The sequence below is a fragment of the Pseudochaenichthys georgianus genome, chromosome 1, assembly GCF_902827115.2.
Source record: "Pseudochaenichthys georgianus chromosome 1, fPseGeo1.2, whole genome shotgun sequence".
In the NCBI taxonomy this organism is placed as follows: domain Eukaryota; kingdom Metazoa; phylum Chordata; class Actinopteri; order Perciformes; family Channichthyidae; genus Pseudochaenichthys; species Pseudochaenichthys georgianus.
The window spans coordinates 6,649,439-6,793,617 of record NC_047503.1 but is presented as its reverse complement, the minus strand read 5'-3'; the positions used below and the strand labels follow the sequence as shown (position 1 = coordinate 6,793,617).

Below are 144,179 nucleotides of genomic sequence, written 5' to 3'. Positions count from 1 at the left end.
TGAGATCGAGCAAAACAAGAATAGAGACAAGTCCCTTGTCTGAGGCTATTAGAATATCATTTGTGACTTTAACCAGAGCTGTCTCTGTGCTATGATGTGTTCTAAAGCCAGACTGAAAATCTTCAAATAAATCATTGTTTTTTAAGTAATCACACAACTGTTTTGCGACCGCTTTCTCAAGAATTTTTGAGAGGAACGGAAGATTAGAAATAGGTCTATAGTTGGCTAAAACCTCTGGATCGAGGTTGTGCTTTTAAGAAGCGGTTTTATCACTGCTACATTGAATGATTGTGGAACATAGCCTGATAATAAAGACATATTCATAATATTTAATAAAGAAGTGCTAATTAATGGAAAAACTTCCTTCAACAGCTTAGTTGGAATTGGGTCTAACATGCACGTTGATGGTTGAGAAGAGAGAATCATTGAATGTAATTGTTCAAGGTTAATGGCTGAAAAGCATTCTAGTTTACTATCTAGTGTAATATTAGAACTTACGTTTCCGGGAGCTGTTGATAACACTATACTGGTCAAAGGTAAGAGGTCATTAATTTTGTTTCTAAGAGTAACAATTTTATCGTTAAAAAAGCACATAAAATCATTACTACTGAGTGCTATGGGAATAGAAGGCTCAATGAACCTGTGACCCAAGTTTTTCATTCATTGCATAACTACACCGTAGTTGTGTATGATATGTCAATAAACCTTTGAAAATCTTGAAAGGGATGTGCAAAATAGCCATAATATACAGTCTTTAATTAACTATTAGTAGAGAATAACGAGTAATGAATATACTTTATTACTTGTTTCCATTCATGTCAATTGCAGATACATGTTTAGTCTTCTCAAGCACCAACTATCAAATATCTCTCCTGATTGTTGGCACTTGACAATCACCTTACCTGAATTGTACTCAGGTGTAACTAAAGTCTGATTTAAGGGTTGTTTATATTTCACATCATTAATCAGAATCTGCAAAGTAACTCAAATAAATGCAGTGGAGTAACAATACCAGGTTAACCTCTGAATTGTCGTGGAGTAGAATTACAAAGTAGCAATGAGCTGTCATGTGGGTATATATTAATGCTGCGCATTATGGACACAAGCGATTTTCACCCATTTATTAATTATATGTTTTACATTTGATAACACCAATGTGTTTAATACTGGCAACTTCTAATTGTGGGAAAAACGAAAACGTTCAGTAGAGACGTCCCATAGAACATGTTGCGAAACACAATAGACAGCATGTGTAGTTCTGGGGGGGGTGTTCGATTCCAGTTTTGGATAGTCTGGCGTGGTTTCGTTCCATTTCACACAGCTGTTTGACGCTCTGCGTAACCTTACGGGGACTGTAGTCCTAAACGATAGCTGGGGATTATGGGTAGTGTAGTGTCTTCGGCCATCCTAAACTCAGAAATGTTGACAATCGCAATGATGCTCGAAATGTCCCTTATAGGCCTACGTTGATGGCAGCCGACTCTGGGTCACCCAGCATCCTGGTCCTTCTTGACCTGAGTGCGGCTTTCGACACAGTGGACCATACCATCCTCCTCCACCGCCTCGAGACCTACACCAGGGTGACGGACACGGCTCTGAAGTGGTTCTCAAGCTACCTCACCAACCGGAAGTACCACGTGTCTCTGGGGGGTTCCAGGTCTGACGACACCGCAGTGACCTGCGGGGTCCCACAGGGCTCAGTGCTGGGGCCGATCCTGTTTTTAATCTATCTATTACCTCTGGGTCATATCATCAGACAACATAACATCAACTTCCACTGCTATGCCGACGACACTCAGGTCTACATCAAAACACAACCCAATACTACCACTATCCAAACACTAAACACCTGCCTGGAAGACATCCGCTCCTGGATGACCACCAACTACCTTCAGCTCAACAGCAGCAAGACGGAGGCAATCCTGATAGGCACCACCGACCAGCTTGCCAAGGCCGCCAACATCAGCCCCTCCCTTGATGGTCAGCTCATTCTTCTCTCCTCCGTTGTCACCAACCTCGGTGTAAGGTTTGACCCCACTCTGTCTTTCCAAGCCCACATCAAACATATCACCAAGACCTCCTTCTTTCACCTGAAAAACATTTCCCGACTGAAGCCCTCACTCTCAACTGATGACATAAAAAAACTGGTTCATGCACTCGTCTTCTCAAGACTAGACTATTGCAATGCACTCCTCTCCGGTCTCCCAGCCAAATCTATCAACCGCTTGCAACTTGTCCAGAACAGCACAGCCAGAGTTCTCACCGGTACAAAAAGGTCCGCACACATAACCCCCATACTTGCACAACTACACTGGCTCCCAGTCCACTACAGGATCCAGTTCAAGGTTCTGCTCCTCACGTACAGAGCCCTGAATGGACAAAGCCCAAAATACCTCTGTGACCTCATTCATACCCAGACATCTACCCGCTCTCTCCGCTCCAGCCACGCTCCTCTTCTTTACATCCCCCGCACACGTCTCCGAACAATGGGAGACCGAGCCTTCTGCTCATTCGCCCCGCGCCTCTGGAACTCCCTCCCAGATCAGCTGAGATCTGCCCCTTCCACCGAGGTCTTCAAAACCGGCCTTAAGACCCTCTTCTTTCGGCAGGCCTTCCAATAAACTTTGAGCATGGTACACCTGGAGTACTGCCATTTTTATCGCTATCTCCGACTTTTATTTTTGTACTCTATTTTATTTTTTTATTTCTTATTATTATTACAATTATTTGTTTAATCTCTCAAAGTGTATCAGTATCCCTTGTTGTGAAGCACTTCGAGATTTGTCTTGGCAGATGAGAAGCGCTATATAAATTAAATATATTATTATTATTATTACGTCTGTTTCCGGTTATTTTTATTTTGAAATTCAGTTCCTGACGGACACCAAAAAAGCCAGAGATTATGGAATGAAACCATAGACTGTATATATAAATGGACGTAGTGTCCGTGACGTCACCCATAGGATTCTGCAGAGTTGCCGTGAAGCCCTTAGTAGGCGGAGTCGGCCACTAACGGCTCAACAGTGACGTCAGAGTTCAACTCCCGCCTTCTCCAGCCTGCTCCAAATAAGGGCAAAGAGGCGGAGCCGAGGCGGGACCTGCTGCCACATAGCTGGAAGTTCCAGAGCTAGCTGAAGCTACCAAGCTAAGCTAACATGCTCCCCATCTGCACGCTGCCGTCGCATTTTACGTTTCTAAGGTAAGCGGCCTTGAAACTATTCAGCAAAACTATAAATAATAATCTAAGTTATTGAGTTTTTAGCATAATACTTCAGAATCTTAAAACCCCTTAACGTTTGTATGCAATTGTGCTAAATTCAACACTGGAATCAAGCATATATTAATGTTTGCATGACATTAGTTATTTATATTTTGATATCACTTAACTATACATTTAAGTCAAGCTAAGGTACATGTGATGTTAGCTAGTTAGTGCTCTTACCTGTGAGGCCTCCTCCAAACAGCATAATAACCAGACTGTATTATTTAAACTAAGTACCAGTTCTAGATCCTTGACTTTAGACAAACAATTCAAAAGACAAAATGTATTTAAAGACCAATCTTTATTTGAATGTGCCTCTTAACCTGAGATATTAGTTATACAGTAATAGTATTGACAATCTAAAAAAACTGAGCAACTCAACAGTCAACTTTATGTTTCTTATTGTCTAAAGCATTTATTATTTTCATTTTCCACCTCTCATATTCAGTGTGGACGGATTGAGACAGCGTGGTGTCCAGAAGGCTGCAGAGACTTCAGGGAAAAACCTCTGTGATGGACGTCCTGTCTGTTGGTTTGGAGAGGACTGAGGGTCTTTCCTCTGCGAGAAGGACCAGGGCTGATGGAGGAGCCCATGCTGGGCAAAGCTGATACCAACTGCACAGGCCTAGTCTGTCACTTTATTTGACTAAATGTGTTTACTTATACATTTAATAGGTTTACACCTTCTGTCCATATGTGCTTTTATTTAAAACATTTGATTAACTTTTGGTTCACATTTCAATAAATTGTATTTGTATTTGCATTCCTTTTGTCCATTATTCTTACTGAAAATGTTAGATTACACATTCACATCTGACTGAAGATTGGCCCCATTTATTTGTGATGTTGCAAACTCTGCGGTACAAGGCACAAGTGATGTGAAGCTCATAAAGTGAGGCAAATAGAAATAATCAGCGGATGGAGTGTAGATGTGGAAATAGCTGCATTCGATCAGCTGACAATAAAAGTAGTTTCTTAGTGAATGTCCTGTACTGGTCTTACAATCTCATAACATCAGCCTTTAATGATCCTCTTGGATGTTCTTCTTGACCCTCAGAGAAGGAGAACATGTTGTGTCTTTCAGGCATGTCCTTTCCTAACAAAAATGACAGGAAACATAAAACATATTATTGCAGAACAAGTGTGTTATTTATGAAAGCGGTGTGTTTGTGTGTTTAGGGGCTGTAGATATCATTATTTTGTAATTGTAATGTTTTTATTTTATTTTAACAGTGAGCTACACAGACAATCAGATTATGAATGAACAGTATGAAGTTCATCAACATTGAAATATATGTTATTATCAAAATAATATTGAACTGTTACGAAACGTAGTGCAACTGTAGAAGCTTGCTCTGTTGTCTCACTGAAAGAATAACTTTTACCACGTTTTTACAGACAATATTGAGAGATAAATAGTAGCAGTTCTCACTGTGTTAAATATCTTTGCCTTCAATACATTAAATTAGAAAGCTGACAAAGTCATATTGCTAAATATCTAAATGTAACTTTTTGCATGGAATAAACCCTCAACTTAACTGATGTGTAGGTGATCTAGTATTGTTTATTGGAATGTATATCAATGTATTCAAGTCAATACTTCATTCATTTAAACCAATATCTTTCTTGATTCTTTGTACAGTATGAAAAAAGAGTCTTTGTACCTGAGCTGAAGTTCACTGCTGTGAGGAGTCCAGTTCTGTCTCTCACTCTCTGGTCCAGCCTGTCTGCATCACCTGGACACCTTAAACAAACATATATATATGTAAAGTACCATGTGTACAAACAATATAACTGATTCTCTTCTGTTGAACATGTTGGAATGTGTATTGTCCGAGTCAGGGTCCTTTTTATTTTACTGTAACTTTGGAAGTTGTGTTACCAATGCTTACTGTTTATTTGATACCCATTTGGTAATGCAATTAATAAAAACAATAAGGTTTGGGTTCGTTCTTCAGATGACTGTGACGTTAACGTGTAAGCTCGATAATGAACTCCAGCTCAATCAACCATATTGTAATATCTAAGTAATCATCTTGAAATATGACATTAATAATTGTAATATACACACATCTTATTGTGAGGTTGATTTCACATACACTACTTCGACATTAGCTTGTCTACATACTTGAGCATAGCCAATTTAAATTAACCTTAGATGCATACAGTTCTACCTACATAATAAAATATCTCTAAGTTACAAGGATGTAACCTTATTTTATAACCTCAAACAGAAGCCGTTTGTTCAACAGTATTATCCCACTTAACGCTTAACACTTGTCTATTTCGTTTTAACCTTTATATATACAGTCTATGATTTTAACTTGGAGGCTACGATTAGCATCGTTAGCACCGATGTAGCTACCACTAGCTTACATGCTAACTCAAGCCTTACCATTCATTACGTAGCTGATTAAAATCATTAACACATAAATAAAGCACTCGAATTGTACTTACCGCATTCATGCACCGTCTGTTTTAACCACAGAGCGAGTCACAATAGTCCGATATATAAGCATGAAGAACAAACAACCACGGCCGGCTACAGGTTGTGTTTCCTGGATGAGCTGAGTAGGCAGAGTCCCTGTAGCTAGCTTCACGGAGCAGCTAGCAGAGAGACAAGAAGCTAACAGCGGCAGGCACTTGACAGAGCCGTCACTCAATGTGACCACGCCCTAATTTATGCCCAAACTTTAAGACCTAATATAAATAAAAGGGTCGTGTTAGAAAACAATTCACTCACAGATCCATAATCATGAAGGTGGAATCTAACTATATCGATAATAAAAATGTATAGAGCCAAGGACAGAAACATGTTTTTTTCTGCTGTAAAGTTGGGCATTTTAACATGGGGGTCTATGGAAATTGCTCCTTTCTGCAGCCATCGCCTATCGGCCAATATATGAACTGCAGTGTGTGGCACTTCCGTATTGGCTTCCCGGCTGTTCCCCAGAGTTTGCCGCTCGAATTAAACCAATAAATAAAAGCAAGGATAATTGTGTGTTATTGGTGAGTAAATAACAGTGTGTTATTTTGAAAAGAATAACAAATTAGAAGGAAAAAATATTTAAAAATACAGATTTCAGTAACCTGAGGCTCTGAGCCCATTTATTTTCCTCACAGACGGCAACAAAAGTCCGAAATTATACGATTTAAAATAAAAGGAATAATTGTGGCTTGATATTGAGTAAGAACATGTTTTTTATCTTTTGTTTTCTTAGTTATGTTCTCTGTATTTTATATGTTTGTGTTATGTGTTATGTGTAACGTTGCTGCCTTCTTGGCCAGGTCAGCATTGCAAATGAGATTCTATCTCAATGCTTTTATCTGGTTAAATAAAGGTTAAATAAAAATAAAATAAAATACATTTTATGAACCACACAGCTTCCGGTCTCCCACGACCCGACCGGAGAAAAAGACGTGCTGCAGGCAGTAGAAATACATTGCTTTTAAAAATCGTGCTGTGCAACACGAAAAAAAGGGGCAAATCGTGTGTGGTGGAACACGAATCATAGATTAAAAATCGTGTTGGTGAACACGAAATGCCGTGAGACTGGGTTGTACCACTACAGAAGAAGAGCCATGTCAGGTGGCTGTCCTAAAGGTGACAGAGAACGAGCCCGGCACTCCGCAAATTTAACCGGTAAGTGAAATTAGCATGGTTATCATTAACGTAACTGTAGCTAACTTGCTAACTTGCTATGCTAACTTGATCAACGTTAGGTGTGTGGATCAACGAAAGAGAAAGGGAGCGAGATACTGTGTGTGTGGGTGTGTGTGGTGTGTGTGTGTGTGTGTGTGGGTGTGTGTGTGTGTGTGTGTGTGTGTGTGTGTGTGTGTGTGTGTGTGTGTGTGTGTGTGTGTGTGTGTGTGTGTGAGTGTGTATGTGCAGTCATAAACAGAACACAATGTTTATATTATTTCCTTGTTTTGGACACCGATGAGAGCTCCTGGCCAGCCTTGTGGACTGAAAGTCAGGCTATGGAATTTAAGAACAGGCATCCTTGGTTAGAGTGGAGGGACAGAAAGTTAGGTAAATAGATTAGACGACATGAGACGTCCAGAGCACACAAAATAGCCCGGGAGCTCACGGAGAAGGGTGGACAGGATTTAGTTGGACATTTGGTGAGAGCTGTGTCAGAGACTGTGTTTGCAGAGACAGATTCTGTATTCAGAACAGCATACTATCTTGCGAAGATGAACCAACCTTTTACTGACCATGATAGTCTCATTGAGCTTCAGGAAAAAATTGGTGCCAACATGGGCACTAGTCTGCACTCAAGGTACAGTTCCACAACAATTGTAAAACACATAGCAAAAGAGATGCAGAAAAAAATAGTTCACAGCATTGTGACATCTTCAAGCAAGTTGTCTGTTCTCATTGACGAGGCTACATCTGCAGGGCTTGTGGACTAACACAGTGAACCCAGTATGGACATGTTGAGTGCTTTTTCAACCCTCATTTATTGAGGTGAAGCTTATTTGTTAATTTGTTTCTTGTTTGAAGCTAATTTGTCTTGTAGCACTTCAAGGATGTTTGCTTGTTCATTTAAGATGATACAGTACATAGTTTGACAATGATTTATGGAAGATAATAGGGCTGAACAAGTTTGAATAAATTAATGCATTGAAAAATAGGTTTAAAATGATTAGTGTGTGATATTTGTGCAGATCTATGCGAAACAAAGATGTTTTTTTAAGTGTAGAATATGATGTGTGGGCCAGGACATCTGTAGCATAACCATATTTATTGTATATTAATTGAAAGGCCATATTGAGATTTTGATAAAAATGTCGATTAATTGTTCAACCCTAGAAGATAAGTGGGCTTTTTCCATCATTGTTCATTCTTTTATTTTTTTATTGTTAATGTCACTGGCAGTTAAAAGTCACATACAAATGCTTATAATACATTGACATGTTGATAACACATAACCAGTCTCAAGACTAGTTATGCAATAGTGAGTGTGATGGTGTTCATGAGGTGTTGCTTCGAGACAGGTGTCGCTCCGCGATGCGTCGCTCTAGGATGGATGAATACAATTATTACAGTATACCCACTACAAAAAAGTAGACTACACCACTGGCCGGGAGGGTGTGCTGTGTTGGGGAATTGACGGAAGCGCACCACCAGGAGTGGAGCCTGCGGCTTAATTTGACTCAATACGGGCAACCTCACCCAGCCCGGACACGGAAAGGATTGACAGACAATTTTCTAGCTGACACTGCTTCTAATAATACTTTATGATGTGCTGACAGCCAGTCCACCACACAATAAACAAAAACGGCTGTCTGATACCCTGGATGAAAGTACCCTTTCTAAGTGCACTATGTCTCGTATATATCAGATGCCTGGAGACCCCCCCAGCCTGGTTCTTAAATGTAAGTCCAAACTGGTCTCTGGAGGAATGCAAGGAGAGTCGAAAGGGGACTCTTCTTGCTGTTTGTCTTGTCAACATGAGGGGTGTGTTTGAGGGGAGGGCCCTGGCTGTTTCCGCAGCCTCCGCTCCTCTCTTCTCTCCCTCCCCGAGACCAGCTCGTGCTCCCGCTGTAAAAGGCAGGTGCGCGGGCACCCACTGCCACTCACTCTGAGCCTGGCTCCCGAGCAGCGCGTTCTCCCCGGCAGTCCGCCAGCAGATGAAAAACACCCACCTCTCCGCCTCTTCCGAGGGACGAGGAACCGCCGGGGGGGTCTGCTGGACGCTCCTGCCTGGGTGCTCTGTCCCTGCGTTTCACCGGGACCCGGCTCGAACACTCGGAACTTTGACTCCAGCGCGGTGTGGCGGCCTCGCCCTCACCGTCCACCGTGCGCCCTCCGGGTACCTGACTCCCCTGCCTCCTCCGGGGGCAGGTCTGAGGGGTTCAATGCCTCCTCCCCCCCGCTGCGGCGAAAGGCCGGAGCGGGATGGACCACCCGGAAGTACTGTTGTCCCACGTTACCATGTTGTCTGGAGGATAGGACCGAGAGATGACATACTCTCTGGCTGCCTCACAAGTCACTATTGTCGGACACTTTCTTTGCTTTACCCCGGTTCTATCACTCTTTCCTCCTTTGACCATAAAACGTGTTTCCTGCTGGGATACTGCCGGGGCAACCCAAACCCTCTCATGGTCGGGGCACCATGAATTGATGCATCGGACCCAATGTTGCCATCACCAGCCCTATTTAGAGAGAATGGACGTCCATTCTCAGGAGACGTCTGACAGTGGTGCGGTTACCCAAAGTGACAGACCTAATTTTACCTCTATTTAGTGGCAATGGACTTCCACTCTCGGGAGAGAGACCTCCAGCATGTGTCCCTGAAATGGGGACTCAGAGGACAGGCTGCTTCACAGCACTATGTAACCCAGGAAAGAAGCTTGTAACCTGTCCATTTCATCCACATTTGACTCATGAAATGTACAGCAGAGTCACTGCTGTAAGCAGGGTCCTGCACGCACACAGGCAGAGATCCAGGGTCATGCACATGGCTTTCTTACCCAGCAATAAGTGTGTGAAAGCTGGGTAAAAGTGATGTGAACAGAGGGAAAGAGCAGCATTTCACAGGCATTTCACAGGCACATAGGCAGAGATCCAGGGTGATGCACATGGGTCAGAAAAAGTCTAAGTTAACTTTTGTAAGAACCAGAAAAAAGGGGTGAAAATGGAGAAATTGTACCCCAAAATAGTGTCTCTTAAGGCGGATATAGTCCCCTGACAACTCCCGTTACATTCCTCCAGAGTCAGAAAAAGTCTAAGTTAACTTTTGGAAGAACCAGAAAAAAGGGGTGAAAATGGAGAAATTGTACCCCAAAATAGTGTCTCTTAAGGCGGATATAGTCCCCTGACAACTCCCGTTAAATTCCATCAGAGTCAGAAAAAGTCTAAGTTAACTTTTGGAAGAACCAGAAAAAAGGGGTGAAAATGGATAAATGGTACCCCAAAATAGTGTCTCTTAAGGCGGGTAAAAGTTATGTGAATATGGGGTGACAAGACCCCCACCTCCATAACCTTGTGCACCAGGCGAACCTGTATACCCTGATAGAGATTTTGAGGGACAACTGGTCCGCTTTCCAAATCTCCGCGCGTCCCTAACAAGCTGGTTATTATACAGGAAGGAATCCAGTGCTACCGAGTAACCGTTAAAACAATAATCTACTTTAATGGTAATATGACAATGCAATACAATCAATACAGTAAAAATTCAATACAGTTATCTTTGGGATCCCATATTTACCTGATAGTCACGTGAGCCAGCCAGAGGAAAGAGGCTGAACACAGCGTGGTTCCTGTGTTTAATACATTGCTAACAATGGGAGGAGTTATCTGATCCTCCCTTCCAGACCTCCGTGATTGGCTGCCCAAATATCACCAACACCTCACTTCTTAAGTCTCCCCAATCACAGTAGCTTAGCTTCATTATCTCCTAGATCTGAGTTGACTGTAAGTCAAACCCTCACCTTCCCCCATCTTCCTTTGTTCTCAAATACCACATGTCAACAGGCCCCAAATTCAGCTCACAGTTTTCTACACAAATCAATTCCCATTTTAAGCGTATTCATAGTTTGCTAACATGAATACATACAAATATTTCGGCCCCTACACACGGCGGCGTACGTTGCCGCTTGGCGGTGGGCGTGTCTTGAGCTTGGGGAGTCAACGCGAGCAACACGACCAACAACCAATCACATGAATGTCCCGCCCCAGACATACAAAGCAAAGCATTCATGCTACATCCATGCTGGCTAAATATACTGTCTATGCTTGCTAGCTGTCCATTCAAACGAAGTACACTGGATATAAACTCCCCAAAGAAGCGAAAACCTACCAGTTTCACCCACTGTCTCTGCCACCTCCCCCCATGCCTGGCTCCTCCGGTTTGTATCCCTGTATGTAAAGAGGGACTGGTCATATAGTACCGGGTGATTCCCTACCGCCACGATCATTTTCTCCTCCATTTGTTGACATATGGGAAATAACTGCGGTCTGGCTCTCCCAACATACACCCGTTTTAATTGGATTTTCATACGAGGGATTTGATTGGCTGACGCCTCCGTCGAGGCGGCAAAAGTAGAACATTGCTCTACTTTTGCAGCGAGCACCTCGAGAGAAGCTACGCTTTTCTCCCACAATGCAGTTCGGCGAATCGTGACGTCACCTCATTCAAAGTGAATGGGCAGAAGCGTTGAAGCGGCAACGCACGCCGCTGTGTGTAGGGGCCGTGTGTAGGGGCCGTTAGGCTGCGGCCACACGAGGACGAAAACGGTCGTTTGCGTTACTGTTTAGTGTCATATAGACCGTCCGGCCACAAGAGGACGACCGAATACGGCACTAAACGACTGAGGAAACGATAACGGGTCCCAAGGTGGATAGAACGGCATATGCAACGCTCTGGGGGGTCCAACGGCTCCGTGTGTACGCCCTATGCGATCATTTTCTGATAATGATGAGGCAATAGCCCCGCCTCTCCCCACCTCTGCTGCTCACCCCCGCGTCAAAGTAAACTGCACACTGAATTCAGATTATTTATCTTTCTCTCGATATGGACCTAAACGCGAGTGAAGTCTAATCTGACAGGACGGAGACACGCAGCTCAGCTCACCTGCAGCTCCTCCCGCTGCAGCAAAACACACACTTCAAGTCAGATCATCACCCTTAGCTATTTTAATTACCTCTCAAACTCCCTAAACTAGTTATAAATATGTGTATTTTTACTGTCGGCCGGGTCACTCATTACTGGATCAGCTTCTGCATGAGACAGACACTGACGCTGTCCGAAGAGAGGGAGGAAAACGAGAGGCTCTGTGTATTTTATTATTATATTATATAGAGTTGTTATTCATTTGTTTTAAAGCTCAATAAATAACAAAGAAGACCTTTGACCGGCACTTTTATAATTTTGTCCGGAAGATTTGAACTTTAATACACGTTGACTGGCGAAAAACTCTGCCCGGTTCCCTCGGCCCCCACCGCGGAGAATAAACAGAAGGGCAACCATGACAACCATGCTTCTTCGCTGCTTTTGTGGAGGAAGTTACAGCGCCATGTACAGGCTCGGCATATGTACTGCAGCTTCTCCAGCGGTTGGAGCTAAACGGAGCGGTCTCGTGTGGACAGACACTATCCGGATAACTATTGCGTGTGGACGGAAGCTTGTTTGCGATTGCGTTTGCGTTAATCCTATGCGTTTAGCCGTTTTCGTCCTCGTGTGGCCGCAGCCTTAAGCACTCCCCCACGGACTACACCAAGAGGGAACACCGGTCAAAAGTTCGTGCCCCTGGTAACACTGAATAACAAAAATGTCATTAAAACTGCTATGCATTGAGGATTTTAGTCCGAGATGAGTGCTTATCTGCGGGTATCTTGTGTCAGCTTCGTGGACCCCAATTTAAAAGGAAATGTCCATGATATTGACAAACATATTTATATACAGAATGATGATTATTTTACCCTCAGACACATGCATAGAGCACCCCCAAGTGTTGGTTTACAGTTGGTCAAATTTGTCCTGCCATTTCCAGCAGAGCTTCAATGTTAAATCATATCTTGCAAAATGACAGGCTAAAAGCCAGGAATAAGTGTTTCAAAGGCGGGGAAAAGTTGTTTAAAATAGTCTGATACCTCCAGGGCGCATCACCACATTTTACAAGCCAGTGAAGGTGTCTGAATCCTGGGTAAACTTTGTTTAAATAGTATGATACCTCCAGGGCGCATCACCGCATTTTACAAGCCAGGGAAGGTGTCTGAATCCTGGGTAAACTTTGTTTAAATAGTCTGATACCTGGCACTGTATCAACCCCTGGGAACCTTAAACGTTATTAAAATGTTTTTTTATTTATTTAATTATCACATTATTTTTACAAAAACAGTATACACAATAAACATAATAGAAACATGATTAAAAACATGATTAGCGGGGGCCCGGGGGCCATATTAGCTGTCTAACTTGTTTGGTGCACCGGGGGAAAAAAGGCTGAGTCCACGGCCCCTACCCCCACATCAGGAGTATCAACCGGCCCAGAAGAAGAGGTATCGCTGGTCTCCGCATCTGAGTCCTCTTCGGAGGTATCTGACGGCGGTAGAACTCCTTCCGATGATGCTGCTGCTGCAGCTGCTGCCGCCCTGAACATGGAGCGGATCTTCAATCCCTCCTTTATTCCAGGCGTATTCGCGTAGAACCGGTCTGCAGTGCTTACGTCGTGACACATAAACCTGGCGAGAATCGACCTGCTTTCTGGATCTTGGTGATGCTTGATAATGTCAGCCAGGGCAGTGCGCAGGATTGTGAAGGTGACGGCTGTTTCTAGCCTAGCATCAGCCCAAGCCCTCTTCAAGTGAGCGTTACGATATGATACGATACGATATACTTTATTGTCCCCGTAAGGAAATTTGTTCTGGGCTCCGTCCAGCAGTTCCGCATACATGTACATAATATACAAACATAGTGGACATTCATACACATATCATCAATCATATACCGTTTGAACAAACACAATACACACAGACGCACATACTGACAATGGCGACCTATTGTACAACCCTTATGGCCAACATTTAAAAAGTACATTTCATTACATTTGACTTTTGACTACATTTCATTTCCTGTGAATGTTAAGAAGCTTAACGGACATTGGTAGGAATGAGTGCTTATAGCGGTTCAGCCTGCTCTTGGGAACCCTGAATCTTCTACCAGAAGGTAGGAGCTGGAATTCTGGGTGGAGTATGTGGGTGGGATCAGACACTATTTTGTTTGCCTGTCTGATAATGGACTGCTCATATATGTTTTGGAGAGATGGGTGTTTTTTAACCCCCATAATTTTCATAGCAGTCTGTACCAGGCGAGCGATCTGTGACTTTGACTGCACTGTCAAGTTACCGTACCAGGCAGTGATACCATACCTAATGATGCTCTCCAACACTGCATGATAGAACAGTAACATGAACTTCTGGTCGACTCCGAAAGCCCGGAGTCGACGCAGAAAGTACAATCGCTGTTGAAGTCTAGAGCACAGACCTTGAACATGCGCCTTCCAGCTGAGTGTATTATCCAGATGGACACCAAGGTACTTATAGGAGCTGACCTGAGTTATGGGTTCATTGTGGATAACCACCGGGCTAAGGTCACCCACTGCCTTTGGGTCCCACACCATCTCCTCAGTCTTCTTCACATTCAGCACTAGATGGTTAAGATCACACCACTGCACAAATCTCTCTATTTCAGAGTGATAAGCCGATGAACTGCTGCCCCTGTGCATTAAGCCAAGGATAGCTGTATCATCTGAGAATTTGATTATATAATTCTCCGGGTGGGCTCTTGTACAGTCGTTTGTGTACAGTGTGAAGAGGACCGGGGAGCTCACACAACCCTGGGGGGCTCCTGTACTGATGGTCCGGGGCTCTGAGAGCGCATTGTTGACCCTGACTTGCTGAGTGCGATTGGTTAAAAACGAGAAATACCATTTCAAGATAAAAGGATTTATACTGATCTTTATCAGTTTTTGAAGCAAGATGTGAGGCTGCAGTGTGTTAAAAGCCGAGCTGAAATCCACAAACAGTAGGCGTACATATGCCTTAGGGTCTTCCAGGTGTTTAGTGACCAGGTGTGTGATGCTATTTAGAGCGTCTGTGCCACGCCCTTGCTTGTAGGCAAACTGAAAAGGGTCTAAATGTCAATATCAACCTCCATCTTTAGCAGCGGCACCATGATCCTCTCAAAACATTTCATGACAATGGATGTCAATGCAATAGGCCTAAAATCATTGTTTACCTTTGGACAAGGTTTTTTGGGGACAGGTTTTATTATTGATTTTTTCCAGAGGGTGGGGATGGTGTGAATATCAACAGATTTTTGAAATATGGGACACCATGCTGGTGTCAGTTCTTCTGCAAATGTCTTGAGGAGGAATGCAGAGATGCCATCTGTGACACGCTGGACTCACAAGAACTCAGATGCACGATTCTTTCTTGACTTCAGAACTATCTTTTAATATAAAAAGACTTCTCAAAGTACAAAGGTATCTAGGATCTACTAGGACACTCAAAAGTTCACTAGGCTCGACTAGGTTGCTCAAAGTTACACGAGGAAATACAGACATGGACTTAGTGTTGAGACAAGACGAACCGACAAAAGACAACAGAAAAACAGGGCTACATATACACAACAGTTAATGAGGCACAGGTGCAAACAATCCAGAACAGGAGATCACTATCAAGCTGACAAGTGACACACCACCACAGGAAGTGATGACACCTGAAACGAGAGGACAGAGTCAACATCAAAATAAAACTGCAAGGCCACCAGAATAAACACAAAACAATAAGCTCACAGACTCTAACGCTGAAACCTTACAGTACCCCCCCCTCTTACGGACGGCTCCAGACGTCCCTGAAGCCTGAGACTGTTCTCTATCGAAGTCCGATATAAGGGTCTTGTCCACAATGAAGCTGCCTGGGATCCAGCACCTCTCCTCTAATCCGTACCCTACCCAGTCGACCAGGAACTGTCTACCTCTGCCCCTCTTCCTTTCAGACAGTATTTTGTCCACAGTGTATACTTGACCCCCGTCGACAATCCGGGGAGGTGGAGGGGGCGTGGAGGCGGGGACCAGTCTGCTCTCTTTGACTGGTTTCAACTTGCTGACATGAAACGTGGGGTGGACCTTGATGGACTTTGGAAGACATAAACGGACAGCAACAGGGTTAATCACTTTGGCTATGGGAAAAGGACCAACGAACCGGGGAGCCAGCTTCCTGGAGGCGACATGGAGAGGAAGATCCTTGGTAGATAGCCACACTCGTTGTCCGGCCTGGTACTTGGGGGCTGGACGTCGTTTCCGGTCGGCCAATACCTTCATGCGAACGGCACTCCTCTGCAACATATGGCGAACTCCCGCCCAGACCCGACGGCAGCGGCGAACCAGAGCATGGGCTGATGGTACGGTGACCTCCTTCTCGAGCTCCGGAAACAATGGAGGTTGGTACCCATGGACACATTGAAACGGGGAGATACCAGTGGCTGATGTGGGTAAAGTGTTGTGCGCATACTCCACCCAAATCAGATTCTTACTCCAGGTGGTAGGTTTCTCGGACGCTAGACATCTCAAACAGGTCTCCAAATCCTGATTCATCCTCTCCGCTTGTCCATTCGACTGTGGGTGGTATCCGGAGGTCAGACTAACAGTGGCTTGGATTAGGTGACAAAACTCCTTCCAAAAACGTGACACGAACTGAGGGCCTCGGTCTGAAACGACATCACTGGGGAAACCATGGATCCTGAACACATGGGACAACATGGCCTCTGCTGTTTCTTTGGCATTAGGTAACTTGGGCATGGCGACAAAGTGTGCCATTTTAGAAAAACGATCAATCACAGTGAGTATGGTGGTATTACCTGCCGATGTTGGTAATCCCGTCACAAAATCCAACGCAATGTGAGACCATGGTCTGTTGGGAATGGGCAGAGGTTGGAGAAGACCTGCCGCAGCTTGCCGAGAAGTTTTGTTCCTGGCGCACACATGACATGCCGCCACATATTCTGCAACATCCTTCCACATCCCCGGCCACCAGAATCTGTGTCTCACCATGAACAGGGTCCTTTTGTTTCCAGGATGACAGGTAAGTACAGACGTATGGGCCCAATGAACAACTTGAGATCGAAGTTGCTCCGGCACAAACAAGCGATTCTGAGGACACCCTCTTGGGACAGGATTTCCAACGTTTGCCTGTTTGACCTTGGCTTCAATGGGCCAGGTCACCCTCCCTATCACTCGGTCTGGCCGCAGAATGGGGTCTGGACTCTTGGGGGATGGCTCAGGATCAAACATCCTGGAGAGTACATCAGGCTTTCCATTCTGCGAACCAGGTCGATATGACAGAGTGAACCTAAATCTGTTAAAGAACAAAGCCCATCTGGCCTGCCTAGAGTTCAGACGTTTGACCTTCCTGATGTATTGCAGGTTTTTATGATCCGTCCAGACCAGGAAATCCTGCTCCGCTCCCTCCAACCAGTGCCGCCACTCCTCCAAAGCAATCTTCACCGCCAACAGTTCCCGATTTCCCACGTCGTAATTCCTCTCAGCAGAAGATAGCTTACGGGAGAGATATGCACATGGATGAAGCTTATTGTCCCCCGCTGACCTCTGAGACAGTATAGCTCCAACGCCGTCGTTGGAGGCGTCCACTTCCACCACAAACTGTCGGTGGCGATCAGGTACCGTCAGGATGGGAGCTGTGGTGAACCTCCTCTTCAGTTCCAGGAAAGATTTCTCTGCCTGTGGATTCCACACAAACTGAACATGGGGAGAGGTAAGGGCATGGAGAGGAGAGGCAATAGCACTGAAATTGCGTATGAAACGTCTGTAAAAGTTAGCAAACCCCAGGAATTGCTGAACTTTCTTTCTAGAGTCTGGCGTGGGCCAATTAGCCACTTCACTGACCTTAGCTGGGTCCATTTCCACCTTGTTAGGGGAAATCACAAAGCCCAAAAATGCCACAGAGTTCACATGAAACTCGCATTTTTCGGCCTTTACAAACAAATGGTTAGCCAGGAGTCTCTGAAGAACAAGGTGAACATGGTTAACATGAGTTTTCTTATCTGGGGAAAAGATGAGAATATCATCGAGATACACAAAACAGAAAACATTCAGGAAATCTCGTAACACATCATTAATGAGGGCTTGGAAAACAGCAGGTGCATTGCAAAGTCCAAAAGGCATTACCAAATATTCATAATGTCCCGTAGGTGTATTGAAACCCGTTTTCCACTCATCCCCCTCCCGGATGCGCACAAGATGATACGCATTCCTTAAGTCAAGCTTGGTGAATATCTTGGCTCCCTGTAACAGATCGAATGCCGTAGAGATGAGTGGAAGGGGATATCTGTTCTTAACTGTGATCTGATTAAGTGTACTGTAATCAATACAGGGCCTTAATGAACCGTCCTTTTTCCCTACAAAAAAGAAACCTGCTGCTGCTGGGGATGATGATGGCCGAATCAAGCCAGCTTTGAGTGATGATCCGATATACTCTTCCATGGCCTCCCTTTCAGGACCAGAGAGAGAATACAACCGTCCTTTGGGGATAGTAGAGCCCGAGAGAAGGTCTATGGGGCAATCATACGGTCTATGGGGAGGCAAGGAAGTAGCTCGTGTCTTTTTAAACACCTCCTTAATGTCAAGGTAACACTCTGGCACTTTGGATAAGTCAGGAAAGTCAGAATGTTTAGAAGAAGTGACACTGTCCCTATCTGACGCCTGTTTAAAGTTCCCAGATCTGGGCGGTCCACTCGAAACTGTATGAGAGGCTAAACATGAACGAGAGCACTCACTCCCCCACCCCTTCACCTTTCCTGTAAGCCAGTCCATGTGAGGGTTATGTTTAACAAGCCACGGGTAACCCAAAATGAGAGGCTGTTGAGCTGAGTTAAATAAATGAAAGCTAATACGCTCACGGTGCTCCTGATCTATGACAATTTCTATGGGTTGCGTGCGATGAGTAACTGTACATAACAGGCGGCCATCCAACGCGCTAGCCTCTAATGGCTGATCTAAAAGGACAATGTTTAAGTTCAACTCTTTAGCCAGCTCCCAGTCTAACAAGCTCTCATCAGCCCCAGAATCAATTAATGCATCCTGAGTCACAGTTTTATCCTTCAGTTTCATTTGTACCTGAGTCAGTCTTCTCGAGGAAGGGTTGAAAGAAGTCACTCGGCTCACCAGCGTCCCTCTTCCCGCTGATGAGCCTGATCTTTTGCCCGACAGGCTGCCAGAACATGACCCTGCTGGCCGCAGTAGAAACACAGCCGCTCCCGTAGGCGGCGCTGACGTTCCTCCGGAGTGAGTTTGGCTCTTCTGAGCTGCATCTGTTCCTCCGCGGTGCTAGGGGGCGCTGGTCGCTCTGGAGACGAAGTCCGGGTATTACTCCGCCAACCGTAGTGTTCCCTCTGTAACTCCCGTCCGAACAGTGGAATGAAAGCTGTTTTCTCCCGACGTCTCTCTGCTAGACGTTGGTCCACCCGGATAGCCATGGCGATGAGCGAATCCAATTCTACAGGCAACTCTAATGGAGCTAACTGATCCTTTATGGGATCCGCTAATCCATGCAGAAACGCATCAAAAAGAGCCGCTGAGTTCCATCCACTCTCCGCTGCCAGGGTCCGGAATTCGATCGCGTAATCCGCCACTCTCCTCTGCCGTTGTTTGATGTTCACCAGGGCTCTCGCTGACTCTCTCCCGGGTGCTGTCTGGTCAAAAATGTTTTTCATAGAATCCATGAATACCCTTAACGACTGGCAAACAGGCGAGTCTCGGGCCCATTCTGCTGTTGCCCAGGCTCCTGCTCTTCCCGTCAAGTGAGATACTATGAAAGCTACCTTAGCTTGATCTGTGGGAAATGCTGCGGGCTGATGTTTGAAATGGAGATCGCACTGTATCAGGAATGGACGACAGTTTCCAGAATCCCCGGAGAACTTCTCCGGTGAAGCGAGGCGGAGTGAAGACGATGGCATGGGTATTTAAACGGGGATCTCAGCAAACCCGACCTCCGCTGGACCGGAAAACTCTGCCGCAGGAACAGCAGGACGTGCCTCGAGATGCGTAAGTATGTCACGCATCTTTTCCGCCAGGTGATTTATTTCCGTTGTCACTGTTGACTGGAAGTGTTGCTGACGGGCATTTAAGTCCTGAACCCCCTGATTCATTGTTGTCAGCTGTTCCTCATGGTGATGCAGGCGTGTTCCTTGTGCCTGAAAAGCCGTCTTTAACACGGTGGAATCGGCTGAGTCCATCTTGTTTGGTCGGTTCGTTCTGACACGCTGGACTCACAAGAACTCAGATGCACGATTCTTTCTTGACTTCAGAACTATCTTTTAATATAAAAAGACTTCTCAAAGTACAAAGGTATCTAGGATCTACTAGGACACTCAAAAGTTCACTAGGCTCGACTAGGTTGCTCAAAGTTACACGAGGAAATACAGACATGGACTTAGTGTTGAGACAAGACGAACCGACAAAAGACAACAGAAAAACAGGGCTACATATACACAACAGTTAATGAGGCACAGGTGCAAACAATCCAGAACAGGAGATCACTATCAAGCTGACAAGTGACACACCACCACAGGAAGTGATGACACCTGAAACGAGAGGACAGAGTCAACATCAAAATAAAACTGCAAGGCCACCAGAATAAACACAAAACAATAAGCTCACAGACTCTAACGCTGAAACCTTACAATCTGGCCCTGTGGCCTTCTTAGTACAGGTGTGTTTGAAAAGTGATTGGACCTTTAAAGGGTCAATCACCACCCTTTCATCCTGGTCACTAGCAGGGATTGTCTCTATGATGTCTGTACATTCAGAGGAGAAGTCCTGGGTTTCAAATCTCATGTAAAAGTCATTCAGTTCATTTGCTTTTTGCAGGTCATCAGAGGTACAGAGAGGTTTTTTAGCTGGGGTCATATTTGTGATTGCCTTCATAGTGTCCCAAAGTTCCTTGGAGTTCATTGTAGAAAAGTTCTGTTCAATAATGTCCTTATGTCTCCTTCTAGCTTCTCTGAGCATGTGGTTGAGCTCCTTTTGCACACATTTCAGTTGCGTTTTATCCCGGTTTTTAAAAGCTATATTTTTACGATTTATGCAGTCCTTAACCTCTTTAGTTATGTATGGTTTGTTTTTGGGGTACACAGTTATTTCTTTCTGAGGTATCACATTGTCAACACAGAATTGTATATAGTCAGTTACCGTCTCAGTAGCATTATCCACGTCCATCTCATGAAAGATGCTCCACTCAGTAGAGAGAAAACATCCTTTAAGACAGGGGTTCCCAACCTTTTTCACCCAGGGCCCCCCCAAATGACTCCTGTTGGAATTTGCGACCCCCCAAAACTTTGAAACTTTAATTATCGCTGTTGCCGATCTGCCCCCCTGCCCGATCTGTACTGCGCATGTGCGAGATGGTCTGCCATACTGGACAACTCCGTACAGCAACCCAACACAGTGGCGTTTGGCAAAGCACAAAAAGAAAACGAAAAAAACCGAGAGAGCTGAGTTATTCGTTATTACCACGTGACTTCCCTATTATTTAACAACTCTTTTTATTGGGTTCTTTTATTTGGGGTTAAGTACATTGTCAGAATAAGTGATACATGGATTTAACTTTTGTTTGGCAGCTATCATACTGAATAAATATTTACAGTGAATGTATGCAAAAATGTATGGCATATAGCTGTCTAACAGAAGTTAAATCCATGTCTCACTTATTCTGACAATGTACTTAACCCCAAATAAAAGAACCCAATAAAAAGAGTTGTTAAATAATAGTGAAGTCACGTTGTAATAACAATAACTCATCTCTCCCGGTTTTTTGTGTTCTTTTTCTGCTTTGCCAAACGCCACTGTGTGAAGTGTCCTATTAGAGTTGCCGTATGTAGTTGTCCAGTATGGCGGACCATCTCGCACATGCGCAGTACAGATCGGACAGGGGGGCAGATCGGGTAGTGACAGACGTGCCTGGTAACAGCGGTTCTCCCTCCACACACACACACACACACACACACACACACACACACACACACACACACACACACACACACACACACACACACACACACACACACACACACACACACACACACACACACACACACACACACACACACACACACACACACACACACACACACACACACAGCAACAGCGGTAATTAAAGTTTAAAAGTCTCAAAAATGCTACAACTACTGTCACAAACTGGATGAATGAAGTATTTCGTTAAAGGAGGATGAAAGCGTAATTAAGGAGCACTATTGGAGTGACTTTGATGGTTATTGGACTCAGGATTAATTAATTTGGATTCCCGCTGTATGAAGAAATTAAAGGACGGCACAAGTGGAAACAATTCACAAAGGGATTCAACTGTTTAAAACACATGCTCAAAGTAACCGAAACCGACACCTTACGCGCAGAAGAAACATTTCTATTAAAGAAAAAATGATACACTTCTGTCTTTGTATGCTTTTATTAGCTACTTACTTGCAAATGTATGCATCATATTTATTTCAAATGTCGAAGAACAGGACACTTCAAAAGAATAGACTATGTCTAATAAAAAAATGGTAATATGGTGGCATAGGCCTGTATAAAACAAAAATGAAAAACTGGCATAGTAAGCAGGTAAATCAAATGCTTGTCTGCCATGGAACAGGTAGCAGAGAGAAGACGAGTTAGGTTCATTAATGTGAACCTTGGGCTTGCACGCCCGCAGCCAGGGATGGAATGTCCGGTGTAATGTGAGTGACAGCCAGTCTAAAGTCGTTGTGAACGTCCAGTGTGTTGCGTGCTTTTGTTTTGATGGCAACAAGTGCGCTGAAGGCTGTTTCTGAGAGATATGTCGTACTGAATGGGAGTATAATCCTGGTCGTGGCATGCAGTGTGAGCTTTGGAGCGAGGCTTGGTCCTTTGACAATCCAAAACTTTTTAAATCCTTTTTCCTGGAAGTATTTCTTTGACAGCGAATCAGCTTGGATGTCGGTGAGCTCATCTTCGCAATCCAGGTATTCCACATCCTCAATTTTGGCAATAAAGGGATCTAAAACCCACAATTCCTTGGAGACATACTCGTCTATGTCAGCGAACCGTGATTGCATTTCCGTTTGCAGTGCGTTCATATGGCGGATGAATTCGCGACGTACAGACACAGGCACCGTTTCAGGATTGTTTTGGGATTGTTTCAGCAGTAGTGGAAACTGTTGCAGCTCCCCCCTCTCCATTTTCCCGACCCTGCACTCCAGTTTGCGCACAAATGCATCGAACGTCTCTTTACATTGGAGAATGTTGGACTCCACGCCTTGCAGACGCTTGTTCGTTTCATTGTAGAGACTGAAGATGTCGGCCAGGTATGCTGTTTTAATCCAGAATGACTCAGTCACTTGCTCTGACAGTGCGCAGTTACGAGTTTGTAGAAACTCTTCAATTTTTTCCTTCAGTTCTACAAAGCGTGCCAGCACTCGGCCGCGTGAGAGCCAGCGCACCTCGGTGTGCAGGAGGAGGGTTTGGTGCGCTTCATCCTCGCACAAGTCTGCGAATAGACGCTTGTTGGTGGGGCGACCTTTGATGAAATTGACTATTTTAACAACAGTTGAGAGTGTTTCGCTGAGGTCTTCTGACAGTTTCTTGCTGGCCAGGGCCTGGCGATGTATCACACAGTGAAATATTGTGCAGTGTGGGGCCTTTTCTTTCAAGCGACTGTTAAATCCCTTGTTTTTCCCCATCATTGAGGCAGCTCCGTCTGTGCAACATGCAACTAAATTCTCATAGGAAAGATTGTGGGATGAGAGGTAAGAATCCACTGCAGTAAAAATGTCCTCACCCCGGGTGGTAGTGGTAAGGTTGACTGACATAAGAATGTCCTGCTTCAAATCTTCCCCATCGATATATTGCACATAAACAATCAGCACAGCCTCGTCTGCTACAGTTGTGGTTTCATCAAGTTGTATGGCAAATGGCCCCTTTCCAAGCTTTTCGAGCAGCTGCAGCTCGCAGTTACTTGCCATCTTGTCAATTCTGTCTTTCACCGTATTGTTTGACAGTGGTACAGTTTTTAGCTTCTCCGCCACCTGCGGGCCGCACAGTTTCTCAACCATCTTAATGCAAGCTGGCTTAATGAGCTGCTCGCCAATGTTGTGCGGTTTCTTTGCCTTTGCTATTAAAAGTGCACATTCAAAAGAGGCCTCGGTGGCCTTCTGTGCATCGCTGCCAGCCCTAACAAACGCTGTTCTAATATCCATTGGCTTGTTTGCCTTTGCAAGGTGTTGTTTCTTTATGAAAAAGTCCCGATCACGCCCGACTGTTTCTGGGTGCATGGTCTGTTGGTGTCTCTTCATTTTGCTGGGTTTCATGCTTTCGTTGGCTAGCTTCTCTCTGCATATCACACACTCTGGGCGGGTTTTGTCCGTTCCCTCCATGAAACCGAAGTTAAGATAGCTCTCTAGGTAGGTCCTCATTTTCTTTTTGATTGCAGATGAGCTGTCATCTCCTTTACGTTTTTCAGACATTTTTAGACAAAAATATTCACCTTATGAAGTCGGTCGCTAGCTAGCAAGCGCAGCAAACTGTTATTATTATGAAAGCTGACACAGTAACGTCAATGTTGGCGCGAATCGGAGGAGTATCAGATGAATTTTTTTTAATTTTAATTTTAATTTATCAATTAATTTCTATATTTTATTGTAATGTGGAGACAAGGCTTTTAGCGACAATCATGTATTGCATTACAATATGTAAAAAAAATGATATGTAAAAAAAAATGATATGTACATTTTTTTTATTCTAAATATGATATTAGACCTCAAATCATCTGAGGCCTGGCGCCCCCCCTGCGATCTTTGGCGACCCCCCAAGGGGGTCGCGCCCCCCAGGTTGGGAACCACTGCTTTAAGAGACTCTATGCTGTCACTAGTCCAAACCTTTACAGTCTTGGTCTGTGGTTTACTACGCTTGAGAACTGTTTTGTAGGTAGGTATTAGATGAACAGTGTTATGGTCCGAGTTCGAAAGCGGGGGTTTGGCTCTACTCACATAGGCGTTGTTCACATTTCCGTAACATTTGTCTAGAATTTTATCTTCCCGGGTCTCACATGTAACGTATTGCTGAAAACCGGGTAGTGACAGTTCAAGTTTGCAATGATTAAAGTCCCCTAGAATGAAAACCGGAGCGTCAGGAGTGTGTAGTAGCTGCTGGTGAACACAGTCTGTGATTTGAGCTGCTGCACTTGCTGCGTTCCCACTGGGTGGAATATAAACAGTGCAGAGAATTATATTCCCAAACTCTCTAGGCAGGTACAGGGGTCTTAGGCTCAAGCACATAAGTTCAACGTCGGGGCTGCGTTCAGGTTCCTGGAGGCATGCTTCCCCGTTGTGAAAAGGAAGAATTCATTCTGAGGACCCGACAAGCCCTCTTTTATCCCCATCCACCGCATGACCCAGCTAAACTCCTTTACTGTAAGCACGAGCTGTGCTTCGCCAAATGTCTTGGCAGTCTTGTGATCCTGCACATGGATGATTTAGCCCTCAGCAGTGCCCCTTATGTCCACCTCTAACACCTCAGTGTTGGTAATGTTTGCGTACACACCCGACTGTATCATTAAAACTAAGTACCAGTTCTAGATCCTTGACTTTAGACAAACAATTCAAAAGACAAAATGTATTTAAAGACCTATCTTTATTTGAAGGTGCCTCTTAACCTGAAATATTAGTTATACAGTAATAGTATTGACAATCTAAAAAAACGGAGCAACTCAACAGTCAACTTTATGTTTCTTATTGTCTAAACTAAAGCATTTATTATTTTCATTTTCCCCCTCACATATTCAGTGTGGACGGATTGAGACAGCATGGTGTGCAGAGAGCAGCAGAGACTTCAGGGAGAAACCTCCGTCTGATGGACGTCCTGTCTGTTGGTTTGGAGAGGACTGAGGGTCTTTCCTCTGCGAGGAGGACCAGGGCTGATGGAGGAGCCCATGCTGGGCAAAGCTGATACCAACTGCACAGACCTGTCACGTTATTTGACTAAATGTGTTTACTTATACATTTAATAGGTGTACACCTTCTGTCCATATGTGCTTTTTATTTAAAACATTTGATTAACTTTTGGTTCACATTTCAATAAATTGTATTTGTATCCTTTTGTCCATTATTCTTACTGAAAATGTTAGATTACACATTCACATCTGACTGAAGATTGGCCCCATTTATTTGTGACGTTGCAAACTCTGCGGTACAAGGCACAAGTGATGTGAAGCTCATAAAGTGAGACAAATAGAAATAATCAGCTGATGGAGTGTAGATGTGGAAATAGCTGCATTCGATCAGCTGACTGTTTTTACAATAAAAGTAGTTTCTTAGTGAATGTCATGTACTGGTCTTAAAATCTCATAACATCAGCTTTTAATGTTCCTCTTGGATGTTCTTCTTGACCCTCAGAGAAGAAGACAATGTCGTGTCTTTCAGGCATGTCCTTTCCTAACAAAAATGACAGGAAAGATAAAACATATTATTGCAGAACAAGTGTGTTATTTATGAAAGCGGTGTGTTTGTGTGTTTAGGGGCTGTAGATATAATTATTTTGTAATTGTAATGTTTTTTTTAATTTTAACAGTGAGCAATGAGATTATGAATGAACAGTATGAAGTTCATCAACATTGAAATATATGTTATTATCAAAATAATATTTAACTGTTACAAAACGTAGTGCAACTGTAGAAGCTTGCTCTGTTGTCTCACTGAAAGAATAACTTTTACCACGTTTTTACAGACAATATTGAGAGATAAATAGTAGCAGTACTCACTGTGTTAAATATCTTTGCCTTCAATACATTAAATTAGAAAGCTGACAAAGTCATATTGCTAAATATCTAAATGTAACTTTTTGCATGGAATAAACCCTCAACTTAACTGATGTGTAGGTGATCTAGTATTTAGTATTGTTTAATGGAATGTATATCAGTGTATTCAAGTCAATACTTCATTTATTTAAACCAATATCTTTCTTGATTCTTTGTACAGTTTATTTGATACCCATTTGGTAATGCAATTAATAAAAACAACAAGGTTTGGGTTCGTTCTTCAGATGACTGTGACGCTAACGTGTCAGCTCAATAATGAACTCCAGCTCAACCAACCATATTGTAATATCTAAGTAATCATCTTGAAATATGACATTAATAATTAATAACAGTAATATACACACATCTTATTGTGAGGTTGATTTCACATAACTACTTCGACATTAGCTTGTCTACATACTTGAGCATAGCCAATTTAAATTAACCTTAGATGCATACAGTTCTACCTACATAATAAAATATCTCTAAGTTACAAGGATGACCTTATTTTATAACCTCAAACAGAAGCCGTTTCTTCAACAGTATTATCCCACTTAACACGGGTCTATTTCGTTTTAACCTTTATATATACAGTCTATGATTTTAACTTGGAGGCTACGATTACAATCGTTAGCACCGATGTAGCTACCACTAGCTTACATGCTAACCCAAGCCTTACCATTCATTACGTAGCTGATTAAAATCATTAACACATAAATAAAGCACTCGAATTTCACTTACCGCATTCATGCACCGTCTGTTTTAACCACAGAGCGAGTCACAATAGTTCGATATATAAGCATGAAGAACAAACAACCACGGCCGGCAACAAGTTGTGTTCCCTGGATGAGCTGAGCAGGCAGAGTCCCTGTAGCTTCACGGAGCAGCTAGCAGAGAGACAAGAAGCTAACAGCGGCAGGCACTTGACAGAGCCGTCACTCAATGTGACCACGCCCTAATTTATGCACACACTTTAAGACCTAATATAAATAAAAGGGTCGCGTTAGAAAACAATTCACTCACAGATCCATAATCATGAAGGTGGAATCTAACTATATCGATAATAAAAATGTATGGAGCCAGGGGTAGAAACATGTTTTTTTCTGCTGTAAAGTTGGGCATTTTAACATGGGGGTCTCCTTTCTGCAGCCATCGCCTATCGGCCAATATATGAACTGCAGTGTGTGGCACTTCCGTATTGGCTTCCCGGCTCAACCCCACAGTTTGCCGCTTGGGTGACACGTTATTAGTACATAATTCAAGTGTGATTAGTGTGTGTTGCAACCCGGACCCGTTAGTGAGGGTACCAGGGTTTGATGTCATTCATGCTAGCTTGACATGAAGAGCAGCACATGTACTTGTCTTGTCTAGATTAATGGATAATAAAGTGTGGAGTTCCATACTGAACACATCGCCTCTGACTCCCTTTCATCGGCTCTACATAATTTAATTTAATCGTTTATTTGAATAGGGACAATGCACATTAATGAACACTTTAGACAAATAATGCTTCAAGTGTAAATATGCCGGATTTTAGCTTTGGGCTAATTTCCATCCGTAGTCCCTGACATACAACATATAAGAACATGAAACAGGGTCAACTAACCTGGGTTAACAACAAGAGAGCATCAAAGAGGCTGGAACGAGACCAGCTAACAGATTTGATAATCATAGTTGAGTTGAAGTCCAGTTTTTAAAGCCCATCTGATTTAAACAAACAGGAGACTCACTCACTCACTCACTCACTCACTCACTCACTCACTCACTCACTCACTCACTCACTCACTCACTCACTCACTCACTCACTCACTCACTCACTCACTCACACACACACACACACACACACACACACACACACACACACACACACACACACACACACACACACACCCACACACACACACACACCACACACACACACACACACACACACACACAAAGAAGAGGCTATGACAAATTGGTCTATGTTTAACTCACAGCTTTGAAGTTTCCCCCGCTAACAGCAGCCATGTACAGGACGTTATTTGACTCCTTGTCTGATTGAGGGAAGACGTGTTCTGGAGACATCAGCCCGTACACTCTTTCAGAAACTCACAGGGAAACTCTATTTCCATGTGGCAGCAGTTACGACAAGATGTCATGATTTGAAATGTTTTTTTTCCATGTCAACTCCTCTTTGTTAGTTAAGTAGCTTAACTTCTCTGAGTTTTATTTCAAAAATGTAATTAAAAATATACGTATTTAAATAAACAAATTGATTTATTTAGAATCAACATGGCTGTGAGAGAAACTTCTGCTCAGCAATGTTGATGGAAGAAATGGAAGCTGGAGTCCGCTTTATATCAAACACTGGGTTTATTGAGAGCCACGGCCGTATTCACACAACGTGCATTGAGAAATCCAGAGTCAACACTGAGAAGTACACAGAAAACACAGGCAATTCTACCCAGAGAATCTAGGAGGAGCCTCTGTTCGCGCCCTTTCTATCATAATTAATAAAGAATCTTCAGAGACAAAGAAAGTCTGTTTAAAGTCATCTGCGCAGTTGGCCACTTCCCCCACAGGAAGGCTGGACCTTTGACCTGTGCCCTGCTCTAAATTACAAACAGGACACATAGGGAAAACGCTAACATTTTCCCATGCACAGAATATTAATATTTCCTTCACAGATCCACCCTTTTATCAATTTATTGATAACCAATTAACATTAGTCTAAGAATATTTCAGTCACTACTTAAATCAAATAAAACGTCCTCAGAGTTGTGTGGATTTCTAATTACATTAAAAGCAGAATAAGATTGAAACAGTCAATCACAATGGTTGATACAGACAACCATAATAGAAAAATCATCTTTCTTCAGTGTTTGATTTCTTTTGTCAAAAAGGCACAATAATAACACATGCAGTACAAAAGTAGAATAGTAAAATATATGTTTCAAAAACAAGATCTTTTATCATTTATCACTTAGTTAATCTCATTCATCAAACACAAATTCAAATTCAGCTTACATCTTTAAAGATTTACTTCAAGGCAATTACTTATTAAAACACAATTAGAATGTAGGATTATAAGAAATCCAATTGAGGTATAAATCAGAATCATTAGGGATTCAGTTAAAATTCAAAGTTAAGGTATAAATTCACAGTGATGAATCGATCAATCTGTAATCTGTACAGGACAGTGTCCTCAATCTTTAACATTACTTTACGTTTACTTCAATACACTTATTCAAGAGTAAGGCACTTTACTACATATATTTTATTCAAATACATTTGTTCAAAAATCTGAAAAGGAGAAGTCAGACATTTTATTGTAAACAACCTGAGAAAGGAAAAGTCAAAAACATTTATTGTAAACAACCTGAGGAAGGAAAAGTCAAAAACATTTATTCTTTATTCTGAGTGTCAACTTTAATCAATTTATCAATCGCTGAAAGGAGGTACCCAAGGTACAGGAACTGCCATGGAGACCCATGGGTCTGGGAGCTCGGCGTCGTACATCAACATTGTGTCATCTACAGTAGAATACCCCACTAGCCTCTGTGGGGCCTGAAGGGTAGTCTTGGCAACCCTGCGTATGGCTAATTTAACTACAGTGATCAAACAGGTCACTAGGATTAGCACAACCAAGATAAACACTGCAACAGTAACAACAAATGTAACCAACCCCGCTCCCCAGGATCCAAGGGTTCCACTTAAATCCCCAAATGTAAACCCATGAGTTTCATGCAATTCTTTTATCCCATTAGCCGTATCGTGAACCATATCCATAACTTCCGGTGTGGCATCAGAGACAAAGGAACAGCACTACGCACCAATTACTTTACATGCGCCCCCCTGGGCAGCTAAGAGGAGGTCCAGCGCCATGCGATTCTGTAGTGCTACCGTCCTAACTTCCTGCAATTCTTTATGTTCCGCTAACATCGCGATATTTGATACATTTAGATGATGTTCCACTACTTTGGATAATGCCATGATCTCCTGCTGACTAACATAAATGCCGTACCAGGGCAAAAATAGGCTCGCTACCTGTTGTCCTTTTGTAATGGACCTGCTGTTCCTGTGTAGAGAGGGAAGTATCGCTGCAATCTCATTTGCCTCTACTTTACGGATTAAAGGAATTAGGTAGGCTAGATAACAGGTGCCATAAAAAACGTCATATGGTACGCAGCCATAAGCCCGGTCGCCACAAACTAAGTAAACTCTCTGTGGGAGGGGAATTCTGGCTAATTTTACCCTCACTATGGTATTACAGTCGCTGTGTCCCACATCCGGAGAGGTGTGAGATCCTGCTTCATTCTGGAGACAGATGGACACATTCTTCCATTCGTGTACTACAATTGGGGGAACATATATTGAACAGTCCCTTGTAGGGGGATTGCCTAGGGGTATTGGTTGCGTACAATCATGTATTTTAACCTCAACGGAGTTCACTGTTCTGGAGCCAAACCAGGGCACAACTGTTACCAAAGCTTCAACCAGCAAAGATGCCATGTGTGGTTGTTTTGTGCATGTTGGACTTGTGGAATTAACCGAACAATTAGTTTGTACCAGAGCTAACTGGAATCTGTATTCAAAAGCTAGGTTCATGTATTTCTTCACATATATTAGTTTTAAAAACATCAATCGTTTGAAACCGTCAGGCAGATAATATGTCTCAACAATGAGAGAGACCAGACCCTTGTACTGTAACGGTTTATCAGAGTCTGTTGGGTATGACGGAGTATAGCAGTCCTCAGCCTCATCGCTAATCCTAGAGTAAATGTCGTTCCAACTAATTAATTTATAGTCCGCTCTTGCAAAAGGGATTGGGCTAAACATAGGAGAATGCATGGATTCTGGCATATTTTGGCACAGCCAACAGTTGCTAATATTACGTTCATGTGCGTAGTCTAACATTAAACTTACTGCATAATTAGTTTTAGCCCGTTTAAAAGGAGTGATTAAGGCCTTTTGTGAATGTTTAAGTGGAATATTGCATACAGTAGCACCTGGATTGGGAACTCACTCTACATGTTACTTTATCCCTTATCATTGTCTTAAACTGTTCTCTAGTGCTACACCACAGTTCTGGGGGCATGTCTTCAATGGTGTCGTGTGCTATTCTCACCCCCTCCGACGCCACCCCGTCCGCACGGTACTGGTCCATTGGATATATCTCCCACGTTGAGTAAACTAAGGACACATAAAATATAATAATACAGTTAGATGGATCACATATTAAAGATGGACAGTTAAAAGAAACAGTCTCTGATTTGTGATCAGGGAGGGAGACAATCCTCCTGATTCTTCCTCCTTTTCTTTCTCATTGTGTCTCTCGCACCATACTGAATGTCTGTGTGGTGATTGGATACAACCTGTCCTTGTCGCTAGGCACTGATTTGCCCATTGGTGTCGTTTTGCCCTCAGGGTCTGGGCCCTGAGTGGTCAAGTCGTCTGCGCTCGTAGATAAGAGCACCTTATTTTCTTCCTCAGACGGGCGAGATCCCTCGCCACCTGTCGTTGGGATTTCCACAGCTCCATTTAGCAGGGCGACCTTGGCCAGGTACAGAATACCCAGCATGACGATGATAATGACTGCCTTCACACGCCAGCATCCGGTAGAGGGGAGAGATGACATCTTGTAGCGTGAATCCACTCCGGTCTCCCTTGTACTCTCAGTGCTGTTCTGGTCACTATTAACACCTGGAAAGGACCTTTCCACCTGGGAGACAGAGCATCTTTTTCAAGAGATTTGATTAGTACATTATCACCAATCTGAAAGGGGTGGGTGGGCTCCTCTCCCGGCTGGGGGAGCCTGTCAGCCACCTGCCTGTGAAACTTTCTCAACATGTCAGTTAGATATTTGACATAGTTAGTCATGTAATCCTCTGTCCACAAAAGAGCGAGTTTGTGGGGTGTTACTAGGGGGCTAGATCCTGCGAACATTACCCTTCCCATCAATACCTCGTGTGGGCTAAGCCCTGTCATTGCATTTGGTGAACTTCTGATGGAGCACAGAACTAGCGGCAGCGCGTCTACCCATTTTAGTCCTGTGGTCAACATTGTTTTAGTGAGTTTCTCCTTTATAGTCAAGTTCATTCTCTCAACCTGGCCTGAGCTCTGTGGGTGATAGGGAACATGCAATTGCCATTTGAACCCTAACACTGTAGCTAGACTCTGGGTTATCTTAGAAATGAATGCTGGACCTCTGTCACTGTTAATTCCTGTGGGCACACCAAATCTAGGAATAACATCTTTGAGAAGACACTTTACAACTGTTCTAGCGTCTTCTTTTCTGGTAGGGTAGGCCTCTACCCATTTGGAGAACTGGTACACTATTACCAAAATATATTTGAATCCTTGGTATGGTGGCATATGTGAAAAGTCAATTTGCATATTTACAAAGGGCCCTGAGGGGGGCGGTAAGTGTTCATGCTCAATTTGACCACTTCTTCGTCTTGTCTGCTGGCATATCATGCATCTATCTACAAGGGTCTGTGTAGCTAGTGTAATGCCTGGAGCAAACCATTGGGACTTTATAATCCCATTCATCCCTCCTTTTCCTACATGTGATTTGCCATGTGCAACATGTGCCAAAACATGGAGGAACGAACGTGGACAGACCATCCGTCCGTCTGGGTGGAGTCACAAGCTGGACTCAGCGTCAAGTGTACAACCTCGTCTTAGCCATAAATCTTTCTCCCTAACATCAGCGCGGGCTTGCATGTCCGCGACATCATTAAAGGAAGGCAAAGAAATGGGTTCTGCGGGTTGTGTCAAGGGGCATTGGAGCACCATAGAAGAGCAGGAAACTGCTGCTTGTTTAGCCGCGGTGTCGGCTAATGCATTTCCACGCGAAATAGGATCATCAGAATTTGTGTGAGCAGCGCACTTAACCACTGCTAGCATCATCGGAGTTTCTTGCCCCGGAATTTGAGAGTCCTATCGCGGGAATTATTTGTGTGCAGAGAGATACAGCCTGGTTTTTCTCCAGCAGCCCAGCGTCTGTTAAAATGGAAATTAGCTGAGCTGTGCTGGGAGATTTGCCTTGTCTTTTCAGCCAATCGTACATGACTGATTTCGCAATGGCTGCGACGTCCTTTCCGTGTCTTTCTTTAATTCTGGACATGTTCTCTGATTTAACATCGAAGGCAGCCTCTAGGCTAAGCAAATGACAACTAGCTGCGCATTTAGAAACTCTATCAATCAGAGCTTTGAGCTCAATGGAGCCTCGCTCGGTGCCAACTGACTTTTCATTTTTTCGCTCATCGTAACCTCTTTTTTCTGCAATAATCATCCAAGCTTTAACGCAGTCCTTCATGTACGTTACATCCCAGGAGCAATTCACCTCCTGTTCAATTAATTTGAATGCCTGCCACAACACGGCCATGTCAAAAGTGCCCGATAACGGCCAATCAAACAGAATCTGTCCTTTCTGACTATTCTGTTGTGAGTGCTCACAAAGTAACGATGTGAACGTCATAACTTTGTTCCAATCCAAGCTTCTTCCGACAATTCCTGACGGCATATTAGGGGAAAACATGTGCGTGTAATGGCTGTCTGTAATAGGATTCTTTGTAAGTGTCTTGGTGCGTGAATCATCATTCCTCTTACCAACGGACTCGTTTGCGGAGACAGTATTACCCATGTTTAACGGTTAGTACAATAAAACAAACACTGCAATTAGACAAACAAACATAAAAACTCTCAACAACTCAGCCTGACAAAAACTCTTCCAGCCTATTTTAATCCGAATTAGGGAGACTTTCAGAGGGGGTTTTAATTATGAGAGCCTTCTTTACTCATAATGTTGTGTTCAGCAAACACAGCTAAATTCAGCAATTCATATAACATTCTCATACCACGCATTAACCACTTTCTTTAGTTCAAAAATGGTAATAGTCGCAGAAATAATGCTGTATGTTCCTCTCTCTGCATGCTGCTCTCCACAGTGGGCGGAGAATCAGCACCTCAGCAGAAATGCTGTTGATTTAGGCAATTTATCCTCTGAAAACTCCTAAATTCGGCGATTCGTTTAAATACAAATCTACGACATTGCTTCTAATTCAGAAAATCCACTTTACTGGTGCTCCTTTTCAAAGTTTCTCCGAATATTTGCTGTGTGTAATTGCCTGGTGATTTAATTCCAAGAATCACACACAGAGGAAATCGATGAAATTCGATATTCCGAGGTTATTTATTAGCCCCAAATATTCTCATAGTTTTCACATGGGCCGTGCTTGCTCGTAGACACCTGTCCCAGCAACAATCACGGGGAAATTGGCCAGGACAACGTCCTCTTGACACCGATTCCCGAGGTTATGATTAGCCTCCAGATGTAAATGAGTAGAGAAACCCAAAAAAATTGCAGCAGCTCAGTTCTCTCAGATAATTTTGTTACACCGTTGATCCCAAACGCTGGTAAGACAATCTCAAAATAGAATTGTACTTACCAGCCTCTGAAGATCTTTTGGTGTCCTGTTCCGTGACGCCAATCTGTGAGAGAAACTTCTGCTCAGCAATGTTGATGGAAGAAATGGAAGCTGGAGTCCGCTTTATATCAAACACTGGGTTTATTGAGAGCCACGGCCGTGAGTGATTTACAAGGTATTCACACAACGTGCATTGAGAAATCCCGAGTCAACACTGAGAAATACACAGAAAACACAGGCAATTCTACCCAGAGAATCTAGGAGGAGCCTCTGTTCGCGCCCTTTCTATCATAATTAATAAAGGATCTTCAGAGACAAAGAAAGTCTGTTTAAAGTCATCTGCGCAGTTGGCCACTTCCCCCACAGGAAGGCAGGACCTTTGACCTGTGCCCTGCTCTAAACTACAAACAGGAGACATAGGGAAAACGCTAACATTTTCCCATGCACAGAATATTAATATTTCCTTCACAATGGCGATATATTTAAGTTGTATGTTATAACTACTTGCAACACTACAGTAATTTATTTAATCCTATTTCATTTAATTACGCATTATTTTTTCTAACTTTCTTTGTGATGTGAAATTACGTTATAGGCCTGTTTTATTTTATACAGTTATATAATCAAAGTGTAATAAACATTGTCTTTTCTTCCAGAAACATTCTTGCTGTACAGAAGATTTAAACTGTGGTGCCTATCCTATAGTTATAGCAAAATCTATAATATGCAAAACATTGTGTTATTGATGTATAAATGGTTAAACATGACCCCTAACCCTACATTTGCACCAACCAAGTTTAACTGGCTCAAGTTCAGTGTTGCCTGTAATGTATGCTGCATAGGAGAACGTATATATATTTTAAATGTGTGAGCAATAAAGGAATCATGGAAATCTTGACATTGTTTAATAGTGGTAGTTGAGCATTACAAAGCAGGAGCAGACGACAGTATTCAGTCATTCACAGATAAAATCCCTGATAAAACAACAATGCATTTTATGGCTTATAACAGCATGCTTCATGAGTACAGATAAGAAACGTTTTTCCATAATTTGTTTTTTGGGCCATTTTCTCACTGAGATCATAACATAGGGGACACTATATTCTGTCGCCACCACAGGGAACAAAACATGACAGGTTAATGAATAGTGTTTCAGTTGCCATTATAAATGTATAGAAACACTGTTTGCAATCAATTGTGTTCCCTTCGCTGCATTGGTGAAATTATTTCTGATAACTTTAATTTCTCCAGTGAACATGCAGGTCCAGTGTGCGTCATCCCTTTTTATGTTAAGAAACATTCCAAGTGAAAATGCTTTAATTTCACAGCCTATCCACAATAGGTTTTACAGTGTTGTACATGATTTTGTGACCAATGTGTTGGGTTCAAGGAAATCCAATGACTGGCTGTCAACCAACGATTGGGTCAGTTTGGTAGAGGTTCTATTAGAGCCTCCCACTCAATGCGTTATTGAGATGATGAATAGTCAATGTTACATACTGTAATCCTGCACTGCTTGGGCTTTCTGTGCCCATATTTAGTCACTGGTTTTACACTGTTAGTTATACTGGGAAATCTGTCATAGTAATGCACTTAGTGTAATTGATCCCCCAGCGCTCAGAGAGAGGTTTAATGTGATTAAAAAGCTTGTCATTAGCTTGGAACTTAAGATTTTTTAAATGATCATAAAACTATGTAACGAACCCTAAGTATCTACTGGCAAGTTCTACCAAGTCTCTATGGTTGCCAACACGGGCAAACACGCTACAGCGGCACAAACAGCTTCAACAGGAGAAAGGCGGCGAAGTTTCAAAAACGATGCAAATATAAAAACACAAATGTGCCAAAACACATGCAAATGAAGAAACGTCTTCACCAACTTGACAACACATTCACAGCATAAACAAAAAGCTGCAAGAGGCTCAAAACACATAGGGAACGGCGACAATAAAAAGTGACACACACAGATGGGACCGGGCTGAAGTCGAATAGTTCAGGGGTTCCCAACCCCCCAGGTGTTACTGCCGGGCCGCAAAATAGCTGTGAGTTTATCAGTTTGAAACCTCCTTTCCTATCATTCTAGAGAATTCGAACGGCACTTATCCTGGCTGCCACTGAGGGACTTCCGGGTCATTTCACTCCGTTAGGAAGGTTCCTAAGCTAAATGGACTATTCGACTGCAGCCCGGTTCTTTTTTAAACGTTGTTAATATGTTTTGGATGCATATTGTTCTAGTATTTGTTCAGGCTGTTACATACACTTAGCCTCTGTTGCTACCTGCTGGTGAGTAAATATTAAAATCAGTTAAAATTGACAACCGGTCCGCGATTTTGTTTGAATGTATCTGCCGGTCCTTGGCACAATAAAGGTTGGGAACCCCTGGAATAGTCCATTTAGCTTAGGAACCTTCCTAAAGGAGTGAAATGACCCGGAAGTCCCTCAGTGGCAGCCAGGATAAGTGCCGTTCGAATTCTCTAGAATGAGGAAAGGAGGTTTCAAACTTCCTTTATAACCTTATTTAGCGGAGAAAATGCTGCCCCACAATGCCTTGCAGCCGCAGCATTTACGTCACACAACAGTCGGCCGTTCACGGAAACAAACGATTATGACGGAGAAATTATATCATGAAAGTTACGGTGCTTATTAAGCATTTTAAAACATATGTGGTAAGTTGCCAAAGTGCTTTGTTTTGAACGTTCATCAGTATTATAATCAAAGAGAGAAATATGAACATTGGTATTTACTGAAATGATCAAATAAAGTCAACATTTCACTGAGCTGTGTGGGGTTTGTTCAACTTTTAAAAGATGTTTGAATGGTGATGTACACAGTGATAGATGTTAAGGACTAATGTTTATAATAAATACATTTGTATTGATTTTAAGATATTTTCATAGTTCATACAATCATACGTATTGGGATCATTAATATGGACCGGAGGGAGAGGGTGACGAGCATAAGTTTCACTTTCATTTTCTAATTTCAATTCCAATTTTGGTCATGAAGAATATGTTTCTCTGTTGTCCACGTTCATAAAGCAAAGCAGCAGCATCAGAGCACGGTGCAGAGTCTCAAGATGAGTCCATCGTTCTTATTATACATCCATGTTGTAGTCCGCTGTATAGAAAACTGTAGTTTCCATAGTTTCCCCACAGCAGCAGACGCACATTCATGACGTCCTCTGGCGCATCATAAACACGTCGGATAGTGAAAGTGCATTCGGATTCTCTAAAGTACCGCAGTCTCTTCTCCTAAGTCCTTTTGAATTCTCCTATCCACTATCCCTTAACCCCGTGACGTTTCACTCAGAGGTCAAGGAATAGACGATAGGGTTAGAATTTAGGAGCTGATTTTTAAACTATCCGACCGCAACCCGGAGCATTTGTTGACGTTAGGGATTTAAAGTTGACAAACTGCCACTGTTGACCGAATTATGTAAGTGTTTTGTCAGTATATTTGAAATGACGTGGTCAGCTAGCCAGCTTACGGCAGTTTGCAATATTATCAGAAGGAATCATGTGATCACATTGTTAAAATAAGCCATTTCAATTTTCGGTTAGTTTCCAGTGACAGGTGGCCAACTTTATAATCCCCAAATGTCAACAAGTTCTCTGATCCCAGCTGTGTGCATCACTTTTTACTGTCCCCGCTTCCGTATTGAGCACCTTTTATTTGTATTTGCTGCGTTTTGTATTTGCAGCGTTTCGTTTATGCAGCTCTTTTACTTGTTGTCAAGTTGGTGAAGATGTTTTTTTTATTTGCATCGTTTTTGTAACTGCAGCGCATTTCTGCTAATGGAACTGTTTTGAGCCATTGTAATGTTTGTTATTTGCCCGTGTCGGCCAAAGTAAGTCTCCAATAGAATGAAAAAAAAGAAACAAGTGTACGGAAAACACTGGTGGTTGACAGCCACATCACCATGCACTGTACGGTTCAGTGTTTCAAACAGAGGTGGAGAAAGTGTGTTGACAAATAAATAACAGAAATCTAGCACATGTATTACACTTCCATTCATCATACTAAATACAAACTGACGAACATGTGCAAAGGACTGTATCTCATCCAAACTTTTGCTTCATAAAGTCTCATAATTGCATACATCAGCATTCTGCTACTAGATTTATAAAATGGCAAACAAAGCTTCAGGCTTGATTTGTGGGATTTAAAAATCAAAACATTTCTCACTTTTTGGTTTTGTAAACAGTAACATTCAGAGTCCTCATTGACAGCCGGGAGAATGTAAAGATATATAAGGGTCAGTACACTGCACTGTTTCTTATCTTATCATGGTCAGTCATACAAAAGGCCTGTGTATGAATGGAATTAAATACTGATTCACTGTGTGTAGTATAGGTTGTGTGCTTGTGTATGTGTGTGAAAGGCCCACTTCACATCTGCCTGTAAACATTTCCAGTTTCCTTCCTTGTCTTTACATTCCTTGTTTGCTCACTGTAGTAACTCATGAAATAAATGAATAAATAAACATAATCAATAGTATAGAATACATTCAAGTACATCAGTTTGAATCAATACTGGAATGTGAGCAGGTTCTGCTTTTTGCTTCTTGCACCAACCTACAGTCTGGTTGATGGTCTGGTTTGTTTGCACAGTTTGTTCACAGGACAGTCAGCAACCACATGTAGCTCACTGAGGCCACCTGAACTCACAGTGCCCGCCCTAAACCTGTCTGTCTGGGGCCACTCAGCAGCTGTGGACTCACTGGTGACCTCATGTACCTGAGGTTACCCCCCACAGGTAGCTCGAAGTTCATTTCAGAAGACTTCCAAGGTTGTGCACCACTCATAGTGCAGTGAGGGTGCGGAACAGCTGAGTGAGGCAGAAAACCGAGGCGGTGAGCGCGGTGCACTGTTTGGCTAGCAGCTTGGTGCTCAGATCCTGGCAGCTGCGCTTGCTGCTGGCTCGCTCTGCGGCCAGACAGAAGTCTCTGAACGAACGAGCCACGTCAGCCAGACCTGCGACCGCCTCTGCGTTCCTCCGGTCGCACCTTTCACAACCAGAGAACCAGAGGCATATACCTGCCAACTCAACCAGGGTCCGGAAACTGTTGGCCAGGGAAAGGAGCATCTCTTCTGGGCTCTGTCCGATACCCACCACCTTCTGGCAGCCTGACATCAGCCGCCGTGCCTCTATCTGCAGCACCCTCTTGTTCTCTGTAAAGTGGGCCGGACAGGTGTCTCTAGGGTGGCGACCTCCATGGTTTGCCATAGATCGGTCAGCACCGCTGCTTTCCAGAATCGCAAGGAGCTGATCCACGTCCACGCGAAGTACCTGGAATCCTGTTGGGGGTTCTGGGTAGCGCTGCTGGCCTAGCCGACTGATGGTGTCCTTGTGCGTTTGAGACTGGAAATTGTCTGAGGCGTCAGACAACGGTGAGAGGAGAGGGCTGAGCTCAGAGGTAGAGGTGGAGAAATGGATGGAGCGCGGGAAGGACGGAGAGAAGGTGGAAGAGGTGGAGAGAAAGGAGGGAACAGGTGGGGAGGTGATGAGAGGAAGACCTGCTCCTGAAGTCTGCGTCACGCCGCTGCTCTGAGTGCGGCAGGAGAACTCGTAGACCGTCAGCTCCTCGTCAAAGCTGTCCCCGCTGCCGAAGCAGTTTGTGTAGGGCAACGTTGGGCAACCACAAGCATCCAGCGGCACTTGCAACCCTTCCACAACCGACTCACATACCGACTCTTGCAAAGAATTGCAGCCAAACTGAGTCTTCAAGGCTTGTGCAGATCCCACCTCGACTGGGCCCTTTGTCTTGGACGGATCCTCACAGATGGTAAAGACCTTGCAGACGGAAGAAAGTGTTTTTGGTGAGTCGGAAGTCTGCTCTGGAGCTCTACAAAGACCCATCAAAGGTCTGTCGCCACTGGTCTGTCCTACTATCTGGGACTCACTATGAAATGGGAGACCTGGCCCGTTTAGATTCTGTGTGGTCACCACTATTGGAGAGGGTATGGAACACGACAAATCATTTATGTTCATTGTATAACCTTGAATGTCCTCACCTGGACTTGTGACCTTTATCTTTGATTCTGGAGAATGTTTTATAGGGCCAGGAGTGTCCATCTTTAGGCCTGAAGTGTCTTTCTGGAGGCTGTTCACTATGGAGACTGGAGGCTCTGTTATTGGTCCCGGTGTGTTCTTGTTAGGTTTATGGTGCCGAAGTTGATTTTGGTGTTGGGGTTTTGGCTCAGCCTGAACAGGCAGCGGAGAGCCTAGTTCTTTCATCTCTGACACCGGAGATAAACTATTTTCTGAATGTGTGTTGAAATAAGATTCCCCTTCCACATCGGAACCTGTAACTGTTGTATCTGAATCATCCGACTCCACTGATTCTGCATTGCCACTATCGAAGTCTATGGTTTGTGTGACCTCGTCAACGTCCGTAACTTTGATGGTTATCCCTTCGCTACTGTTATCCTTAGCAGGACTCTGAGTTACATCCCCCACGCCAGCTTGGTGGAGGGATTCCTGGGAGCGTGATAGATAAAGGGGCAAATTTAGAATCTTCCTTCTTAGTGTGGAGGAAGATAAGCGACCCATAAAGCTTGGAGAACAGGTCTGGAAGAGGAAGTGAGGTGGAGAAGGAGGCGCTTTGGAGAGATTGTGGATTGTGGCTGTATCAGCTTTCGCCAAGCTCGGACTAGCCAAACTATCTTTAGTTTCAGGACTTGGAATAGAGCAGTCACTGGGTTTGTTTACTATTTGATTCAAACCTAAAACACTTTCATACAAAGCCTCACTTTGCAATCTGGCACCTGCATTAAATGTAGGAGATGTGGCACTTGTTGCAGCTCCAAGCTTTGCAGTGATAGAGTTTATGGCTCGAGTATAATCAGAACTTCCTGATTTCATTATTGGGTGAGCTTCAGTGTTGGTAGGAGACATGATAGGAATTTGAGACTCACCTTTACCTGCACTAACCACATTTGCACTGATGGTGTGCTTTGTAGCTATAGCCAAATCATTGTTCTTACTTGAATCAGAATTTAAGGAGTTATCCACTTCATCATCATCAAAAACATTGTCTGAATTGGTGCTGTCGGTAGCTTCATCGCTAGGAGTGCTAACACCGATGGTGTCTTCCTCATTAACACGGGTGGTGGCGTCTAAATATAGTGGTGCTTTTTCAGTGGGACCTTGTTTGCCCAGTGACATCTCAGAATTAGATAAAGACATTTTGGTTGAGGACCCCGTGTTTTTAATGCTGCCTTTTCCACTAACAAAACAGTCACTCTGTGATTTGGGAAGAACTGGTAGAGGGGTTGTGGGTGATGGGGGTGGTGGTGAGTATGAGTGAGGGTTTGAATTTTCACACACACCTTTAAGTAGATGTTTCTCTACGGCAATCACATGTGCTCCAAAAAGGCCATTACTACTCTTTGTATTAACATCTTTCAAACATGTAGGCAGCGTGTTGGCCTCCGGTTGCTTCTGAGCTTCTATAAGTGGTCTATCTGAACTCGCCAAGTACCCTTCCACCCCCTCCGTCTTCTCTTCTTCCCCCTTACCTCTCTCCTTAGTGTATTCTGGCAAAAACATATGATTAATGAACGGCCCACTCCCTGACACACCTGATGTTCCCTCTTCCTCGTCTTTCCCCTTATCCATCTCCACCTTTTCTTTCCTTTCCTCCTTCTCGTCTGGATCCATCCGGCAGCGGACAATAGTTATCGTAGGAGACGCTGCCTTCACCAAATCTGTGACCGATTTCGATTCCATTGCATCGGGTTCCATCTCCATTTCCTGTTTCCTGCTTCTCTGCTCATGAGACCCCAAACCACAAGGAGAGCTACATCCATGCAAGCGAGGTTTGGACAGGATGGGTTTGGACTCGAGCTGAGCCGGTTCCCCTTCGGAGTGATTCAAAGAGGAGACAGTAGGACAGGGGTTCTGCGTTTGTTCTGAAGGTTCAGGATCTAAACTCAGCATCTCTGCATCATTGGAATCTGCCAACATGCTGTTACGAAGCTTGTTGAAAACCTGGTCTGGCTTTTCTGGATCTGGCTCCGGAAATGACACCGTAGAGGTGAAATCAGTTTCCATGAAGGAACGTCGCTTCCGAGATCTTTTTCTGAGCTGGAACAATGTTTCTATGCCTCCTCCTTCCTCCTCTACGTCTTTTCTATCTTCATCTTCTTCTTCTTCTTCTTCTTCTTCTTCTTCTTCTTCTTCTTCTTCTTCTTCTTCTTCTTCTTCTTCTTCTTCTTTTTCTTCTTCTCTGTCTGCGTCTGCCACCGAGACACTGATGTCACTCAGGCTGAGTGTCCTGTGGAAGTCCAGTTTCATCTCTGAGCGAATATCTGCAAGATAGTAGCAAAATGCTCAGCCAGAGCATAAATATGACAGAGTGTATATAAAAGTTAGCTTTTTATGTTTTCAACACAAACAAATTCCTCATGTGGTCTGTGTACAATACATAGAAACAAGAAAAATACATACTATATTTTCATTCAAAATAACTTGATAACAAATATCAACTGTGTTTTAGACAGAAAAGTCAGATTATATATTATAATCACTTAGCAAATGAATTGTGAACAACAAATAAGAGCAGGTTTAACTTGCTAACATAAGCTGTAGGGAGCTCATATAACATACATAAAATGACTAATGCCAAAATGTATTACCTTGTGTGTTTATGTAAATATCCATTTTAGTTGACGATAACAAAGTAAAAGATAATTTTTTTTTGAATTACAAGGGTTACATAGATTTAGTGACGGTTTAAATGATCATCCCTACACATATTATTGGATTGTAATTCATTTGGAAACAAAAACACACATTTGCAATAGTGTGCAAATAGTTGTTTTACAAAATGATATTGCAATATTAGCATTGACAGTGTAATGAATCTTTGAAAAGGATATTTCCACTGGGGTTGGGAGACACAACTTTTCCATTTGTTTTGTCTCTCTCACTTTTACAGCTTCTGTCTGATTTACTGCCAAGACCCAGAGAAAAGAGGAGATTATAAAAATCACTCTAGCTATTAAGCTTTAAAGGCAGAATCGACTGATTTAGAGACTTTGCCACATAAGCTGCCCTAAGGTAATGTGTGGGTAGTCGCACAACTTTGTAATATATTTTGCACTTTGAAGTCTTTTTTTTGAGAAATATAACTCCACCTTTGTGGGCCCTGAACAATTATTTCAATAAAAACACCTGCAATGTTTAGAGGGTTAATCTCTCTGTGGTGAAACTGCATACAATTCAGAGGTACATTATATCATGACACAGCTTTTTTAAGGGCCACAAGCGAGAGAAAAATCTTTGGATTCATCTTAAAATTGCATTGTAACTCATCCTAAGAGTCAGGGTGACTCTACAGTCCCATTTGTATAACAATCCCAGGACTGAAGCCAGATTAAAAGTAATTTTTTGAGGGAATTGTGTGATTAGTATATTAATATATTATTCTGAAGTTTGAGTGATATAAAAAAACACTTACTCCAAATCTAGTATCTAGTGAAAGTAGCAATACCAAAGCGGACAAATACTCTGCTCTAGTAATACGAAAGCATTCAAATTCTTACTTCAATTACAAAAGTATTTTGCAATATAATATATATATATATAGCAAGTGTTTATATTATTATATATGATATTATTAAAATATAATTAATGAGGCTATATCTAATATGCAGCATTTTAATGTGAGGTATAGCCTTTTGTACAGTTGGATAGTTTAATCTAAATTAAATAATCAGATAAAACATTTTTTAAATATTGTTTGTGAAATATTTACCTATAAAATAACATGATATTAAAGATGTCAGATAATTGCAGTTGAGTAATAAGTATTTCTCTCTAAAATGTATTGGAGTAAAAGTAGAAAGTAGCAGATAATGTAAAAAGTCAAGTCAAAGTACCAAACAATCTAGTTTTAGTACTTCATGTTCTTGAGTAAATGTCACTTCCAACCACTGTCTTTACACTATAGACAGTAGACCATTTCCAAGTCACTGGTAGAGTAGGTGTGTCTGCTTTCCAGCGAATTCACTTACAGTACTCTATAATATATATAGTGCAGTACAACTTCAGTAGTACTTCAACCACCAGATGGCAGTAAAGGCAGCATTCACAGCCTGTGTTTCCAGCACTCTCCAGAGCCTTGGAAGCCCTATAATAAAAAGTAAATCACCTCTTGGCACGGCGTCTAAGGCTGGGTCCACAGGCGAGGTGAAGCGATCTCTGGCGTCGAAGAACTCCTCGTCAGAGCTGCTGTCTCCAAACCCCGGTGGTGGCTGAAGAATGGGGATGGGCTCCAGGTAAACCGCCTCAGCCGGATCCTCGTTACGATCCGGGGGGCAGGGAAGGCTGCGGGCACTGTCGGGGGTGATGTTGGAGCAGAGTTTGTAGTAGCAGCGAGCGTCACTTTGGTCGAAGTTGAAGACAAACTCCAGGTTGGAGGAGGATGGGGAGGGGGTTAGTGGGTGTTCTCTGAGACTGCCCTCCACGCTTATGCTTCCACTTTCACAACTCACACACTCTCCTGTTTCTTTCAACATCTTCCCCTTCCTCCTCTTCCTCCTCCTTAACTCCTCTTCCGCTTCTTCATCGTCGTCGCTGGCCTCTGGGGGGCTCGGCAGGAAGTCCACCAGGCGGGAGAGCTCGGCGAAACACAGGGAGCTGTCGTCGGAGCAGGGGTTGCTGGGACATTTTTGGATGCAGTGAAGGCTCGAAGAGGGGGGGACGGAGGAGAGGAGTTGGGGATCGGCTCCGTCGTCGGACCTCCTGAGGCCTCCTCCTTGTCGTCTGTCGTCAGCTGTGAGGTGGATGAGGGGATGGGCGTGAGCTGGTGGAGGGGCGAGGAGATGAGGATGAACCTGATTGTGGGAGTAATGGTGGAGCTGAAGGGGATAGTGGCTATTGAGTGTTTGTGAGGGAGAGTTGGGGAGGACCGTGAACGAGGAAGAACATGAAACTAGGTCGTCTTCCTCCAAAGCGTCGAGGGAGTCGCTGGAGAGGCTGGTGATGACACGAGAGTCTGTGTTCAGAGAATCAGATGCTTCTGATACCGAAGGATGCTCCTCTGCTGCATGAACGTCTTCGTCACATCGACTTTCTTGTCCCACGTTCTCCCGTAGTTCCCCAGAATAATGTTCCCTTATCTCGATCTTTGTTTGCTGACCCTCCTGCAGCTTTTCCGTCTCCTCTTTGTTCTGTGTCTCTTCATTCTGACTCTCTCTGTTTTTACTCAAGGGAGACTTTTCCTTTTCCGTGTCAGCATCCTTTTCTTCCTTTTGCTTTTTCTTCTCCTCCCATGCTTTATCCCCCTTTTCTTTGCTGTCTTTGTTTCTCCTTCTGTTTCTGTCTTTTCTTTTTCTCCCATCTGGGTCTGATGAGGATCTGATGCGAGGGCGCGGCCTGTCGTCATGTGACGCCTTGGTGATCAGCGCGTCCATGTCCAAGTCTGAGGAGGTGTCCGAGTCACTGCCACACCGTGACACGTAACCTGTGTACATACACCGACATTAAAAAATGCAACGGTTATTATTATGTTCTGGTTGGTTTGTCTGTTTGTGAGCACGATTACAGAAAAAACTACACACCAGATGTAATGAAACTTGGTGGAAGGGTAAAGCATGGGCCAACAAAGAACTCATACAAATTTGGAATGAATCCGAATCAATGGGCGGATAGCAACTCACTGTTTTTCACTTATAGAAACGGCCTTGGCAGAGACCTTTGTTCTTTGAGAGCCCTGTTAGTTAATTTTTTTAAAACATACTGATTCAATCATTTTATGGCTGACCATTACTGTAAATGTGTACCTTCCTCAGCAGACACTCGGTGCTTCTTGGACACATGTATCCAGGGGAAGATGTTCAGGTTGGGGTCAACAAACACTCGACAGTACCCTGCTATTAGGCAGGACATATCTTTGGCGGCCGCTGACTCCAATAGTAATGTGATGGGCTTTGAATGAGAAAGCAGAAGAGATTATATGAGATGGGAAGAGGGGGAAGGGAAGACAATTTCAGCAGTGGAAAAACACTTAGCGTTCTATTTGTATCCAAAAGGGTCCAAATATTGATGAAAAGGCACTCCTTCTCACGGACCACTATTGCGGTAAGCATGTTGTAACTTCCGGTTGTTGTTGTCATTGTCATCTCCGGGTATCCCGTGTGCCTGTTCTGTTGCTGATAGCTTATTATCTTAACTTAATCGATCGTTTTAAAACTCTTGATCACGGCAACTGCCTGACGTTGTAATCACACGTTACTACAGCTTAAGCACTCACAACTCTCCTTCTCTTAGCGACTGTAACTCTACAGTTGCCTATACTCTTTTCGGGTTTGCTAACCGTAGCTACCTTAGCTTGATAGCTAGCCAGGGCTCTTTCCCCACCCTCGGGTGTTATTTCCTGCTCTTCCTGTCTCATGTTTGGTTACTTCCCTACCTCCTTTACTGGTACCGATACATGTGTTAAATGTAGTATAGTTGTTAGGTTGGAAGCGATATAGCCATAGAAGCCCGGCTCTGCATCTTAGAAAGTAACTCAGCTACAGTAAAGCCCATGTTAGCCAGTGCGGACCGGCAAAAGGTAGCTCCTATTAGCCGTCCCCGGGCAACTCCCGAGCAGCAGGGAGACTGGGTGACTGTTCAGAAGGGGCATAACGCGAAACCCGCAGGTCCCCACCAACCCGTTCACGTATCTAACAGATATTCCCCACTCAGCGAGACAACCGCTGAGAAGCCAACTCTGGTTATTGGTAGCTCTATTATGAGACACGTGAATTTAGAGACCGAAGCCTCCACAGTCACATGCATTCCGGGGGCCAGAGCGGGCGACGTTGAGGCGCATCTTAAACTGCTGGCTAAAATTAAACGTAAATACAGTAGGATTGTTATTCACGTCGGTGGTAATGATGTTCGTTTACGCCAATCAGAATGCACCAAACTTAATGTGGAGTCGGTGTGTCGTTATGCTAAAACAATGTCGGACACCGTAATCTTCTCTGGTCCCCTCCCCAATCTGATCAATGATGACATGTATAGCCGCATGTCATCATTTCAGCGCTGGTTGTCTTGGTGGTGCCCAGCAAACAATGTGGGCTTCGTAAATAATTGGACAGCCTTCTGGGGAAAACCTGGTCTGATTAAGAGAGACGGCATTCATCCTACTTTGGAAGGTGCAAATCTCATTTCGGCAAACATTTCAGGGCTTTGTGGACTTAATCCATGACAAACTGGAGTTGAGACCAGGAGGCGGAGTCGCAGTCTTACACGCTTCTCTGCGCTCTCTCCTAGGCAGTCATCCATAGGAATCCCAATAAAATACCCAATATTAGCGGTGTGTGTGTCTGCCCAAGGACAATTTAAGGTAAAACCTAATAGAGGTGTCATACATAATAACCTAATAAAAGTAAATGTAACAACTACTACGGTGCAACAAAACAGGAAGATTAAATGTGGTCTCTTAAACATAAGATCTCTAGCATCTAAAGCAATATTGGTAAATGATTTAATATCAGATTATAATATTGATATATGCTGTCTCACTGAAACTTGGTTGAGACATGAAGAATATTTCAGAATAAATGAGGCCACTCCACCCAGCCATATCAATACTCATATTGCCCGAGGCACGGGCCGAGGAGGTGGAGTTGCAGCAATCTTTGACTCAAGTTTACTTATCAATACTAAACCAAAATTAAATTATACCTCCTTTGAAAGTCTCGTTTTTAGTCTTACGCATCCGACCTGGAAAACTTTGCAGCCAATCTTATTTGTTACAGTGTACCGTGCACCAGGTCCTTATTCAGAATTCTTATCAGAATTCTCTGAGTTTTTATTAACTTTGGTTCTTAAAACAGATAAAGTAATTATCGTAGGTGACTTTAATATGCATGTTGACGATGATAAAAATAGCCTTACTGTTGCATTTAACTCTATATTAGATTCTGTTGGTTTCTGTCAGAGTGTAAATAAACCAACCCATTGCTATAATCACACTCTCGACCTTGTTCTGACTTATGGTATTGAAATTGAGCAACTATTAGTCGAACCGCATAATCCTGCTTTATCCGACCATTTCTTAGTAACTTTTGAAGTACTGTTACTAGACTACAAAGCATTACTCAAAAGCTCCTGCAGCAGAGACCTATCTGTTAGTGCTATAGCCAAATTTAAGGAAGAGATTCCACCAATACTTAACTCGATAGCATGTCTGCATGTAGGGGAGGAAACTTATACAAAATGTACACCACCCCAAATTGATCATGTTGTTGATAGTGCTACAGATGCGCTGCAAATAAAATTAGACTCTGTTGCTCCTTTGAAAAAGAAGAAAATAAAACAACATAGATTAGCTCCATGGCATAATGCCGAAACCCGCAAAATAAAGCAAAAGTCGAGACAACTTGAAAGGATATGGCGTTCCACTAAACTTGAAGAATCTCGTTTAATTTTGCATATTACTCTCAATGAATATAAGAAAGCACTGCGTAAAGCGAGAGCAGCCTACTACTCTTCATTAATAGATGAGAATAAGAATAATGCAAGATTTCTTTTCAGCACTGTAGCCAGGCTGACAGAGAGCCACAGCTCCATTGAGCCTTCTATTCCCATAGCACTCAGTAGCAATGATTGTATGTGCTTTTTTAACGATACAATTGTTACTCTTAGAAACAAAATTAATGACCTCTTGCCTTTGACCAGTATAGTGTTATCAACGGCTCCCGGAAGCGTGAGTTCTGGTATTACACTGGATAGTAAACTAGAATGCTTTTCATCCATAAACCTTGACCAAATAATTTCAATGATTCTCTCTTCTAAACCATCAACGTGTTTGTTAGACCCAATTCCAACTAAGCTGTTGAAGGAAGTTTTTCCATTACTTAGCACTTCTTTATTACATATTATAAATATGTCTTTATTATCAGGCTATGTTCCACAATCATTCAAAGTAGCAGTGATAAAACTGCTTCTTAAAAAGCACAACCTCGATCCAGAGGTTTTAGCCAATTATAGACCTATTTCTAATCTTCCGTTCCTCTCAAAAATTCTTGAGAAAGCGGTCGCAAAACAGTTGTGTGATTACTTAAAAAACAATGATTTATTTGAAGATTTTCAGTCTGGCTTTAGAACACATCATAGCACAGAGACAGCTCTGGTTAAAGTCACAAATGACATTCTAATAGCCTCAGACAAGGGACTTGTCTCTATTCTTGTTTTGCTCGATCTCAGTGCTGCATTTGATACTATCGACCATGATATCCTATTGCAAAGACTAAAGCACTTAGTTGGCATACAGGGAACTGCTTTAGGCTGGTTTAGGTCCTATCTATCTGAACGCTCTCAGTTTGTACGTGTCAATGATGAATCTTCCACGCAAACCAAAGTTAGTCATGGAGTGCCACAGGGCTCAGTGCTCGGACCTATTTTGTTCACATTATATATGCTTCCGTTAGGCACTATTATAAGGAATCATTCTGTACATTTTCATTGTTATGCGGATGATACTCAACTATATTTATCAATCAAGCCTGATGAAATTAATCATCTAAATAAAATTCAAGACTTCCTCAAGGACTTAAAAACATGGATGACCTTAAACTTTTTGATTTATTGTACTTGGCCCGAAGAATCTACAAAACAAATTATCTAAAGATATACTAACTATGGATGGCATTAATTTGGCCTCCAGTGAGACTGTAAGGAATCTTGGTGTTATATTTGATCAGGATTTATCCTTTAACGCCCACATAAAATCAATTTCAAGGACTGCCTACTTCCATCTACGTAACATTGCAAAAATCAGGCATATCTTGCCTCAAAACGATGCAGAGAAACTAGTCCATGCATTTGTTACTTCTAGGCTGGATTATTGTAACTCTTTATTATCAGGGAGTACCAAGAAGTCAGTCAAGTCGCTTCAGCTGAATCAAAATGCTGCGGCTCGTGTACTAACCAGAGTTAGGAAAAGGGACCACATTACTCCTGTTCTGGCTGCCTTACACTGGCTCCCTATAGAAAACAGGATAGAATTTAAAATTCTTCTTCTCGCCTACAAAGCCCTTAATGGGCAGGCGCCATCTTACCTTAAAGAACTCATTATACCCTACTGTCCTACTAGGGCATTGCGTCCAAGAATGCAGGGTTGTTGGTTGTTCCTAGAGTCTCTAAAAGTACAATGGGAGCCAGAGTCTTTTCTTATCAAGCTCCACATTTGTGGAATCAGCTTCCAGTTTGTGTTCGGGCGGCAGACACCCTATCCGTTTTTAAGAGTGCGCTTAAGACCTTCCTTTTTGATAAAGCTTATAGTTAGGGCTGATTAGATTCAGCCCCTAGTTTTGCTGATATAGGCTTAGTTTGTCGGGGGACATCTTACTTCATCCTTCTCTCTGTCTATACCTGTGTACTCTCATGTTCCGATTAACCCAGCTTCCCCAAATGTCTTTCTTTTTGGTGTCTATATACGCTGGGATCCGGAGTCATGGATGATCCTGCGGTCCTGTGTCCTGGATCGCGAGCCCTGGATCTTGAGTCGTGGCTGTGGTCCTGGATGGATATCCTTGTGGATTCATCTTCCTATTATACACACATGCATTTCCAAACATTTGGACTACCTATGTTGCAAATGTATTATCTTTTCAATTTACACACGGCATCTATTGCACGTCTGTCCGTTCTGGGAGAGGGATCCCTCCTCTGTTGCTCTCCCTGAGGTTTCTCCCATTTTTCCCTTTAAACTGTGGGTTTTCTTCGGAAGTTTTTCCTTGTACGATGTGAGGGTCTAAGGACAGAGGGTGTCGTATTGTCATACTGATATTTTGTACAAACTGTGACGTCCACTGAGACAAATGTAACATTTGTGATATTGGGCTATATAAATAAACATTGATTGATTGATTGATTGATTGATTGATTGATTGATTGATTGATTGATTGAAGTCTGCAAATAATTGACTTGAGGTAGTATGGAAAATAATGTGAACAGGTCATATTTGTAAGTAACACATCACAGTCATAAACACAAGAACAGTTGAAAGCTCATTCACTGTTTCTATAAGCCATTAAAGAGGCAGTTTAATTCTAGAGATCAAACTGCAGGTGCATCAAACTGTTTAAACATAGGTTGAACAAATAATGCTAATTGTTATGCAACCTAAAATAACCCAACTTTGCTGCAGTGTTTGTTAAGCTGATTCAGATTATTTCAAGCTAAAGTGCTTTTTGACAAGGTGTACAGTACTTTACATGGAAACCCCAATATGCAAGTGAAAATAAAAACATCTGGTGATCTATTTTCTAAGTCTGATTCTGTTTACGACTAAGGAACCTGTGAAAAAAAGATTTTGCTAGGATATTAGAGAGCGTGGAGGTATTTCAACTCACCTGGAAGAAAATAGAAATGCTTTTAATCTTAATTAAAACAAGACAGGCACTTCAGCCCTTGTGTCCAAAACGAGTATTACAACAACATAATATGATCCTGACAAGACTCACCCACCCAAGAAAATATTGAGCTGTATTCACCGATGAAAAAGAAAGAACTTATCATGATTTAAATCACAAACACAGGAGAGGAAATGTAATGTGCTCTTACCTTGATGTCCTGCAGGTATATTTTGACCAGGCTGACCTTGTCGGATTCAGGCAGCAGCTCGATGCGTGTGATGCAGGTGAACTCTGTGAGGGTGGACAGAATGCTCAGTTTGTGGTTGACCACCTGACTCACCCCGTAGCGCGCCCCCACCAACAAGGTCACCATTGACTCCCTGTCCTGAAGCTGGAGTGTGGGGAGGAGCAGGGGAAGGGTGGTTGAACAGAAAGAAGGAGGACAATTGTAGATGAGATTGGTTTAAAAAAACACATTTCAACCAAAAATAATAAAAGAAATAGGGCTATCAGTGTTAAGACGTTAACAGTTGCAATTAATTTGCTAATCTTAACGCATGAGAAAAATAATGACATATATAATCACATTACTAAGTTTTGACCCCAATGCCCTCATGTAATTGCAGCGTGGATGTTTACCAAGACTTGCAAGGCAGTGAGAAGACAAAGTCAGCAGAGAAATTACAAACTTCATGTATTGTGCTGACTGGAGACACTGGACATCAGTAAGTAACGGCACATCTAATAAATTAATGATAGTGCTCGCATTATGATAGCGGCAGAGATAATACACCCTGTGCAGCTCACATTATACGGAAGGCAATCACAGCGCCTCTCTGAGTCAGCTGCCTTGTCGATGCTTTAGCTAACTGTCAGAACATTGTCAGACTTTAGTAAAGTATAAAACCCACTAATTTCTCTTTGCTGTTTGTCATGGATTTCCAACACCACCCGTTTGTTTGATCTCCTTCCAAAATGACTTGCATTTGTTTATGAATTGACACCATTAGTCAAATGTTGACACCTACCATCATGGTGGCACTGAAGGATTTCCCTCCGAATGACTTGAGCTCAGACAGCTCCTCCAGGTAGTTGATGCGAGTCTGATCCACTGACAGGCCCTTCTGCTTGGGGTCGTTCTGTGACTGGCTCTTCTTCATATGGTACGTGATGGCTTTCTTCAGGTCTTTCTCTCGCATGTTTCTCAACAGGGTGGATGACACAAAGTTCTCTATGCCCCACGTCTTCCTAGAGCAAACACAGACAAACACAATGAGGTCTGTTGTCGTGTTCAAGACTGTGAGAGAGCTAGGATGTGTGAATGAAAACCCTTGGAAAGCATACATTTGAAATCTTGAAATGTATTTCTGAAGCTCAAAGTGTGCTACAGTACAAGACTGCAGTTGTACTATACAACTTGTGTTAGTGTTTGACTGTTAGACGGGGCGCTGCTCAATAAAACATCTCCAATAAATATGTATTATTGTCCCTCTAAAAGGCATGGAACCACACTTTGCTCTACACTCCCTACAAGCAGTACAATCCTGTTTTATTATAGTTTTATAGTCGACATAATTATAGTTAAAATATGTGTTTGTCTCACGTGATCATCTTCAAGTTGGTCTTCTGTGAGTGTCCACAGCTCGCCAGCCTCTCCTGGATGTGCAGAGCGGCGAGCCGCAGGGCCGTGTTACACCGCATCTCTATTGCAAAGCGCTCCTGCAGCACATCGTTCACACCCTGACACACAACACAGTTCACAACAGTTCACAGCGGTACAAAAGATGAGAACAACAGACGTCTAATTTAAGAAAAAATCTCACTGGTTTGTGTTATTGGCAGCAAAAATATCCATCACTGAGGGGATGTAATATAAAAAGACCTTACTGTGGGAACAAAGCAGGAATAAAGGTCGTGAGTCTGGATACAAAAAACTGCACATTTTAAATATGACCTTTCAGTCTGCTGATTTACATTATGGTGAGATGTGTCAGCTCCAGCAGAAACCAGACTGTTCGGAGGTGTTACAACGTTACAGCCGAACCGTGGGGTAAGTTAGGTGGGAGACTCAGTTTTAATTTCATGAGTCAACTTAGGTCCGGGAGCAGGGCCACGCTTCAACTACACCCTAAACACCTGCTGAGCTACTCATATCCTGTCAACACATCTGGCCTTGTTTGTCTCGGACTGTACGACCCACTCTTCAACATGTTTACCCATAACCCTGCGTTTGTATTCAGATCTGACAGAAACCCTCCAGTCCTGAGACTGAACCCACACCCTGAGTCTGGACTGCATGTCATCCTCCAGACCAGCCTGCCAGACGACATCCCTCACCCTCCTTCACCCTCCCTCACCCTCCCTCACCCTCCTTCACCCTCCCTCACCCTCCCTCACCCTCCTTCACTCTCCTTCACCCTCCTTCACCCTCCTTCACCCTCCCTCACTCTCCTTCACCCTCCTTCACCCTCCTTCACTCTCCTTCACCCTCCCTCACCCTCCTTCACTCTCCTTCACCCTCCCTCACCCTCCTTCACCCTCCCTCACTCTCCTTCACCCTCCTTCACCCTCCTTCACTCTCCTTCACCCTCCTTCACCCTCCTTCACTCTCCTTCACCCTCCCTCACCCTCCTTCACCCTCCCTCACCCTCCTTCACCCTCCTTCACCCTCCCTCACTCTCCTTCACCCTCCCTCACTCTCCTTCACCCTCCTTCACCCTCCTTCACCCTCCTTCACCTTGAATTCAAACTGTCCCGTAAATACATCTTTAACCAACATATTGTTGAGGCGTGGCCTTTGCTAGTGAACGAGGGTATAATGAAGTATCTACACATTCTTCACAGATGTATGATGTAAGGAGTAAACAGCTGCAGCCTGGGGTTTTTAAGTAGGTCAGAAGTTGAGGTACCTGCAGGTAGAGGTACTCAAAGGCAGCGGGATCTTCCTGCAGCAGCGCGTGGAGGCTTTTCGGCAAGAAACAAACACGGAACAGACATCTGTAGTCATGGGCCTCCTTCTTCTGGACCACCTGAACATGAACACACACACACATACACAGAATGCTTCAAATGTATTTCTCTAAATGCAGGTGAAAGCTTAAGTATATATATTAAACCGAATTACAAATGACTCATGAGACAATAGGTCTCTTTGTGCTCTTTGTTTGTCTTTATAACTGTTGTGGTCTTTTGTAGTCTTTTTGTCTGTAGTTGTTTTGTCCCTTTTTGTAGATGTGTGTTTATTTGTGGTATTATTGCACATTTCCACAGTGGGTGAATCTCTTTGTATCTTGTTGCTGTTGTTTGTAGTCTTGGCTGTGTCTCTTTGAGTGAAATGTTGTAGATGAAGGCCAGGGAAGCCACTGTCACTTTGGATCCAGATACTTTCTTTTGAAGGTGCTATGGGGGTTACTCAACTTTCCAATGCTCTAAAATGTAGGTATTCCCATAAATGTGCCTGTCGCCTCGATTTTTCTTTTTACAACAACACCACCCCTGAAACACACATGCTCACACATTCAGCAGTCACACATTCAGTAGACTATAAATCAACAGTATTCTGCCCCACATATCAAAAATCAGAATCCTTTATTTCTCCCACAGCAGGACGTTTTAGTGATTACAGCATAGAGGGTAGTGCAAATGAAAGGCAAATAGTAAACTAACGTAACAAATAAAGAAGCACATGTTACTAAAATATACATCAAGTAAGTACACATCCAAGGTATACATATAAGAACAGCATTATACATTTAGTGAACAAGTTGAGAACTAGCAGCCAGTATTTACATTATTCAATTGTAAAAGTAGATAGTTTACAGTGGTATTCACAACAATGCTGATACAGACTTGGGTAGGAAAGTAGCAGCCAGTAATAACAATATTAATCTGTACAAAAAAAAAAGTCTATACTGTTAAATGTTCTTTCGAGGGGTTTAATCATTTTGGAGATCTGAATACTTAAGCATATGGATATTGTAAGCCCAAAAGCTTGAGAGTGGGTGTTTGTGCTGTGAAACTGATGACGATTATATCAAAAATATTGGATAGAAAATGGTGTAAATAAATGTAAGTATTATGAATGAATCACAGAAATATCCTGGGAATGATATAGCTATTATATGGTTAGCTACAACACATTCCCTAGGGCCTCCCATGTTGGGCCCCTGGGCCTGTGCACGTCCCCAGTAGGCCCAACAGCTGATTACATTTAGATGTACATATACGGAGACTTGTAAAACAGTGGTTATTGGTGTATGTGTGTGTGTTAGTGTGTGTGTGTTTATACCTGCTGTATCCTTTCCTCATCATGCAGCAGCAGTAGTTTGGTGATGCTGTGCTGCTGCTCCAGCACCAGGGAGAAGTGTTCAATGCGGCTTAGAGAAAGCTTTTCCTTCAGTGTCATCACAATGTCCTGCCGCACAGAGAACATTGAGACTTGAGAGACAATGCTTTGTGAGTTAAGAAAACATGAAGCGAGTGGAAATCTGAGTAGTAGGCAAATCAAAGGAAAGTACATTATATCTAATGCAGATGAAAATCTGACAGTGAATAATTTCATTCTTTTGTGCTTTAACATTAATTATAAACTACATCCAATACTTATTCAGTTATGCATTTAGAATTATAATTAAAAAAAAAATGTGTATAGCATCTTTCATTCAGGTTAGTTCAGTTAAAAGTGCTTTACAGAAGACTGACAAGCAACAAAACAACAAGAACACTGTGAAACTGTGAAATCCCCAAAAATGTATCAAAACAACAATTTGACAAACTCGATCAAAGCACAGCAGACACTAACAATTATGAGAGCATTTATATCAAAAGGTTGAATAACATTTGCAGTTGTAAAACAGCACAAGATACAAACTACATTACATTAATAAAGTCACTTTTTGTTTTAAAATGGAATTTCTTCTACAATATTTGTTACAGGAAAAACATGTGTAAATATGATATTGAATTAAGGATGATGCTGCTGCAAAGATGTTCCCACATACACATACTATATTACTGACTTAATAAAACATCTATATTCGGTACAGAAACACATCATGTTTTCATGATAATTAGAACAATCTGAATAATTTTGCAATTACAATATTAGTCACAATATTTGCATTTAGTCATTTGTCCAAACACAGCAGCCCTAATAGGCAAATAATTAATAAGTACTCAGATATTCACTTAAGTAAATGTAGCAATACTACAGTGTAAAAATACTCTGTTACCAGTCGTGCATTCAAAATCTTACTCAATTCAAAGTATAAAAGTATCAGCATCAAAGTACAACAATTAAAAGTACTCATTATGCAATAGGTCCCATTTCAGAATAAGTTGTATATATGAATTAGTTGATTTATATTAAGTATTAATCATCTACATCTGTAAGTAAAGCTATAATAAGATGTCCAAAAAGTTCCTCCAAAATGTAGCTTCAGTCGTGCTAAAGTACAAGGCAGCATAATGTCAATGTGCTCGAGTCAAGTAGAAGTACATCAACTGTTTCCTTAAATATAGTATTAAAGTAAATGTACTAAGTTAAATTCCACAATTATTAACAGGCAAGTATTACGTTTACATTCAAAGCTTCCTGCAGCCTTCAGATCCTCAGGAAGCTTGTTGCAGCATTAGGGCTAAACGCTGACTCACCAAAGGGTTTAGTCCTGCACTTTGGAACAACTAGCTGCCTCGTGCCAGAAGAAGAACATCAATCTAAATGCAGCCCTGACACTACATCTCAGCAAGAGAACTGGCTTCAGTTTCTGACTTGAGAATATTATTCCATTACATAAGTGCATTGTGAACCTCAGCATCATCTCTGAACCCTAACCCTACAGCTGTTAGGTATCCAGTGTGAATAATAAATGACATGATGGGCTGTATCATGGTGTGGTACCTTGACTGTGGTGCTGGGGTCGAATTTAAAGGCCTTGGTCTGCCCGTTCTCCAGATACACCTTCAGAACGTTGGGCAGGAAGAGCAGCGAGTTGCCCTGTGAAGAAGACAGGGGGTCAGGGTGGGTTCAGGGACAGGGCAGATGAAAATGTGAGCATCATAAAACTTCCTGGTTCAATAGGATAAAATGGATATGAGATAGAGTCGAGAAAAGGATATCAGTTTATGCCTCTCTGTTTGAGACCTAGAATTATGGGGCGGCTTTTTTGACCCCGCTGTCTTTGTATTGTATATAATATTTAAGAAGGATGAATGTAGCACCTACTGTATAAGGATCACAGACTACGAAGGAAGAAGTGAAATATAGATATACATGTTACATGACAAAACCTGCATTCAAACCAGACACAGTTACTTAAATAGAATAAGGTTACAAAGGCCTTTAGATACTATGCATCAGGGATGGGAACGATTAATCGAATATTCGAAATTATTCAGGTGTTCGAATATGAGAATATATTTTTTTTGGGAGGGGTGCCTAAGTTGATTACATATGATCAAATGGAATAATTCAATGTATACGACAGTGCCATAGCTAAGTGTGTTAGGTCTAAAGGTGTGTTTTTCTCCGCACTTAATTGAACATGTATTTATTTATTTTTATTACATTTTTGCTTTCAAATTCCCATCCCTACTATGCATACATAAAATACTGATCCTGCAGGTCAAATTTTGAGTAACAAAATGCTCTTAACAGCTTCCAGAGATACAGTCTGAATTTCAGGCCAGGAAGTGCTTTGAAAAATAATGAGTACAATCTTGAATTTGATTCTGTACTAAAACAATTGAAGAACTTAATCAACATTATGGTTGGACTAAAATAATATATACACAACTCAACCTACGGCTGTTAGCTGAATGTCACCCCCCCATCAATCTGTGTCAGAATCAGAATCAATCAGGACACTTTATTTATCCCAGGGGGTGGTATTGGGTTTCGTGACGGCTGCTCCATTTTGTAATGAAATAAAAAATAAAAATAAAGAGAGAAATAAATAAAAAATAAGACTGCAATAAAAGTATATAAACTTACAAATAATCATATTCATATAAACAGAAAAAATTACAGAAGAATGTCATATAAAGGAATACAAATATATATAATTAAGATATTTATATAAAAATTTGCACAGTGTACTACAATATATAAAATGTGTAATACAATATAAAAAGCTGTGTATTATTATTAATAAGATATTAATGCAGAATATAATCACATTTTAAAAGGGTGTGCGTTCTTTTTAACCGTCCAATATTGCCTTTAAGCCCGACTTATCGTACCATTCAAAAAAGGCTAAATATGTACCATTCTATTATTAATAAAGTCATCTATAAAATACAACATGCCTATCTGCTTAACAGAAGGCTTAGTGCAGTTGGAAAAGAGATCTTGTGAGGACTGCATCTGTGTATGCAGATTTTGTGGGCCGCTATTTTTAGTCACTTCAGTGAAGATTCTGGGGGTGTTTGAGTCACATGCTGTCTGTACGTCATGGTTTATTTGCTTAGCCTATTTCCAATGCACATTGTCACATTTTGCTTGAATTCATACACCAGCCTTCCCACCTCAGCCAAGCATAAAAGCATCTCAATCAAAAATGCAGATGAAGACAGATGGATATAATTGCACATAATGCCTTGTCTATCCAGTTTATTCGAAATTAATTTAAGACATTTGAAAGAGCACTTTTGCTTTAACGGCTCACACGTTTTTTATTTTAAATGATCAAAATGAAAGAGCTGAAGGAGAGGGATTAGTCTGGTGTTATTCTCAGCTCCTCTCACAGAGCGCTTCCTCTCATCAGCTGGCCTGCTTCTGTCCGCCCTGTGGTGAGTCATCATCCCCGTGTCTTATCATTTTAGAAAGTGTTTTCTGCACAGACACGGTGATGTAATGCAACATTAATGTCTGAATGTCTTGAAGTTCAAATGGAGAGCTTTCAAATGTTAGACAGCCCCTCCCATATTCCATTTCTCCAGTTCCCTCTGTTAATGATCTTCTCTGTCTTGCTCTTTCCCTAATCTGGTGCGTATTGTCGTGTAATCACAGACATTAGGAGGATGAGGAAGATATCGATCCGTGTTCTCTGTGATTAGTAATGGGCACTCCAGCCTCTGTGGTTTTCCTCGTACAGCTAATTTCACATCCGCTGGCAGGACGGGAACTCTCACCCACTAGAGGCTTATGAGAGAAAAACATCATACTGTCAAATATGGGATAATAATACAATATTTTAAAAAATCATTCCTCGTCATTTTAGAAACGTACAACTGGCATTACTTTCTAAAATTGCATTTTAAAGTCTGTTGAATCAAACATTTTCCTTTTTCAGGATGTAGTTGCCCTAAGGAGTTTTATTTCAAACAAATATAAATTACGTTTATTTTGTTTGGTTTGGTCTAACAAATATGTAGAGAGTTTCCTTCTTTGTAAATCCATGATTGCAAGCTTGGATTTCAGGCTTCCCTTGGGGTCCCGGGATATATCACAAGATAAGAGAAAGAAAATGAGTTGTAAAGAAAACTCAATTGTGAAATTTAAATGAAATAAGGTTTCTGAAAACTCAAATAGAACAGTCATTTGGCTGAACTCATCTTGCAAAATAAACATTTTAAATGACTATGATTATATGTCAATTCCATCCAACCCTGTTTTAATGCTTATTCAGCCCCTGGGTCTCCTCCCAGCTGAATGGTCCTTGAAGCCCTCCCTAAGGGAGCAGCCAGGTGGAATCCTGACTGCCTGAACCTCCCCAATTGGCTGCTTCCTACGCTATGGGGCAGCGGTTCAACTCTGAGTCCCTCCCGGATGACTGAACTTCTCACCTTATTCTTAAGGGAGATGCCAGCTATTTTGAATGTGAGCACTGCATCATAAGGCATGCAACACTGCAAAAAGGTACAAGTGACTCTTTTCAAATATTTAAAAGTAAAGGTCCATCATTAAGTGGCATTATGGGGTAATATATCCAGATGCACATGTGCATTTACTTTAATGATGGACCTGGTGGGGAACCACAAAAGTGTTGCTGTAAAGTGTGTTTGGATTTGATATGCTAATACTTTTGTACAAAACTTTGAATGAATTCATTACTGTCCCAAGTAACATAAAATACACTGTATGGTTTCACATTGTTACTAAATATAAAAACATGATCTGTCTCTAGGAAAACCAACAGAGAAATTATAAGACGACACTGTCAGGGTTCAGAATAATTGCTTCCTATGTTCTCACCTGAGAATGCCCGTTGACCTCCACTTCCTCAGCAAAGTGGACCTTCACAGGGTTGGACCGGAGCTTGGCCCTCTTCTCTGGTGTGATGAACGATGACTTGGGGCCCTGGGGTGGAAGCACATCAATAAGTACTGGAGAGAGTAATTGCCTTTCAGATCCAGGAACATCTAAAACTGAATAAACTCTTTGAAAAATTCCAGTCTGGTGTCCGCCAGGGCCACAGTACAGAAACTGCCTTAGTCAGGGTGACCAACGACCTGCTGATGACAGCTGACACCGGATCTCCATTTCTCCTCATCCTACTAGATCTAACTGCAGCATTTGATACCGTCAACCATGACATCCTACTCCATCGTCTTCACTCTACAATTTGACTCTCTGACTCTGCCCTAAACTGGTTCACCTCTTATCTCACCGGGAGGACTGAGCACGTCACCTTGGGAGCGGCAAAATCAAAAACAAACTCCGGCCTGCGGTGTCCCCCAAGGATCAGTCCTCGGCCCCACCCTTTTCACCATATACATGTGTATACATACATACATACATACATACATACAGTACATACTTGGTCGTGTCATCAGCCGGCATGGAATATCGTTCAAACCCAACCACCTCTGCCATCATCCACAATAACCACATGCCTGGAGGAGATAAACAGCTCCAAGACTGAAGCCATTCTAGTTGGCACTCCACATCAGGTCCGTTCATCCGCCATCACCAGCATCACCTTCTCCGGTCAGAACATTCCACTCTTATCAACTGTTACCAATCTGGGAGTTAACATGGATCCTCACCTGAACATTGAGGCCCACATCAAGCAAATATGCAAGACCTCCTTCTACCACCTCAGAAATATTGCGAAACTCCGCCCCACACTCAGTCTGCCAGATGCTGAAAAAACGTGTCCACACCTTTGTCTCCTCCAGGCTGGACTACTGTAACACACTTCTCATTGGGATTCCTAGCAAGAACATCCAGAAGCTGCAATACATCCAGAACAGCGCTGCTACAGTAGGATCCTGATGAGAGTACGGAAATACTAACACATCACACCCATCCTCAAATCACTGCACCGGCTCCAGGTCTCACTCAGGATTGACTACAAAATCACCCTCTTCACTCATCAGTGCATACATGGAAATGCTCCCTCCTACATCAAGGAATTGCTCACCCCATAAACCTCCACGAGGAACCTACGTTCAGAAAAGGCAAACCTCCTCCTTCCACCAAGGACAACACTGAAAACCATGGGAGACCGAGCCTTCTGCTCCGCTGCTCCGAGACTGTGGAATGCCCTCCCAAACCAGCTGAGGACACCACAGACTGTGGATGCTTTCAAAAAGGCCTAAAAACGCATCTTTTTAGAATAGCCTTTAACTAGATTTCTAAAACCCCCACATGTATGCCATGCCGGCATAAATGTCACAGCTTTTATTCTGTTGTTTTTGTTGTTTTGTTTCACCCTTTAATTTTCTAGCACTTTGAGTTTTGTTTACGCAAATGAAAAGTGCGCTTATAAATCAAATATATTATTATTATTAGTATTATTATTAAATCAGGTCAGAATAGGATTGTTTATAATTATTTAATGAGGACTGAATGCGGTAAGGATAACTTTTCAGTGGAGCTAAGTAAAGTGGCTCATAGTGAGGGAAATAAAAAGGATACACAGGCTGCATGAAGTTCAACCCAACACATTTTATTATTCAAAAGGTTGATTATATACCCTGTTTCCTTTTGGTTACAGACCACTTGCAGTCAAAATCATTCTGGCAACTTTGTTGTTACTGACAATAGGACGACAGTTTAAGCCGTTGTAGATATATAATAAATTAATAAAGAAGACATGTGAGGGGGGTAATAGAGACATAACTCGTACTTAGGGTGAATTTACATATATGTATATTATCTGAAAATAAGGAACTGCATCACTTTGTAATGTTGGATCAACCACATCACACTGAGCTCACGCCAGCGGCCAATCACATATCAGCTGTTATTTAAGTCAATGCTGAAATTGTAGTGCACCCACACGAAACATGGTTTACCATATAAGGTGTTCAAAATCATAAACGTGTAAATATGTGGAGATTATCTTACTGAACAAAACATGCAAGTATCATAAAAGTGTGTTAGCCATTGATATATTTTCTGCCGTATTCCCAAATCCAATGGAAAAATCCTATTGCTTTTTGTCTAGCCCTTGTGATGTTGTCAAATATAGAAGCAGTCAGTGGTAGATGGTGGATGAAAAGCCCCAGAGGAAACTGTCAAACAGTCCTCCTGCTCTATAATACTGTCTGCTTCACAGTGAAAATATAATTGCTTTGGCCTGCCCTGGTTCAGGATTGTCCTGATATGTTGATACCATATACTGTACCAACCAGCATGGCAGAGATGATTATTTTCTAGGAAATGACAATGATTCCTCTCCACAGATTTCTTGGAGGAGCCGTGAGCGATGAATCAGATGGTAAAGATGCTTCATCAGCAGAGCGGCTGATGAGAATCACTGACAAGCAGCCAATCCTTTACCCATCTACTTCACCTTAGTGCAAAAACACACATCTGCTTCACTCAGTGAGATCCTCCACCACACACACACACACACACACACACACACACACACACACACACACACACACACACACACACACACACACACACACACACACACACACACACACACACACACACACACACACACACACACACACACACACACACACACACACACACACACACACACACACACACACACACACACACACACAGATTCAGTAGTCATGATATAGTGCGTGTGTATCAGTGTGTGACGTGTCGTCACTTTAACAACCCCTACACATGTCGGCGTGCGCTGAAGCTTGCCGGCGGGCATGTCTGACTCCCGACCAAAAACAAATCACATGAATCTCCCGCCCCAGACACACAAGCAGCGGTTTGATTGGCTAGAGCTTGTACTGGCATATGATTCGATTAGCTGACGAATTTTGAGCGTTGCTCGCTTCAAAAGTAGAACATTGCTCTACTTTTGAAGCGAGCAACGTGAGCAAAACTTTGCTCCCACAATGCAGTTCGGCGAAGCGTGACGTCACCCCATTCAAAGTGAATGGGCAGAAGCGTTGAAGCTTCAACGCATGCCGCCGTGTGTAGGGGCCGTAACACTGATGTAGAGGTGGGACCTTGGTAACAGGATGCTTGTTAGCAGTGGCGCTTGATCTCGAGCCTCATTGACACACTGATTAATGGGTTTGTTTACTATCAGCGCTTTAAAATCCCATGTGTATAGAGAGGCTGCAAATCCAAAGCATGTAAGCATGAGGCAGTGTTGGGAAAGTTCACTTTCTACATGAACTAGTTCAGTTCACAGTTCACACATTTTAAAATGAACTAGTTCAGTTCATAGTTCATAATTCAAAATGTTGAACTAAAGTTCATGGTTTCAAAAATGAACTAATTTATAGTTCATAGTTATTTTTTCAATACGTTGCTGCGAGCTATTATTTGTCTCCTGTACGATGTTAATGGGCCATTTCAATTTTTACAATATCCTCAGAGGGCCGTACAAGTTATTGACCTCTGCTTAAAAAAATAAAATCACAGCCCATTCATTTCATTCTGTGCAAAGAAAAAGCAACCTCTTAATCCAGATATCTCACCATGACTCGCGTATGGAGGCACGTGCACGGTGTGGCGTGACCACCAACACAGAAAGATATGGACACAAGATGTGTGCAAATGTATTTAGTTTCCTATCCATGTGAACATGATTTAAGTGGGGGGGGACCTAACCTCCTCTAGGGGGTCCGGAGGGCATGCTCCCCTGGGAAGATTTTTAAAAATGTTGAAGTTAAAAGCATCAATCTGGTGCACTTTGAGAGCAACATTAGGATATCTATGGACACATCTCTCAACACCCAAACACAACTGTAAACAGATTTTCTTTTAATTTATGGATATTTGACAAATCACTCCCCTTTCAAACTGTATTCTTCTTTATTAATAACTGTCATATAGTATTTTATACCCGTTTACTTTATTCTCTTATTTTTTTGATAACTATAATGATCATATAAAGATGTGCCTTTACCTCACTGGTTGTAGACAAAGCTTCTTATATTCGTTAGCATAGCTAGCTAACCAGATGCTAATGATAACAACACAGTTATTGACTGTCTGATCAGTATGACAGATGAGCAGATCGCCACTGGGCTTTCAACTAAAGACACAGACACGCAGAAACTGCGGCATGTGTATGGACTTATCGGTACTGCAATTTCTGAAGTGCTGGAGTGGCGTTCTGGTGCTCTCCGTCAGAACTGCACCCCTGTCAGTCGAGACATATACCACGTGATGACACGTTAGGCTCGTGTTGTGTTCAAGGACCCTAACCTTGGCCAGGAAAAACAGGCACTCGCTTGTTTAATTTTTTTGCGGTCTAGATTTCTTTAATTTTTTTATTTTTTGCGTGTATTTATAAATTACCTCGAGGGCCGTACCAAATTGTCTCGCGGGCCGTATACGGCCCGGAGGCCGGAGGTTCCCCACCCCTGCCGTAGAGTCTCACTCTGAGCGAGTGCTGCTGCAGCTGCTCTCGGCTTCGTCCATACTAATTCATTCAATGCTCGCCGGTTCCGCGGTTCCACATTGTTTGTTGTGAGGAGTCTGATATATTTAGTATATTTATATTTTAGTGCGACAGCCAGGGGTAACAGGCGAGTACGCGTCACAGGCAGCTTGCTGTTGCCAGATTGGGTGGTTTTCCGCATTATTTTGAAGCCTGTTTACCGTGTGTTTTAACTGGGTTTTCGGCTGAAAGGCATATGAAATCTGGCACACTTTTGAACGCCGTTATAATACAGTGCTGAGAATGAACGCACTTTTGAACGCCGTTATACAGCGCTGAGAATGAACGCGTTCTCAATTACGTTCATCTAGCGGAAATACAGTACGTTCAGTTCACGTTCGCCCAAAATATGAACGCGTTCATGAACGATCGTTCATTGAACGCGTTCAGGTACATCACTGGCATGAGGCATACACACATGCACGCCGCTGTACTGTATGTGTTTGTTTTTACAAGAGGACATTTTCTGAGTTTAAAAATACAGATCTTTTTAACATTGAAGTAGTGGCACACAATTGAAACCTGAAAATGAGCATAATAGGACCATTTGAGTTGAATAAGGTTTATTTACCTCTCCTATCACACATATGGACACTCTGCACTGTTAAAACATACAAACAGTTCAACAGCACTGTCCCCAGAAGTAACAGTAGCGGTTTGCAATGGGAAATGATTTGTTGCCACATCCTATGCTCAACAACTGCTCAAACTTTGTTGAATATGATGTCCTGTACAGTGCATGTTTAAAGACACACATTTTACATCTGTAATAAAACCATAGGTGGTAGGCTACTGGCTGTGAAAGATCCATTCTGTCCCCTATAACTTATATTATACATAATATGCAGTGCATTAAGAAATGATCTCTTAATGCTAAGTATGAAGTGGAGGAATGTTTACAGCAAGCTGTAATCAAACTTTGTTTGCAAACCGCACATCTTTGAACTGCTGCTGAAGTCAAGCCTTTATAGAAACTACTACTCCATCAATGAAGCTGAAGGTATGGCAAAGAATGTTTTCAATGATTTATGACAACATTCTGAATAATGAGAAGATTTTGTCAACTCATAGCTCCAGGTTTGTATAGTTAATGTATGCAAAACATATCAAATACACAGTTGTCTTAAAGGTCCCCTATTATACTGTTTTTCATCAATATATAATAGGTCAAAACATGTCTCTGAAGTGTTTGGCTCCAAACACCAAACAGATCATTGCAGCATCCCATAATCACAGAATTAAAAGTGGATGGCAGTGCAGGACTTGATGGTATAGAAAACAGATTCATAAAATTGGCGTCCGATATTCTCATGTACCCACTTGCTGATTTGTTCAACCTGTCTTTGTCCACCTGTGAGTTGCCGACTATTTGGAAATGTGCACGCATCATTCCACTGCATAAAGGTGGTGATTTACTTGATACAAATAATTATAGACCAATCTCTATAATCTGTTCTATTTCAAAAGTTTTGGAGAAAATAATTTATAATCAACTGTCACATTATCTTAATACTTATAATATTTTATCTCCGGTTCAATCTGGTTTCAGGCCTAATCACTCCACAACAACTGCCCTACTTAAATGTACGAATGACTTGTACTCTGCTGCAGATGATGGTGAACTCACAAGTGCCATTTTTATTGACTTGACAAAAGCCTTTGATTTCGTTGATCGATATCTGCTCTTGGATAAATTTCACGGCATTAGCCTTTCTAATAATACAGTGTTATGGTTTAACTCGTACCTTCACAGAATAAAGCAATGTGTGGTTGTTAATGGAAAACAGTCTGACCTGTTGATCCAACAAAAGGGTGTACCCCAAGGATCAATTCTGGGCCCACTTCTGTTCTCTATTTACATAAATGATTTATCTTCTTGTCTCATTAATTGTTGTACTCACTTTTATGCTGATGACACTGTCATATATACATCCAAATCAGATTTTTCACAAATTCAGATCTCTCTACAATCGGAATTTAATATCTTACAGGACTGGCTATCACACAATAAACTACTGCTTAACAAAACAAAATCTTATACCATGGTCTTTATTACCAGGCAGAAGCTCAAATCCAAACCTAATGTAGTAATAACATGTAAGGATGGCACTTCTCTGCATAAAGTTGATAGCTTTAAATATCTTGGTGTATGGCTAGACTCTGAACTTTCATTTAAACTACATATAAAGCATGTAATACAAAAAGTCAATTACGGAATCAGTGTTTTACACCACTCTCGCAATTGTTTTACGCTCAGTGTCCGAAAGAGAATTGCTGCTCAACTTATTCTTTCGATTATGGACTATTGTGATGTTGTCTACCAAAATGCACACAAATCAGATCTTGCTCCACTCAACATAGCCTACAACAGACTATGCAGATTTGTTCTTGGTTGTCCTTTTCGTACACATCACTGCACAATGTATAACCAACTTAAATGGCCTTCTTTAAATGTAAGAAGACACATGCATTGGCTTCAGCTGATATTTAAATGCATTTATCTTAACTATCTCCCTTATTTAAAGCAGTATTTTGTACCCTACTCACCAATTCATCAAGTTAGACATTCTGTTCAGATTTATTTCTCTGTCCCCTCTGCAAAAAAATTGATTGGCAGAAGAGCGTTCATGTTTAAAGCCCCAACTGACTGGAATACTTTACCTGCTGCTATTAGATCTCTTGCATCATTGGGTATATTTAAACATGCATTGTTATCTCACTTTCAACTGGTCTGTACTTGTTATTAACTGATATTGATGAAACTGATTTGCTTGACTGTCTCAAATTGTAATGATTGTGTGCATTGCTTGAATTTCAATTAACAGACTGTATGTGGTTTGTCTTGTGTGTCATGTTTTGCATTTTGTCTTTTTGTTTATGTATGTCTGTAAGTTGTTGCTATTGTCGGGACCCCCTTTAAAACGAGATGGTGCATCTCAAGGGGTTTATCCCAATGAATAAAATGTCTATATATATAATCCCCTCTGTTTCAGCCCTGTTCCAAAAGTGCTGTCTGTTACTTAGATCAAAATAAGGAGCCCCTCCCACGCCCCTCTGAGAGATATTTGGGTAAAAAGAACACAATGGTGCTCTCGGAGGAGATTCAGGTGATAAGGGGGGGGGGGGGGGGGTTGGTTTTACCTTGGTTGGTGATTGGCTAATGGTTACACAAGCCAAAAAAACGTTATGACATCACAAAGTGGCCAAAATCTGATCAGCTCATTTTCAGACAGGTTTTTATATGAATGGATCAGGAAAAAAGAGAGCACATTTTCTTTCCTGAAACCTTCAGAGTCTCTTTACACATAGGGGACACATGTTTCAGTATATAATACATGAAAAAGTGGATTTTGCACAATAGGTGACTTTAAAAAAAAATAGCACTTACATATATCCCACTTTCCAGTGTCATTCCTATCCATATTGATGTACATATATGTACATTTATTCCTAAAAACATGGGGTAAATGTATTTTTTTATGTTGAAATTATTCTGTCAAATGTCAAATACTGTATGTCTGCATTTCTCTCTGTATTTATCTTTGACTAAAACGACTCAAGAATAATAAACCTGGCTAAATCCAATGTTCTCAAAACGAATGCAAATTAGCATACACGTAATGATAATGACTAATTTGCATATTTGAGCCCTTTTTTATTATACTTGTATTGCCCTAATGTATGTTTTTCAATGGGAAGGATCATTATTACATAGTTTAGTTAAAAATGTTTCCTTATATACCGGTAGTGCCCTGAAATGTGTTTGTGTGTAAATGTGTGTTTCTGTAGTGTGTGGGCATGTGTGTGTGTGGTTAGTTACAGTAGACGCAGTACACTCACCAGCATTGTTCTGAGGACAGTCATGGTCAACGTATCTTGACACTCCCTGAAAAAACAACAAAGGGCTGGTAAGGTTAGACGTGATGTGAATAACTTGAAGAGCGTTTTGTGGATGAAAACCGTGTGTGTGTGCGTGTGTGTGTGTTTGTGAGGACCTGATTATTTCAGCAGCTTGCTCCGGGGTCAGGTCATCAACAGCGATGTTATTGATCTTCACGAGCTGGTCGCCAGGGACGAGCCGGCCATCTGCGGGCCCGCCTGCACACACACACACACACACACACACACACACACACACACACACACACACACACACACACACACACACACACACACACACACACACACACACACACACACACACACACACACACACACACACACACACACACACACACACACACACACACACACACACACACACACACACACACACACACACACACACACACACACACACACACACACACACTTAAATCAGCCTGCATTCATACTGCAATTGCAGTTCATTCTAGTGATCTCCTTTCATCTCACACGGATGCATCATAATCATAATCAACAGGACCACCACAGCACATCACTGCAGTAATGATCACTGTTCATATACACTGTAAAATGTTTGGCTGTAAAATTACAGTAAATTACTGGCTACTAGTTGCATAGATTTCACAGTAATGTACTGTAAATATTTCACAGTAATTTACTGTAGAGATTTTACAGTCAATTAGAATAAAAGTACAACTAAATACTGTGATTTTACAGTTGACATGCCCATGGAATTACTGTGATATAGCAGTACAGAGCTGTGGTATTATGGTACCTTGCTGTACATAGATTACAGTAATTACCTGGATTTTCACACTATTACTAGAAGTAATGCAACACAGTAGCCAGTAATTTACTGTAAATATACAAATGTAAATAATACGATAATATATTGTAAATCTGACTTGTTAACTGGGATTTTACCATAACTACACAATTCAATCAGCTCAATCAACAAAGAAAAACAAAGAAAATGCCCATTTAAACTTTGTATTACTCCATTGAAGTTAGGGGTGTAACGGTATCCGTATTCGTCTCGTACCGTCACGGTTCGGCACATGCAGTCACACGGCGAATACGCCTTTTTTTTTACGACTGGGAAAAAAGTAATTCAGGGCAGTATCCACTCCACTATATATAATCCAGGGGGCGGTATTGCGCCTAAAAGCTGTTTGCCAGCTTTCATTTAGTGTGCCCAGTTTAGCATTTCTCCTATTATTTAGGAGGTTTAAACTTTAAACTTAAAATGTCTATATGACACATTCATTACATACTCTATCATGTGTTCATGTATATATTATATCATATTTAATTCCCATCTTCACATATCTTTAAAAAAAAGGAAAATCGTCGTTACCTCAGCTCTAACGATGTAACAGCCAAAGTACACATCAGTAAGGGATATTGGCATCACATCTAAATATATATATATATATATAAATTGTTTTCCCTTTACTGTTTTGTATCATCAAAATGATAAAAAGCATTGTCTTATTATATATTTTTGTTTCTGTTTTTCCCCTTAGATTGAAGATTCCCTTTACCTCTCCTGCACTGGGTTGTTTTTTCAGTTTTATGTTTATACAAACAAATGGATAGCTTGCACTGTTAAAACTGAATAACAGTGCAACAGCATTGTCAGCAGAAGTAACAGTAACAGTTTGAATTCAGATTTATTTTTGGAACTCCTATGCTTCACAACTTCATGGAGTAAGATGTCCTGTACTGTGCATATTTAAAGGATAGGTTCCATTTACGTCTGTTTTAAAACCATAGTCAGGTGCTACTGGCTGTGAGAGATCCATTCTGTCCCCTATAACTTATATTATACATGATATGCAGTGCATTAAGAAATGATCTCTTAATGCTGAGTATGAAGTGGAGGGATGTTTATAGCAAGCCGCACATCTTGGAACTGCTGCTGTAGTCAAGTATTATAGAAACTACTGCTCCATTAGTGCATCAGTGAAGCTGAAGGTATGGCAAAGAATCTTTTCAATGATTTATGACAACATGCAACATGAAAATGTGAAGATATTTCATCAACTCATAGCTGTAGGTTTGTATAATATATTTATGTTAAACTGAGCCAAGTGCTTTCTTTTCTTATTAGTTAAACCATATTTTATACATTCAATATCTTCTAAGAGGGCGTTTAAAGCTTATTTTGGTTTAAATACCGATATCAACATACAAAAAAAGTGCAGTATGTCCCAAAAAGATACCAGGTGTGAATAAAAACAGATTACATTGGCATCTTGTGATATAAGCAAGAGGGCCACAAATCAATATGCAGTATGTCCTGTATATGCAGACTCATGTGCGGTAGTAAGCCGTTTGGAACATATTTCATGGTATGCTTGTGCACCATACAAGTACCAATATTCTAATTAAAAAATGGTGTGTAATGTATATATACTGATAGAAATGATCTGCCTTTATCTTCCTACTGTCAGCAACACTGTTTCTGTCTGCACAACATCAGGTAACCCTCACATACTGAGTTCTTTAATTGTGACGAAAGTACTTGATGCTTCATCCAAAATGAGCATAGACGGATGCAGGTCACACTGATAGCTCTGAAGAAGCTTTTAAATAAAGGATTCGTATTTCACTCTGAATATGCTGCAGCACGTGCCAGAGAGACAGAGAGAGGACATATTGAACCAAATCTTAGTGGGGCCACTGGAGACAGGAGCAACAGTGTGTGTGTGTGTGTGTGTGTGTGTGTGTGTGTGTGTGTGTGTGTGTGTGTGTGTGTGTGTGTGTGTGTGTGTGTGTGTGTGTGTGTGTGTGTGTGTGTGTGTGTGTGTGTGTGTGTGTGTGTGTGTGTGTGTGTGTGTGGTTTTTGTGGGCTGGACAGGCAGCAGCAGATGGTGACAGCATACTTGAGCCAGACAGGCGGAAGTGAGGTAATCTGCCTGGGACCCTCAGGGGGATTCAGGTCCCTGTAGCTCTGTAGCTCAGGAGGAAACTGCACTTCAGTATGCAAATATAGACAGTATATAACATATGTATGTATGTGTATGGTATCAACAGCAGTTACAATCTGGTTTTCAGGACATAAACGTATATCTTCTAGCTTCTTCATTTCATTTAAATATATAACTTAGTTAGTTGGTAATTAATAGAAACATAGCGCTCAGAGATTTGGCCATGTTCTACCAGGACAAAGTCATTTCATATCTTAATAAGGATATAAAGAGCAATTTAGCATTCAATTAATAAATTGTATTTTTGGAAATTACCACATGGTACCATTTACTTTTGTACCATGTGAATTGACTACAAATGAATACTACTGAGTTAAACATGTGTATGTATATAAAGAACTCTGATATACAATAAACAGTTTACAGTGAATTGTATAGAGAATTAAAAATATATATATAGGCCGAGTGTATACAGTATATTGTCCAGCCATTACAAAATAAATGTTAATGTGTTTTTGCTACTTGGTGTCAGTGAAAATGATGGTTTTATCGGAATATAATATGTTAGCTACACATATTTTTATTTACATGTCTTGAGGGCTGTGGTAGTAACTTTTACACATTTTAGTTTTAACTGTAGGCAAGAAACATTTGTAACAATTGTAATCTGAATTGTATTTTGGCTGCAAATGCAAACTAGTCCATAAAATAGAAAGACAGATATATTTGTTGACTTTCAAACCAATCAGCCATCCACGTGTGGTTAAAATGCTCCTTTCAATAAAGCATAGCACAACTTCTTGCTGTAGTCCTCTTGCTGTAGTCCTGTGTCTTGGAGCCTCTATCCCGAGTTCTGGATTAAGTCGTGGACGTTCGGGTCGTGGCTGAACCTGTCTCTGCGGTCCTGCCTTGGGTCTCGTCATGCTGCTTCCCTGATGGCTTCCACAGGATTGTAGCTGACATCCTCGTGGATTCATCTTCTTATTACAGACACATGCATTTCCTAACATTCGGTCTATATGCTGTAAAATGTATTATCTCTTCGATTTACACACGGCATCTATTGCACGTCTGTCCGTCCTGGGAGAGGGATCCCTCCTCCGTTGCTCTCCCTGAGGTTTCTCCCATGTTCCCCTTTTCTTTGGAAGTTTTTCCTTGTACGATGTGAGGGTCTAAGGACAGAGGGTGTCGTTTTTTTCTCATACTGATATTCTGAACAATCTGTGCTGTTGTATTTGCTGCAAAGTGTCTCTACTGTAGGCTATTTTTATTATATGTACAGCACTTTGGCTCGTTTATAAATGTGCTATATAAATAAAACTTGATTTGATTGATTTGATTTTCGAAGGGGCCCTGTTCATTCCTGGCTATATTGGTATTTACCATATATACAGTATATTGTGACACGTCTCCATGCTTTAATGTTCAAAAAGCTCTTTATGTTTCTCATACTTCCTGTGCTGCAGCAACTCTTTGCACCCTCTGTCTGAAACCAGAGCCCAGTCTGCTCTGATTGGTTATAGCTAACTGGCTCTGTAGTAATTGGTCAACTGCCTATAGATGTCCTGACCCTTAGCATAATGACGTACAATGTGTTGGATCGTTAACCGACAGACGAGCGAGTGTTACATACAGGGGCGGCGGGTACTGTAGGCTATGGAAGGCTAAGCCTTCCCAAATATTTGTGTCACTGCATCCTGGTAAAATAAAAATATAATGTGTGTGTCTTTGACATTAGCGCTGCTATGCGAAGCCAGTTCAACATACCCTGGATATGTTTGAGTAACAAACAAACTAACAACAACAAACTAACAAACGAGATCTCGCTATGCGGTCCTACGACGCTGGTTATCAACTCGGTAAATCAAGCCAGGGATTCTCTCTCCAGCTGAGAGCGCGTTCATGTGAAAGGGGCGGGGTTAGCAACATTTGACCAATCACAAACAGGGACAAGTGTAATGACAGCGCAGCGTCATACTTCATTAATGAAAAGTAAACTAATATTAGACAAATATCAACTTTAAACATCCATGATTTAAACATATAATCCAGGATACAAGCCACAGAGTTGCACCTGCAAGGTGAATACAGAACAACTGGTTAAAAAATAAATAAACTACAGAGTGTTTGCAAGCGTACAACAGTTTTATGATATCACTGCCCCGTCTAAGACACGAGTGGATCTGACTTTAATTACATTTGAGTTAAGTGTTTCGTCAACCTAATGTGTTGCTTAAAATAATACTTCTGCATACAGTATGTGACACTGTAAGTGTTGCACGGCCAGATACGGCTCAGCTGACTCAGATAAGGAGATATGATATATTATATGATCGATGATCAAATCGATGATGTGATATGAATGATAAGTGTGACACGTCGGCGTCTTCTCTGCATACGGCAGTTTAAACTGTATTTCCTTTATCCTGTAATATGACTTGAGAGATTTAAACTCCGCACACTGAGTTGATCTCTTTTCTATAGACGCCGGAGGCGGGCAGCGTCAGGTAAAAAAAGTTATTTAGCCTTCCCAAACCTGAGCCTCACTCGCCGCCTATGGTTACATAGTGATGTCACTATGATTTTGAACCACAATAAGCATAATAGGGCCCCTTTTAAGCTCATCAGCTCACTGAATTAAGAAACAAAGAAATCCTAACAGAGGAGCATATGTATGCACCAACATTCGCCAGTAAAGTCGTATAGACTATCATCTGTTCAAATTCATTCATTTACAACCTGCTCATTATGTGAGAATGTCCATACGACATCCTTGTTTTACACTGAGGACTTGTTCACCTTCATTGATTAAGCTTCCCAGTCACACCTCCAGCTGATATGCATATCCTACCTCCTCTGGTGAGATTTAGATCACACCTCTGAAACCAATTTTATCTCGCTATTACATAACAGAAAAAACATCAGGCTTTTGATTGGGGGCAGTACACAGCCTGGGATCAAGCGCTGCCAGAAAATCTCAATGAGCTTAAAAAAAGGTCTCTATTCTTGTCAAACTTCTCCTTCGAGGAACATAAGAGCCACAGTAAGTTTCCTTTGTTAATACGAGTTTGTGTGCGGTACAGTAAGTCCATACAGTCGCAGCCTCTCCGGGAGTTTCCACTTTGTACAGCTTGTCTTGTACACCAGCCAGAGGCCTGCAGTGATTTGGCACTGCTCCACTACTACATTTGCTGAGGAAACTTGCTCTATGCATAATAAGAGACAACAGGGAGAATGGTAAGAAAAATGCTCTGCATCTGGGAGAATAGAATACATTTCATTCTAATAAGCCTAGCCTTATTTTCTGTCTTTACAAGCAAATCATATCTCAATTCCATTCAGTAGAATGCAGCAATGCTTAATTGCACTTGCTACAGTCACATAGGATTAATAATCTCAAGCATGTCCTGCATGTCTGTTATCATGGCTCTTACCCTCCTATAGATAGGACAGGTCATTTCAGGGCAGCTACTATAATGAACCACCACCTTCAGAGTAAGGAGTAGCAGCTGTCCCTGTTAGGCATGAAACACAAGAAAGTAGAGCAAACACTGTAGACCATGGCAAAGGAAACTGGTGTTAAGAACCATGGGAAAGGGAGACTTCAGACCCTTCAAAACAGTTCCCTTAAAAGAAGCACTCAAGTGAAGGAGGAGCTGTTAAAAACATTTTACTATTATGTCTGCACAAGTCTAAGTTATTCTAGTAATGTTGTTCTTCTTTTCCCCTCGGTTATGTTTACATTTAACAAGTCTCGTACCTGGGGTGACCTCCTGCACCAGGATGGGGGTGGTGTAGGATAGAGTGAGGCCGTGAGAGTTGAGGTCCAGGTCCCGTTGGATCTGAACGATGAAGCGGAAGGGGTAATTCCTCTGATCGGAGCCGCTGCACTCTGACTTCCCATCCACTCCAACACGCTCTCTGGAGAGGAGCAGATGCACATCAATTCAAAAGGGAAAACAAACCTTTTCAGAATCTGATTTGCATTTCTGCCCTGGTAGATTTCTGTGGTGAACAACTTCATATTTGTGTTTATTAGAAAAATAAGGAGAGATAGAATATGTATAACACAATAGCAACATACAGGATTTCCCTCCCTCAATCAGAATGCATATATGTCAGATGAAGTTGAGACTCTAAATGCTGAATCTAAATAAGATAAAAACAGAGTTTACCTGCTCAGAGAGTGAGACCTGCTGCCCAGGTCTCGGGACCTCCTCAGCCATCGTCCCACCACCTGCTCTACCCGGCTGGTTCTACGGGAAGGGGAGCGGCTCCTGTCCTGCACCTCCATTTACCTACCAGGGGGTAAAGGACAAATCATTCATACAAACAGTACTAACATTGCAGTTATATGGGTCTACATCCCCGACCAAGTGTTGGTGTGATGTAATGAAACTTTCATGCGTGAATCAAAACAAATCAAACATGAGGCAGTGAGCTTAGGAGCTGAAACCCAAATATATATATATATATATATATATATATATATATATATTAAAACTACTTTAGATTTTTAAAATCAGAATCCAAATGAATTGCTGGAGTTAAAATAGCTTGGAAAATGCAGTGCTTCATTGACACACACATTTGGCTTGGCAATGGAGTTTCTGTGTGTTTTACTGGGCTGCAGCCAACGATGATGTCACTTCATGCAGCCTAATAGGCTCTTAACCCGAGTTATGAGCCAATTGCCTGTTGCATTCAAGCCTCAATACACAATCAATAATTTCTTATCACTAATAATGATGGTGTCTCCTTTAAATTGGTTGTGTGGGTTGTGAGGTGGTCTTCATAAATGCTTGTTGATCAGCTGTAGTGGTTAGTGAGCTAGATGTACAGTAATGGACCAGAGTGTCTCTTCTGGTGTCTGTGGGGTTTAGACCAAATCATATATGGTCCTGAGTCATGAGTTCATGGGTCTTTGTGGAACATTGCAATATTCTCTGTAATGCAGTATCCCCTTACGCACACACACATGCCTACAGCCATTAGTGATGTTCTTAAGGTACTGGGAAATGGACAGAAATGATTGTGTTTATGGTTGCAAGTAAAGATTATTTTCATTATTTATTTGTTTAATCTGACAATGATAGTATCACCTTGTTGATTGTCTTTAAAATGTTGGTGAAAAACTGAAATCTCTTAATTTCAACAGAACTCATACAGGCAAGAAAACAAACGTAGCATTCTTCAGCAGAAATTGACTGAAATCTTAAACTAATAATCCAAAAAGTTAAATTATTACTTGAAATGATTGATTAATGCATATGTGTTTCATATCAAGTAGCATTTATACTAAATTGGTTGCTAAGTGGATGTGTTCAAATGTAATACAGTCCACACACATTTTAGGATGCACAAGGGCACAATCAAACAAATATATACATTCAAATACAATGCACACATTTTAACTTTTGGCCCCACAAAAATGATTTGTGGTGTCCCTCAAGGCTCTTTTATTGCCCCCCTTCTGTTTTCAATATACATGCAACCAGGTTTTCATTAATCATTAATCATTAATCATGAATTTGTATGTTGTTGAAACTCAGTTATATAAGATGACATTAAAATCCTGGATGTCCCAAAATGGTGTTACATTAATTTATAACAAGTTTAAAGTCATTCTGTTAGGTCCCCCAAATTCCAGTTGTCACAAAATGCTTCTGTTTGACTGGTAAACCTCGCTGTAAAAATGTATTTGCAGTATTCCTTCTCTGCCCAAGTGGCTTAGTTGGAACATGTTGTTTAACGGGTGAGCAGGGTCACTGAGGATATCTCAGCTCTACTCAGACTCAGATCGTAAAACAAGTGACCAACTGAAAATCTGGTCAAACCAAATGATGCTATTCACCATTGTTATCATGGGCTGCAACCTGTCTTGACCGATCTCCCTAATCAGGCCAAAGACCAGAATGCTCTGAAGGACAGTCTTGTAGAACAGCTGGAAGATATAACAATCCAGATTCAAACTGGACACATTTGCTGTTGCAGACTTTTTGATTACGTTCATGTTATTGTATCTACTTCCTCTGTATTGTCATTTGGCCTAATTGCTGAAAAACTAAAATGTTCAAAAGATCCAAACATTAGCATTGGCTATGTCTTTCACTCACTCAGTACACACACACACACACACACACACACACACACACACACACACACACACACACACACACACACACACACACACACACACACACACACACACACACACACACACACACACACACACACACACACACACACACACACACACACACACACACACACACACACACGCACACACACACACACACACACACACACACACACACACACACACACACACACACACACACACACACACACACACACACACACAACTCCGAGTCAGATGACTTGGTCGTTAGCCGTTACTTTATACTCCCTTCACATCATCAAAGGCTCAATCAATCAGACTGTGACTGGGAAATAAATACTCATGGTCTTGTGAGCGTTCACGTAATCCCCTTACTTGGAATGACAGATGGAAAAGCATATAAGTAATTCATGAAAATGTCAATTGATGAATGAATGAACAAATATCTATCAACATAACTGCAAATAAATGCAGAATCTGAAGGAATTGGGCCAAGATTATCTGTAGTCAGCGTAGTATTTACCAATAAGGTTGTGGCGAGCTTTGGTTGAATTAAGGTTATCAATGGGTAATGAACGCAAAATAGTCTTTAGGTATTGGCAGAATGCAATTTGTATTGCTCTACTGTATATTGATTTGGTTTATGTTAAGCTTAAAATGACCTTGTAAACTGGCTACTTGAAACAACTGCGTAGAGATCGTGTCCCAACAGCCTCCCTCAACATAGTCTCCTGACATTATCTCTCAACATCTTCGCTGAACATTAACTCTTGTTTTTTTCTCGTGTCATCTTGCTTATTGGCCTGTAAACAATGACCAGCGTAGGAAGGGGAGTTCTTGGTTTTCTGTAATCCACATATCTACTGGTATCACTAGAAACTGAAACAATGTTGCCCCCAGAGGCAAAATCATCCTTAGACCGAAAGCTCATTGTTTCCAGATTGTGAAAACATTTCTTTACAGCAATAAAGAATGCTCCAAACGGTGACTGCAAGGATCCACAAATATGCATGAATGAGCGAATGGAACGATTGGTTATAGATGGAAGTAGATAAATGTATGAACTCATAGCTGGCTGTAATGAATGAGTGAATGATCTCAGCAGGCCTGTTGGGTCCCACAGTGAGCAGAGGCAGGAAGGAATCTCCCCCAGATGTATGTTGCATTAGCACGATCCATTAGAGGAAACAAGAGGAAGGGAGGGAGAGGAAGAGAGGATATAGTGGGGGGATGGGGTTTTGAAGAAATAATAAAAATGCAAGGTGTCCTGTGCATCATTATGTACACAGTGATGTGCCAGAAGCAGAACACTGAAAAGGTGGTATCACAATAAAAAAGTGTGATAGAAGGTGAGCAAGGAGGGCCTAGTGATGAAAGTGTTGAGTGACCCACCCAGACAGCAATGTCTCCTGGGGGTTCCTGAGTCATAAGCACATTATCCATCCATCTTTCAGTGAATACCCCTCTCCTTCCTCTCTCCCTTATATCTCTTCCATAGCTCGCTTCCTGTTTGCTCATAGTATCCCACTTCTCAGGTTACAGAGACAAAATGCAGGAGTGTACTTAGGTTTGATCGGGTCCAAATATTGCATCTAGCTTTCCTTAAGGGTGAAATCATGAGTGAATACAAATTGAAAGAAAAGTGAAAACCTTGTTGTTCTGAAAGTTCTTAAGGTGGATGACCAGGCATCGATTGTATTTCAACAGTAAAACAAAGCTTTCACACACATCTAATCCCCTCCAATTCCATAAACATGTTGGCTCTGATTGACTGTTCCGATGAAGTACAGGCTCAGTGGTCCAGTGATCCAATCCACTCTGATCAAATGTGTTGAGACGGCACAGTCATTCCCGTTTTGCAACCACAGCGTTCAAGATAAGAGACCAAACAGGAAATGTCGGCAGATTTTTTTTTAAAAGGTGTAACATTAGAGGGTGCTGGGAATATTATACTGCACATCCTTCTCACACCAATCCCCAGACACTGCATATCTCAGCCTTCTTCATGAATAATCTTGATGCCTACATTGCTGACTGTTGAAATAATGGATACTGTATGAAGCATTTTCTACTCCTGTAGTCATTGTTATCTTTGTAGGGTAACATATTGATGTGTCATGAGAAATAAATATATATCATATCATTTACAAATGCAAAACGTGTGGTTGTTAAATTGGGTATTCCTGTGACTTATTACAAACAGGTAGAATGTAACAAGTGAATAACTCAAGAACTCTATTTTACATACTTGTTCTTTACTTGCATATTTTCTTTTCATAAATGTATCACTTTTAGTTGCTAGTTTCTTTCCTAATATATTTATGTGCAATGCATATGATGAGTTTATAAAATATCATGTTTTTGTTATAAAATGATGATTGATCAGTTGATTGACAGAACATTATCAGTTGATTGAATACTTTTTCATATAAAATATTTGAAGGTGCCACTTTATAAATATGATGTTTATAAACTGCTTGCTTTTCATTATTAAATTGATTTAAGATTCCAAAAAATATATTTGATTAGTCAGAATAATAATTAACAGATTCATAAATATTGCAAATCACTCTTAGAAAATTGTTCAAAATGAGCTCCATCTTAACTACAGCAAATGAAAACAAGAAAAGTTGAACAAAGAATATTGGATACAGTAAGTCAAGGGTTAGCTTTTTGCTCACAACAATTCCTGAAACAATGTGTATTAGTGGCTTCTGTTACGAACTCGGATACACAAGAGAAAAAGGACTCAAATGCACGACCCGGGGAGCCAGAGGTAAAGTATTTAGTAATATACTTTATTGCAAAAATAAGATATACAAAAAAAAAGATAAGGCACTTTTAACGAGACGACAAAATATAGGCTTCACTAAAGCGTAACAAAAAATCACTCGCAACGTGAGGAGCAAACTTACATTAAGTTTTATAGGAGCATGAATTCAAAAAGAGCAAACGCTGAAGAGCAGAGTTCTGGCATGAGAACAGGACAAGACGAACTGACAAAGAACAAAGGGAAGCAATATTATAATATGTTTTCTATAAACAAAAGGTAACTGGGCACAGGTGGAAACAATCAGCTGACGCTGATGAGGGCGGGAGGGAGACACACACCAGGATAGGAAGTGGGAGACAAGACAGAAAAATGATTAAACAAAACACGAAACATCACTGGACTTAACATTTTTGACGGGACACAACAGCTTCCTTTTATAGTTAAGCCCAAAAGAGAAATGTCCGCATTTGGTTTGACAAGTTTTTAAAAACCAGAAACCGATCTCTCCTATCTTATTCACCATCTTGCAGGAAGTCAGGATGTAGGATGGCCCTCACCATGTAGTGTTATTCAATAATACACGTGAGTTCAACTGTCACAATTACGTGTCTCTTTATTGGTAGCCCACATGCTAGCACACTCCTAGCTCATATGCCCGTTACCATAACATGTCGTCTCCCTATGACGTCACTGAACCGTGCCCGTAGGGCTTCACTACTATTGGCTAACACATGCACCCAGCACAATAACACCACACACCCCAGGTCAAAGGAGTGTGGTGCCAGGTACCTCCACCAGCTAGTGACATGGATGTCGTGCTGGCTGAGCAAGTGTTAGGGTTAGCCACAATCTGGCAACCCCAATGTGGGGACAGGTGTAGGACAGAACTGCAGGTCTACTGAATAAGCTCTAAAAATCAAGCTTTGTCCTTCTGTTGGTCAGATATGGTCACCTTGTTTGTTTGGTGAAGAAATTGCCTTATTTCACACTGATACCTTTTTTATAGGGGTGTAACGGTATACGTACCAGTGCCGAAATTATTCGGTACGGGCCCTTCGGTTCGGTACACGTGTAAAAATGTCTACGTGACACAAAGACATTGGATTAACCTTGAGCGGCGTTTTTATTCCGTTGAACACAACTTTTGATCACAAATCAAAAAAGGTAAGACGTCATTATTGTAATATTTTTGAAACCGGATGTTGTTTACTTTCTCTTTTCTGGCTGATAGCTCCAGGAATTCGAGGTCGTACAGTGATGACATTACATGTGTGGAATCTGTGGAGTCTCAGCTTTAAATCGTATATCTTGTTTGTGCAGTTAAGATAGTAATAAGGGCATTTCTACCGTGAGTTCTGTGTAAAAAAGCGTTAGCATCAGTTAGCATTTTTTCGCTCAATGCTAATTCAAAGGCTTAGTATTACTCTTTTGTTTTTTTTAGCTAACAATTGTTCTTATTGTCAGTTAGCGGAGTTTCTTACCTTTAAAAGGGTATGAAACATTAATAGTTCAGTCAGACAACTCACGTGTTCCTTTAACATGTTTATTAGAAGCAGCATATAGTTGAGTTTGGCGACTAGGCTCGGGCATCATCACTCCATAGATATACATAGCACGATGAGTGATGATTAAATAACTAACCCCCGAGCCTACAGGTGGAAGCTGGGGTGGTGGTGGGGCAGGCAAGCAGCAGCGACGTAGCTGCAGCAATAGCAGCAGCAAGCAATGCATGGAGAGAGATCTGGCAGGTTAAATAGAGCGGCATATTAAGGAGACTCTGTTTGGTTGGTTGTAGAGCGGCAAGGGGGCGTTATGTATGAATGCAGCATAAGTGCTCGAGTTGACTGCCTGAACTAGCTCGCAGGCTTCGCCCCATTTCAGTCAGACAACTCACGTGTTCCTTTAACATGTTTATTAGAAGCAGCATATAGTTGAGTTTGGCGACTAGGCTCGGGCATCATCACTCCATAGATATACATAGCACGATGAGTGATGATTAAATAACTAACCCCCAAAACTGCGTGGAGATTAGATACTATCCCCCAAAACTGCGTAGCCCGAGCCTGACGCTGGTGATGTGAGACTGATAAGTAGAGGGCCTGGCGAGCTGCCATGTGGCCATTCCCCCTAAGCACAGCGGCTTTAAGGGGAATATACTACTAAGTGAGACTGTGTGTAGACTACAGACTATGTGTAGGCCTGAGGAATAGCCCAGAGCCGATTCTTCCATGAGCACAGCGGCTTTGAGAGGAATATACTACCTATATATGCTACCTAATGAAACTGCTATGTGAAGGCCCGGGAACAGCCCGAAAAGCCATCCCCATTAAGCACCGCGGCTTTAAGGGGAATATACTAGTGACTGCTATGTGAAGGCCCGGGAACAGCCCGAAAAGCCATCCCCCTTAAGCACCGCGGCTTTGAGGGGAATATACTACCTAGCGAGACTGCTATGTGTAGGCCTGGAAGTGACCAGTGCCGACCCCCCCCCAGCACCGCGGCTTTGAGGGGAATATACTACCCATCAAGACTGCCGTGTCTAGGTCTTTGAGGCAGCGACAATGAGCTTTCCCCCCCAAGCATGCAGCTATGAGGGGAATATACTATAATGAAATAACTATAATCTAACCCAGCAACCACCTGATATGCAATAACAGGATTCTACAGATATACATCTTTGAACGTTACTCATCATCGAGTAGTGCAAGAGCTCATGATTGTTTGTGCTGCAAGGATCTCATTCATGTGAGGCATGATATAGCGCTGGTGGGCAGAAGATGCCCGACGGCCCAGGATACTCAGGGTTGAGGTAGGTGGATATAGAGCTGCGGTTGTGGCTGTGCAGATTCTTAAACAGTGGGAATAGCGATCTGGGGGCAGGTCGCAGCTTAGGCAGAGATCACGCAGCTTGGAGGAGAACCCTCGTCGTTGGGTTTGCAGCCATCGAATACACATGGGTGCCGACGCATGTGTCAGAGGGCAATGATGCGAGAACTTCAGCATGGAAGATAAAGGACAAAGAAAACAGTGTTAGTTTTAGCAATGATTATTCGGGGTTCCTTGACTCCCCAATCAGAAATGTCAGACATTGAATGTTTCAAAAAGTGTGTATATTTGATCTCCAGAGTTAATTCAGTAAGAGAGAGATTATGCTGAGGATTTAAAGGTGAGAGGTCTGTGTATATTCACCACCTGAGAAACCAATAGAAGCTGTAACAACTGCATCTGACGTTTATCAATGTATAGTGAAACCCCTTTGCCTGAACTTATACATTAACCTTTGCACGGGTGCAAAGTTAATAGGCAGTCTTTATTATTGCGTGGCCTTCTAAAGGCCCTTGAGGAGCAAATTAATGAACTCTAGCGTGGCTTAATACTTAGCACTTGAAGATTGCAGGATTCGAATGAAAATACAATTAATGCATGAACAACTATTATATCTATTGTATAAGTACACAGAGGAGGTTGGGACAGAAGAAGATAAAGTACCAAGCTGAATTGTATGCTCTGAATCATGCTCTTGGTTGGAGGCAGAATATGGGAAATCCTTGAGGGCTTGACGTGTAGATCCAGAGTCGTTTGGTTGAACGAGGGCATGGCAAGCTGGTGGGGCAAACCACTCATTGTGAAATCCCCCGAACCAGCAGAAGGCGCAGCATCTGTAAGTAACTAGAGAGGATCTGAGGACACCGCAAGGTCATTATAAAAGAATGAACATAACCTTCTACTCATCGCAGAGGGGCTAAGACCAAAGATCTGAGCAATAGCCATCTCTAAGATTGCATTCATGCTGAATAGTCCGCGTCTTTACACCAGACGCAAGTGTATTACATCATTTCATTTGCAGAAGGTTGGGTTTGCGTTCACCCAGGCAACCTCAAACAGACTATGAACTGTAAACTAAAGTCATTGTACGGAGATGCTTTTTCAACAATTGGCAGGACATTAAGCGGATAAAATGCAGATCCCAGCCATTCCCACAGTAGCCTGCATCATGGAGCATTGGCAGGTTATTTTCATACTGCTGTTAATCTGGAGAGCACATCAACAGACTCTGCGGCCGGCGCATAGGATTATAAATCAGACAACGTGCATTAAAAACATTATAACACATAATGAGACGTTGCAGTGAGGAGGTTTCACCGATGACAGGTGGCTCTGATGAGATTGTACCACTGCCTTTTCTCTGTACACAGGGGACCAGTGAGGTAAGCAGTCACCAGAAGGAATGCATGACCCTATAGGTTACTGGATGTTCCACACAGCATAGATGGCAAAACAAGCGATGACGCGCAAATAGTTGTTTCCCATTTTTTGATGCGGACTGCGTCACACCAGCAATGAACCTCTCCAGAGTTTACTAGCGAGCGACCCGAGACCACCTCTTTTAGGCGGAGCAGAGGTATCGGACTGCTTCCACACCAATCCAACGAACCGCATCAAGGGGTTAACGCTACAGGGACCGATTCAATAGTACTAACCAAGCAGGTGTGAACGTGACTTAAGACTATGGTGCCTTAAGGTCATCACGTCATTGGAGGCAGTCGCAATTTCTACAGGCTCGCACTACCTGTTAGCATCTGTTAGCATCTAGCTCTCCTGCTTACAAACTTTTAGCCATCCCTGCTTATACGAGTAGTAGTTTTAGTTGTCTGCGATCTGCCGAGGTCGGCTGTACTGAGGTGTTTTCCCTTCGGAGACGTCGCGAAGAGAAGGAGCGGCTCCACCTGTTGCTGCCTGCGATCTGCGATCTACGGAGGCCTGCTCCCACCTGTAGAATACGGCTGTACTGGAGAGGTTTTTACCCCGGAGTCGTCGTGGAGAGACGGAGTGGATCCACGCTTCGGGCTTGGCCTGCTTCCACCGGGCGTGTGCTGCTGTACACAGGAGGATTTTACCACCGCAGAGGCCTGCTTTCACCTGTCCTGGTTCTGCTGTTGCAGAGGCCTGCTTTCACCTGTCCTGGTTCTGCTGTTGCAGAGGCCTGCTTTCACCTGTCCTGGTTCTGCTGTTGCAGAGGCCTGCTTTCCACCTGTCCTGGTTCTGCTGTCGCAGAGCCTGCTTTCACCCCGGGGATACCACGGAGGGACCGGAGCGCTTCCACGCTGCTGTTTTCGCCTGTCCTTTGCTGCTGTGCTGATTTTGCTCCAGGAACATCGCGGATACTGTGTGCTGGTCTGGGAGAATGGCCCATATCGGGATTCTGCTGTGCCTGTTAACTGTTTTGGACTATAAGAAGATCTGTAGTCATTCTGAGAAGACTACTGGACTCAGGTCTGTTCTGCCACCTGCAGTGGGCATCCCCCGCAAAGGTTCGGATGTGTTGCTCAAACAATTACCGGTTGCCTTGTCACAGACAATCTGCTCGACAAAATATGTTTGTCTTTTTTGTTTTCCTGCGATGATGGTTCTTCAGGACTGCTTCTTAAGCTCAAATCACACTCTCGCAGACTTTTCCGGTGTTTCTAAATGAGATGACAATGTATATGTGTCGTAGAGAATCCAGCATAATGCTTCTGGTGTCAAAGAAACGTGGGCTACTATGGCAACCAAATGCACATTTGATTGTAAAACCTTAAAATATATATGCCACAGAAGGCATATGGGATGTCTGCTTTCCCTGCCATGTCATCTACAGAGCAAAGAAACGGGAACAATGTTAGTAGTTAATACTCTTAACATCTTAACAGAATAATTGTGAGGAACTAACGGCTCAATAAAGAAACGTTGCTAGAATAATTCCTCCTAGCACTAGGCTAGGGGCCTGTCGTGTTTTTAAACGTTTAAATAGCAGCACGTGTAATACTCCTGGCTCCTTCAGTGCAAACTTCAGTCTTGAGTGCAGGTTTCAACAGACATGGGTCCCTGGGACTCGGAGCCAGCATAACCTGCTAAGAAACCTTGATTTAAGCCTGTGATAAGGTAATTTGATGAACATCTGTGATTAGGAAGAGCTTGGAAACGATTTGCAGCATGAAGCCTCCTGAGGCACACCCAGCGAGGGGCAGATATTGCAGGTAGCGCTTAATTCCTGAGGAAAAACTCTTCTTTGGTAGGTGATTCAATGTACATGGCCGCTTGGCAGAGAATGATTCATGGTATTAATAGAAAAGACACTGTAGGAGATTGAAGTCTAAAATGATGGTCAAAAATGTATCGAGCTTCCCTTCATATTCACGTGATGGAAATTATTAATTTATTTCCGTTTTTAATTTCATTGATTTATAGTAGTATAAATACTTATACACATACAACTTCTGTATAATTGCCTCAAATATGACTTACTGCAGGCCAAATATTTCCATAATAAAACATTGCTTATGCAGTATAGTATTATGACTACTGCAACTCCCTCCTGGCTGGTCTACCTGCATGTGCCATCCGACCTCTGCAGCTCATCCAGAATGCAGCGGCTCGTCTGGTCTTCAACCTTCCAAAATTTTCCCACACCACGCCGCTCCTCCGCTCCCTCCACTGGCTTCCGGTAACTGCTAGAATCCACTTCAAGACACTGGTACTTGCATACCATGCTGCGAATGGATCTGGCCCTTCCTACATCCAGGACATGGTTAAACCGTACACCCCAGCGCGTGCTCTACGCTCTGCATCAGCCAAACGGCTCGCTGCACCCTCGCTGCGAGGGGGACCCAAGTTCCCATCAGCAGAAACACGTGGGTTTGCTATCCTGGCTCCAAAATGGTGGAATGAGCTCCCCATTGAAATCAGGACCGCAGAAAGCTTACACACCTTCCGGCGCAGACTGAAAACTCATCTCTTTCGACTCCACTTCGAGCGATCGAATGACTAACAAAGAACTGCTAACAGAGCACTTATATACTAATAAAGGACTGGCTTATCTAAAGCCAGTTGAGTAGCACTTGAAACGATTGGCTCTTTGAAACCTGATGTTCTTATATGATTCTGTTTTCTTCAAGGTTGTGTCTTCCTGGTCGAATGTACTTATTGTAAGTCGCTTTGGATAAAAGCGTCAGCTAAATGCAATGTAATGTAATGTAATATACCTGTCAGGAAGCAAGGACTCGTGGCTGGATCTGGGACTCCAATTCCCAGACTCCTCGGGAGTGTGACGTCAGCGGCACAACGTGGTTGAACGCGGAAGTAGAAACATTTGTTTACATTGCAGGTAGAGGAAATCGAGTTTGTTCACGGGAATATATCGTGCAATTAAAGGCTTTAAGCGCTAATTTTACTTCGAGAAGGTAGGACAGGATGGCAGGTACTTTGGGAATGCAGGAGTCAGCTTGCTCCTGCCTTTTTTGGTGTTTAAATACCCACCGACCGAGAGACAGTGCGACTCTTAGCTGACACACAAGAGAAGGGTTGTTACCAGAGCTGGCGTAGAACTCGGGACTTCCTCTGGCCCAAAGGATATTCAAAGTTACTCCAGATGAGGACGGAAGGGACACCTGAATGTGTGTCGTGCGGGAGCTGTGGCTCGTTCCAGCGGCGTCTGAACCATGCTCTGAGCTAGCCTGTGTTTCGGGAATGAGGCATTTCGTACGGCTTCTTGCGTATGATGATTCGGTTCCGGAGTCGGAGATTGCAATAGACATTTGCAAGGACAGCACCGGCAGGCAAGCAGCAGCAACATGAAACACAGCAGCACGAACATGAACGCAGCAATAGCAAATGAACGCAGGCAAGCAGCAGCGACGTAGCTGCAGCAATAGCAGCAGCAAGCAATGCATGGAGAGAGATCTGGCAGGTTAAATAGAGCGGCATATTAAGGAGACTCTGTTTGGTTGGTTGTAGAGCGGCAAGGGGGCGTTATGTATGAATGCAGCATAAGTGCTCGAGTTGACTGCCTGAACTAGCTCGCAGGCTTCGCCCCATTTTCATAAATGTTAAGAAGCCCTGAGACATAGTCTCGTAAAAAAACGGTGGGAGGGGTCCACTGGGGGGACCTTTGGGCTTAAGAGGTTAAAGAGTTGTTTCTTCTTTCCTCACAAATGTTTTGCAGCCATCGACATGTGATCCATTGTTTGTTTGTGCCCCCCCCACCCTCTCTCTCTTTGTGATAATTAGATTACTGTTCAAGTGTTGGTGGAATCAGATTTCTCACCTCTTTCTCTGTACCTCTAACACAAATGCAAAAATGGAGCCTAAAGAAAAACGAATTCCTCAGAGAACGACACATCATATTTAATATGATTTAATACCATGTTTCCATATTTATTTTACATCTCTTCATCATTCATTTTATAATGAAAGTCCAATATTTGTATATATTCTATTCAATCTATTTCATATGTGGAAGACCTAAACGACCTCTACAGACCCAGCATGTTCATATTTCATGGTGCCATGTTCATGGGCGTGTTATTGACTCTACACCCACAGGACAGCTCCACACTCCACAGTGCTCAAGATCATCCACGATGAAGCTCAATTTGCCAGATTTGACATACTCCAATTGAATTTTGAATCACAACGATTCAAAAAGTAGCATTTGCAGTTATAGACAATCAAGAGTGGAAATAGAATTGTGGTTGCTTGGTTTAAAGGCTATATTGACATGAATTGATTACTTTGTTTATGCCTGTAAAACAGGTGTATAAATGGTTCCGTCAGGATTAAGTTATGTGCCAAAAAGAAAAAGGGGTTGTTTGGCATTATAAATGAACGCAAAACGGGGTATGTGGGGTGTGGGCTTGTCTAGTTTTTTTGTTTAGACTAATTAAAAATGAGTTGTTGAATACTTTTTCACCGATTAACGTTTAGTCGACTAATTGGGGGCAGCCCTAGAAATATTATGCAGGCAAAACCTTTACTTCACCGCTTTTAAGGTCATACACACTGAGAGAAAACATCTGAGACCAGACTTAGAAAATAGAACACCAGCCACCTTCTTAATGTAGCTCACACATTCATTTAAATGTAGCTACACTGATAGTGATTTATCAGTTTTGCTAAACCCATAATCCATTATACAGTATACAGTACTTCCCGTGAAATGTGTATACCAGCTACATTTATTTGGTTTTCTATAAATATTTCTTTTCTCACACTAAATGTTATTGTAGCTGCTTTGGAAGAATTTCAACATGAAGTCATATCTAGCGTATCCACAGAAAGTGGTGAGCAGAAGTGTAAAGCTATTATCAAACTAACTAGTTAACTATATAACTAACTATGACTGGCAGACATGCTTGGATCCTCAGCTTCTACAATGAGTTTCTAATCAGCTGACCAATTGTCCATTAAGCTGTTTGCCTGTACTTTTTTAACTTTCTGCACTTTTCATTTTATTTAACATTATAACAGCAGGAAGTCCTAATGTCATCTTACATCAATAAGGTGTTTTAGGATAGATTTTTCCTCGAATGGAAAAGCCCGGTAAGCACTGCTGCAGAGAAAAACACACTCTCAGTACACAGAGTAATGGGCCTGCAGCAGCACTTACTGTATATATTCCCCCACTGCCCACACTTAAGCTCCCTGTTGGACTTTCATTCATTTACTTAGTCAACTGTAAGCCCCCTTTATCCATATTCTTCTGTCACGATCTGTCTGTATTGTATTTTGTCTTGTCTTTTTCTGTCTTTTGTTTCATGTTTTATTTTGAAAGGTCTTCACCTCCTGTCTTGCCTGTTTCTGTCTGCATTGTGTCTTGTTTAAATCTGTCTGTGGTTCCCTGTCTTTAGTTTCCCTGGTGTGTCTAATTTACCCGATTGTGTTCACCTGGTGTCCCTGTGTTTTCTCCTCCCTCCTCACCTGTGTCTTGTTTGTGTGATTCGTCTTGTGTGTATTTAAGTTCTGGTTTTTCTGTCTCTCTTTGTCGGTTCGTCTTGTGTTGTGAGTAAGTCTCCGGTGAGTGTTCTGTTATAGCCTTGAAATAAAGGAATTTTCACTTTAATCTGCATTTGGGTCCTGCCTGCTTCACACACCGTAACATTAGGAACCGACCACAAATGGACCCAGCAGATGATCCATGGGAGGTTGAATTACAGCATTTAACCTTCTATCTGGCTTGCTGCTTCGATTGGTGAAAGGGAGCGTCCAGTGTTCGACAGAAGAGGGCCGCTCTGGTAGAGGCGCTCCGGTTGGCAGCAGAGAAACCATGTTTTGTTGAGTTCTTACCTGACTGGATTTTGGACTTCCTTCAAGCATGTGATTCCCGGCCTGCTAGCCCTAGGCATGCTAGCTCCATGTCTCCCAATTCCCAACCTGGCATCATACGCCTTGGTGGGTTCTGCCTGAAGTCAACCTGTGTTTCTGCCCCAGTTCCTGCTCCTGTCCAGGAGTCGTATTCCGGAACTCGTCTGGCTTATGGAGGTCCACGGAGTATTCAGGCGGCTGCTAAGAGGAGTCGTCGCAAGGCCAGTCTTGCCTTGCGACGAGCAAGGCAGCCATGGTTCCGGCTACAGAACCGGCCCACACAGCCTTGTTTCCGACCCCAGTTCTGGCCCCAGCAGCCATGGTTCCAGCCCCAGTACAGGCCCCAGCAGCCATGGCTCCATGCTCCAGTACCGGCCCACGCAGCTTTGCTTCCATACTCCATTACCTGGCTTACAGAGCCAGGGTCCAGGCTTCCGCTCTGCGCCCAACAGCCATAGTTCCGGCTCCAGTGCCGGCCCCAGCAGCCATGGTTCCGGCTCCGGTACAGGCCCCAGCAGCCATGGTTCTGGCCCCATCAGCCATGGTTCCGGCCCAAGTTCTGGCCCCAGCAGTCATGGTTCCGGCTCCAGTACAGGCCCCAGCAGCCATGGTTCCAGCCCCAGCAGCCATGGTTCCAGCCTCAGTCCTGGCCCCAGCAGCCATGGTTTCGACTCCAGCCCCTCGTCTCCGGCCGACGCCAGCTCCCCGTGTCCTGTCAGCATACCGGCCGACTCCAGCACCTCGTGTTCTGTTGGCGAACCAACTCTCTCAAGTCACCCCTCCAGTTCCCTCTCGAGTCCCCTCTCGAGTCATCTCTCAAGTCTCCTCTTGAGTTCCCTCTCGAGCTACCTCTCGAGTCACCTCTCAAGTCTCCTTCCAAGTCACCTCTCGAGTCATCTCTCAAGTTTCCTCTCCAGTTCCCTCTCGAGTCTCTTCTCAGGTTCCTTCTCGGGTCCCCTCTCAAGTCTCCTCTCGAGTCTCTTCTCAGGTTCCTTCTCGGGTCTCCTCTCGAGTCTCATCTCAAGTTCCCTCTCGAGTCTCCTCTCAAATCACCTCTCGAGTTACCTCTCAAGTTTCCTCTCGAGTTCCCTCTCAAGCCCTCTCTCTCGAGTTCCCACTCAAGTCCCTACTCAAGTACCGTTGGAGGTTCCGCTGGGGGTCCTGCCAACCCTTTGTCCTGTCCCGTTGGATGTCCCGCCATCTACTCTCCTGCCGGGGGTCCTGTCGGCTCCTTGTCCTATCTCGTTGGAGGCCCCGCAGACTACTCTCCTGCCGGGGGTCCTGCCAACCCTATGTCCTGTCCACATTGGAGGTCCCGCCGTCTACTCTCCTGCCGGGGGTCCTGCCAACCCTGTGTCCTGTCTCGTTGGAGGTCCTGCCGTCTACTCTCCTGCCGGGGGTCCTTCCAATCCTATGTCCTGTGTCGTTGGAGGCCCCGCTGACTACTCTCCTGCCGGGGGTCCTGCCAGCTCCTTGTCCTGTCCCGTTGGGGGTCCCGCCGACTACTCTCCTGCCGGGGGTCCTGCCAACCCTTTGTTGTGTCTCGTTGGAGGTCCCGCCGTTTACTCTCCTGCCGGGGGTCCTGCCAATCCTATGTCCTGTGCCGTTGGAGGCCCTGCCAAAAACTCTCCTGCCGGGGGTCCTGCCAATCCTAGGTCCTGTGCCGTTGGAGGCCCCGCCGACTACTCTCCTGCCGGGGGTTCTGCCAACCTTGTGTCCTGTCCCGTTGGAGGCCCCGCCGACTACTCTCCTGCAGGGTTTCCTGCCAACCCTTTGTCCTGTCTCGTTGGAGGTCCCACCGTCTACTCTCCTGCAAATCCTATGTCCTGTGCCGTTCGAGGCCCCGCCGACTACTCTCCTGCCGGGGGTCCTGCCAACCCTTTGTCCTGTCTCGTTGGAGGTCCCGCCGTCTACTCTCCTGCCAATCCTATGTCCTGTGCCGTTGGAGGCCCCCGCCAACTACTCTCCTGCCAACCCTGTGTCCTGTGCCGTTGGAGGCCCCGCCGACTACTCTTCTACCGGGGGTCCTGCCAACCCCATGTCCTGTTTCCTTGGAGGCCTCAACATCACCTGTCTCGCCGGGGGTCCTGCCAACTCCTTGTCCTCTTCCGTGGGGAATCTTGCCGACACCTGTCCCACCGGCTCTGGTTACTGTCCGGTCAACACCGGCTCCTGCCCGGTCCCCTGAGAGCTGTGGTCTTCGCCCCTCCTCGAACTCTGCCTTGCCCCTGGGCCGTCCGCCCGAGAACCCCTTTTTGAACTCTGCCTTGCCCCCGGGCCGTCCGCCCGAGAACCCCTTTTTGAACTCCGCCTTGCCCCCGGGCCATCCGCCCGAATACACCTTAGACTCTGCCTAGCCCCCGGGCCGTCCTCCCGAGTCCCCCTTTTTGAACTCTGCCTTGCCCCCGGGCCGTCCGCCCGAGATCCCTTCCTGGTCCTCTGCTGTGCCCCTGGGCGGTCAGCTCAGTCCCGTCCTCCTGACCCCCTCCACCCACCCTGGTGGCCTAGTGATGTTTTCTCCTCCCTCCTCACCTGTGTCTTGTTTGTGTGATTAGTCTTGTGTGTATTTAAGTTCTGGTTTTTCTGTCTGTCTATGTCGGTTCGTCTTGTGTTGTGAGTAAGTCTCCGATGAGTGTTCTGTTATAGCCTTGAAATAAAGGAATGTTCACTTTAATCTGCATTTGGGTCCTGCCTGCTTCAAACACCGTAACATCTTCTCTATCAGTACATTATGCATTTCACACAAACTCAATGTACAACAAATATTTGAAACCCCTGTCACACACAAAACATGAACACTTTTATGAAGAAATTGTGTGGTATATTACCTTACCGTTACCTTTAAATGTGCTCACTTAATGTCATGTTTTGAACACTGTTCTAGTACTAATCTGGTTATTATAACAGTATGTGGGAGATATGTGCAAAAATAATCATTTAAAATTCAATTGAAAAATAATGAGCTGTGTTGTCCCTGTACCAATCATGAGAGCAGTGTGTTAAAGGTCTCATGTCATGCTTTTCCGGTTATTAACCGTCCCCTTGTGTGTTATGTAGCTTTTCTTTCATGTAAACTGTCTGCAAAGTCACAAACCCTCAAAGTACACCCTGTAGCGAGTAAAACTCTAACACAGAAAATACCTCTCTATGCTGCCCCAGAACGCCTCGTTGGAGATGTATCTTTTCCATTTTTTTCCCTTCCTGGTCACTGTGACGTAACGACGACCCAAATGGACCCATTGGTCCAAATGGACCAATCCGCGGAGCCGTTACGTTACGTCCGCGGAGCCGTTACGTAAACACACACTCAACCTTTTCTCAGCTGCAGCTCCGCTGATTTCTCAGCCTGAGACGGCGGGACGCGGCAAGGCTGTGAGTCTGTGTGTGAGCACACACACAGACTCACAGCCAGGCTGCGGGTGTGTGCTCGGGCTGGTTTCGGGCTGGGTTTAGCTATTTATCGCTGTCTCGCCGACCCCACACAGCATCTAGGAAACCACACCAGTAAGCCAGCTCACACTGTCCGCTCCTCGCAACGCCCCGCCAACACGGCACCCAGACCCCACGAAGCATTCTCATCTGTTTGTCATTACTGGTGTCATTTTCTGGTTGCTAACAAACACCATTGTAACACATAATCACTGATGTCCCGCTGTAATGGTGGTGGACTCATCAGAACAGAATGGGCGAGCTGACCAATCAGAGCACACTGGGCTCACAGGGAGGGGGGGGCAGGAGCTCCAACAAGGCGTTTAGGACGGAGAGTGAATACACATGCTACAGAGATGATGTATGAGAAACCAATGTGAGTTTGGAACATTGAACAATATAAATCTATTCTAGTAGACCTCAACAATGGAATTATGATCAGTAGAAATGGCCATGACATGGGACCTTTAATACAGTAAATGTCATCATATATTAACAGAACTATTATTTTGGATCTTCAAAATGACACCCCAACAAACCATGTTGGTATCCTGACAGAAATCTGTGGAAGTTTTTTTGGAATGAAACTGGAATGTCTTGTTTTCATATTTTATGATATCACCCTAAAATAATAAATCCATTACTGGTTAATCGATCGTGAAGGCTGCTCTCTATGATGGATAAAAGGGAAATAGGTCTTTAATGAAGCCTTTTTTGGCACCCCTTGATGTACCGCAGTACAGTAGAGTCTGTGAGGGGAACACTCATTGAAGCAAAAATAAATAAGGGGGGTAAATGGTCGTCCACCATTCAGAAGGACAGTGGTTTCATCTCCAGCAATTGCAGCACACGTGTGTGTGTTTTTGCGCGCGATTTTGAACCCCAAATTGCTTCCGTAGGCAAACGGTCTAGAGATACCATGCAAGTCGCTTTGGATAAAAGTGTCAGCTCAATGACAAATAATTTAATGTAATATCCAAATATTTGTCCATTTCCTAATTATTATATATATATTCCTTGAGTCAGTAAAGTTTCACACATAAAACACTCAAATATCTTTTGATAAAAATAATCCTAGTTTTTGAATAATGTTGTGTGAAGTTGATTACTCACTGTATGCTGCAATGTATCTGACACATACAATAATGAAATGTTATGCAGCCACTCAAAATTGTTGTCAAAATGGTGAACTATAATCGTTCACCCAAGCCTAGCCTAAAGCTAATGTAAAAAGTCCTGATCTCCGATGTAAAGCTTTTGCTCTTGATATAATTATGTAACACCTAGACATGCTCCTTATGGCTTCTCTGTTGCACAGGTATGGCAAACTGCTCAAGTAAAATGAGAAATTGCCAGTGAAAATGGCACTCCATGCAGTACTGTATGTACCTCCTGGAAGTTGAATTTCCATAAGCCAATAAAACAACATATGCATACAGCATGTTTTACTCAAATCTTGATACACAACTTTTGCATAATGCTCTGAATGCACACACACATGGACACACAAGGCATGCAAATGGGATTAAAGAGTGTCTGCAGGGAGTTTGTGCGTCACTCCCGCTGAGCCAGATTACACTGAGCTCACCTCCACCTCACAGGTCTGTTTAGGGAACAGTCTGGCTAAAAGGGTAACACAGACGGTGTGTGTGTCTCTCATGGTCTGTCCGTCTCACTCTTTCCTTATACCACTCTGTAAATCCTTTAATCTTGTCATCTTGCGTTCTATGTACACATACAAAGGAATTGTGTGTCCCATTTGTATTTAGAGACACACTGACGCACATACCTGCTCTCTGCCCTGTGTATCAGGGCTCCATGAAGGCGCCGGTTACAGTGCCGCTCTGCTTTCTCTCCGTCCATCGTTCTTCTGAAGAGGATCAGCGTGACGTGTCTTCATCTCCTGAGGGCAAACGTAGTGTCAGATTCAGGATTTAGAGTGTGCTTAGGGCTGCTTCAGTCTGGGAGAAACAGCATATTTCGTCAGATTGATAGATGGGACACCTTCAGACAGATAGACGCAGGGGAATCAGGATTATCAGTGGACTTGGGCTGTACTGAATGTCTTTTTTTTCATTCAAAGCTTCTTTTGAGGTTTTCCAGTAAAGCTTTGAATGTCATCCAATTTTAGGATGGCATCACCCTAAAACATTTTAAAGTGACATATCGTTCTGGTAAACCGTCCCGTTAATAAAAGTGTGTGCTTCCCTTTATTGCAGGAAGCAGGGACAATGTTGAATTTAAACGCCTGCACACATGGATTGGAGAACATTGGGTTCAATACAAAAACTTGCTGTGAATTTTGTCAAATATTACATCTATATTTTTCAGTAAACTTAACTTTTAGACCTAGTGTTTATTGGGAATGATTGGATCACAAAAGTTGGAAACATTCCTAAGCCAACGCTGGAATCTAATTCTATAAATAGGATAATATTATTATATCACTATATCCTAATCTGCAACTGTACAGAAATACAGGCCTTAAACACGATGAATATACATGAAAAACATTGCACTAGTAATCACAGTAACTACTGTATGGTATCATATTATATTACTATATATATTGATATTATGTTAATAATACACATATGATAATATTGTGATTGTACAGTTATGGCTACAGACTCTCTCTCCACATGAACACTATTTTGATAGACTTAATAAGATCTGTGGCAAACACATGTGTATGATACTTACACATAGTTGCATGGGTATGCCTCACCACAGCTAAGCTAAAGGCAGACTGTTTGACGTGATGGCTTTCCTTGTTAGCAACTACGCTTTGTACGACACATTATAAACGGGGCATTTACTGACATATTTTTTGTCGTAAGAACAAAACATGAAAATATTTTCATTGTTATCTTATTGCAGACTGAAAAAACACATTCGAAACTGTAGACTTCGAGACCAGGGAATGGAAGGGCTAAAAATGCTGACTCATCTCCAGGTTTTAGGACTCATTCCAACACCACTCTTTTGTCACAGAGATGGAGATAAATAATAATACAAACAAGCAAAGAGAGGGAACAGAGAAGGAGTGAAAGGAGGAAACACTGTAGATGGAAAATGAGTAGATGAAAAAGACAAAGAGGAAAGGGAACTTTGTCATGAGGAAGTTGATGGACATGCAGATGACAGCAAAAAGGAAATGAAAGGGGGATCAAAAGAGGGACAGCAGTGAAGTTAGTCCTGGGAGGAAAACAGAGACAGACAAGGCGAACAAAACAGCATGACGGGCCTGCTTGGCTGTTTGTGGAGTCCCACTTGCCCCTGCTCTGCTCCAAACGCCATCCATATTTAATGAGGCCATACAAAGCCCTGGGAAAAGAGATGCTGGGAAGTCTTCTGCAACCCCCCCACCCCATCCCTCCCACTCAAAGACTCAACCGCCAGTACTTTTCTTTCACTGAATTTCTGAATACCTCTTTTTTGATCAATAAATCTAGTTTTTTTTCAAGTATAATTTTAATACATAATTCAGCCTTAACAAAGATTGTGCTTCATGCTATTAGAATATTGCATAAGTCCATATTGCAATTTAGCTAAAATGTAGACAGTTGTGCAGCCCTAGCGTTTCAATACAGGGTGTTTAGCAAGTACTCAGAACAAAGCTCAGCATGTGGCCGCCAACGGAGTTTTAATATTAGTCTTGTGCATTACAGAACTACTGCTTAAAAAACAGGGCTGGGGAGAATCAGCTGTGTTCTCTCATCTATAACGTAACAGCATGCATGTGTGCTGCCATTCTCTTTGTCTGTCTTGTACCCACTCACATTCAAAAACAAATTGAGACACATGCTCTATGTCAGGGGTTCCCAACCTTTTCCCAAGAGCCCCCCCAAATGACTCCTGTTGGAATTTGCGGGGGGGGGGGGGGGGGGGGGGGGGGGGGGGAGCGCAACAGCGGTAATTAAAGTTTAAAAGTCTCAAAAATTCCACAACTACTGTCACAAACTGGATGAATGAAGTATTTTGTTAAAGGAGGATGAAAGCGTAATTAAGGAGCACTATTGGAGTGACTTTGATGGTTATTGGACTCAGGATTAATTCATTTGGATTCCCGCTGTATGAAGAAATTAAAGGACGGCGCGGAAGTGGAAACAATTCACAAACGGATTATACTGTTTAAAAAACATGCTCAAAGTAATCCGGATTTTGCCGATGTGTTTATGTGGATTCAAAAGTCGTAAATAATCTACAAAATGGAGGAGACCGATCTGATCGGAGCAACTGTGACAAATAATCAAACTGAAACCGGCATGGACAATGAGTTTTAAAAATATACAGAAAAGCCTGGTTTGGACACTTTACGGGCAGAAGAAACATTTCTATTAAAGAAAGAATTATACATTTCTGTCTTTTTATACTACTACTAACTGCATTGATGCAATAACATTTTGACCCAATTTGCCTGACTTGACACATGGAATAAAACATGGGCGTAGGAAGCATCCTCAATGTGGGTGAGATTTTTTTTTAAATGTTGAGGTTAAATGCGTCAATCTGGTGCACTTTGAGAGCAAAATTAGGGACTAAATCTATGGATACATCTCTCAACACTCATATGAAACAGAACTGTAGACAGATTTACTTTTTCTTTCAACATTTATTTGAACAGCAAGTGGAGGCAAAAGTGACTGCACCCAAAACAATAAACCTGCTAGCCAACTAGCCTAAACTCAGTAACAGAATGTGGGCAACATGTTCTTCTCCACAGCCGCGCGACCATAGACTGTGCGCGCGACCTCTGAGTCGACGTCACTTCCCCCTTTTCTATCCTACGGGTACAGCAACTCCTCCTGAACCCCCCCCCCCCCCTATGCAAACCCCTCCCTCTGAACCCAGGGCTTGCTACAATACTGTATACTGTATACACAAACTATACAAAAACGCCTTTACGCTTTGGAGCTTGTTTATCCATCTGTAAGCAACTGCCAGCTAGGTCTCTCAGTCACTCACTCCTGATCGTTCAATGCGCAGTGACAGCTGCTACGGAGCTGTCACTGCACACCCCTCCAGGGAGTGGCCGGATCACTTACAAATGTGGGCCGGTAGGATTTAGGCATAAAAAAAATAAAAATGTACTTTTTTTGTTTTTGTTGGCCCTCCGGCCCACGCACAGCACCGGCCCACCGGGAAAACTCCCGGTATTCCCAATGGCCAGTCCGCCCCTGCACTGCTCTATGTGATTTTGTCCCGCTGTACGCATGTGTCTATGTGCAACCGAGTGTTTGATTTTAAGAGCGTATGTATGTTTTTATTATGCGAGTGGAGTTTGTGTACAGTATGTATGCATGTGTGTGTGTGTGTGTGTGTGTGTGTGTGTGTGTGTGTGTGTGTGTGTGTGTGTGTGTGTGTGTGTGTGTGTGTGTGTGTGTGTGTGTGTGTGTGTGTGTGTGTAAAGGCCCTGACACACCAAGCAGTCACCAGAGGACTAGCCGACGCTGAAGTCGGTTGTTGCCTGGCTGTGTTCTCCTGCGTTTTGGCCATGTGTCGCACGGGAACACACCGCACCGACTTCAGTGCATGAGTGGCAATAACTCTCCTTACCAGCAGGCGGCGGTAGTGTGTATACGTCATTCAAAAGAGGCAACAACCGGAAGACAGAGAAGAAGAAGAGTATCTTTTCTCCGTAATATCATACGGAGCTGGCCTCTCCTGGATCAAGGTGATGAGCAGGTCTTCGTTTGCATCATTCCAGATCGCCATGATGAGATGAAAATGAATAGCAGTCTGTGTGTGCCTTCTTAAATCGTTTGTTTACGTCCCTCACTTCCGCTTCGCTTCTCATGCACTGATTTGCTAGCTGAACAGCCAATCAGAGTGATTATTTGGTCCGACTGCCAGACCCGATGCATGGCCGATTCAACATGTTGAATCGGCCATGCATCGGGTCTGGCAGTCCAAATAAGGCGTGTCACGGTCGACGGTGCGGGACACACCAACCTGACTACGGCGCCGCGAATGCCCGACAGCCTCTGACGGCCTCTGACTCCCAAAATCGGGTTGGTGTGTCAGGGCCTTTAGTCAAGAGTGCTGCGTGCATCAATAATGTATCTAGATAATGTAGCCGCTTCACTCTACCAGGAACAACTAACAGGCATACCGACGCTCAGAGGAAGACAGAGAATGAGGGGGAAAGCCGAGAGAAGGAGACAAAAACACATGAGGAAGCAGGGAGGAAAGATGAGGAAGTTAAAATTTGAGCAATGATACAAAAATTAATGGTGAAGAAACCTTAAGGACAATAAAGACACATTTCTTATTAAACTCCAGTCAGTATATAACAACTTAATTGCACATTTACAGGCTGTACCCCTATAAATACATTTTAGAGCCTTGGTGTAACCTTTCCTGCTTTATTACCAATGGAAAAAACTAAATCCCATAGTACATTTACTACTAGAGGTGTAACGGTTCACATAATTCACGGTGCAGTATGTACCTCGGTTTGGGGGTCACGGTTCGGTACAACAAGAAAAAGCAAAAAAAAGTCCCAAATGCATAATTCCAGGTTTGTTGTTAATTATTTTTGAACAGCAGTGCAAGTTTCAGTATACAAATAAGGAACTCTAACATTTTGAATAATTAACCGTATTACACAGTTAAAAACAAACCACATACAGTACCACACACACTCAGATGGCCATATTATCTATAATGGCTGAAAAAGGTTTCATCAAGCTGTAAAACTAAAAAGAATGTCTTGAAAATATTACAAAAATAAATGATAAAGTGTTTCAAGGGCGCATAGCAATTGGAATATATATGCCAATAGCATCTTAAAAATAGCGGGGATCAGCTGTTGAACTGTTGTTGTCTTTCATGCTCCGATGATTGGCAAATCTGGGTGATACCTTCTGATATGATTTAGCGTGTTTGACGTGTGTTACCATTAGCATACCGCACTGCTGTCGAACAACGCCGACACACCGTCCTCGTCCGATCCACCACTCGCACTCCATCGTTATTGCAGTCCACAGGGAACCCGAAATGTTCCCACACAGCTGATTTAAACGAAGCAGGTGGGTCTTCTAGCTCCTGTGTGTTATCTGAAATCGCCATAGGGTGCGTTTCACTTCTCTTATTTTTCATTTCCTCGCTCCTCGGTCTCGGTATCACCGGAAGTTGATTTGTCTGCGCCATCTTGAGTAGCGTCCCAGTGGCCTTATTTGTGCCGGAGGATCGAGGATCAATGAGCGATAACGGAGGAGCGATAATCGAGGAACTACCAGACCATCCTCCGGTGAAATCCTCATACACTCGCCCCGCCCCCTTACTGTGTATCGCTCACTGATTGGATGATGCAGCGCATGCACTGATCTGGCTGCTGTCAGACGATCAGCTGTGCGGCATCATCACATAATACACATCAATAGTTTATACATTATTCGAATATAGGAATAGTAGATAAGATTACTTAAAATATAGTACCTTATATTTCATATTTTTTCCCTTTAGACCCTTGCGGTTTATTCTTAAAAACCCTTACCCTTACCCACCCCCCATTTTCCCTCTGCGGGTCCATGGCCTTGTAGAGGGTAACGGGGTACAGAGTCGCTTAGATAAGCGGGGGAGTGCATCTGACGAAGAGATAGGTTGTTGTGCTCCCTATCTCTGTTTCTTATCCTATATCTAATAGAACTGCTCGGGTCTTGATAGATTGAGTGGGGAAGTTCATGAGATCTTTCTAGAGGGTTATCAAGAATAACTTTTATCCAATGACCTTTCCCCTCTCTGTCTGTGTCTGTGTTTTCTCTTGTTCCGATTAACCCAGCCAAATATTTTTTCTTGTTTTGTATCTATATCTATGCCGGGATCCGGAGTCGAGGCTGATCCTCTTGCTGTAGTCCTGTGTCTTGGATCCTCTATCCCGAGTTCTGGATTAAGTCGTGGACTTCGGGTCGTGGCTGAACCTGTCTCTGCGGTCCTGCCTTGGGTCTCGCCATGCTGCTTCCCTGATGGCTTCCACAGGATTGTAGCTGACATCCTCGTGGATTCATCTTCTCATTACAGACACATGCATTTCCTAACATTCGGTCTATATGCTGTAAAATGTATTATCTTTTCGATTTACACACGGCATCTATTGCACGTCTGTCCGTCCTGGGAGAGGGATCCCTCCTCTGTTGCTCTCCCTGAGGTTTCTCCCATTGTTTCCCCTTAAACTGTGGGTTTTCTCTGGAAGTTTTTCCTTGTACGATGTGAGGGTCTAAGGATAGAGGGTGTCGTTTTTCTCATACTGATATTCTGAACAATCTGTGCTGTTGTATTTGCTGTAAAGTGTCTCTACTGTAGGCTATTTTTATTATATGTACAGCACTTTGGCTCGACCAAAAATCGTTTATAAATGTTCTATATAAATAAAACTTGATTTGATTTGATCACAAACGGACGTGGCTTCACGTGACACTCCGGAGAAAACGACGTCCCATTTCTCTTAAAACTCATTTCCCTGCTTCTCGTGGTTTCCTTGCGTCTCTCCATGCTTCCCTGGTGGCAGGGACTAGTCGCAGGGAAACGACGCAAGTGAGGGACGCAAGGAATCCATTTAACCGAAGTGAAACGCACCCATACTAACTTTTCTTCTTCTTGTATTGTGTTCGTTTTGTTGTGTTTTCTTCTTGTTCTTCATTTGTTGTTTAAGGGCGGCAGGCAAACAGCTTTTAGGCGCAATACCGCCCCCTGGATTATATATAGTGTAATGGATACTGCCCTGAGTTAGTGACAGACTTTTTTCCCTTCCTAAAAAAAGGCGTATTCGTCGTGTGACATGTGACGTTCGAACCGTGACGATTCGGGACGAATACGGATACCGTTACACCCCTATTTACTACCACTCACTTTATTGGTAATTTCTTTTGCACTTTGATCACCTGCTAAGAATCCTTCTCACTCCCTCTTATGACCACACACTTTCTTAAAATGTACTTTTAAGATTTTATTCTTCAATTTCTATTACAGAAACCTTTAAAGAGCTGTCCATTTATTGATGCATAGAGACATAACATTGCAAGATAAGCTCTCTGTTCTACTGAAACAAGTAGATTAAAGGCTCTGCTCACACACAAAGGTGTGTTCAATTTAGTTCATTTGCATTTGGATGGACATAAAATAAGGCTTTGAAGGAGCTTTAAGTCTTATTAAAAAATGACATTACATTTTAGCTACATTGCCGAAAGCTTTGTATCAAATGTATCATCAGTAAACTGACCACATCACTGTTATGATTACAAACTCAACTTCAGTGACTGCTTCGGGATATATTCCTAACCTGTCACTACTGATCTGGGAGTGAAGACATAGCCCCCGCTGATGATTCACACTTAAAAGTCAGCCTTTAACCACACTGCAGTGTGAGAAAAAGTTTTTAGAGAGTACTTGTCCATGGACAAGTGAGTTTGGCAATTTACTTGTCCGAATACATTTTTCACTTGTCCAGAATGGACAAAAATTGGGGCCACTGGAATCTTCTTCTTCGTCATCGTATTTTACATTTTCCCACGGTTTTTACGACACCGCTAACGTAAGTGAGCGGTAAGCTTTTAATGCATCACACATAGGGTTGGGTATCGTTTTGATTTTAACGATTCCGGTTCTGCTTTTCGATTCCGGTTATTTTTGGTTCTCGATTCCGGTTCTTTGAGAGGGTCAAAATAAGTCCCATGACAAACTGGGAGAAAAATATATTTATGAAAACATTAAGTCAAATCTGTATTTCTATTTACAAATCACTTCATACTGTTGAATTTCTTACAGTTATTGAATACAATTATATAAAAATAATCTCTGCATTGTTTAGTTAGTTCTAAGTGGTGCAGTTTGAGAATGTACAATTGGCCCAGTCTCCTCTGATGTTACACTGCAACCTGCTTGTGAGACACAGTCCAACCACACATGTCCAACACATAGGACAAAACCTAATAATAATACATTATATTTATAGCCTATAGGCCTAGCGCTTTTCTACAACTCAAAGACACTTGCACGCTTACACATGTCCTGCAATACACATGCTGCAGCTGCCACGCTGCTCACTGTTTGTAAAAGTAAATAAATAGTATTTTCATTTCAATAATGTACTTTCTATACCCTGCTTCATAAACAATACTGACATCCCTGTGCTCCTCCGAGTCTGGGGGTCCGGGGGTGTGAGGACAGCGCGAGGACACAGACAGGGAGGCTTCTTTACTTCATAAAGGAAATGGCGGACAATATTAACAACATTAACGCTTAATAACCTTCATTATGTGTTAGAGAAAGAACATAAGAAAGTTTGACAAAGATGAGGCTGTTAAACGGGCAGCAGATCTGCTGTGTGTAGAAAGAGAGAGAGAGAAACGCTGAGCTGCACCGTGCAGCGATCAGCTGATACGGAGCATAGAGTGAGCTGCAGTCCGCGGGGCTCGGGGGCTCGGCCTCGCCTCCTGTCCTCACAACTCTTATTAATCCCGGTACCGGACAATTGTTATTTGTTCCTACTCGGAACAGAGTTTTGCTTCCCAACCCTGCCACTGTGCTACACTTCCCGCCCCGCCCCGTCTAACTGTACAGAAAGCGGCGAGATGCATTTCCTTAGGAATCGACAAGCAGAACCGAAACTAACACTTCTAAACGAACAATGGCGGACACGTACAATTTGCGAATGAGTTCTGCCTTTTGTAAACTGAATGTATCAATAATTTGTCAATAAATCAGGCCGAAAAACGTCACTTGTCCGCCGGACAAGTCAATTGAAAGATCTACTTGTCCGATATTGTAAATAACACGTCCCGGACGGTGGGACGTGTACTTTTTCGCACACTGCACTGTCAATATTACTTAATACATTGACAAGGAGTCTTTATGCTGGCTTTTTGAGAAAATTATATTTGGTATATTTGGAATAATACAGTATTTATATTTCTTTCTTTGGTCTGTTCAGCTCTTGACCTGACTATATGTTCACTAAGGCCAGCTGAGAGCAGATACAAGGAGCTTAGGAGCTGTACACACACACACACACACACACACACACACACACACACACACACACACACACACACACACACACACACACACACACACACACACACACACACACACACACACACACACACACACACACACACACACACACACACACACACACACACACACACACACACACACACACACACACACACACACACACACACACACACACACACACACACACACACACACACACCCCTAATGAACTTCTCAGGTAAATGTCCTAGCCTGATTGATACAGACAGTGTTTGACTGACATTGTAAGTATTCATGACAGTGTGTTTGGCTGTCTTTTCCCACAGTCACAGGGTGATACAGTACATGGTATCTACATGAAAGATATGTTTTACTTAAAAGGGACAGTCCACCTCAAAATCTAGAATACATTTGGATTATCTTACATGTACAGTAGGGCTGTTTATATATATATATATATCAATATTGAGGTTTGAACTGCCAGGTGGTGGATATATTGATATTATACTGTAGATGCCTTTTCTCCAAAATAATAGAATGTTTCTTTTTTCTTTAGCCACCAAGGTAACAAAAACGATTCATTTTTTATGAAAAAACATTTGATTGATTTGATGGGTGAGCCTGCTAGACGAACACCAATTATCGATGTATGGACACATATTCAAACATTAAAGTTAAGGAGTCACTTTTTTCTTGTTTATCATGATGGTACATCTGAATAAATGACTTTGGTGCCAATAGATTCTGTAAAATAAACTGAACAATTGAATTGTGGAGAACCTAACTGATCTATGTGTAGCATCATGTCTATATTGACACAAGTTGAACAATGTGGTCTGGAAAACCCTTTCAGTTTTACTCCTTTTACTGTTAATGTTGTTCATGAAGCATTATCTAAGTTAGATCCTAAGAAACCGGCCGGCCCGGACAACGTAGAACCTTTCTTTTTAAAGATAGCTGCAGATTGTATTGCTCCACCTCTCACTACTCTTTTTAACCTCTCCCTCAGCACAAATGCACTTCCAAAAGTATGGAAGTCTGCTTATGTCCTGCCTTTGCTAAAAGGAAGGGAGGAAACTATTTTAAATAACTATAGGCCAATCTCTAAATTGTCAGTTCTGGCGAAGATGCTCGAACGCCGAGTGAGTGAACAAGTAAAGGAGTTTTTATGTAAAAATGATATCCTGTCTAAACATCAGTCAGGCTTCAGAAAGCAACATAGCACCATCACTGCCACAATGAAAGTGGTGAATGACATTACGAGTATTTTAGATAATAAGCAGAGTTGTGCAGCTCTATTTGTTGATCTTTCAAAAGCGTTTGATACCGTCGATCATCGCATCTTAAAGCAGAGGCTACTCAGTGAACTACCTCTCTGAAAGGTCCCAATGTGTTCACTTTGAGGGGCTGTCTTCTGAGTGGTTAAACATTGCTAATGGTGTTCCTTAAAGGAATGGTCCACTCATTAGATAATTAATCAAAACTTCAGTATTTAGTGAAACGTTATGTTTAAACCATACCCTGAAGAAATCAGCGATATTCCCCGGTAAATAATGATTTTATAGCTCTTTTTTATCAAGACCTGTATATTCCGTCTGGCCGCCGCCATGTTTGCCATTTTCAGTAGTCACGTGATGGTCGTGACGTCATCCATGCGTTCACTTTGTCAACACACGGAAACATGGTGGAGTATTTCAGTTCGGACTCGTCAGCAGAGGAACAAGTTTTGACCAATGTGAAGAGATTGGATGGGGGAATTCATCCATACATATCAGTATGACAATACGACACCCTCTGTCCTAAGACCCTCACATCGTACAAGGAAAAACTTCCGAAGAAAACCCACAGTTTAAAGGGAACATGGGAGAAACCTCAGGGAGAGCAGCAGAGGAGGGATCCCTCTCCCAGGACAGACAGACGTGCAATAGATGCCGTGTATAAATTGAAAAGATAATACATTTGCAACATAGGTAGTCCAAATGTTTGAAAATGCATGTGTGTATAATGGGAAGATGATATAAGATACTATATGTATGCATGTAGTACCACCCTTGCTAGCGATTCCCTCTCTATAGTTTAGCATACTCAGCTTCGTTGTCCCTGGCCATAGAATCACGATTTTATGGGGCCGGAAAAACTGGGGGGAAATACACACTAGTCGGTACTACGCTATATGGAAAGGCCACCAAAAACTGTCCTGGCCTGGACGTTAAAACGGGGCTAGCCGCTGCAATGGAAATGCGCTATAACATACCTTATTCTTACTCCGAGCACTACTTCTGCTCCTCCGTCGCTTCACACTTGCAGAGGGCAATTTCTCTACTGGCCGAACTGGTGTCCTGGTCGGTGATGACACCAGAAAGACCGATGGTACTGCATCTCAATTGAGTAATGGTTGTTCTTTAAATCCCATGTTATGTTTGATCATACTCTCAGAGTAGTCGTCCGGAAATGTGAAATGTTCGCTGCATACATGAGCCTGTAAATCTCTCGGTTCGGGCCGGCCACATTTCGCTAGCCACTGCCTCCGAATGTACTTCTTATGCTTACCTTTTGGCAACAGATGGAACCGAGCATTCCGTGGATTGTTCCTATCCGAATTATGGCAATATTTCGCGATACAGTGAGGCATATTTGAATAGAGAAACTACAGTAAATAACATGGAGATCAACGTGTCTTCGAAAACCAAACGCATGGATTACGTCACGTCCGGGAAATGGCGGCGCCCACAGTGTTGATGTTATTTCGGTATATAATCAGTTTAAAATCACTGATAATGTCATCGGATTAAAAAAAAAAAAAGAGAGACTGGCAGAGACTGGTCTGTTTTATCGGATGATAATTTTTTAAAAATGAGTGTCATGAGCATACCATTCCTTTAAGGTTCTGTTTTAGGTCCACTTTTATTCTCCATCTACATCAACAGCTTAGGTGAAAATGTGGATGAAGCTACTTTACATTTGTATGCGGATTATACCTTGATGTACTGTGCAGGTCCCTCCATTAAGGAGGCAGTTGTTAAATTACAGGCTGTTTTTAACATTATTCAGACTCAGCTCGCTGAACTAAAGCTTCTTTTAAATGTTGAGAAAACCAAGGTAATGCTTTTTTCAAAAGCTAAAAAGACACCAGAGCCTGTTTTAGATATTGTTACTATCCAAGGACAAGTACTAGAAGTGGTTGCCTGTTATAAATACCTAGGTATCTGGCTTGATGATTGTCATACTTTTAAACTTCAGGTCATTAATCTGCTTAATAAGCTGAGGGTTAGACTAGGTTTATTTTTCAGAAACAAGTCCTGTTTCTCATTTGAAGCCAGGAAAAGGCTAGTCACTGTGACCTTTTTACCTGTGCTGGACTATGGTGATGTATTGTATATGAATGCACCTGCCTTTTGCCTGAACAAGTTAGATGCCGCCTATCACAGCGCACTGAGATTTGTCACAAATTGTAAAGCACTTACACATCACTGTACCCTGTATGCCAAGGCAGGTTTGCCATCACTTACTGTACGGAGGCTCAGTCATTGATACACGTTTATTTATAAAGCTTTGTTGGTAAAGTCCCGTATTATATCTGCTCTCTGATAACACAGAGAGTTGCAAGCAGCTATTGTCTGAGATCGCATGATGTAGTATTGTTAGATGTGCCAAGAGCAAGCACGGTCTTAGGTAAGACAGCTTTTATGTGCGCAGCTCCACTTGCTTGGAACAATCTTCAGCAAGAATTGAAACTGAGCAATCTCATTCCTTTGCATGTTTTTAAAGCTAGACTAAATGAAATGCTCGTTGATATGGGCACTTGTAAATGTCTATAACTATGTAAATGTATTCTGTAAATATAATGTATAATGTCCTTTATTGTTTTATGTTTCATGTGGAACCTATATGCTGCAGGTCTCCCTTGAAAAAGAGATCTATGATCTCAATGGGACCAATCTGGTTAAATAAAAGTTTGAAATGAAAATGAAAAGTTACCCGATGTCTAATTAAGACATTAGTTTAGTTTGGTTCCACCGAGACAAAGTCAATTGTTAACTATTAATACGGATATAGGAAGAATATAAATATGTGTTTGTCTTTCGGTTGAACTGTCCCTTTAAGGCCCTCTCACACTGTCCCGAAATTGACACCCGATGGACACACGAATATGGAATTGTGAATTTCGCACGAAGATGGCCCCGAACCACACACAAAGGCAACATTTACATTACATTTAAGACATACAACTGCAACGAAAGTACCAAAAACAATTATGTTACAGTACTATGATACTGTACTGATATCTTCAGACTTTGTTCTTTACTTTCTCCGTCTTTATATGTAGAAAATATTACGTTTTCTCCGTAATGTTGTTTCCATAACAACAACAATTTCCTGTCAACTGTCCTTCAAAATAATATATTCTATCCTTTTTAGTTTCACAGAACACAAATTGGGTTATTTACATAATATATTTACATGATTTTGTTGTGCAATAAAACAACCCGATGGACACACGATAAAGGAAATGTTCAAATTCGGCTGTGATCGTAGCAACATCGGGCCATTCGTGAGGGCATCTTAAGTCATCGTATGACCGCTGGCGGAGTTTCTCAGGCTCCGGCAGCAACTTCGTGAGCGGAGGCAAAATCTTTGGCATGCCAAAAAATTGCCGAAGGACCTTGCTAAGGTTCATTTTCGTGTTGAATTCGTGTGTCAATTTTGCCCTTCGTAAGGCCATTGTGAGGGCATCTTGTTATCATCGGTGCCATCGGGCATTCGCCCCGATCAGAGTGAGTGTGAATGCACTGATGATAACACAAAGATGACACGACTTGACAAGATGCCCTCACGAGTGCCTTACGAAGTTGCCGCTCACGAAGTTGCTGCCGGAGCCTGAGAAACTCCACCGGCGGTCATACGATGGCTTAGATGCCCTACGATCACAGCCGAATTTGAACATTTCCTTTATCGTGTGTCCATCGGGTGTCAATTTCGGGACAGTGTGACAGGGCCTTTAAGGATAACATTTAGAGAGATTTTCAAGATTTGTGTTTTATACGCAGTGTCAGAAAGAGTGAAGGTTTGGATGATATGTTGCACTCTCTCATTAGTTGATTCATAATTCATTTCAGTTTATAAAGTTAAGTGTTTGGCTTTGATTCAGAGAACACATTTATCTTCGATCTCCACTTAGTCAATACTCTAAATGGGTGTTTGTGGTAAATAATTAAATAGGGTAAGAGCTAACTGGTGCTAGCATATTTATCCATGTGTAGCCAATGTTTTAAACCCTGTTTCTAGACATCATGTGGGCATTGTGATGGTGTCTGATAACTCATGAGGGAATTAATTTATCACATTCGCTTTTTGGATTCTGACCAATCCCCAGCTGAAGTGGGCAATATTTAAATGTAATTCACATGAGTTATATTAGGTAGTAAGTTAGTACTTTGGGTACCAAGCTAGCTTACAGACACATGCATTTCCTAACATTCGGTCTATATGCTGTAAAATGTATTATCTCTTCGATTTACACACGGCATCTATTGCACGTCTGTCCGTCCTGGGAAAGGGATCCCTCCTCTGTTGCTCTCCCTGAGGTTTCTCCCATTTTTTCCCCTTAAACTGTGGGTTTTCTCTGGAAGTTTTTCCTTGTACGATGTGAGGGTCTAAGGATAGAGGGTGTCGTTTTTCTCATACTGATATTCTGAACAATCTGTGCTGTTGTATTTGCTGTAAAGTGTCTCTACTGTAGGCGATTTTTATTATATGTACAGCACTTTGGCTCGACTAAAAATCGTTTATAAATGTGCTATATAAATAAAACCTGATTTGATTTGATTTACTGAAACCAAAGATATGCAAGATAGTTGAGTTGAGTTTGCAAGCACTGGTTACTCTCATGTTCACTGGATGTAGCTCTGTGTGAGCAGTGGATTCTGTACGGAGGAAGCAGCAACATATGTTTTATACTTCTAAAAATGTAAACGTAAGTATAATGGTACGCTATATTTAGAATAGTTTTACAGTTACACCGCTTTACATTGGTGTCAGACAGCCCTTTTTGTCAAGCAACTGACACTATAGTCTCTCTTCAAAGCTCCTTTGAGAAATATAGTTAATTGACCTACCTTACAGTATACGGACGTTGCTGATAAAATGACTTGCCTTTGATCTTCTGAGATGCCTATTGCCTACTCTGCACTAAAAGCGCTTAAATAACTATTTCTGCTAAAGTTTGAAAACTCACTAATCAGGAGCTTCAGACTGAAAGCACTATATAGAGATTATGGTTGAAGCTTTTAGACCTATTGAGAGCAGTTACTCTTAGGTGCTGTTTACACGCGAACGCAAACGGTTGTATCCGCTACTTTTCTCTTTCCTATAGCCCGTTCGTTCACATGAGCAGTGGCGTTTTTATATGTACAAAAGTGGTGGGGCACAACAAACTTAGATGTCTATATATAAGCTTCTGCAGTGACGTGCAGTGAGGTTCATGGCTGGTGAGGCACTGGCACTGACTCTTCAGGTTTACAAACATTATATTTTGACCTAAATCAAAATATAATATTATTTTCAAAAGCGTTTTTAGTCTGATGCTTCGATTAATTTTAAACAGACAGTTCAACAAAAGGATACCCAAAAAAATGAATGTTATCCTTTAAATATTGAATTGTTCTCTCTTAGTAAGATCCCATTTTCAATACAATTGCGGTCTTACCTTGACTTGAAGATGAAGTCCATTTGCCTATCCTTCTGGACAAAAATCTCTATTACTTTTTTGTCCTCCTTATCTTCTTCTAGTTTCAAAAGTCGAATCATAAATCTAATCGATAGATTTATGATTCGAAAATGATAAAAGTAGGGTAGACATGTGGATATTATCCGGCTGAACAAAACGTGCATTTATCTAACAGGTACGTTTCCCACAGATCTTATTTCGAGCTATTTTCTAAAATCCTATGGAGAAATCTCATTGCTTTTTTGTGGAGGGAAGCCATGCGCAGCTTACTTCCGGGTTTTAGGACGCGTCTCTCGTCTCCTCTTCACACACCACACTTTTCGCGGCACACGTACTTACAGCCAATCAGCTCTGAATTATGTGAGATGACGTATGGTGGGGATGGCAGCTATATGCCCCTATGGTCATTATTTGTTTGCCTCACACATTAAATAGGAAAATACTCCGAGCATGTGCAGTGTAGTTTTTACAGTCACCATTCATTTAGACAGTGAGAGGGAGGGGCATGATCGGGTTTTGTTCCACATGGCTCTAAACAGCTCAATAGGCACACACTGTAGACACTAATTAGAAGAACACAGACTAAAACAGCAGTGTACAGACGAATCAGATGATTAAACATGATCTTAAAATATATTTTATATATATATATATATATATTTTTTTTTAATCATTATTTTTAATACTTTCTGCTGACACTAGGTGGGGCTGTCGCCACTGCACACGAGGCCGTAACGGAAACGCGGCAACGGACCCCGCAAACGATAATGGGTCCCAAGTGGATAGATCTGCAAACGGAACGCTCTGGGGGGCCAAACGGCTCCGTGTGTACGCCCTATACGATCATTTTCTGATAACGGTGAAGCCATAGCCCCACCTCTCCCCACCTCTGCTGCTCACTGCTGTAGCAGTAGCAGTAGCTACTAGCAGTAGCTACTGTCAGTAGCTACTGCTACTGCTACTGACCATGCTACAGATGTTAGTGCAAAATCTACAGCTCCTCTACCACAACCATCAGCAACAAGTGGACATGTTGCTAAATCCACCGCGGGGCATAAACATAAGGGCAACCATGGCAACCATGCTCGGGGGTCTTCTTCACTGCTTTTGTGGCAGAAGTACAGCGCCACTTACAGGCCCGGCATATGTACTACAGCGTCTCCAGCGCTCCCGAGCGGTCTCATGTGAACGGAATACTTTTTTGATATCGTATTCGGTTCGTTTGCGTTTTGTATGCGTTTGCGAGCAAATGGGGTCTTAGTCTCTTTAGAAGTAGCGGTTGTTTGTACACATTACATTCAAATGCATTGGCCTCCTCTGTAGGTCAACCAGGGTTATGGTGTTGAGACAGTGAAAGTCAAACCAAGATTTACTCTCCTTTTGGAACAAGCCATGTCTGCTGTTCTGGCATCTATGTGACACTAGATCATACAGAGATCTTTGTCTGCATAATTTTTAAGGAAAATCCTACTCATAGTGTCTTTAACATCCTCAATATGTAGAGACAATTTTAAATGGATGTACCTCTTAAATTATTCAGGTTCTAAAAGTAACCAGAGTATATCCAAATTGGAAGTGTCACGTTTAGTTTTGGGGTTAAAAGTTCAATATGTCATTACTTCTGGTTAGGGATATAATGTAACTATAGGTTAATAAAGCTGTGTAAAGCTGTGAGTCTGTGACGGTGAAGAGGGAGCTGAGGGGGATTTGGTTAAATCAGATACGCCAAAGCTCAACAATGTGCATATTCATGTCAAGCTCTATTAAAACATTGATTTTGAAAAGCATACTAATTAAGCATACTTTTAAACTTTACTATCATTATAAATAATGCAATGCCAATGGGCCTTTCAAGTATATCCACACATCATATATGTCAGAATGTGTGCAGCCTTGTGTGTGCGTCTGTGTACTGTACTGTATGTTTTTGTGTGCACTAACGTACAAAGAGGTTGACAGACACACCCCAAGTTTTCGCTCAGTATTAAACTTGACAAATACGAACCATCGAAAATGTAGCTAAGCCTAAAAATAACGTCATAAATTAGTAAACGCTTCAGAACGCAGGCGGCCTCATATTCTTCTTCTTCTGTTTCAATACTGCTCTAAGTGTCAGGGCTCACTTTGTATTCACGTTGAAACACAGATACATGTACAGTACACTGTGTTATAAATATTGGCAAATACACCTAACATGGAGATAGAGCCAAGCCATATACATAGCAGTAGAATGTGCCACTCATTAGCATGTTACAATAACATCATCACTTGTTTTAGCAAACTTGCACATTGTGTCACCATTGTCTTGAAAGATTTTGTTAATTTCTTATTGCACTATTTTCACTTGTTTTCATGTTTTAACTATATTATATATTGCACTGTTTGAAATGCCTTAGATTTGCATAGCCAAACTAGGTTGAAGCCATTGTGCATATGACAATAAAGCCTTTGAACCTTTGTACAGGATGTGTTTCAGGGGGATGATGCAGCAAAATAAGTGGAGCAACATAATACTGTAAGATGCATACTGTAGTAGTGTGTATCTGAGTGTGTCTGTGTGCACATAATAGGTGTTTTTGTGTGTGATTGTGCAAGTTCCATGGTTGAAGTGATGCATTAGTAAAACAAATTCTGAATACACACGGACTACGTACTGTTGGTCCATTCGTTAATTCTTTAACAGTAGTTGAATATAGAAAATGACTGAGTCATTTGCTTTAAAAGGAGTCAGGGAATGCCTCAGTCTGTTTGTATCTAAACCAGGGGTGTCAAACTCAAGGCCCGGGGGCCAAATCCGGCCTGCAACTTCATTTTATGTGGACCGCAAGAGCTTGCAAAGAATATAATACGTTTATTATACGGTTACATGCTACTTTACAGTATATCTATGTTCATTTTAATTAATTTCTTATTTTATAGTTATTTCTCTTTTTTTTTTATATCTTTGATTTATCCTTAATTTGATTAATTTGTGAGAATCTGTGCTGCCCTGTTTTTCAATCTTACCCTGTTGCTGTTAAACTACTGAATTTCCCCACAGGGATTAATAAAGGTCCATCTTATCTTATTTTACAGAAGCATGTTGCCCATAAACTATATGTCCCACAATGCATCTCATTTTGTGACATGCCACTGAAGAGACTTGCAATTATTTGCCCTAGACTTCTGCTTTCAGACGTAGTTAATTACTAAGTCATTACCCTATCCAATAATAATCCAATGCAGAGGCAATAATATAATATATTATTTCCTATATATTATGTATTTATATATATGTATATTTATATAGTTACAACCGGCCCTTTGAATGCAACCATAATGCTAATGTGGCTCACGATGAAATTGAGTTTGACACCCCTGATCTAAGCTGACTGGATTGAGACATGTGGAACACGAGGACTTCATCCCTGATACCTTCCATTCCCCTTACACAAATCCCTTTTATCAACCTGCCACCTCCCCCCCATGAGCACCCTTCATCATATTATTCAATAGATATAGCCTACAATAGATTCACTCTATTCAATAGATATTCTCTAGATATATATCCTTCACTATTGATATGTATATCACTATCATGTACCACTTTTGTTATCTTCTACTGTTGATATGTAAAGCTTCTATTACTTTTAATGAATGTGCAATGTCTTATCTACATGCTGCTGTGAAGTATATCGTGCATAATATGACTTAAACCGTAAAATGGGAGGGTAGTAACATGTGTCTGTCTCTACCCATTAGCTGGAGTACTGTTAGAGAAGAGTAGCAGGTATGTTCTCACTGTTGTGAATTAGAGGTATTGGCAATTAGCTGTAATGGCAAATGTCGAGAAGGCTTTTCTCAATTAGGGCATACGTTTGAAAGCTAAACTCGTCAAGTTGGTTTTCATTTACAATTTCTCTATGTTTTTACAGTTCAATACATTTGAGTTTATTATCTATATTACAGTGAACTGGTGTAAAAGAAAAGCAGTTTGACCGTTCATTTTTGGCTTTTTTCGTTGTTGTTTTTAAAGTGTGGCGTTTGTCTGGCTAATAAAGCAACGTCATTTGCTTTGCTAGCTCGCAGTGAGGCACTAACAAATACAGACAGGAATCTATTTTGGGCACGGTGTGTCTGGTTGTTATTCCGTGTAGTTGGCTGTGATAATCAGGTGTAAAGACATTACCGAGCAGCGGGTATCTCCTCTCTAATCCCCTCCTGCTTCCAGCGCGCAGGGCGAGCCGTCCAGACCGTCCTGGATGTGGAACTTCGAAAAGCGCCACAAGAAAATACGTCGCACCTTCCAGCGACAAGTCAGTTATCCATCACCTGGCGTTTAGGAAGCGCGAGGTCGACGTCCCTGTAAAGTGCGATGCAAAGAGTCCCAGCGTGTGCAGGTGACACAGGCGGATTAAACGACTGTAATTCTCTCTCGCGCGCTCTTCCTTTCTTTCCACCTCTCTCTCTTCCTTTATTTCCACCGCTCTCTCTCTCTCTCTCTGTCTCCGTCTCCGTCTCTCTCTCTCTTTCTCTCGGTACTCTCGCTTCATAAAGGGAAAACCAACAGTGGAGATCAGACGGACCGCGCGCGAGCTGTTGTTTACACACCTGGGTGTTTCGCGATCTGCGTTTGTAATGCGCGTACGTGTGAGCGTGCATGCCGTGCTCGTGTGGACCACAACAGCCGTAGGCAACCTGCTCGAATGTTCAAATAATGACTTAACGTTAAATATCCTACATGTTCTCGCTTCAGAAAGAGACAAACACACATATCACATGTATCAGAATATCAGTATGTCACTTTCACTATAAACTGCACCATATGTGGTCAAACCACAGGTAGATAGATGGATAGATGGATAGGTAGCTATCTAACTAGCTATCTGATAGATAGATAGATAGATACATAGATTAGATAGAAAGATAAATAGATTTGTAACTGACCAATGTCGCCCCCTGCTGGCATCATTGGTTCACTGCATCTCTCAGCTTTCTACATTGTTCATGGAAGTAATTACATAGCTTTTTTAAAAGACGGTTAGAGTGTGTTTTACCCAAACACACACAAAACAATCTTAATGAAAAAAGAATAAATACATTAAAACAGACAAATTAAAGACAGATGTAAATAAACAAACACAATCATAAGACAAGGACGGAAAGCTACAAAAAGGTTTGACCATGAAGATGGGTTTGTCAGAAGGCGCTTAAACACAAATCCAAAAATTCAGCAAATCTGATAGATTGGAAAATATATATCCAGAGGGTTGGGGCTAAAACACTTTTTTGTTTTGTAGTTTGAGCATGGGATGAATAAAAGTGGAAATGGAACCAACCATTGTTGAATTATGAATTGTAAGATATGAATTTGTTTATTTAATACTCTTATACTAATCACTTCCTGTATTTTAATTTACAGCGCTGAACGAACAATCCTCCGTGTTTGTACCTCTTAAATCGCTGCATAGCCGATTTATTTGGAATAGATGATCCTAGAGTCTAAAGACTCTTTATAACACAGTTTGAGATTTGTGAAACCTTAATTCTATTTGTGAAAATACAAAAAAGGAAGATGTTGCTGCTTTATTTACATCTAGACCACATTAGACCAGGTCCTGATCTAAAACCACTAGACCTAGACTCATCAAATCTGGACTAGATGATCCCAGAGAGGCTAAACATTCTTTATAACACAGTTTGAGATTTGTGAAACCTTAACTCTATTTGTGAAAATACAAAAAAGGAAGATGTTGCAACTTTGTTTACATCTATAGACCACATTAGATCAGGTCCTGATCTAAAACCACTATACCTAGACTCATCAAATCTGGACTGGATTATCCCAGAGTCTAAACATTCTTTTAAAATGGCAGTGTCAACATACGTAAACACCACTACTGTAAAAAAATAAACATCAGTAAGAAAATGTTTGAACAAATGCATTATAAGCAACATTTAGAAAACAAACTGTACTATTAAAACATTTTAAAATGTGCATTAAGACCATTTTTTAAATATACATCAGTATGAACATTTAAAATGTTTGCATTAACAGCCTTTTTAAAAATATACATCAGTAAGAACATTTAGAAAATATGCAGCAATAGCTAAATGTGGGGCTTGTGTTTTGCCTCTTGAAATAGTCCTGTGAGGTAGGTGCATGCTTCACTTCAGGAATCTTCTGGTTCAGGTAGAGATGACCAACACCTTGCTGGTCCTTGTTCCTCTCCTTACCAGTGTTGCCACTGTAAAACAGCAACAAACAAAACAATTAATCAAAAATAACTCTAGAATCGGGAATGTAGCCTACAATAACAATGTTTATAAAGCTGGTAATACCAAAGTGTCTAGTGGCATAATGTGGCAACGTCAGTCTGTCAAAACAACACATGGAGTGAGAGAGCGAGAGACGAGAGAGAGCTCACTGACCTATATGAAGTCCCATTCAAAGTCAAGGAGGTTCTTCAGTGGTGTGGAGACGCGTGTGACCCGTCCACACAGCAGCGTGCGTTGAAGCTTGCCGGCGGACGTGTCTGAAACTCGACCAACAACCAATCACATGAATCTCCCGCCCCTGACACACAAGCAGCGGTTTGATTGGCTAGAGCTTGTACTGGCATATGATTCGATTGGCTGACGCTTCTGCCAAGGCTTCAAAAGATGAACATTGCTCAACTTTTGAAGCGAGCCATGCCAGCAAAGCTCCGCGTCGCTTCCCACAATGCAGTTCGGCGAAAAGTGACGTCACCCCATTCAAAGTGAATGGTGAAGCTTTCAACGCACGCCGCTGTGTGGACGGGCCATGGCAGACTTCTTCTGGACGATCACAGCCGTCTTCTTGGAAACAACCTTGCCCCGGATGGCCTTTGTTCCACTCTCTGGGTTGATACCAATGAAGCGCCTGAAATCAGAAAAATATTAAGATCAGAGACTGAATGGAAAACTATTAGGAACACTTTGTTGTATTAAAGGGGTAGTTTGGGTTTTATTCCATAAGGTGATGTGAGTTACTAACCGGTACTGACATAATGGGGTATTTAGTGTAATTGCGCTGCTTGATTTTTCCTATCAGACCCTTCTATATCTGGAACTATTTAATTTGTTGAAAATTGCCAGTGTATTATACGCACTGGAGCCAGTTCACATATTACGCCTCTATTCAAGCTTATTGGCGGCTTGATATTGGAATCGGCTCCACTGAATAGTAATACACATAATTAACAAAGAAAATATTTTCAAGATATACAGAATTTGTACAGAGTAGAAGAGCATCAAGCAGCAGAATTACTCAATATGATGAAGATGGCTTCCACAGGATTGTAGCTGACATCCTCGTGGATTCATCTTCTTATTACAGACACATGCATTTCCTAACATTTGGTCTATATGCTGTAAAATGTATTATCTCTTCGATTTACACACGGCATCTATTGCACGTCTGTCCGTCCTGGGAGAGGGATCCCTCCTCTGTTGCTCTCCCTGAGGTTTCTCCCATTTTCCCCCTTAAACTGTGGGTTTTTCTCTGGAAGTTTTTCCTTGTACGATGTGAGGGTCTAAGGATAGAGGGTGTCGTTTTTCTCATACTGATATTCTGAACAATCTGTGCTGTTGTATTTGCTGCAAAGTGTCTCTACTGTAGGCTATTTTTATTATAGGTACAGCACTTTGGCTCGACCAAAAATCGTTTATAAATGTGTTATATAAATAAAACTTGATTTGATATATGTTGTATTCTCGTGTGAATGGTTCATGTTTTTTTTGTGTTTTTGTTAACTGACAAAATGTTCTGCTATTCATTTTTGCCTAACAATTGACCAGCTGGCAGGGAAATGTATGACTGCCTGCCTGAGTTAATGTCTGTGTCAATACCGGTAAGTAACTAATACCATCTTATGTTTAAAAAATCCAAACTATCCCTTTAAGTGTGAAAAGTAATGATTTGTGGTTATTCAGGTTTCAAAGATTGTAATTGTAAATAAAAAAACATAATGATTACAAGGAAATTAAAGGAGTCTTACCTTTGAATGAATTCCAGAGTACAGGCTGCCTCTTCCTGATACTGAAGGTTGAATACATAGTAGATCGCAAAGACAGCAGCAAGTCCCGTCAAAAAGGTTGGTGTGATGCCCTCAGATATGACACGGCCCTCAAGGGTGATCATCAATCGCCGTCCAGTAGTGACTTGCCCGGTTCCACCTGAAAGTTAAAGTAATAGCAACATCAGAATACATCTCACCTTGCGTAAACATCTGTAAACTCAAAGAACAATGGCCAATCTGATATATAATATGTCTATCATTGAAATGCATACCAAGCAGTATCAGACGAGGACTTGCAGGTCGAGTGAGGTTTGTCTCAACGTCAGCTTCGGTGGCAGACACCTGTAGAGAACAGACAAAGACACTAACCAAATACATAATATGCATTCATGTTGATTAGGCTAAAATGTGTCAACAAGAAGCCCAGTATAATTAATTACTGGCTGCTTTTCTGTATCACCTGTATCAATCTTCGTGCTGAAATGTATAATAAACCAAGTTGGCTATGAAATCAACATTGAAATAAATCAATAAACACTAACACACATTAACATCAGCTTGCTCTCCTCTCAAAACCACCTTTCTACTTATCTGCATTCCAACCGTCAAGTTTGTTTAGTGTTTTTTCGTCGCATTTGCCGCTATTAACAAGGGGCAAAGATATCAGCTAGCTAGCTGGCAACAACCGCTAACGTTACAGCTAACCAATCGTAAAAAAAATACACAGATGATCCAAAACGGTTAGCATTTGATAAAACACAATGACTCTGAAATGCAAGGAAATATACATGTTTGAGCTATTCAAAGAGGCCTCATAAGTGACATTTTAAAAGCACACACTCACTAGCTAACTTTAGACAGCTGGCTGGCTGAGCATCAATTTGATCTTAAACATTTTTTGAAGTAATGCTAGAATGAATAATATAGCCTACTGACGAGGAAAATAAGATGTTTTTTAAACACCATCGAATTTGTAGATGCACAACCCGATCGATGCAGATGATGCAGGACTTCTTGTTGATCCGCACATGTCCTCCGAAATGCGTCCTTCTCTGGAAAAGCTGCTCTCCTAATAATGACGTTTCTTATCCAGCCCCAATATTACCGCCAATTTCCAAAAATGGGGCGAAGCCTGCGAGCTAGTTCAGGCAGTCAACTCGAGCATTTATGCTGCATTAAGATCTAAGATTAAGATTAAGATTAAGGCCAATCACCCAGGCTGCATGGGGCCCCGCCTTGCCCAGAGGGCCCGCAGAGGGCCCGCAGTTCTCCACTCAGTTCTCCGCCCACCCGCGAGAGGGAGAGTGAGAGGTGACAAGGGGAGCACGTCTGTAACCCGACACCGTTGCAATGAATCGACATCTGACCAATTACGGCTTTGATACGGCCACTAGTGCAGGTGAAGAGATGTTGGTGAAAAGACATTTTCAGTCCGGCGCAAGCAAGAGGGGAAAAAAACAAAACCTGAAGAAACTAGAGCATCACTCGAAGGTGGGTTATTGTATGAGTCAAATGTACAACTTGTGAATGTTGTATAAGTGAAATTGCCAATTGCCATATTAAAACATCAGCTGCAATTCACGACATGAAGAAGGCGGTCTCTGCATAACATAGGCTAATGGAGATGCAGTTATTTCCAGCATTCTTTATTTAACATTCATTCAAGTATGTGATGCCTTTTATCTGCTAATGTACGGGAGGAAGAGAGATAAACTGTCTGTCTAGTTGGCTTACATAACAGTTAAAGTTTACAGCCTAAAAAACATGGAGCATTTTTTCCCCTTTTATTTATTTTTATGTCAATTTGCACATTTCATGGTGATGCTCAGCCTCTCCCCTTAACTCCTAACAGTCATCATCATGTCAACCACAACACAGAGAAATACTGATAGAAATGTGTGTAGTTGTTGATACATTGCTGACAGAGGGAACTACATTTGAATACAGATTTAAGAAATATCAGTTTTTGAGCTTGTCATAAGCATGTTTTGTCTTGACTATATTATAATAAAATAATATAGTATTTATATTATTGAATTGATTATGATTATTATTATTAGTAGAAGTAGTTTATTTGCAATAATTATATTTTAATCTTTTTGAGGCTAGTATTTGGCAGGAAATGCAGACGTATTCACCAACGCATACTGAACGACATACATGCACATTTACCATTTACCTCACTGTATAAAAAAGTAACTGTGTTGATAATAATAATAAACAGGAATTATATTTGCAAAGTAGCCTACTTTGTTTCCAAAAAATGTCGGTTTGGGGGGGGGGGCCTCATCTCACAATGTCGCTTGGGGCCCCAAGTTGGCCAGGGGCGGCCCTGGGTATTTAAACACCAAAAAAGGCAGGAGCAAGCTGACTCCGGCAAGTAAAATCAAATCTTGAAGACTTTAATTGCACAATATATTCCCGTAAACAAACTCGATTTCCTCTACCTGCAATGTAAACAAATGTTTCTACTTCGGCGTTCAACCACGTTGTGCCGCTGACGTCACACTCCCGAGGATTCTGGGAATTGGAGTCCCAGATCCAGCCACGAGTTCTAGCTTCCTGCCCCCTGCAGCAGCAGTTCCTTAGGAATCGCATCTTGGCAGGTATATATATAATACTATTCTGCATAGCAATGTTTTATTATGGAAATATTTGGCCTGCAGTAAGTCATATTTGAGGCAATTATACAGAAGTTGTATGTGGATAAGTATTTATACTAGGCCTACTATAAATCAATGAAATTAAAAACGGGAATAAATTAATAATTTCCATCACGTGAATATGAAGGGAAGCTCGATACATTTTAGACTTCATCTCCTACAGTGTCTTTTCTATGAATACCATGAATTATTCTCTGCCAAGCGGCCATGTACATGTAATCACCTACCAAAGAAGTATTTTTCCTTACAGGAATTAAGCTCTACCTGCAATATCTGCCACTCGCTGGGTGTGCCTTAGGAGGCTTCATGCTGCAAATCGTTTCCAAGCTCTTTCTAATCACAGATATTCGTCAAATGACCTTATGACAAGCTGTCCCGCATCAGAACAGCCATAATTACAATTCATGTTATTTATTTAGCGCCTTTCCAAATGTTCAAAGTGCTCTACGTTATACTACATATTAGACTTGTAATACATTCAATACTGATTACTGCCTTCAATGATGGTCTCCCACTGGTAGTGTCTCTAAAAGAGATGTTTTATATTTATAAGGAACAAGCGCTAGCCTTTCTGTTCAAACCTTAAGGCACCATAGTCTTAGGTCAAGTTCACACCTGCTTGGTTAGTACTATTGAATCGGTCCCTGTAGCGTTAACCCCTTGATGCGGTTCGTTGGTTTGGTGTGGAAGCAGTCCGATACCTCTGCTCCGCCTAAAAGAGGTGGTCTCAGGTCGCTCGCTAGTAAACTCTGGAGAGGTTCATTGCTGGTGTGACGCAGTCCGCATCAAAACATGGGAAACAACTATTTGCGCGTCATCGCTTGTTTTGCTATCTATGCTGTGTGCAACATCCAGTAACCTATAGGGTCATGCATTCATTCTGGCGACTGCTTACCTCACTGGTCCCCTGTGTACAGAGAAAAGGCAGTGGTACAATCTCATCAGAGCCACCTGTCATCGGTGAAACCTCCTCACTGCATAACGTCTCATTATGTGTTATAATGTTTTTAATGCACGTTGTCCAATTTATAATCCTATGTGCCGGCCGCAGAGTCTGTTGATGTACTCTCCAGATTAACAGCAGTATGAAAATAACCTGCCAATGCTCCATGATGCAGGCTACTGTAGAAATGGCTGGGATCTGCATTTTATCCGCTTAATGTCCAGCCAATTGTTGAAAAAGCATCTCCGTACAATGACTTTAGTTTACAGTTCATAGTCTGTTTGAGGTTGCCTGGGTGAACGCAAACCCAACCTTCTGCAAATGAAATGATGTAATACACTTGCGTCTGGTGTAAAGACGCGGACTATTCGGCATGAATGCAATCTTAGAGATGGCTATTGCTCAGATATTTGGTCCTTAGCCCCTCTGCGATGAGTAGAAGGTTATGTTCATTCTTTTATAATGACCTTGCGGTGTCCTCAGATCCTCTCTAGTTACTTACAGATGCTGCGCCTTCTGCTGGTTCGGGGGATTTCACCCACCAGCTTGCCATGCGCTTCGTTCAACCAAATGACTCTGGATCTACACGTCAAGCCCTTAAGGATTTCCCATATTCTGCCTCCAACCAAGAGCATGATTCAAAGCATACAATTCAGCTTGGTACTTTATCTTCTGTCCCAACCTCCTCTGTGTACTTATGCAATAGATATAATAGTTGTTCATGCATCAATTGTATTTGCATTAGAATCCTGCAATCTTCAAGTGCTAAGTATTAAGCCACGCTAGAGTTCATTCATTTGCTCCTCAAGGGCCTTAAGAAGGCACGTCCTCCACGCAATGATAAAGACTGCCTCTTAATTTTGCACCCGTGCAAAGGTTAATGTATAAGTTCAGGCAAAGGGGTTTCACTATACATTGATAAACGTCAGATGCAGTTGTTACAGCTTCTATTGGTTTCTCAGGTGGCGAATATACACAGACCTCTCACCTTTAAATCCTCAGCATAATCTCTCTCTTACTGAATTAACTCTGGAGATCAAATATACACACTTTTTGAAACATTCAATGTCTGACATTTCTGTTTTGGGAGTCAAGGAACCCCGAATAATCATTGCTAAAACTAACACCGTTTTCTTTGTCCTTTATCTTCCATGCTGAACTTCTCGCATCATTGCCCTCTGACACATGCGTCAGCACCCATGTTTATTCGATGGCTGCAAACCCAACGACGAGGGTTCTCCTCCAAGCTGCGTGATCTCTGCCTAAGCTGTGACCTGCCCCCAGATCGCTATTCCCACCGTTTAAGAATCTTCACAGCCACAACCGCAGCTCTATATCCACCTACCTCAACCCTGAGTGTCCTGGGCCGTTGGTTATCTTCTGCCCACCAGCGCTATATCATGCCTCACATGAATGAGATCCTTGCAGCACAAACAATCATGAGCTCTTGCACTACTCGATGATGAGTAACGTTCAAAGATGTATATCTGTAGAATCCTGTTATTGCATATCAGGTGGTTGCTGGGTTAGATTATAGTTATTTCATTATAGTATATTCCCCTCATAGCTGCATGCTTGGGGGGGGAAAGCTCATTGTCGCTGCCTTAAAGACTAGACACAGCAGTCTTGATAGGTAGTATATTCCCCTCAAAGCCGCGGTGCTGGGGGGGGGGGTCGGCACTGGTCACTTCCAGGCCTACACGAGCAGTCTCTCTAGGTAGTATATTCCCCTCAAAGCCGTGGTGCTGGGGGGGGGGGGGTCGGCACTGGTCACTTCCAGGCCTACACATAGCAGTCCCTCTAGGTAGTATATTCCCCTTAAAGCCGCGGTGCTTAAGGGGGATGGCTTTTCGGGCTGTTCCCGGGCCTTCACATAGCAGTCTCACTTAGTAGCATATTCCCCTTAAAGCCGCTGTGCTTAGGGGGAATGGCCACATGGCAGCTTGCCAGGCCCTCTACTTATCAGTCTTACATCACCAGCGTCAGGCTCGGGCTACGCAGTTTAGTATCTCATCTCCACGCAGTTTTGGGGGTTAGTTATTTAATCATCACTCATCGTGCTATGTATATCTATGGAGTGATGATGCCCGAGCCTAGTCGCCAAACTCAACTATATGCTGCTTCTAATAAACATGTTAAAGGAACACGTGAGTTGTCTGACTGAAATGGGGCGAAGCCTGCGAGCTAGTTCAGGCAGTCAACTAGAGCACTTATGCTGCATTCATACATAACGCCCCCTTGCCACTCTACCACCAACCAAATAGAGTCTACTTAATATGCCGCTCTATTTAACCTGCCAGATCTCTCTCCATGCATTGCTTGCTGCTGCTATTGCTGCAGCTACCTCTACGTCGCTGCTGCTTGCCTGCCCTACCACCACCCCAGCTTCCACCCCAGCTTCCGCCTGTAGGCTTGGGGGTTGGTTATTTAATCATCACTCATCGTGCTATGTATATCTATGGAGTGATGATGCCCGAGCCTAGTCGCCAAACTCAACTATATGCTGCTTCTAATAAACATGTTAAAGGAACACGTGAGTTGTCTGACTGAAATACTGTTGTGTACTGTACTTTAAAACATTAGCATACTGTTTAGGGTCCCTGTGCTGTTGCTTCACATTGGCCAGCCCACAATGCATTGCTAACTACAGTACAAAACCGTATTACATGAATACAGTAGGTTAGTGTTGAAAATTGGCTGTAAATGAACAGCAATTGCTTACAGTGTAGCTAAATAAATTATGTTGAACAAGGCTTATTAAGCTGAACATCGCCACAATTGTTCTGCTATGTAGGCCTATTGGTACTTATTTTATTAACGTGTGTATGACAAGCGTTAAGAATAACAAAAAAATAGCTAATTCTCTTGCAGATTGTCTCGTTTGATTATGAATGTAACGTTTATACAGTGGAACTACACTGTGTTTTAAAACCAAAGTGCCACGCAGTAACTTGGTATGCATGTATTTCATGTTAGCTTGGCTTCTTAGCTTTAGCTAGCTCTGGAACTTCCAGGTCGGTGGCAGCAGGTCCCGCCTCTGCTCTGCCTCTTTGCCCTTATTTGGATCAGGCAGGAGCAGGCGAGAGTTAGGCTGAAGTCGAATAGTCCATTTAGCTTAGGAACCTTCCTAAAGGAGTGAAATGACCCGGAAGTCCCTCAGTGGCAGACATGATAAGTGCCGTTCGAATTCTCTAGAATGATGAGAATGATAGGAAAGGAGGTTTCAAACTTCCTTTATAACCTCCTTTAGCTTAGGAACCACTGGACCTCCCTAACCGGCAGGAGAAGCGAAAATGCTGCCCCACAATGCCTTGCAGCCGTAGCATTTGCCGTCACTCAACAATCGGCCGTTCACGGAAACAACCGATTATGACCGAGAAATTATATCATGAAAGTTACGGTGCTTATTAAGCATTTTAAAACATAGGTGGTACGTTGCCAAAGTGCTTTGTTTTGAACGTTCATCAGTATTATAATCAAAAAGAGAAATATGAACGTTAGTTTTCACTGAAATTATCAAATAAAGTCAACATTTTAGTCTTTACTGAGCTGTGTGGGGTTTGTTCAACTTTTAAAAGATGTTTGAATGGTGATATACACAGTGATAGATGTTAAGGACTAACGTTTATAATAAATACATCTGTATTGATTTTAAAATCTTTAGTTCATACAATCATACGTATTGGGATCATTTGTATTAATGTGGACCGGAGGGAGAGGGTGACGAGCATAAGTTTCACTTTCCTTTTTTATTTCATTTCCAACTTTGGTCATGAAGAATATGTTTCTCTGTTGTCCACGTTCATAAAGCAAAGCAGCAGCATCAGAGCACGGTGCAGAGTCTCTAGATGAGTTTACAGTAGTCCCTCGTTCTTATTAAACATCCATGTTGTAGTCCGCTGTATAGAAAACTGTGGTTTCCATAGTTTCCCCACAGCAGCAGACGCACACAATGACGTCCGCTGGCGCATCATAAACACGTCCGATAGGGAAAGTGCATTCGGATTCTCTAAAGTACCGCAGTCTCTTCTCCTAAGTCCTTTTGAATTCTCCTATCCACTATCCCTTAACCCCGTGACGTTTCACTTAGAGGTCAAGGAATAGACGATAGGGTTAGAATTTAGGAGCTGATTTTTAAACTATCCGACTGCAGCCTTAGACTCTGACGTCCCTGTCGAGACGTGGCCGACTCCGCCTACTAAGGGCTTCTCAGCAACTCTGCAGAATCCTATGGGTGACGTCACGGACACTACGTCCATTTATATATAGAGTGGCCGAAGTCACGCCCATCTACTTCCGGTCCATGGGACCTTATTTCGGAAAAATAATGTATTGAAGTCAATGGAGAGAGAAAACGTATCTGTCGATCCCGTTTGAATTGTGCCATGAATTACACATATGATGTTTGTCAATCTTAAAAAAATTATTTCCATGTCAAAAAAGTCACAGTTTGTCGTAAAACTGTTGAAATATAAGATTATGAAAAATATGCACCTAGAAAGACTACAAATCCCAGAGTGATTTTCGCGTAAGTGATGTCAAAATTGTTTTCCTCCTCTAAGAGATAGCTAAGATCAGCGCCATATAGATATAATCTATCTATATGGCGCTGGCTAAGATAAGATAACTTTAACAAGATGCCTGTGTGCTTAGTACCAGGTTGTTATCATACCAGCAATGTGTCTTGCTCGTTTTTTCGCTTCCCGTCTGATGAAAGGACCAGGAGTGGCTGGATCAAGTTAGCTACCTAGCTAGTAGCTAGCATGTTAGTTAGCATTACAGCCTTGTAATTTTTATTAGCCTTAATATGAAGTAACATTAAGTAACCAAAAATGTTAAACAGTAAGAGTAGTAGTCATATTTCGTGAACCATTTGTATTGGTGATCATTCAACCCAGTCTCACAAAAAAACGTGTAATAACTACATCCACAACTTGGGACGTAGTATTTCTACAAAAACGCCTCTGAAATTGTAAGATCCCTATGTTGTTTTCACCATTCATTCCAATGGTTGGCGTCTATGTCACGTGATCTTCACATTTCTCCCTGCAGAAAAAAAAAACATGGCCGAACTTCGTTTTATTCTCGGTATAAAATGCCTATTTTCGATATTATTTCTGTTATGTTGTGTAACTGTTTAATAGTATTATCTTTATTGCTACCCCCGTCAACGTATAGTGTTGGTCCACAGCGCAAACGTATTAGTTTAACAAAATCCGCATCTAAAATTGTGGCATTGATACGTTATTTTCCCCTGTGCAATTCTCCATTTACTCAACAATAACACATAATTATCCTTGTGTTTATTTATTTGTTTGATTAATAAACACAAATTGGAGTCTGTGACAAAAATAACTATTTCAAGGCTAAACCATTTAACAAAGACTGAACAGAACACTCACCGCAGACCAAGTCATTACAAAAGACGAACCGACAAAGACAGTCAGAAAAACCAGAACTTAAATACACACAAGACTAATCATACAAACAAGACACAGGTGAGGAGGGAGGAGAACACACAGGGACACCAGGTGAACACAATCGGGTAAATTAGACACACCAGGGAAACTAACGACAGGGAACCACAGACAGATCTAAACCAGACAAAACACAACACAGACAGATCGTGACAAGAAAATCTTGAAATCTTGAAAGGGATGTGCAAAATAGTCATTATATACAGTCTTTAATTAACTATTAGTAGAGAATAACGAGTAATGAATATACTTTATAGGGATCCTATTAATATCTAATAATACAAATAATGAAATTCAATAACATGCTTTAACCACTAGGTGTCCCTTTATATCAGCTGTGCACCGTTACTGTGTAAATACAGCCTATCTACCAATTGGATCAAATATAAAAGTCAGCCGAATTAGTGTTGATACTGCAAGGAGACGTATTGTGTGAAAAGAAATGTAAGATGTTGTTTAATTGCTGATATATTTATGATCCACGTCACATTTTCAGTGTTGGCGGCAGTTCCTCATGTTTGTCTAGAAGTCTTCTCATCAGGGCTCTATAAATAGAGAACTACGGCAGATATGTCATATTTAATGCAGCTGAACCGTGTATTACGTTGCCGTTATGTGATGACTTTCAAAGAGAAAAGCAAGCACACTCGGAATAAAGTATTATTTTATTTTTAAAAAATGTTTTCGGTCTGTTTCCGGTATTTGTTTATGACGATGTGATGTGAGACTGAGTTGGAGAATTGCACAGGGGAAAATAACGTATCTATGCCACAATTTTAGATGCAGATTTTGTTAAACTAATACGTTTGCGCTGTGGACCAACACTATAAATTGATGGGAAAGGGGGTAGCAATAAAGATAACACCATTAAACAGTTACACAACATAACAGAAATAATATCGATAGCAGCGTCCCTAGCAACCACCTTGGTAACAATGAAAACGTTGTATAGACACAATTTCCTGAAGTAATCTTCGTAATAACTAGCAAAATAAAGATGTACATCCACTGCACACATAATCTGAAATAACAACTCATATTTCTCCCATCAAATGACATCAAAACACATTTTAATGGCCAAACTAACCTTAAAATAGGCATTTTCCACCGAGAATAAAACGAAGTTCGGCCATGTTTTTTTTTCTGCAGGGAGAAATTTGAAGATCACGTGACAGACGCCAGCCATTGGAAATGACTGGTGAAAAAAAACGTAGGGATCTTACAATTTTAGAGGCGTTTTTGTAGAAATACTATGTCCCAAGTTGTGGACCAACGTAGTTATTACACGTTTAGATGTGAGACTGGGTTGGATCATTCTATAATACACAATTTATGCCCGGGGGAGAAATGATAACGCTAGCATCGGCGATCCCCGATCTTTTCTACTTCATGCTATATCTGCACAAATGGTTGACATTAAACATTAAAAAGACCAGGCAGTTCAGAGAGAATCAAAGGAAGACAGGCAGGCAGCTTTGCATGACATTCTTCTGGACGTGTTTCATTGTGGTGATAGTGAGGGTGTTACGATCTCGGGCACTTAGGATGTTGGATCCAATTGCAGACAGGGAGACAGAGGTAAAGTATTGTAAGATACTTTATTTTTCCATGACTGGCAAAAATGAACAAAAAGGTAACCACCAAAACTCTAGTCTAGATGACAAAAAACAAAGAATAAAAAATGAATGCGCTCACGCAGTGAGGAATCAAAAACCTTTCATGAGTACCAGGAGCATAGACCTTTCCATGACAATAGACCAGACGAACTGACACTGAACACTGGGAGACAGGGGAATTTAAACAAAGGGTAACTAGACACAGGTGGGAACAATCAGGGGCGGGGCTGACACTGATGAGCACAGGAGACACACAAGGAGTGACAGGTGAAATTAGACACACCAGGGAAACTAACGACAGACATGAAAACACAGGGAAAAGAGACCAGACAATATACAGGGAGGAAAACATGACGAGAACGGAAAAACACCTAGACATAGAAACGTGACATGACATAATAATCCTGACAGAAACCCCCCCTCAAGGGACGGATACTAGACGTCCCAAAAAAAAAAACGTCCAGCAGGGTGAGTGGAGGGGGTCCGGAGTATGGGCCTTGACTGACAGCCCAGGGCACGGCAGAGGACCAGGAAGGGGTCTCGGGCGGACGGCCCGGGGGTAAGGCAGAGACCATGGATAGGGTCTCGGGTGGACGGCCCGGGGGCAAGGCAGAGTTCAAAAAGGGGAACTCGGGCGGACGGCCCGGGGGCAAGGCAGAGTTCGAGGAGGGGTTCTCGGGCGGACGGCCTGGGGGCAAAGCAGAGTTCGCGGAGGGGGTCTCGGGCGGACGGCCCGGGGGCAAGGCAGAGTTCGAGGAGGGGCGAAGACCACAGCTCTCAGGGGACCGGGCCGGCAGGACCCCCGGCAGGAGAGCAGTAGGCGGGACCTCCAACGGCACAGGACATATGGTTGGCAGGACCCCCGGCAGAAGAGCAGTCGGCGGGACCTCCAACGGCACAGGACATAGGGTTGGCAGGACCCCCGGTAGAAGAGTAGTCGGCGGGGTCTCCAACGGCACAGGACATAGGACTGGCAGAACCCCCCGCAGAAGAGTAGTCAGCGGGACCTCCAATGGCACAGGACACAGGGCTAGCAGGACCCCCGGCAGAAGAGTAGTCGGCGGGGCCTCCAACGGCACAGGACACAGGGTTGGCAGGACCCCCGGCAGGAGAGTAGTCGGCGGGGCCTCCAACGGGACAGGACACAGGGTTGGCAGGACCCCGGCAGAAGAGTAGTCGGCGGGGCCTCCAATGGCACAGGACATAGAGTTGGCAGGACCCCCAGCGGAACCTCCAACGGCACTTGAGTAGGGACATGCGTGGAGACTCGAGAGGAAACTTGAGAGTTGACTTGAGGGATGACTTGAGAGGGATCTTGAGCGGGAACTTGAACGGAGACTTGAGAGGGTACTCGATAGGGAACTCGAGAGGTGACTTGAGAGGGAACTCGAGAGGTGACTTGAGAAGTGTCTGGAATGGGAACTCGAGAGGTGACTCGAGAGGAGACTTGAGAGGGGACTGGAGAAGGGGCTCGAGAGGGGGCTCGAGAGGAGACTCGAGAGGTGACTCGAGAGGAGACTTGAGAGGTGACTTGAGAGGGAACTCGAGAGGGAACTGGAGAGGAGACTTGAGAGATGACTTGAGAGGGGACTCGAGAGGTGGCTTGAGAGGGAACTCGAGAGGGGACTTGAGAAGTGTCTTGATAGGGGACTCGAGAGGGGACTCGAGAGGAGACTTGAGAGGGGAATTGAGAGGGGACTCGAGCAGGGACGAGAGAGAACTGGAGAGGGAACTCGAGAGGAGACTTGAGACGGTCGGTACGCCGACAGGACATGGGGAGCAGGCGTCGGCTAGAGAACCAACAGGAGACGAGGTGCTGGAGTCGGCCGGTATGCCGACAGGACTCGGGGAGCTGGCGTCGGCTGGAGAGCCAACAGGAGACGAGGTGCTGGAGTCGGGACCATGACTGCTGGGGCCGGTACTTGAGCCGGAACCATGGCTGGAACTGGGACGGGAACCATGGCTGGATGAGTCAGCTCTGGAGCAGGGACCATGGCTACATGGGCCGGTTCTGGAGCCGGAAACATGGCTGTAAGATCCAGTTCTGGAGCCGGAAACATGGCTGTAAGATCCGGAGCTGAAGCCTGGATCATGGCTGTGTGGGCCGGTTTTGGAGCCGGAAACATGGCTGAAAGGTCCGGTTCTGGAGCAGGGGCCATGGCAGCTGGGGCCGGCACTGGAGCCGGAACCATGGATGCTGGGCAAGGAACCGGAACACGGATCCATGGCTGTGTGGGATGGTACTGGAGCACGGTACCATGGCTATGTGGGATGGTACTGGAGCACGGAACCATGGCTGCTGGGTCCGGCACCGGAGCCGGAACCATGGCTGTTGGGCGCGGAGCGGAAGCCTGGACCCTGGCTGTGTAAACCAGGTAATGGAGTATGGAAGCAAAGCTGCGTGGGCCGGTACTGGAGCATGGATGCATGGCTGCTGGGGCCTGTACTGGGGCAGGAGCCATTGCTCTTGGGGCTCAGGCTGCTAGCTTGGCTTTGCGACTCCTTCTCTTAGCAGCCGCCTGAAGGCTCCGTGGACCTCCATAAGCCAGACCAGACTCCAAGAAAGGGTCAGAACATGAAGACTGGCACTCAGGGCTGCGTGAGAAAACCTTAAGCCACTCGGGCAACAAGCTCCAGAGCCAGGGCTTGCGAGCAACCTCCTGACGTGCCTCCTTCAACACAGCCTCTCTACCCCGTCTAGATGAGGCACATTTCCACGTATAAAAAATGTACTCCAGAGTGTATCCAAGCCGTTCCGCCTGTAGCATCAAAAGGGCTGAGTCTGCTGGGTCCATAATGGTCAGTTCGTTCTGTTACGATCTCAGGCACTTAGGATGTTGGACCCAATTGCAGACAGGGAGACAGAGGTAAAGTATTGGAAGATACTTTATTTTTCCATGACTGGCAAAAATGAACAAAAAGGTAACCACCAAAACTCTAGTCGAGATGACAAAAAAACAGAGAACAAAAAATGAAGGCGCTCACGCAGTAAGGAATCAAAAACCTTTCATGAGTACCAGGAGCATAGATCTTACCATGACAATAGACGAACTGACACTGAACACTGGGAGACAGGGGAATTTAAACAAAGGGTAACTAGACACAGGTGGGAACAATCAGGGTGACACTGATGAGCACAGGAGACACACAAGGAGTGACAGGTGAAAACAATCAGGAAATTAGACACACCAGGGAAACTAACGACAGACATGAAAACATAGGGAAAAGAGACCAGACAATATACAGGGAGGAAAACATGACGAGAACGGAAAAACACCCACACCTAGAAATAGAAACGTGACATGACATAATAATCCTGACAGAGGGTAGTCAATCGTTTTGTTGACAAGACAGTAGTGACGGCCATCTTGGTGACGTGTGTTGTTCTGTTTTTTTTTTTACTTGCAAAATGATCTTTTAAATTGACAAACATGTGTAATTCGTGGCACAATTCAAACGGGATCGAAAGATAATTTTTCTCTCTCCATTGACTTCAATATAGGGGTGGGCGATATTGAAAAATATGTTATCACGATATTTTCAGGCAGTATCACGATAGACGATATATATCACGATATTTTTTCATGTCGGTTATTATGGTTATTTTTCAAGTTACTTAACAGTACAAGCACCTACAAGGTAACAGAAACTAAAACAAAAAGGAGTAACAGACCAGAATAGCATTTCAAGCTGGTTTTATTTCAGAAATGAATCCCTGAATGAACAAGTGAGCAGTGAACATCAATAAACATGAAAAGGAGGGTAAAACATAACTAAGTAAAACATAAAACATCAATGAGGAAAAGTCAGTGCCAAACAATTAAAATGTAAACTTTAGAGTAGACATGAAGTGTAATAAAAGACTTTAGCATAACTGAAGGGAAAAACGCCACAGCGTCAGTTATGTCTTTCCACCGTTTGCTAGTCTTTTCATAAGGAGCCCCTTTATGAAATGCCTGCCCTATGGTTGCTCGCTGCAAAGAAAGGGGGCGGGGACTTTGGGAGCGTGTCAAACAACTCGGACTGAACGAAAGCAGAGGTGCGCTGACATTGTGAAATCGATCGGGCTTGATATATGGTGAAATTAAAATCAGTAGGTGAGGCTGGGGGAGCGGGAGGGGAAGAGGCTCTCCGTCCGCTGTCATAGCCCCCTGCGCCGCGCACGGAGAGCTTCTTCTCCTCCCGCTATTTTTTTTTTTCGATATCTCTGAAAAAGCATATCGTGGAGACCTAATATCGTCACGACGATATATATCGTCATATCGCCCACCCCTACTTCAATACATAATTTTTTCGAAATAAGGTCCCATCGAGGTCCACCGGAAGGGAGGGACTTCCCTCCCCTTCTTATGTATTGAAGTCAATGGAGAGAGAAAGATTATCTTTCGATCCCGTTTGAATTGTGCCATGAATTACACATATGATGTTTGTCAATTTAAAAGATAATTTTGCAAGTCAAAAAAGATAAATGTGTCGTAAAACTGTGAAGTAACACATTTGTTTGTGTGAAACGCTCAATGAACTACATCTCTGGTCTCGCAGACTCTCACAACAACACACGTCACCAAGATGGCCGTCACTACTGTCTTGTCAACAAAACGATTGACTACCCTCACTATCACCACAATGAAACAGGTCCAGAAGAATGTCATGCAAAGCTGCCTGCCTGCCTTCCTTTGATTCTCTCTAAAATCCCTGGTCTTTTTAATGTTTAATGTCAACCATTTGTGCAGATAGCATGAAGTAGAAAAGATCGGCCATCGCCGATGCTAGCGTTAGCATTTCTCCCCCGGGCTTAAATTGTGTATTATAGAATGATCACACCGGTGACAGTACTCTTCAAAGGGTTCACGAAATACTACTCTTACTGTCTAACATTTTGGGTTACTTAATGTTACTTCATATTAAGGCTAATAAAAATGACAAGGCTGTAATGCTAACTAACGTGCTAGCTACTAGCTAGGTAGCTAACTTGATCCAGCCACTCCTGGTCCTTTCATCAGCCGGGAAGCGTAAGAACGAGCAAGACCCATTGCTGGTATGATAACAACCTAAGCACACAGGCATCTTGTTAAAGTTATCTTATCTTAACCAGCGCCATACAGATGTAGCGCTTCATTTCAGACAGTTTGAAACGCGAGGGCCGTGATTGGTACGTAATCTGCCCTCGCTCAAGGGAAAACCTCCAGCTTGACTTGAGATCGCCCCTGTGATAAATAAATGTAATTATTATGAAGCCAGCTGCAATGGGTCATTGATCCACCAGGGGGTGCAGTGAGGTTCCACACTGGAGCTCATTTGAAATAAAGTCAGATACAGTACGCTGGATGTACAGCGGAACTTTGTTAAGATCCATAAGTCACGGATATCATACTCTGTGCTAAATAAGAGACATGTAATCATTTACAAAACATCACCATGTTGTTATTTAACAAAATAATGTTGTTTAGTCGAAAAAAACGAACGGGAGGAAATTAGGGGTGTTGAAAATAATCGTTTCTACGATGCATTGCGATGCGGACGTGGACGATTCGGTCTCGATGCAGTGACGGAAGATAATCGGTTATAGAGTAGTAACGTTGCTTCCTGATTTTCCAGCCGCGGCTTTACTATAACGTTTTTTCTGTCACTTTAATATCAAATCGGTCGGTGACGCAGAGATCAGGGAACATACGTGAGAGCGGCACAGCAACACCGAACACCGAGCAGTCTGCTTTATCCACCAACACAAGAACACCAGTCCAGAACCCACAGCAGAAGGACCCGCTCAGAATCACTCCGTGTCGCTGCGGCTCAGAGACACAGACAGGGATTTATGTTTTTCAAAAATAATCGCGTTACAATCATGTCAGGTTTTTGGTGGATTTAATTAAGTCTTGGATTGCAAAGTATGAATGTCCTCTAGCAATTTTCAGACGATATGTGTAAAGTTTGTGAAGGCAGGAGGAAAAAAGCTTCCGCGATCACCGTCTCCTCTCCGTTCCTCCAAGCCCCGCCCCCTCCCTGAAAATAATGAGTGACATGCTGATAGTGACCCGATAGAAACTTTATTATTCACTTAATCACTGAGATATAATGAACCTAATTTAATCTCATACATTCATGGGATTTATGTAACAGTAAAACAGAGAATGTAAGTGTGCACCCACATGCACTATTTTTGTTTGTATATGCTGTTGTAAATACTCCTGTTGTCTGCTGTGTTCAGACTCAAGTCCTGTGTGTGATGCCACATTCAGGACATTCAGTGTCCTTTCTTAACAGAAGACCGTGGCTAGAAGCTGCAGCTAGACTGCAGAAGCATTAGCTTTTTGTTTTTGAGGATGGAACAACTTCACACACGGAGGCTAGACCTATACAATTAATTTATTTTGGTTTATACATTAATGTCAAGACATTTATGTTATTGATTTCTGAAGCACTTTCTAAATAATAAAAAGAGAGTTCATATGTATTTACTGCATGTATGCATTGATGAAAAATAAGCCATGTGCAGTAATATAGAAAATTGAGGATGCAACGCATTGGTATGAATCGTGATGCACCGTGATGCACCGGGATATCGAACCGAATCGAATCGTTGACCGGATAATCGTAATCGAATCGAATCGTGAGACCAGTGAAGATGCACAGCCCTAGAGGAAATGCAGCTCGGCTCTCGATCCTAATTTAATCATCATCTTCACCACGATCATTTATGTTTATGTTCGCCGAATTGACATGAAATGACTGACACATATTAATATACTGTATTCAACTTCATTAAAACGTTATTAACGTGCCTAAACTCAGTAATTCACTAAAAATATTTATATTTTAATGGAGCCTCGTCGGCAGATCAGGATCCCAACGCGTAGCGGAGGGATCTTGATCAGCTGAAGGGTGTTATTTTCCCCATAAGGAACAAGTCGCTGCAAATTATCCCACTTATTACTGAATGAAACGGCAGCTCTCACAGCTGTGTGTTTACACACCTAATGGCCCATCAACCACAGATCTCTCCCCCCCTGATCTTTCTTCTCCAGCAGCTAAATTAACTGTAGGTTACTCTGAGTGACAAGATTTATTTATTGAGGCTTTTATGTTTTTAGGTATAACATTTTATATAATTCAGGCTTATAATTCACCCTTCTATAAAAGCCTTCAACAATGACAATATTCATAGTAATTTAATAAATCCTTCCAACACACATTGTAAAAACTAGCCTACTGTAAGTTAAGAAATCGTTCCAATATGTACATCTTCTGATGTAACAACAATAACATTATAAATAGTAACATAGCTGAACATGGTATTGCACATTTAGCTTTGAGTGTTACTGACCTGAGATGTTTTTATTACATGAATTAAGGTGACTGATGCTTTTTAACATAGACAGAGCACAACTGAAACATAACATCTGAAACTATGTAACAACATAATACACTTTTTGGGAATGCAGCTTGGGATGTGAGGAGTGAGGGACACGGCTTAGAACGGGCGTGTCGCCTTCCTACTGTCCTGCCCACAGCTGTTTTATAGAAGGAAAACCTCCTTCACTTCATGAAAGTGTTTTAACCACACACACCTCTACACACACACACACACACACACACACACACACACACACACACACACACACACACACACACACACACACACACACACACACACACACACACACACACACACACACACACACACACACACACACACACACACACACACACACGCACACACACACACACACACACACACACACACACACAAATGACATGAAATCACTGACAAATATGAATATACTGTATTCAACTTCATTAAAACGTTATTAACGTGCCTAAACTCAGTAATTCACTAAAAATATTTATATTTTAATGGGGCCTCGCCCGCAGATCAGGATCCCGACGCGTAGCTTATTACATGGCCACATTCTCAACAAAGTAACGACATGACTCCCAATATTAATTGAAATGCTTTTATGGATTTAGAAAATGTTTGAAAGATAAGTTTTCTCTCTCCATTGACTGCAATACATTATTTTTCCGAAATAATGTCCCATGGACCGGAAATAGATGGGCGTGACTTCGCTACTCTATACAGTCTACCAGAGGTGCCCAGTACGTCGACCGCATGCTGGTAGGTCGCGAGTCATTCATAACAAAAAAAATCCAGCTCCGTTAAAATAGACAAAACAGGTTTTACTCCAACCTGATCTCACCAGAATGCGTGACTCCACCACGACTTCTTAACACCACAATGTGTGGTGGAGTCACGAACTTTGTTACATTTACGTGTCGGCACCACGCAAACAACCCCAATGTAAAGTGAATGAGGCTCCTTTGTCGTGGTGCACACACGCATTTCTACAACGTCCCGCAGTGAGCTTTTATTCTATAAAACTTTTTTTTTTAAATCTACTTTATAGCTTGTAGTAACTCACGGGAGGCTTCTTTTATTTTATTTGTATTCATAATAATTAAAAAAAATCGTCAGAATGTAAAAATTACATTAGTTACGAATTTGTGTTCTCAAAAAACAGTGCATTGTGTGTAATGCAACTGTGATTTTTATTAAATTAGTTAGTTTTTAAGGAAGGCCAGAGCTTCAGCTGTGTCAAATAGATTGTTCCCTTTAGTTAACGTTATTTAAAAGATAATGATCATGTCCCCTGTATTGTATTACGAGCGTCCATTCCCATTGGATAACGGAGAATTGTACACCCGGAAGTAAGAATTCTCCTTACTGTCGATTGATTTTACAGTGATATCTGCACTACTCATCGACTAAAAAACACCAGATTATCCTTGTTAATTACACAACATTGATTGGTTTGAATTGTGTACAATGCTTTTGTATTTTTCCCCTTCGATTCGGAGAAACAAATGTTTTTTCGGAGTTTTAGGATGGCCAAAGACACTACACTACCCAGAATCCTCAGCTATCGTTTGGGACTACACCATGTGCTTAGCTTGACAAACCCGTGATCAGTCCTCAACCTCTGTGATTGGATGTTGGAGTGGCAGTGTGTGAAGTTTACACAGAGCATCCAAAAGGACTTTGAAATGGAATGAAACCCATCGACGGCACACTATTCAAAACAGGAATCGAACGTGTCCTACCCCCCCCCCCCTTAGGTCACAGGCTCCTCCAACAGTGCTACGCAATAAAACAGATAGGCCTACACAGAAATAGTGCAATAAGAGTCTACAAGTGATTGGAATATGATATATTAGATAAATAATTTCTAAGTAGCAGCCAGATGAATGTTATGGATGTTGTTTCTAAGTTCAGGTGTTTAATAATCGTATAGCCTGTGGGATGAAGCTGTCTCTGTGTCTGGTGGTTTTAGTACGGATGCTGCGGTACCGCCTGCCAGACGGCAGCAGACAGAACAGTTTGTGGCTGGGGTGATGGGGGTCTTTTATAATCCTGAGGGCTTTCTTTAAGGTTAACCTGGTATTTTTACTCCACTACATTTATTTTAGTTACTTTACAGATTTGGATTAATTATGTGAAATATAAACAACCCTTAAATCAGACTTTAGTTACACCTGAGTGAAATTCAGGTAAGGTGATTGTCAAGTGCCAACAATCAGGCAAGATATTTGATAGTTGGTGCTTGAGAAGACTACATATTTATCTGCAGATCCGTTTAAAGAATATTCATTACTCGTTATTCTCTAATAGTTAATTAAAGACTGTATATAATTGCTATTTTGCACATCCCTTTCAAGATTTCAAGATTTTCTAAGGTTTATTGACATATCATATACACAACAGTGTAGTTATGTAATGAATGAAAAACTTGAGTCACAGGTTCCTCAACAGTGCATTACAAGACATCTATCAATATGTGTGTATACTTCCACCATTACACTGTCGTATTCTGCACATTTCTTATACTATCTACATACATACGATTATAACTAATGTGTATAATATCAGTTAAAATAAGTGCTTCAACATAGTTAACATTGCAGGAAAGTTGATTGTCAAGTTCCAAAACAAACCATGCAATTTAGACTTTGTCAGGCTTAATATGTATCTGTAGATAGATACCCCCAAAGCTTTTTTCCTATTTAAATGAAGACCATAACCTAAAGTATTCTTTAATGTTTAAATAAAGCCTTATTAGTTAGCACATCCTCCTATCAGGCACTAAACTGTTTTATTCTAGATATCATTTGAGTATCTTCTTGATATTTTCTATTCTATATTTATATCATTGACCTTCTACTTTCCCACTATTTTGTATGTACTCTTAATATTTAAATGTTTTCATAAAATATAACACATTCAAAAGTGCTTTACAAAAATGAAAGACATTAAGAAAAAGGCATTTTAAACAGTCGTTAAAAGCAACACAATCTTCCTGCATTGCAATTACTCTAAACGTGCAATAACGTGCTTTAACCAGTAGGTGGTTTGGGTTAAAAAGCTGTAAAGTTTACAGTGTTAACAAAATAAGATATACTGCTGTTTCTGGTTTAGTTTACGACGAATATTATTTTGTTATTGTTTTGATATTTGTAACACAAAAGCGATGGAAAAACCCCACAGCAACACAGAAAAGATGGCCTTAACATGACCCAGTTGTCTAGTAGTTAATAAAAAACAATAATATCAAAACAAAATATGACTACTAATTTATTGTGAAATGAAAACAGAACAGTAAAAGAATAGTTTCCGGTCTATTCTGAGCCCGATCTCTGTAGATAAATAAAGAACTACGACAGATGTGTAATATTTAATGCAGCCAAACCATTTATTACAATGCATTCATGTGATGACTTTCAAAGAGTAAAGCAAGCACTGCTGAATAAAGTATGATTTTCCCTTTTACGAAACCTTTTTTTTTCATATGGAATGCAGTTGGAGGTCAACCAATCAAAGAGCTTGAGGACTGATCACGGGGTTTGTCAAGCTAAGCACATGGTGTAGTCCCAAACGATAGCTGAGGATTCTGGGTAGTGTAGTGTCTTCTGCCATCCAAAAAAAAAATCTTTGTTTCTCCGAATTGAAGGGGGAAAATACAAAAGCATTGTACACAATTCAAACCAATCAATGTTGTGTAATTAACAAGGATAATCTGGTGTTTTTTAGTCGATGAATAGTGCAGATATCACTGTAAAATCAATCGACAGTAAGGAGAATTCTTACTTCCGGGTGTACAATTCTCCGTTATCCAATGGGAATGGACGCTCGTAATACAATACAGGGGACATGATCATTATCTTTTAAATAACGTTAACTAAAGGGAACAATCTATTTGACACAGCTGAAGCTCTGGCCTTCCTTAAAAACTAACTAATTTAATAAAAATCACAGTTGCATTACACACAATGCACTGTTTTTTGAGAACACAAATTCGTAACTAATGTAATTTTTACATTCTGACGATTTTTTTTAATTATTATGAATACAAATAAAATAAAAGAAGCCTCCCGTGAGTTACTACAAGCTATAAAGTAGATTTAAAAAAAACGTTTTATAGAATAAAAGCTCACTGCGGGACGTTGTAGAAATGCGTGTGTGCACCACGACAAAGGAGCCTCATTCACTTTACATTGGGGTTGTTGGTGCCGACACGTAAATGTAACAAAGTTCGTGACTCCACCACGCATTGTGGTCTTAAGAAGTCGTGGTGGAGTCACGCATTATGGTGAGATCAGGTTGTTTTAATCCCTCCTCCCTTGGCCTCCCTGCCACTTAATTCAGGAGTTTACTTGATTGACAGAAAAAGCGATTTATCGCTTTCCAGTCTGTTAACCCAGAATGCAAAGTGATACAAAATCAGTCAAGTGCCGGGAAAACTTAAATTAAGGCAAGACAAGGCAAGGCAAGTTTATTTATATAGCACTTTTCAACAGACGGCAATTCAAAGTGCAAATTAAGTTAAAGAGACAAACAAGAGACAAACAACAAAATGAGTGTGGGACCGAGGAAAAAGCTAAAGACATACCACTTCCACCCAGAATGGGAGGAAGAATATTTTTTTGTGATGTCACATTCAAAGGTTATTTGCCTTATTTGTAAAGCAAGTGTCGCTTTGCCAAAGAAAGGTAACGTGGAGAGGCATTATCGGAGTGTTCACAAGGCATATGACAGCGACTTCCCTCCGAGTAGCGAGTTGAGAAAGAGAAAGGTCATGTATTATTGCTACACAAACATTAACTCTATAGTGTCGCCAACTCGTTTCTAACATGCAAAAAGACAAAACAAATGCGTCTATGGTCGGTGTATTTTTGATCTTTCCAATCGAGACGAGATCTCTCTCCCCCGTC

General features: G+C 42.2%; 1 protein-coding gene across 1 annotated transcript; it reads right to left on the bottom strand.

Annotated features, from left to right (window-relative positions):
• Window positions 1-37,188: 37,188 nt before the first annotated feature.
• On the bottom strand, window positions 37,189-117,426 carry LOC117440617 (FERM and PDZ domain-containing protein 1). The gene is made up of 16 exons (XM_034076886.2): window positions 117,364-117,426; window positions 97,260-97,373; window positions 77,204-77,326; window positions 76,789-76,949; window positions 70,206-70,308; window positions 70,051-70,096; window positions 61,584-61,688; window positions 58,290-58,385; window positions 56,679-56,804; window positions 55,300-55,419; window positions 53,994-54,130; window positions 53,419-53,638; window positions 52,599-52,781; window positions 46,819-46,963; window positions 45,186-46,499; window positions 37,189-43,341 (listed from the first exon to the last, which is right to left on the bottom strand). The coding sequence occupies exons 3-16, from the start codon at window positions 77,320-77,322 to the stop codon at window positions 39,830-39,832; spliced, it is 6,387 nt and encodes a 2,128-aa protein (XP_033932777.1). The 5' UTR covers window positions 77,323-77,326; window positions 97,260-97,373; window positions 117,364-117,426; the 3' UTR covers window positions 37,189-39,829.
• Between the last annotated feature and the right edge of the window lie 26,753 nt (window positions 117,427-144,179).

Excerpts from the sequence above, each read along its gene's own strand:
- LOC117440617 (XM_034076886.2), bottom strand. The coding sequence starts at position 77,322 with ATGGAGGTGCAGGACAGGAGCCGCTCCCCTTCCCGTAGAACCAGCCGG. Across the intron at positions 58,386-61,583 it reads AGGTCAACGGGCATTCTCAG|GGCAACTCGCTGCTCTTCCT; the intron begins GTGAGAACATAG and ends TCTTCTTCACAG. Across the intron at positions 53,639-53,993 it reads ACCAACTTGAAGATGATCAC|GAAGACGTGGGGCATAGAGA; the intron begins GTGAGACAAACA and ends TGTTTGCTCTAG.